Genomic DNA, 144,179 nt, shown 5'->3' on the forward strand with positions numbered 1-144,179 from the left:
AAAGTAGTGTGGGATGCTATTGCCACGACTTACATTGATGGAACCGACACCTCCCAGGTTTATGACCTTAAATGACGAGTCTCCCTAATGTGACAAGTAGGTGGCTCGATTGAAACCGAATACAATGATTTCCAAGGCTTGTGGAGAAAGATCGACTTTCATCATCAGAATATGATCGAGTATGAATCTAATATCCATGAAAACTGATGTTACACCTTTTTGGATGGATTGGATGACCGACTTGACAAGGCTCGAAGCAACGTACTCTAGACAAATTAGTTTCCCATGGTGAAGCAGGCATATTGACAATACCCGCCGGGGATTCCCCCTTGGAACCCATGGAACCCTTATACCGTCCTACACCTAGCAGATTTAGGCCCATTTTACTAGACTGCCATTCTTTCCCAAGAAATTCAAAGACTTTTACCGAAAAATCGACAAACTTTTACTCTATTTTAGTCCTTCCACAAAAAGATTGAAACTCAGTTCTCTGCTAATATCCAGATTCTCTGCTCCGGCAATGGTGGAGAATATGTCAACCATGATATTCATAATTACTTCCAGACGTATGACATTACACCACGGATTACAAGTGCTCAGGCCACACTATCCCCTGCCCTCTGTTTTGATGCTTACACCATAGATCTTTCGATGCGTGGCACTTGTTCATCTCCATAAAAACTAACGTAGCAAACTTTATCCATGTGCAATTCGTTATGTTTTTGTGGGATGTGGCACCCATTAGAAAGGACATCAATTTTATCATCCCCGTACATGACACACCTATATCACTTTGGATGTGACTTTTTTAGAGTATGAGATGTTCTTTCATGAGCCGGTGTCCAATTCTCCACTGCAGAGGGAGATATAGAGTGAAGAGCATAATTGGAACACTCTAGAAGATGGAATAATTCACAGCTGGACAAAACTAATCTATTGCCATGACCCTGGCGATCAATCGCTTGGAATTCAAGAGCACACGTTGCTCTCGGCCAGAAAACGATCGACCACCCTGACCCCTAGCGATCGGTTTCCTTGGCCCTAGATATCAATCCCCTAGAAGTCTAGAGCACGAGGCTCCTCTTGGTATAGAAGCGATCGATTACCCGCACAACAGTGATTGATCACCTGCATATTTTGAAGAGTTTTTGGATTTAGGTCAAGTTTTTATGACAAGGTAGAACAAGTTGAAGACCCTTTCCTTATTCCACATTATCGGTTGACCAATCTCCTGAGAATATCCCTAAAGTAAATACTCCTACTACTCCTATAAATTTAGTTGCTAATTGTATTGGATATTAATTACCTTTCAAGCAGAGCCATGGAAGACCACCAAATCGGTATTCCCTTGATATTGACAAGACATTGAAGTACCCTATTGCAAATCATGTGTCCACTCAGAGACTTTCTAAACACCTTAAGACTTTTGTGCATCAGTTGTCTGCCATCCACATTCTGACCAAGGTAATTTACGCATTGAAATATCCTAAGTGGGTTCAAGAAATGAAGGAAGAAATGAAGGCTCTGGAGAAAAATCAGACTTGGACACTTGAGACATTACCACAAGGAAAAATAATAGTTTGTTGCAGATGGGTGTTCACCTTCAAATACAATGTTGATAGATCCATTGAACGATACGAGGCAAGACTTATAAAGGGGTACACACAGATGTATGGTATAGAATATGAATAAACCTTGGCTCCAATAGCAAAACTTAACACCATTAGAGTTATGTTGTCACTTGCAACCAACCTAGATTGGCCTATACACCAATTTGATGTAAAGAATGCCTTTTTGCATAGACAACTCACATAATAAGTGTACATGGACATTCCACCTGGATATGTTGCATCTACTCAAACTAGTGTACTATGCAAATTAAGAAAGGCATTGCATGGATTGAAGCAGTCATCTCGTGCATGGTTCAGATAGTTCACATGGCAATGAAGAACAATGGTTTCAAGCAAAACAAGTCATATCATACTATGTTTTTGAAACACCATGAGGGGAAGCTAACGACCCTAATAATCTATGTTGATGATATGATTATTACTTGGAATGATGAATAGGAAATCTCTCAGTTGCAATACTATTTGGAAACAGAGTTTGAGAAGAAGATGTTGGAATTTTAAAAAGGTTTTTAAAAAATTACAATTTTGATTTATTTAATTATTTTGGCTGTTTTATTTTATTTATTATGGGGGTTATAAATATTTAATTTTTTATGTTTTATTTCTATATTGAATGTCTTAATTTTATAGTTTAATGTAGTGAAGGTTACATGTTCTTGGATGCCTATAAAAGGCCACTCCTCCTTCACATTTGAACGACGACCACATAACACATACTAATACAATACCATACTAACACAACCACCACTACAATCTAATTCTCTCATCTTCCACCTTTCATACTTTCTCTACTTATATTATTATTTTGGGCAATGGTTCTGTGACTTGGAGACCTATATCCGACTGTGAACGTGCTCATAGCAAACCTTGAGCCTGTGTATTGGGGGTCGTATTTTGGAGTCTTATAAACTGTCAGTACCTACATGTAGGGAGGTTACAAAGGTTTTAGGACAACGTCTTTGACGTGTTTCACCATACCAGGCTTGGTTTCATAATCTTAATTTATTTTATTTTTATCTACCTATTATTTGTTTCTTTAGTTTTACTTTACCTTGAAAAGCTTTCTATTTTGTTTTATATATTGTTTATAATATAAAGGTTTTTGTATATGGTTTTACGAAAAAGAGGAAAACTATAATTTATGTAACAGAAGAACCTCAGTGAACCTCAGTGTACATTAGGTTACTTCACATTTGTGGGAGGTAATTTGGTTGCATGGAGAAGCAATAAACAAAAGGTGGTAGCCTTATCCAATGCAGAAACAGAGTTCAAAGGTATGACCAAAGGAATTTGGGAACTCCTTCGGTTAAATAAGTTGCTTACTGAGCTTGGATATGCACTTACATCTGTGATGAATCTTTTTTGTGACAACAAGATTGTGATATCCATTGCACATAATCTGGTTCAACATGTTCGCACTAAATAAGTTGAAGAGGATCGTCATTTTATTAAGCAAAAGCTCGAGGCCAAAGAAATTCAATTTCCTTTTGTGAAGTCAGAAGACTAATTGGCAAACATATTAACGAAGGCAGATTCTGGAAAAGCGTTCCACAATTCACTAGGCAAGTTGGGCATTGACGACATCCATACAAGATCTCTCGGTTGATAGCGTTCAATGAATTTACTCTTTAGTGAACACCTATCTTAGTGTCTTTACACAAATGACTTGAGACTAGTCATCCTCCCAAGCTCAGTAACCTATACACTTTTCTTAGTGTCTTTACACAAATATGGTACAAATAGCATTATTGAATAATTAATAAATTGCAACTATTGTTTCAGCTCACGTGTTGAACTTTTTTTTTTTTTTTTTGTGGTCAAAGGAGTGAACATGTCATTACCATAGAGAGTTACATAAAAGCCCAACACAAAAGTCAAAAATAAAAAACAAGGGCCTAACCAAACAAAATAAAAGCCCAATCCAAAATACAAATAATTTAGGCCCAAAACACAAAAACCTTATAAACAACAAATAGCCACCGCCGCAGTCAAAAGAAGAAGAAGGTTCAGGGTTTTTGTTTGTATATTTGTTTATGTTTGAAATAAGGGAGATTCACTATTATACACAATATAGGAGCCCAAATTATATATATATATATATATATATAATGGACTTTAGAAACACACTCAAAGTTCATTTACAACATAACAAAAAGGCTTATAACTTCTTTTAAATTACAAAACTACCATTGATTTCTTAAAACAAACTCAACCCCAAAATCTCATAAATAAATAAAAAGTCCAAAACACTCAATAGGGCATCAATGTAATTTAATAATGAAAATTAAATTCAATAAGGCCAGCTATTATTTTTTGGGTTTTTTTTAGTTTGTTTATAAAACTTAAATTGTGTAGGGTTTATTTATAGTTTTAGCGCTAAGAATGGGTATATGATTAAAATCTCTTGAAGTAATTTGCTTTAAGCCAACGGTGCAATCGTATATGTGTGTGTTTTACTAGTAATGAGAATTTACACAGTTGTTCAAGTTTCCTTCAAATTCAGTCATACTTGGTTTGGAAACCTCATATTATTACTTGCACCGTCGGGAAATATGGTGCCCAATACAAGGCTACAGATTACTTCCATAGAGAGCGTTTCGGTGGGGTGATAACCTCCTCAGGGAATACAAGCCTATTGCGCCTTGTAATTCTATGTTTCCTTGCAAATTTAATTTCCAAAAGTCGCTTCTTCGTTGTAGGCATAAGACCATCCCCAATGCATTTGGACTTAAACCCCAAAAATTTCACTTCTCAAAATACAATAATTCATGTATTATCACTATTAGTCTCAAACAGTCTTCCTCCCAACCATGTTTTCTAAAAATTTGAGTTTCCATTTTTGTTAATTTTGTGAATGCTCTAGTTTTTTTGTATAAATATTTTAAGGTTAAAAAATTGAAATTCTAAGAACATTTTTTTAAAATTGAAAATTAAAACGAGCACAATAATGAGTACAACAACATTATTGGAACTAAAAACACGTAAAATAATATTAAAACTGAAAATGAGTACCACATGACTTAAATTAAAAACAACATTAACTAAACAAAAAACACCAAGTGCTTAATAGTCTTAGTTTTATTGAATGAAATCATGGAATATAAATCTCGACTTAAATAGAGAATATACATATAAAAAGAATTATACATATGAAATTTAAAAACTGACTAAAGATATACAAATTAATGAGGATCTATGTTTTTTGAGTTAGGGGGGTCATCATTTGGCCCACGAATCCACAGGCCAATGATTTTTTAATAAAAGCCCATCTCAATCCGACCCAGCTCAGACCATTGACGAGCCTTACTTTGAGTGCAAGAATCATCAAATATAACAAGTCAATTAAAAAAATTTCCTCAACCTAATCAATGGTAACTTCAGGCTTGGGAAAAGGTTTCTTGACTCATGGGAAAATGATGGGGGAAATGAAACCTTCCATCCATCTTGGAAAAACAAGCTAAAGATTTATTACCTTTTTTTTATGATCAATATGCCCCAATTAACAATTTAAAATGCAATTCTACCTAGAGAAACAAATGTATTTCTAAATTATGGGTATATCCGGAAAGAAGAAAAGTGCTGCGGAGTTTAAAAACTTTATTTTAAAAAAAATTAAAGAGGGCACAAATGTCTTTATATTTTCATGCAAGTGTTGAGGCCCAAAAAATCTAAGGCTGGGCTCAAATATATTTTCAAACCAATACAACACCAAGCGGAAAATCCTTATTTAAGTAACATGCCACGCTACAAGTTTAAGTGGGCCCAAGCCACGCAATTTCGGGCTTCTTGAGAGAGTTGTGGTATGGATGGTTCAGCGTTCACGAGGCCCATTAATGGTCCAAGGGTGGAAGTTTTGAAGACCAAAAGCTCATTCCTTGAGTCCAAACATATGGATAAACATGAGAGAAAACCTAATAGCCCATCACCTTAGGAAAAGGCCCATATCAACCAAAACCTCCAGCAGCTTGAAGCAAACTCACAAGCCGCTGGAAACAAAACAGCCCAGCCCAGCACCTTATAAAATATCCAGCATCGTGCATCTTTGTTAAAACCATATCGCAGCCAAACCACCAAAACCAAACAAACCCATGTCCTAATCACCTTTTTGACCAAGCACCCTTACTCATTCTTTCCTCTTTAAGCTTTGGTGAGAAAACAAAAAACAAAAGTGGGTGGCTCCTCACCCACATGGAGAAGTTCAGCTGCCTTAGAACCTTGGAACCCCAAAAAGTTGCGTGCCTATGGGTTTAGGCTAGGGAAATTTCACCAAACAAGAGTAAATGGAAGAAAGTGAGGAAAATGGGAGATGATGGCTTGACAAAGTTAAGGTTTTCAGTGCCTATAAAAGGAACCACTTTCTACCAAGCAAAAACAACTCACCTTGGTTGTTGCAAGCCTCCCATCAACCATGAGAATTCATCGAAGGCAAGCATCCCTTCTGGAACTCTTCAATTTCATGCTTTGTTCTTCCATCTTCCTCATTTCTCTCTTTCAAAACCCACATCCAGAAAGAGCAAGCATCATCTCTCATCTCTAGAACCCTTCGATTTCAAGCCTTGTTCTTCCATTTCTTCCCATTTTCTCTTTTGTCAAATCACCCAGGAGCTTGATGAAGCTTTCATCAAGCTGCTGGAAATATGTTAAAGCCACCCATGCTTCCATCTTCTTCCTCTCTTTCCATAAACACACATCCAGAGAGCAATCATCATCTCTCATCCCTGAAACCCCTGCAATTTCGAGCCATATTCCTCCATCTCCTCCCATATTCTCTTCTGGAAATCGCAGCTCTTTCTCTCTCTCATGCTAAACTCATGAATGCTCAGCTCCCATCCCACAAGCTTTTCATGCCAAGCCAATAATTTATCTGTAAGCAACTGTTGGTTTCATTGATGAAAAAGACCAAAGTGTTTCCTAAGGCTCAGATACCCTTTCGAAACACTCTTGGGGCCTGATCCTTGAACTCAGACACAGGCAGCTTCACTGTTTCTCTTTTGAAGCCCAAGCCCATTCGTCAGGCTGCTGGAATAAAAAAACCCCTACAGCAAGAAACTAAAGATGGGACAGAGTTGAGGAAAATAATAATAACATTGACTTGCATTGTCGAGAAACGTAATTAAAGACTATTGTTTTTCTGTTTAGACAACAATATCAGAAGTACTTATTTTGACCCATTAGATTGCTCACAATCCCTTAAGGGTTGAAATCCTGTGCTTAACTTTGTCCTTTCATAGATGTCAGTGTCACCAAATCTGAACCCTAATGGTAATGAATTGAAAGTTCCCTTAGCATTGTTGACAATGAGTCCTTATAACACTACTTTAAAACAAAAGATCGAGCTCAAGAAGAAGAAAAAAAATACAAATTCCACATGCAAATAACTCTCCAAAAGGAATTGCAAATTGCTAATATTGTAAAATATCATGAAATACCGTTACACAGGTCGAATGCAAGTACTCCATACATTTTGAATTATGTTACACAGATTGCATAAATTTTGTAATTATCAAAGACAGAATTTCCAAAATACGGCTAATGCCCCCCATAACCCAACTCCCTATTCATATTTGTATCATTACCAAAGCCTACTTCTGCCTTGGCCAAGTCTCTTTTTGCAACCTCAAGATCTATCTCTGCAACAGCTAGCCTGGCCTTTAGCCTCTTCACTTCAATCTCCAACGCATCCACATCCTCTCTCTGTTTTTGAACTTGCCCGGCCCTTTCCACAAGCTTCTTCAAATTAAGAGCAGTTTGTACAGAAGGCTCCAGCCAAGCCAAGTCAAATTTGAAAGTCTCAAGCTCCTCCCACAAAAGTTGAAGGTGTTCACAGGCATCTTCGTTCATATCCTTAACCTTCGTAGTCTTCAGAAAATGCAAGACTCGACCCAAAGCTGTGAATGCCCATTCAATAAATGTACGACTTCTCTTCTTTTGGCACTCAACCAATGAAGGATGCCATGAACAAACTTCCTCTAGCAATGGAACAAAAACTTTCTCTATTTTCCCCAAACCCCTAAAATCCATGAGCTTTCCAACTGGAGTGAATGGCACTTTGTCATGCACCTTGACTATGGAAGGGTCAACATAGCTATCAGTAGGCTCAATGAAAACTTGTCTGGAACTTGGTGCATCCTGGAAAGCAACCACCTGTTCAGAACTAGGTGTTGTAACTGACGAGTGTGGAACTTGTACAGAATCCACACTTGAAGGTTCCTGCCCTTGATCTTCTTGCTCTGAAGGCTCTATTGTTGCAGAACTGCCAGTTCCTTGGTCTTCCAAAATCTTAATGTCAACCTTACGGACTGAAACGTAAGCTTCAATAATACACTTATCATTCCTAAGAAAGCCTTTGTTTGAGTCACAAAGCTCACTTAAAGCCATGAATGATGTGAAACCCCAATCACTCTCACTTGAATTGAACCCATGCTTACTGTCTGTGAAATCAAAATATAGGAGCACAGAAAACTTAGTAAAAACTGCATAGCTAATTAAGAACTAATAAAAGATAACAATAGAGGAAGCTTATTCCAAAGTTTAACATAACAATATATAGGAGAGTTCAACCACTGTATAGGAAACTTCGCTTCTGATCGTAACCTTTGGATGAGTCCAATGATTTCAAATATGATATATTCCTTATTAACAAAATACTTAGCCTCATGCATTGGAGCACTACTGGATATTTGTTATGTGTGTCTATCTGGTATGATACATACATAATATACAGATAGACAAACATAAAGTAGACTCCTAGCCAGCTTTGGGGACCTGACTAAGCAAATCATGCCTACATGATTTTAAGATAGTTTTACCATTTCTTTTCTAAAGCTTAAAATTACATGGGCACAGTGGGCCAGTTGGCCTCCACCTTTGTTAAATAGAATGCATTTCTTTTTTCTTTTTCTTTATTCGGATAAGCCCTAAATATTCAGAATTCAGGTAATGTGCTTGCAATGGTATCCATGTATTGGCAATGAAACTATAATATTGCTCAAGTGAAATCCCAAACCCTGCAATAAAAAGCAGCAGATCTATTCTTGCAGCAAACAGAATATTTTGATCAAGCATCTTAACCTTCTTCTTATTAACCATTGCAATTAGATAATTATGGCTCATGTAAATCCTACTCAATTTCAAATACAACAAAGTCGAACATCCCCACATGAAGATAAGAGTAATTTTCTTTGTGTTTTTCCAGGTTATTAGTTATTACCGTTTTTATTAACCTGAAATCATAATGTCAGAGCAATTGAATCTCAAATCAGAAAGTAAAAGTCCATGAAGGGAGTGTATTACTCTGTTTTGGTCAGTTTCAGTAAGAGAATAAATAACATTGTAAAATCATGTGTTTGGTTATGGCGAGAAAATGAAGGGAAATTCAGAAAAGAAAAAAAATATAAAAAATAAAAATAAGAGAGATCTTAATGTTAAAAGCCTTGACAGAAATTACCACTTCTGGAGTATTTCCTAGAACGATGAAATGAAATAAGATTAAAAAAAAAATATGTATATATATGTGTGTGTGTGTGTGTGTGTGCTGAACAATAGAATACCATCGAACTCTATTATTTTATACAAGGGAAATCTCCATGGTATAGGAAAGTAAATTCCTGTAATTAATGGTCTGTCCAGAACAAAAAGAATAAACTTTCTATTTCCCTCTAAGTCCCTGATTCCAAACAATTGTAAAAAATTTACACCACACCCTAGCCACAGCCTGATTGCCTTTTCTTACAAAGTTGAATTGTAAGAAAAGGCAATCAGGCTGTGTTGCGATCATAAACAAAATTCACTCTACAAGAGGAAGTGTGAGCCTGAATCAAAGCAGAAGAACCTCCATAAAAAGATGCAAGAATCACAAATTCCATTTGACAAATTAGTCTTTGCCATCATGAAATGAAAATATAGCAGACAAATACACAAAAATAAAATTGAATCAACAACAACGAACAGTAAAGAAAATACCCTTTGTTATTGACTTGTTGCTATTCAGTTGATTAACCACAGTCAAGCTGAATTCGGCATATCTAGTCCACAGAAATGGCAAGTCTGAAGCATCTACAACCTCCAAATACACGGACAACTGCTTCACGTTGTTCCCTTTTGGAAATATAAGTATCCGCCTAGTCAAACCAACCAAGGAAATCCCATGATCAACAACGGATCATGAAAAAGCACAAAACTTTGAAGCATGTAAACAGCAGGAGATACATAAAAATACCATTTCCAATCACCGATGAGGAAAACCTCAGAGTAAAGCTTCTGGTTCTTCAACTTTGAGAAGTTTTCAATGGTCCATGTGAAAGTTTCAGATACAAGTTCTCCTACTTGCTGATTCTCCATTCTTGATCAACCCCAGACACACAAACAGTAAACAAAAATCACCAACTACTAATTATAACACTAAAATAAAGTAGTTTAGAAGAAGACCCAGAACTCAAACTTACCTTCAAATCGACAAGTCAAAGTTCGCAGAGAGACGAGGCTCTGCAGAGATAGCACGTCCGTAAACTCAAAAGCCAAGCAGGGGAAAGTGTACAGCCCAAAGACTTTTCCAATTTTATATCGCGAAACTTTTGGATGAAAGGCAGATATTTTTCTTTCTTTCTAATACTTTTTATTTATTTGTCGTTTTATACTTTTTTTTCAAACAAGAAATGTTGTCACTTTCTTTTTCTACATCATTTTCATTTATTAGTAGAATTAGACTAATAAATACTTGGTTTTTTATCGCAAAACATCATTGAGGTAACCAAGCTATCTGATTGTGTTCTTTTTGATTTTTTATTGTTTTGGTGACATTTGCGGTGATTACAATTTTTTTTAATATAAGCGATAGTCTAAACTAGAGATAAGAAGAATTTCTCACACATACACAATTATGAAGTCGTGGAAATTCGAAACTAAAACCTCTAATCCACAAGTTAAAGTTTTGTTCACTCGCCTAAACCCATGGCTCATGGTGCTTAGATTAACATGGGTGCTCACAAACAAGTAATCTTTGTTCTTAACTTTCATCCAAAATTCGGTTAAATTGCTGATATGGCTTGTATATCCAATAATATAATGCCACGTAAATTTAAATAAAAAGAAATACATTTTTAAAAAATTAAGAATTATAAACCAAAAAAAAAAACAAGGAAAGAAAATGACTAACTCTTCCAGCGCACCAATCTTAAAAATAAAATTTTAAAAATTAAAAAAAAAACTTAGAAAAGAGAAAAAGAATATGCCTCAGCAACCCCCTCCCTGAGTTTGCCGACAAAGCCTCCACCCATAACTGCTTGCCATGGCTGCCGCCCTTTTTTTTTTCTTTTTCCGTTCTTTCTCTTTCTATTCCTCCTTTTTTTTTTTCCTTTTTTTTAATGTTATATTCCTCCCTTGTTCTTTCTAAGCAAAATCTGCTCAAGGGATTCTTATTTTCCCCCGTTTCTCTATTCGTCCGTGGCTTTTGTTTGGGCCAAAAATTAAAAAAGGCCCAGTAAGTTTTTTAAAGATGTTTGATAGGCTTTGGGCCACTTGGTTCATTGAAAAGGGAGCTCGGCTTAAAAGAGAAGGCCCAAAGTAGTGATTTAGCCCAATGGAATTTAACTTTCTACAAAAGTTATTGCCTACAATTCAAAAGGTTTCACTTGGGTAAATGCCTTTTACCCAAAACAGAAGCTTGAGTTGACTTCAACAACTGCGAAATTTCAGGAGCGAAAGAAGAACTGAGCGACTGCATTAAATGCAATTTGAGTCATGAACCTCTACTGAACCAATTTGCCGAAAAAAGTCATGTTGAGCCACTTCTCACCATCAACACAAGGATCAGAGCACTCAAGCTTCAAGTCATCAAATGATAATTTGCTCATTAATAGAAGAGTATACATCAAGGGCAACATGACTGAACATGTATCACAAACACTTTTCCACACACATGAGCTTAAGAAGAATTATGAAATCGAAGTCAGAAAAATACGTTCAAATGATAATCTGGTACAACTCTTAACCAAATCTATCTCAATGTACATTACAAAAGCTAGTACATGATATCAAATTACGTCGACTTTATAAACAATTAAATTGAGGCATGCATAAATAAGGAGAGCATTCGAGAGTCCTCTAACATACGATATATGCATGTTGTACTCTTTTTCTTTCGACTAAGATTTTTCCCAATGAGTTTTTTTTAAACAAAGTTTTAACAAGGCAACATAAACGCGCATAACGCTATATCAATGTCCCAAGCAAATTTGTACTCTTTTGTTCTTCACTTAGGTATTTTTCCCATAAAGTTTTCCTACTAAGGTTTTAATGAAGCAACCAATTAGTGACTTGCAAACATCCAAAGAGGAGGGCTCCAAATGGTGGGTCCCACAAGTAAAAAGGTGAAAATAAGAAACAAAATGTGATGGAAGAGTGACGAAGTGGTTTTCAACCTACAACAACACAATGAATGCTATGGTTAAAAGCCTTCAATACTAAAGATAAATTGAATTGGGGCCCTCCGTTTTGAAATCAATACACCTGATAGTGAGAAGAGAGACGTAAGCTTTTATACAATGACGGATCAAGGATTCGAATCTCATGTGGTCATGGTGTAAATGTTTCAAAGAAAATTTAAGAGAGGGTTATTTTTTTTATTATCTATTTTTTCTCTTCCAAATGTTATTCCTTTCTCGGAAAAATATACTAGAATTATTTCAATATGTCATTTTTCTATTTATGTTTTTGAGTGATTTCAATTTGTAAAATTTCTATGCCAATTAACCAAACAACAATAATAGTGACGCAATAATAGGTGGTGGCTGACGACATAACTCTGGCGGCAGTGGCAACACATCAACGACACTATAGTAGGTGGGCTTTGAGGGGTTGGGGAAGGGTGAAGGAAAACTTCTGTTTTTTATTTTTAAATGACTTGGCTCAAAACGACGTTGTTTTGGCCCACGTCATTTAAAAAAAAAAAAAATTGATTGAGCCAAAATGACGTCGTTTTGCTCAAGGAGGTTTTTTTTTTTAAAATAAAAAAATGCAGTACACTTCTTCTTCCTCAGGCCATCTCCTTCTTCTTCCTCAGGCAAAACATCAAACAGTTGGAAGGCAATCCATAGGGTTGCACCATCGATTCAGGTAGACCTCCAAGCCTATTCCCATGGCTTATATAGGTCGTTTGTCAGCCCACTGTGGCTCCGTCTCTGCTCTTATATTCAGTTTATTTTACAATATCTACACTGATGTTACAACAAGCGTTTTTGTTGTTGAAATTTTTTGGAATTGCATTCATAATTCAGCCAAAAAAACCACTAGCCACAAAAGAACAAATACAAAGTAGCAATAAAAGGCCAATACAAACTAGCTACAAAGGCCTATTACAATAACATAGTGATCTAACATCAAAATTAAGACAATCTAGTGTGTCTTCACTAACAATTTTGCAGGATCGAAGAAATTTTGGCATAAGCATCCCAACTAAGATTGCAAACTCAGAACAATAAAAAATGGATAAAGCTTGAAGAAACGAAGTCATAACAATACAAATAAAACTCTCACAAAAGAGAGATGTAAAACTCTAAAAAATGAGATGTGAAAACTACATAAAAACTTAAAAGAGTCTTTGCGACTTATTACAAACATAAAGAAACCAGAAAAAGGATAATGGTTGAGATCTGAGGCCGAAACACAGGTGGAGATATGACACCGAGATGCATCCATTTGTGATGGGTGAATCATAACAAAGCAAAGACAAAAAGGGGAAATCTTCAGTCTAAAAATAGGGGAAAAAAGGAGAAGGGAGTGAGAGAAAAGGGAGAAGGGGGGAAGAATAGTAGTTCCTCCCCCCTCAAAGTGAAAACGAAGCGAGGAGCGTATTTTTGTTGTTTTTTGGGGGAGATATTATATCAAACTTTAAGATAAGAGCATCTCTAATGATTAGGTGTATAAGGGGGTGTATATCACATTAACACCCCCTTTGGCCGAAAACACCCTGCGGACTGCGGTGTGAGTGTGTATATGGGTGTAAACATAGACGAAGAGGGTGAGACGTAAAAAAAAAATGGAGCTTTACATCTGTTTTTACATATTCAAATTAGGCCCCGCGTGATCGAAAGTAGGAGAGAGAAGTGAGAAGAGTTGCAACTTTTCCACATTACTAGTGACACACGAATACGGTCTAACTCGCCCATCAATTTATAGTGGCGGGTCCCATTTGGTTGAGTGTTGTAGCCGTTTGGAGTTGTTTTTTGGGAGTTTTACTAAAACACCCAAAATGGGGGTTGAAATTATAAAAAAACCCAAGCACTATTTAAACATATAAACACACCCAAAACTCATCATTACACACACTCAAAACCCATTTATAAACACACCCAAAAAGTTGACTTTGGGGTTGATTTTGGGTGTGTTTCTATGTTTAAATAGTGCTTGAGTTTTTTTATAAATACATGTCTAGAATTGGGTTTATTTATAAATTTGTATTTTTTTTTCATATACTCCCATAATTACCAATGACTAGCAATTAATTCAAAGGTTCATAAATTTTTTAAAATAAATTTATATATAACCATCAAATGGTTTAGAAAAATAGTAAAGTAAACACCTACAATGTTATTTTATGACTTTTGTCAGCATTTTAAAAATGTTAGGTCGATTTTTGTTTGGTAAAAAAATAAATTAAACTTTACAAAAGAAAAAATTAATACAAGAAAATTAAATTTACATCTTCAAATTTACATTTTTTTCATTGAAATAAAAATTACTTTTACATCCCAATATTATAAAAAAAATGTAAAATAACTTTACACCCTTGAAAATACATCCGCGACAAATAATGATCTAACATTCACAAGTTGAATAAGACACGCGGGCTCCACTTTTGTTTTTGGGGATTAAAAAAACAAAAAAGATTCAGCTGTCAGAAGAAGAAAACACTAGCCACAAATGTAAAATCTTTTCTCTTTTTATAAGAGTGGGACCTAGAGTCTTGTCTTTCTTAGTAAGCAAGCATGATCACTGAAATATCTGCTGCAGCAAATCTTATCTTTTTGCAAAACTTTGTTTTTTACCGGTTGCATGGATTTTCACTTAACATTTTAATTTTTACACCAGCAATCCAACGGTCCAAATCACAGGTGGGATGTCGGCCACGGAATCCTGATTTGTAATTTTGCTGCTGCTGCAACTGTTGCAACTGCCACCATTTTCCGATTCACGGGGTCCACGAGTCTCCTTCTGTCTCCTACGTGAATGATTGAGACTTGACTCTGAGCATGTGGCTTAAGGTGTGCCACGTCGTGTCATCCCTGTGTAATAATATCCCATTAAATTTCCAAAAAACGTCTTCGACATCCATTTTTGCTGTGTGTCTCTTTCTTTCTGACTCTGTGAAACTTGGTTCTTGGATATTTTCAGGTATGTTTGAGTTAATGGGTTTTCTAAATTAGGCTATGTTGTGTGATTTTTGGTGTTTATTATTGTTATAATATGATGATTTTTCTTTTGCTTACTGTTTTTGGGTTGTTAGACCAAAAATGGAGGCTGAGCAAGTTGGGGAGCTTGTGTCTGTAACATTCACATGGACGATTGAAAAATTCTCTAGGTTGAAATCCCAGAAGCATTACTCAGAGAGTTTTGCTGTTGGTGATTTTCAATGGTATGCTTGAGTTGAAATCCCATCATTCTTTTTATTTGGTATATAAATAAATATATATATATATATATGTATATGTCATTATCTTTGGCTTATATATCTATATACTTGGTTGTTTTGATCAGGCAGATTGTTGTGTATCCAAAGGGAAGCAGTGGAAATCCCGGGAAGCACGATTTGTCGATATATTTGAATGTTGCAGATGCTTCAGCATTGCCATCTGGGTGGAGTAGATATGCCCAGTTCACCTTGACTGTGGTGAATCAAGTTGACCGTGATAAGTCAATCACAGTAGGTAAATTATATCTACTCTTCATGTTGTTTATTTCACATTTTTAATTTTTTGTTTTGCTGCTGTGAATTGAAAGTGAACTCCTTGTACATTTTAATTTTGGGTTACTCTCTAAAACTTTAGAGAAGAAGATTGGTAACCTTTACTTTACCATACAAGAGAGATTCCATCTGAAGAAAATAGTTTAACTTGGGAGAGTATCTTATTGTTCATTGTACATTTGTCTTTTCTTACTTCATCTCACCCTTCTAGGAAATACTATGTTTGGTCAGTTCTCTCAAGTCAATTAACAATACGTTCCTTTTTCTTTTTTCCCAATTAATTTTCCCTACAGCACCAAGCATGATTTCTTTTCTTCTATTTTCTCTTACTGAAATTGAACAAAGCATTGTGTAAATTCGGTCATTTGTTTCCCGGTCTTCATCTAGTAATATCTTTCCTTCATGGACTTTTACTTGCTGATTATAAGGTTCATTTCCTCTTTAACATTTCAATGAAAACGGTTGCCCTCGGAAAATTGTTTCGAAATAAGACTACATATGGCAACAGAGCTTGTTGGTAATTACTGGAAAAACATAAAACAAACTCCTCCATGTGCATGTGTGGGTGTTTACTTTTATTATGCTGAAAATGTGTATGATGTGCATCGGCCGTAGTTTTCTAATTGCAATGGTGTATATGAAGGTTAAGATGCTGCAACAACATATTCTGTTGAAGTTGGCCTACTGCTTTTAGTGCAGGTGCTTTCACTTGGGCAATAGTATAGTTTTTCATGAGTAAAAGATGAATACCATTACAAGCTGAAATTTGTAATTTACACTTGAAATTTGTAGCGATTTGTAATGTTTGCTCGAATGCTTTGTATTTAGTGAAGGTCTGGTCAGCTGGCCCACCAATTCATTGTATTTTTAAGGTACAGAAAAGAAAGGGTATAACAATCACCAAATCATGTAGGCATCGATTTGGTTAGTCTGGTCCCAAATCTGTAGCTCATGCTTAAGGACAATGTATTGAAAACCTAAGTTGAAAACTAAGGACATGCATCTCAACCATTGTATCAGATAGAGATGAATTAGATGAATTTTAGGTACTGATTAGAACGTCTTCCTGCAGAAATGTACGTGCATATATTTTTGGTTCATCTTTTGCAATGATGACTCTTGAAAGGAACCTGGTAAATTGGATGGTCCTGATTAATAGACAATATTGCAGGGTGCTCGACACCAATGTCATCCACGATTTCCTTTTAAAGTGGAGCTGTCCAGTTTATATATATATTTCCAGACTGTGTGAGACATTAGGTTATGAGATTCTCATATTAGAAAATTTTGCAGATGAAATCATATCTACTTGTGTTGTGCAAACATACTAGACTATACTAGAAGAGAACATAGCTGTGTATATGGTAGTAACTTTGGATCGAGTTTCCTTTATTATTATTCTTTTATTTCCTATTTGCTGTTCTTTTTATTTTTATTTTTTATGAATGTTTTGTAATCCATCGTATTTTGATTTTACAGAAACTAAACATGTGTTCAGTGAAAGTAAAAGTGATTGGGGCTTCACATCATTCATGCCTCTAAGTGAGCTTTGTGATTGTACTGAAGGGTTTCTTGTGAATGATATATGTGTTCTTGAAGCCGAGGTTGCAGTCAGTCAGGTTGACTATAAGATATCGGGAGTCCAAGAAACTTGGTTTTGTACACCCATAGAGCCCCCAAAGCATGAAGATCACACGCTAGGACCTTCAAATGTGGATTCTGTGCTAGTTACAGAGTCTTCACAACCTCTCAGGGAACCTTGTTCTGAACAGTTGCTTAACTCTTCAATAGCATTTACGACACGATGTTTTGATCAAGTGCTTGCTTTCCAGGATTCAATAAGTTCTGAACAAGCTTGCTCTGAGCTTAATGATAGCCCTGTTGGCTCTTCCATAATCAAGGAACATGAGCAAACGCCCTCCAACCCAGTTGGCAAGCTCATGGATTTCAAAGGTTTAGGGCAAATAGAGAAAGATTTTGTTCCATTACTGGAGGAAGTCTGTTTGTTGCATCCTTCATTGATTGAGTGCCAGAGGAAGAGAAGTCGTATGTTTACTGAATGGGCATTCACAGCTTTGGGTAGACTCCTGTATTTTCTACAGACTACAAAGGGTAAGGATATGGTTGAGGATGCCTGTAAGCACCTTCAAATTTTATGGGAGGAGCTTGAGACCTTCAGATTTGACTTGGCTTGGTTGGAGCCTCATGTTCAATCCGCCTTGGGTATGAACAAGTTTGTGGAAAGGGCACGACAGGTGAAAGAACAGAGAGACAATGTGGATGCTTTGGAGATTGAAGTCAAGAGGTTAAAAGCTAGGCTTGTTGTTGCAACACTAGAGTTTCAGGTTGCAAAAAGAGACATGGGAGTGGCAGAAGAAAGCTGTGTTGAAATAAACATGGATGGTGAGCTTGGTTATGGGAGACGTGCCTTACTTTAGAATTCACTCTGATGACAAACATATGCAATATACGTATATATATGTATTACATATGCAACTCCCATGTTAAGCATGATCCTGTTTCTAAACCATTGTGCTGGAAAAGCACCCTCCTTTGCAATTTTTGTTCTGAACCAAACCCTTCCATCCGAAGTAACACTCCCTCCCCTGCCTCCATCTGCACAGTAGCGAAATCCCTGTGTTTGGTGAGCTCCAATAATCCCAAGCAACATGTCCACCGGTATGAGAATTTCTCATCTTAATTTGATGCTGTATTTTTGCTGCAATAGGTCTTTATTTTGATGATTTAAGGTCTTCAATTTCTTTGAAGATCTGATTGTGTTCTCTTTGTTCTAATATAATGAATTTTCTCCGATTGGGTTTTGAAGCTTATTCTTTATCCTTTTGTTCTAATTGATTGTTTTTGTTTCTGTTCCTTTTCTTTTTGTGACCTGAATATATCTTGCGGCATAAGGGCGTTACAGTAGTGATGATTCAGGGTTTTAGTGTAATGCCTATTTATAATTTTGTGTGATTGTTATTCATTTTTTTCTTTTTGGAAGACTTGCGGTAGGTGTTTTGGGTGTATTTTAGTTTTTATGTAATATTATTATTCTGTAAAAGAGTAAATAAACTTCAAAGATCCACTAGAACATTTCTCCATCTGAAGTGGATCCTAGACAACTCATGTAGGAATTGAATCATTATTACCCAGCTCTTGTTTTTACAGTGGCACACATAAGTGTCATGTTCATACAAATTTTGATTATGTTTAATCTTCTTCTGTTTATTATGCAGGCATCATGACAATGCATTATATGCCTGTCCAGATACGTGCAGGAATCGCTTTTGCGAACAGACTAGAATCACCTCATTGTCTGAAATTGAAATAATCAAGGAAGAGCTTTGGAGGAGGCAACAACTGGAAATAATTGTATCAAAATATTTGTAGTGCTTACAGGGTTTTCATGATAATAAATTTTCTGTTGTGATGGAGGCTATTGTTGTTTGTCGTACAGTGCTGTTGTATTATTTATAAAACCTTGGTTTGGCATTAGTGTTTTATGCATTTGGTCTTGGTCGGAGTGGATGGGTGAAACTTTGAAGAAGGTTTTTTGGTTCATGTGAAAGAAGTTTAATTGGTCAGGTGAAAGATTTCTAACATGTTGTACATATCACATATGTTAATCTACGTGATCGATCTGACAACTAAGCAAAAAACATGGGTCTCCTACCGAGTGAGTGTTGTGTGAAAAAAGGAAGTTATTTTTGGTAGTTGGATTGCTGAAGGGGTTTTGAAGCTATTTTGTCAATTTTTAGAAGGGGCAAAGGGTGACTGCAAAATTGTCTAGTCTAGAGCTGACCATTACTCCAAAATATGAGACTTTCATGAAACGGAGAGACTACTATTTTGCTATTTCCGGCTAATAATGCTATAACATGCATAATAATACTTCAATGTGTCATAATATTATTGACTGGGGATAGCAAAACAGAGTTATTTTGGTTGCAACTAAGTTTTTCTCCTAAAATACAGCACAACACGTAAAACAAGTCCAATTCTAATCTGTTTTGTTAGTTGTTGATTCTAGTCCTAAGAAATTCCAAAGAGGAAGAAAAAGAGGAGGAAAACTTAGAAATGAGTCAAACGACATAGTAAATAACAATAGAAAATTTGTCTGTACAAATAAATTTCGAGGAAACTATTCGTAGAAGAGCCTCTTCTCTCTCGTTCATTTTCTTCCTTGAACCCTGCAAAATAAATGCGGTCAACAGAGAACACCTGAGAGGTGTTGGCCAAAGACTTTCCTTTGCCTAAGTCAAACAAATGGTTTCAGGAAGATACAAATTTAACTGATAGGATGAAGCTTCCTCTACATGAGAGGAGGCGGCGCATGTGCCGGGAAAAGGGGCAACGACACGTGGCCATGAGAAAGGGAGAGAGAGTGTAGCGTGAGAGGAGTTTTGCTAAGGTTTCAGTGTGTTGAGATGCCATCTTTATATAGAGCCTCCATTGTGGAGAATAATTCCCTATTGATGAGAATTATTTTTTTCCATAAATCGGATGACAATATAATATCAAGGAGATTTGGTGGAAATCAGATCCTTGATTTAGGAAGATATTCCTATCTTAAATCAGGATAATTGACCAATTAAATAGGATTTAATTAGCACAATTATTTGACTTAAGGAATATTCCTTTATCCACGTGTCACATTCTGATTGGTTGCCAAAATTCATGTTCCCACAAATGGCACCTAGCTTCTGCATGGTGCGAGTAGGGCATGTAGGAGATATGAAATGCTTGTTGGGCTTTTAAACTCCTAATTGAAGTTGGGCTCATTTTGAGATTTGGACTTGATTTATTCTTGGAATTGGGCTCTTGATTGGAGAATGCTTTTGAGGTTCCTTCTTGGCCAAGGATACCTAATGCTTATAAATACTTGGCTCCTCTTCATAACTCTTTATCTTGCAATTTCATTTTCCTCTACTTTCTGACTTGCGATGAAGAGAAGGATTTTGGAGGAGACAATTTTTGCCTATTGAGGAGAGGAGTTGCCGTGCACACCAAGAAAAGCCACGGTTTGTTTGAGATAGACAAATGCCATCAGAATCTCTTGTAATTTTGATCCCGTGAATCACATTAGCTATACCCATATCCTTCATATCAAAATTTGATGCTAAAAATGATTTGGTCTCGGTAACAATCTCAAGATTAGTTCCCATAAGCATATCATCAACATATAAGCAGATAATTACACAAGAGTTACCAGTAGATTTACAATATAAACACTTATCTGCATCATTGATTAGAAACCCATTAGAAAGCAACACTTTGTCAAACTTTTCATGCCACTGCTTGGGAGCCTGTTTCAGACTATACAAAGATTTTACAAGTTTGCATACCTTGCGCTCCTTACCTTCAACAACATGGCCTTCTGGCTTATCCATATTGATCTCTTCTTCCAATTCACCATTTAAAAAAGTAGTTTTTACATCCATTTGATGAATAACAAGATTGTAGATGGACGCTAAAGCAATCAATACTCTAATTGAGGAAATCCTTGTTACTGGAGCAAAGGTATCAAAATAATCTATATCCTTTTGTTGCTTGTAACCTTTAGCTACCAAACGTGCTTTATATTTATCAATAGACCCATCGGATTTCAATTTCTTCTTGAAAATCCATTTTCACCCTAAAGTTTTTGCTCATGTAGGTATATCCACTAATTCCCAAACATGGTTAGAGAGAATCGACTCTAATTCATTGTTAATGGCTTCTTTCCAAAAAGGTATATCTGGTGCCATTACAACTTCTCTATAGGTTTGTGGGTTATTGTCAACTAAGAAGGTGTAGAATCCATCTTTAAGATTAGTTTCTTTCCTTGGCCTTTTCCTTCTCCTCAGTTCAACTTCTAAGTTATCATTACTTTCAGATTCTGATATTGAACGAGGCATGGGCTCTACGGTGACCTTCATAGGGAAAACACCCCGGAAGAAATCTTCATTTTTAGTTTCCACTATGGTATTCACCTCCATCACATTGTGATCACTCTTGACAACTAAGAACTTGTAAGCCCCACTGTTTTGGCCATATCCAATAAACATAGCATCAAAGGTTTTGGACCCTGATTTTCTTTTCTTTGGTTCAGGCAAAAGGACCTTAGCCAAACACCCCCACACTTTCAAGTACTTTAGATTAGGTGAATGTCCTTTCCATAGCTCATAAAGGGTTTTTCCAGTTTTCTTATAAGGTATCCTACTTTGTAGGTGACAAGTTGATAAGATAGCTTCGCCCCACAAGTTTAATGGTGCCCATGAACTAACAAGCATATCATTCATCATGTCTTTCAATGTTCTATTTTTCCTTTTAGTAACTCCATTAGATTCAGGTGAATAAGGTGGAATTACTTCATGTATTATGCCATTTTCTTCACCAAATGCACTAAAAGGGTTTGAATCATATTCTCCTCCTCTATCAATTCTTAACCTTTTTTTATCTTTTTATTCAGTTGATTCTCTATCTCAACCTTATACTTTATGAACATTTCTCCAATCTCATCTTTGTTTCTAAGTAGATAAACCTTTGTGTACCTTGAATAATCATCAATAAAAGTCAATATCTTTTTCCTCCTCTAGTTATAGTTTGTTTCAAATCACCAAGGTCACTATGCATCAAACCAAGTAGTTCCAATTCTTTGTACAGGCTTACATGTCTTTTTGGTTGTCTTAGATTCAATACACACACTACATTTTTTATCTTCTGAATATGTGGGAAAAGATAGCAATCCTACATCTTTCATTTTCTTCATGTATGTGAAGTTCACATGACCAAGTCTACCATGCCATAAATCAACAGAGTCAACCACATAAGCAGAAGATGTTGATGCATTTCCATTAATAACTTCAGAAACATTCAGTACAAATAACCCTTGGTTGCAATATCCTTTCCCTACAAACAACCCATTTTTAGTCAAAACAATCTTGTCAGATTCGAGTACGATTTTAACCCCTGCTTTTCCAAGTAAAGCAATAGAGACAAGATTTTGCTTTTCCAAAAGTAAGTTTGAGAAGAACCTTTCCTTTTCTAGCAGCTGATGAGCGCCTTGAGTCACCCATGAAAACATGTTCTTCTTCATCTCTAATTGGGGTGTAAGATGTGAATGCGTTCCTATTTCCACATATGTGCCTAGTAGTGCCAGAGTCTACCACCCAGGGTCACCATGTTTATCTCAATGACTGCAACAATGATATCATCTGCTTCGACCACGTTTGCTCTAGCTGGATTGTCATCTCTCATCCTATGCCTGCATTCATGTGCATGGCGCCTAGGTTTTCCGCATACGAAGCAACTTCCCTTCTTGAAGTTTGACTGATTGTTTGTTGACCTTAACTTGTTCTCATGCTTGGCGTTAGAAAATTTAGATTTATTGTAATGCTTGGAAGATTTACCTTCGATGACATTGGCTTTGGACGAAATTTCTTTGGCTTTGATGACTTTGTCTTGCATACAGTTCTTTTCTTCAATTCGAATGGGCACAATTAAGTCTTCAAGGCTCATTTGCTTCCTTTTGTGCTTCATGTTGTTCTTGTAGTCCTTCCATGATTCAGGGAGCTTTTTAATGAGACTTCCACACACAAGTGTTTTAGGTAGATCAACGTCCTCATTTTTCAATTCGTTGACAAGCTTGTGGTACTCATGAATTTTTAATGACACATCTTTGCTGTCCAGCATTTGGAATTGCAGGAAATTTCCAATTGCATATTTTTGGGTGCCAGCATCTTCGATCACATACTTTTTGTTCAAATTCTCCCAAATCTCTTTTGCAGTTTTGTATGAACAATATATATCAAACAACTCGTTAGAAAGTGTGCTCAAAATGGTGTGCTTACGTATTTTGTTACCTTTCTCCCATTGTACTAGTGCTTAATTTTAGTTGTCGGTTCCTTCTGCTGCTTGAGCTTGGTAAGGTAGGTGGAGAGATTAAGAACATCAAGGGTGGAAAACACTTGTACTTGCCAGCGTTTAAAGAAAGCTCATTGAAGGTATCGATCTTGGAAACATCAGGAAGTTTGGTGATGGGAGCCATGGATATACTCTTAAGATTGTTGGATAATCTTGGTTGTGGATGCTCTCCTTTGATCACGAATAATAGGTTGAGGCGCGTAACCATGGTGGCTAGGACTACTAGTGGCGGATTAGGTTGTCGCGGTGGCGTTACTCCTTGTGCGTACACTTTGGGCCATGGTTATTCGAAAAGCTTCGGATGAATGATGAACGGAAAGAAATAGATTTCCTTAGATTAGGATTTGAGAGGAACACCTTGAATATATCTCGAATTTTTGAATGAAAGCACCAATTTGTTTGTGCAATTAAATTTTGGGGAGAATATTAGTGGAAGATCCTCTTTTCTCTCGATCCTCTTCTTCCCCCAACCATGCAAAATAAATGCGGTCAACGGAGAACACCCAGGGGGATGTTGGCCAAAAGCCTTCCGATATGCCTAAGTCAGTGAAATGGTCTTAGGGAGATACAACTTTAACTGAAAGGATAAAGCTTTCCTCTACGTGATAGGAGGAGGTATGTGCACCGGGAATGAGGGTGAGGGCACGTGGTTGTGAGAGAGGAGTTTTGCTAGGGTTTCATAATTTCCTCATGTGTGGTGAGATGCCATCTTTATATAGAGCCTCCATCTTTGATAGGGTTTGTGGAGAATAATTCCCTATTGATGGGAATTATCTTTTCCATAAATAGAATGACATGATAATATCAAGAAGATTTGATGGAAATTGGATACTTGATTTAGAGAGATATTTCTATCTTAAATAAGAATAATTGACTAGTTAAATATGATTTAATTAGCACAATTATTTGTGTTTGGGCCAAAAATTGACACATCCAGCCCAAATAAAAGATGGAAGCCCAAAAAAGAAGAGTCCAAGGCTCATCGAGTAAACAAGGTGATTTGGGCCTCACAGGCCCAACATAATAGGAAGAGAGTCAGAAGAAGGAACAATCACGTGGCAACCTCGGGATAAAAAGTCACAATGGCGGAAGTCAGCAATGGCAACTGCCATAGAAGAAGTGATTGAAGAGTTCGTGACATCAAGTTGATTCGAAGAAGCTGAAGATTAAATCCCCCTTATATATGTATATTCAGAGATTTTTTTTCTGTCTTTACAGAGAAGGTAATTCTCCCAAGGAGATAAGCAAGTTATAATCTCAGAGAGAGATAAGCAGAAAGCAGGAGCTGTCAGAAAAGGAATCAAACTAACCATCACGGGTAAAATATCACAAGGGGCAGCTGAAAAGCAGAAGTGATTGCCTATCGAGAGCCTATCTGCCAAAACTGAAGAAGAAGAGGAAAAGGGGGGAAATATCTTTGTCGCCCAATAAATAAACACAATCACCCTACTCCAGAGAAGAAACAGTTTACTATAAATACAAGAAGGAGTGAACAGGGGAAAACACACTCAAAAAACAACCAAAAAATCAATCAAAAACAAAAACTCAAAATGATCACTTGATCTCAAAAAACCTTCAAAACACTGAAGCAACCAAAGCTCATTGAGCCAAGACACTAACACAAACAACTCAAAATCAACCAGAAGCTCACTTGAATTCCAAGTGAAAACCAGCTTTAGATTAGAATTCCCAAGGTTCAGACTTAGAAAATAAGTCATTCAAAACGAGATTTCTCTCGTTACAAATTTGGTTTAGCAAAAAACCAAGACAGGTTGAGCTTGAGCTTTTCCCAAACATGAAAACCTCAACAAATTTTACAGTGCAGTCTCTAGCCCACTGAAGTCCTCAAGAACAGCCATCGCCCTTACAGACCAAGAAGCGCGATTCCCACTCGAAGCTTCACAAAAGCTTAAAGTACATTGAAGCTCTGCCAGAATCAACCTTTGGTATCGATTTATAGTTGAAGCTTAGCAATCAGAGTTGTCAACATTCCAGATCCAGCCCAAGCATCTCGATCCGGCCGGGCAGTCCGATCCAGCCAGACATTCCAGTCCAGCCGGGCATTTCAGTCCGGCCGAGCAGAGCCTCCCATCCAGCGAAATGGAGTTCCAAGCTGTATCTTCATCTCCCTAGCATGAGTATTTATTGTTATAGTTTTGTAAAAGGCGATTACGCTAAACACGATTTAAATTCCATCAACCATTACGGCAGAACAACCTCTTTATACTTGAGATAAATTGTTAAAGTCCTCACCGATCGAGGCAAGAAAAGAACTTACTTGGGAGATATTCCTCACCCAAATTCACAATCGTTTGTTTGCAGAAATCAATAACTTGGGCGCAAGTTATCTATTCCAAACTAAGTCTGCTAGAATTTTTATTACTAGCGATGCACGCTCGCACACCAAAGAAAGCTGACTTGTTGACCAGTCTATGGTTCTCAAGCGTTGGGAACTTTGCCCTTCCATCACAGGAGTAAACGCAAAGCGGGCAAACAATTTGGCACGCCTGGGACTTCTCGGTATACATAGTTCTTTACCACCCATGAATCTGGAAGCTCTACCCGAACCCACACCACGACATGGAAATAAACCAAGTGGCCCTCGGGAAGGTGGAATCGAAGAAAGTGATGCCCGGCATTCAAGACATGGTAGCACAGAGGCGGGAGGTCGGGGCCGGCTCGGAAGGATGAACTGTACAGAATCGTGTTACGATAAGAGGTCACAACACAAAGGAGCCAAGATACCTAAATAATATGGCAGACCATGATGCAATGGCGGGTCAGCAGTAATTCGGGAAGGGCCGGAGGCTACCATGGCTGAATTCCTAATCCGATGAGGTGGTCCAGACTAGACCTTCCTATGGTCCCCACCAGGATTGGCATGGCCATATCAAGAGAATCCTCTCGGTGCGGTGGCGGGATACGAGCGGGAGAAATTCAGGTGGACACAGGGAAGTGGTTGTTCTGTCCAAGAAGCGTGTGGCCCCAATACGGCCGAGCTCTGCGCCAGACAAGTCCCGAGAATCAGCGAACCTCGACATTCCGCGACAAGCGGCCCACAAGATCTCCCTATGGAAATTCTGCACAGCAGCAATATTACCCTACAGGCCCGGAAGGATGGACCCCAATCCATTCCCTCCACCTGCAAGAGGAAGGAGAGGCGGAGGGGGAAACTATCCTTATGCCAATAACGCAGAAGCAGGCGGGGGCAAGCGGAGGAACCACCCAGGCTGGAAGAGGGAGGAGCACAGGGAAGAAGTTCTACCTAGACCATATAGGGCAGAACCACGATTTGCTCGGCCCGAATAGGGATTTGCTCGGCGAGCGAGGACAAAACCTCCTCCCGTTAATGCTTTAAATGACGTGGGGGCATTGTAGAGGATGATCAGGGAAATGATGGAGCCTGAAGCCAAGAGGGGGAAAGGCCCACCTATAGGAAGCCATATCCACCTTACATCGATCAGATACCCTTGTCCCCAGGTTTTAAAGTACCAAACTTCACTTTATTCAACGGAGAGGATCCTCATGCTTCATCAGTTGAGCACGTAGGCAGATTTTCCACCCAATGCATAGCCATAGAGAGTAACCCACTGTTAAAGCTAAGACTTTTTGGGAACTCTCTCTCTGGACAAGCTTTCACTTGGTACACTAACCTGCCAGCAAATTCTATTCAGACTTGGGAGCAAATGGAGAGCGTCTTCCATGACTACTATTACAGGATTCAGCCAGAAGTCACCATCAGTGACCTTGCCGCTCTCAAACAGAGTGAAGATGAACCTGCCCAAGACTTTATAAACAGGTTCAGGAAGCTCAAAATGAAGTGCCGAATCCCCATCGAAGAAAGACACTTCATCCAAATGGCTCAGGCTGCCCTCAAAATTTCTCTGAGGAAAAGATTTGATGGGATGTTGTTTGGAGATCTGGCAGAACTGGCGGATAAAGCAGCCAAGTACGAGGAATTGCTCAGAGAGGAACAGCAGAAGAGGAACTCTTCCAAAGGCACGTATTACAAATCCCCTTCTTCCTCAATACATATGATTGAAGTGGAGTCAGAAGAAGATGCAGAGGAATCGGAGGAGAGAGAGGTTGCAGTTGCGGAAATGGCAAAATTAAAGCATCCCATCAGTTGTAAAACCCTTACAAAGCCTCCAAGGGATCAAAAGCCGCCACCATTCACAGGAGGGTTCGTTCCAAACAAACCCATGCAGAACAAAGTATATTCTTTCGATCTGACCAAAGTAGATGCTTTGTTTGATGAAATGTTGCTACAGAAAGCAATAGAGACGCCTCACAGAATGCCCAAACCAGAAGAACTCAAGGGCAGACAGTATTGCAGATGGCACAATTCTTGGAATCATTCCACCAATAGTTGTGTTGTTTTGAGATGTTATACAGGAAGGGATAACAGCAGGAAGGTGAAGCTAGCGAAAAGCCTCCATCCGTCACCACAGATCCTTTTCCCCGCCACAAGTTAATATGGTCAACCTAAATTGGCGAGCGAAAGAGGGACAGATCACTGAGGTGACTCGGTAGAAGCGAGAATAGTTTCAAATGAAACTATGGAAAGACCAAAAGCAACCATTTCACCGAATAGTGCTCTGCAGCAGTGCAAGTGTGAGGTGGTGGAGGTGATCTGGAAAAGCAGATCTGCCCACTCCAAGTGTTTTTGACCGGATTGGAACCACGCCCAGGTAAGGCAGACAGAGAAACTACCCTAGGCTGTCCAATCCAGCAGAGAATGACTAAGCCCAAGGAAGAAACATCAATAAGAGTGCCCAGTGATAAACCTTTGGCAGCCATCATTGAAGGCGGGTGGTATTCAGTCGGGAAAAGTGGCGGACCAACAATGGAGTGACAATAACCCAAAGGAGGAGGTTGAGAGCAAGATCGCACATTCCTCAATAACGAGAAAACGCACAGTGCTTCGAGGCCAATTCGCCCAAAAAGGAAAGAGCGAAATATTTCCCAGACAGAACAAACCTTCTATCCATTCTACCTCCGCCTCAGAAAATCTACTTAAAACTCCCGGCGGAGGAAAAAACCGATCATATTCAGAGAAGGGCAAGTAAACTGGGTTGAGGAATATGAAGAAGAGCAATGGATTATATACCATCTACAGATGACTGAATGCGCTCCTCGGAGAAGTAAGAATTAGGAGAATGGACGGAGAGTATGATGGAGAACAGATGGATTATGACGGAGGTGGAAACCGAGGCCTTGGTGCGGCATTGGAGGACTTATTACGTCTTGACCTAGGCATCAATATGGTGTTCATTACGCGAGAAAAGTTACGGCGTAGAAGGACGAAGAGCACTCGGGAGAGCGTATTTTCCCAAGAAAGTTTTGAATGCGAGGTTGGCGAAGCGGAAGAAAGGCGAGCGACAAAGCAGTCCCGGGATGAAGGAACAACCCACAAGTTGGCTACAGATCAGCTTTGCTTCTCCAAACCAACCAAAGAAATGGCAAACCACCTCAGACCCTTGTTTATAACAGCAAACTTTGGGGGTGTTCCTATTCCCAAAACTATGGTAGATGGAGGTGCAGCCATCAACCTTCTTCACGAATCTTTGAGCAAAATGGGCGAAACAGAAAAGGATTTAATTCCAACCCCCTGACCGTCACCAATTTCGCAGGAGGCATCACCAAAACCCTTGGGATCCTAGATGTGGATGTATTAGTAGGAAGCAAGAAGCTGAAGGTTGCATTCTTTGTGGTAGAAACTACCTCTACCACTTACAATGCATTGCTTGGCAGAGACTGGATTCACCAGAGTATATGTGTTCCTTCCACTATTCATCAACAGTTAGCTTTATGGAATGAAGAAGGCTACATGGAGATAATAGAGGTCGATCCACGGCCATTTCTACCTTCTGCCATGTGTTGTGAGGCAAGGTATTATCATGATGACCTTGGTCCTTTCACCTTCTTTGGAGTCAACCAGAACGGCCGCCCCCATGGTGTCACGGCCCAGAGGCTCATTGAAGAAGGTCTAACCAATTCCTTGGAGGATTGGAACATACCTTTTGTTCTAAATTTCCATAGCACTAATGTCTAGTCCCAATCAACAAGAAAAGGATCGAGCTGCAACAATCCGGTCCATTACAAAAAGATTGTTGATATACTGGGAGGAAAGAAAGTTTTTTGCGCAGAATTCAGCCATCAATATGGCAGAATTCACTCATGAAAGCACGGAAAGCCGGAGGAAGAGGAACTACAGGAGGAAGTGCTAGATTTTGCACCAGCCGCCTGGATGACTCTCTGCAGAGGTAGAAGATCCTTTGCAGGAAATAAACTTAGGAACAGGGGAGGATCCAAGGCCTACCTTTATCAGCGCACTATTGAAAGAGCCACTTAAGAATGAACTCGTTGCACTTCTACAAGAGTTCAAAGATTGTTTTGCTTGGCATTATCATGAGATGCCAGGATTAGACAGGGAATTGGTAGAACACAAGCTGCCAATCAAAGAGGGATACCTACCGGTCAAGCAGGCCAGAAGAAGGATGTCCATGGACACAGAACTAAAAGTCAAAGAAGAAATAGAAAGGCTGCTCAAGGCAGATTCATCAGGCCGCCATCTATCTTTGATTGGCTAGCTAATATTATACCAGATTCTAAAAGGAAAAGCGGGCGTCAGAATCTGCGTGGATTACGAAACACAATGAAGCCTCTCCCAAGGATGAGTACCCTATGCCAATGGCGGACATGCTAGTGGATGGAGCTGCCCACAACCGGATGCTATCTTTTATGGATGGCAACGCAGTTACAATCAGATCATGATGGCAGAAGAAGATATCCACAAGACAGCCTTCATGTGTCCAGGGCATATAGGTGCTTTTGAATACACTGTAATGCCTTTTGGCTTGAGAAATGCAGGGGCTACCTATCAAAGGGCAATGAATTCTGTTTTCCACGATATGATTGGACATTCCCTGGAAGTTTATATTGATGATGTTGTGATTAAATCACCAGAGGAGGGAAACCACATGACAGATCTAAGAAGAGCATTCCTAAGAATGAGGCAACATAAACTGAAAATGAACCCAAAGAAGTGCGTTTTTGGAGTTCAAGCGGGAAATTTCCTAGGATTCTTGGTCCACCAAAGAGGCATAGAGATCGACAAAAACAAAGCAAGATCCATCATAGAAGCTTTGCCACCTAGGAACAAGAAGGAATTGCAAAGTCTCTTAGGAAAAATTAATTTTTGAGGAGATTTATATCCAATTCTGCAGGAAAGATCCAGCCTTTCTCTTCTTTGTTAAGATTAAAACAGGAACAAACCTTTAAGTGGGAAGAACAGCACCAACAAGCTTTTGAGGAAATCAAGCATTACCTCTCAAATCCACCAGTTCTGTCCCCACCAAGGAGAGGCAGACCACTCAAGCTCTATATATCTGCATCAGAAGTATCCATTGGAAGTTTATTGGTTCAGGATAACAAGGAAGGAAAGGAACAGGCGGTTTATTACCTAAGCAGAACTCTGACAGAAGTGGAAAGAAAATATTCTGCAATTGAAAGACTTTGCCTAGCCTTGTACTTCACTGCTGTAAAGCTCAGACATTACATGCTGCCATACACCATCTATATCATTGCCAAAACAGATCTGATCAAATACATGCTAACAAGACCAATGCTAAGAGGCAGAATTGGAAAATGGACCTTGGCCTTGACAGAATTTGCCTTCAGATATGTTCCTCAGAAAGCCGTCAAAGGACAAGCTGTGGCAGACTTCCTAGCAGATCATCCCGGAGAGGAGATTGAAAATATGGACTCTTTAGACATAGCAAATGCAGATCTATTGACCAGAGCTCACACCTGCCTCAACAATCCTATCTACTCAGTTCATCTTGCACCTTGGAAGTTATACTTTGATGGATCAAAAACTGATATAACTTCAGGGGCAGGAATTGTCTTGGAAGAACCACTTGGAATCAGACACTGCTACTCTTTCCAATTGGATTTCCAATGCACCAACAACAGGGCAGAATATGAGGCCTTAATCATTGGCTTAGAAATACTGGTAGAACTAGGAATCCAATCTGTGGAAATTCTGGGAGATTCCATGCTGGTCTTAAAACAAATTGCTGGGGAATACAAGTGCCTAAGCCCCTATTTGGCTGTCTACTTGGTGGCAGCTAGGAATCTTCTGACAGAATTCAGAGAAGCCACTTGGGAACATATCCCAAGGGAAGAAAATTTTGCAGCCAATGAATTGGCCCAGGTGGCAACAGTGTACAAATGCCCGAAGACTGTGTACAAAGAATCATCAGGATAGGAAAGAAAAGCCTACCATCTGTTCTGGCCAGGGGGATGGAGATAGATGTCAACTCTGCCACAATCACTGAAGATGATTGGAGAAATCCTATCATGACCTATCTACGATATCCAACTTTGCCCTCTGAGAAGAGAGTCAGAATCATGGCTTTAAACTACCTTATGTGGAATGAAGATTTGGTCCGAAAGAGCAAGGATGAGGTGCTTTTAAGGTGCCTCGGAAAGAAAGAATACATGAAAGTTATGGGGGAAACCCATGAAGGAATCTGTGGAGCACATCAAGGTGGGAGAAAAATGTGCTGGTTAATTAGGAGATATGGCTACTCCTGGCCAACCATGATGAAAGATTGCATTAACTATTCCAAGGGGTGTGAATCTTGTCAAAGACACGGCCCAGTCCAGCAGGCTCCATCAGTTCCCATGAATCCAGTGGTAAAACCATGGCCCTTTAGAGGATGGGCAATGGATCTCATTGGTAAGATCTATCCAGCCAGCAGCCAGCAGCACTTTGCTTTATCATTGTTGCCACAGATTATTTCACTAAGTGGGTGGAAGCCAAGGCTGTTAAATCTACTACATCTCAAGAGATCATCACTTTCATAGAAGAGCAGATTATCCAAAGATTTGGCATCCCAGAATCAATCACAACTGATAGAGGATCCTCCTTCATATCCGGAGAAATGCTGGACATGGCAGAGGCATTCAAATTCAGACTGCTCCAATCCACTCCTTATTATGCCCAAGCTAATGGACAGGCGGAATCAAGCAACAAAGTGATCATCAACATTATCAGGAAAATGCTTGAGAAGAATCCGAAACAATGGCATGAGAAGCTGTCAGAAACTCTGTAGGCATATAGAACTTCAAAAGAGAAGCGACTGGCATGACTCCTATGCGTTAACCTACGGTCATGATGCAATTCTGCCTATGGAGATAGCTGTTCAGTCCCTCGAATTGCTCACCAACATGACTTAGTAGGAGAGAACTACTCCCGTGCCATGCTGCTGGAACTGGAGGGATTGGATGCAGGAATTGACACTCTCAACAAACTCTGGCAGGAAAACAGGTGTATCAAGGGCCTACAACAAGAGAGTCGGGACAAGAGTTTTGAAGAAGGGAGATAGTCTGGAAAGCTTCGCCCTCGGAACCCATGTGGTGGTTATGGAAAATGGTCGCCTACTTGGGAAGGCCCTTTCATAATCAATCAGATCCTCGGAATGGGGGCATACAGGTTGCAGGATAGGGATGGAGAAGTTCATACGGCCCCAATCAATGGCAAATGGTTAAAAAGTTTTATCCAACCATGTGGGATGCGCAGGTGTACAAACAGACCTGGGATAGACACAAGATTACACTAAAAATCTTTTAATTCCTTTCAATATTACCCTTGTTTTAGATTTACTTTGAGTTTGCCCCTTTTGTTGTACTTCTACTTCTGTCTTTGAGTTTGTCCCTTTTGTTGTACTTCTACTGTCTTTGAGTTTGTCCCTTTGTTGTACTTCTACTTTTCTGTTAACGGGAGAATTTACCACGCGCCAATTTAATGGCCATGTCATTTAAATCTGAAACCGTTCCAAAACGATTGGACTTAAGGGGGCATTGTTTGGGCCAAAATTGACACATCCAGTAAAAGATGGAAGCCCACAAAACAGAAGAGTCCAGCCCAAGGCTCATCAGAGTAAACAAGGCTGATTTGGGCCTCACAGGCCTAACATAATAGGAAGAGGGAGTCCAGAAGAAGGAACAATCCCACGTGGCAACCTCTGGGATAAAAAGTCAGCAATGGCAACCTCTGGGATAAAAAGTCAGCAATGGCGGAAGTCAGCAATGGCAACTGCCATAGAAGAAGTGATTGAAGAGTTCATGACATCAAGTTGATTCTGAAGAACTGAAGATTAAATCCCCCTTATATATGTATATTCAGATATTTTTTTTCTGTCTTTACAGAGAAGGTAATTCTCCCAAGGAGATAAGCAAGTTACAATCTCAGAGAGAGATAAGCAGAAAGCAGGGAGCTGTCCAGAAAAGGAATCAAACTAACCATCACGGGTAAAATATCACAAGGCGGCTGAAAAACAGGGAAGTGATTGCCTATCGAGAGCCTATCTGCCAAAACTGAAGAAGAAGAGGAAAAGGGGGGAAATATCTTTGCCGCCCAATAAATAAACACAATCACCCTACTCCAGAGAAGAAACAGTTTACTATAAATACAAGAAGGAGTGAACAGGGGAAAACACACTCAAAAAACAACCAAAAAATCAATCAAAAACAAAAACTCAAAATGATCACTTGATCTCAAAACCCTTCAAAACACTGAAGCAACCAAAGCTCATTGAGCCAAGACACTAACACAAACAACTCAAAATCAACCAGAAGCTCACTTGAATTCCAAGTGAAAACCAGCTTTAGATTAGAATTCCCAAGGTTCGGACTTAGAAAATAAGTCATTCAAAACGAGATTTCTCTCGTTACAAATTTGGTTTAGCAAAAAACCAAGACAGGTAGAGCTTGAGCTTTTCCCAAACATGAAAACCTCAACAAATTTTACAGTGCAGTCTCTAGCCCACTGAAGTCCTCAAGAACAGACCATACGCGCCTTACAGATCAAGAAGCCGCGATTCGCCCACTCGAAGCTTCACAAAAGCTTAAAGTACATTGAAGCTCTGCCAGAATCAACCTTTGGTATCGATTTATAGTTGAAGCTTAGCAGAGTTGTCAACATTCCAGTCCAGCCCAAGCATCTCGATCCGGCCGGGCTCGATCCAGCCAGACATTCCAGTCCGGCCGGGCATTTCCAGTCCGGCCGAGAGCCTCCCATCCGGTGAAATGGAGTTCCAATGTATCTTCATCTCCCTAGCATGAGTATTTATTGTTATAGTTTTGTAAAAGGCGTTCTGCCTAAACACAGTTTAAATTCCATCAACCATTCTGGCCGAACAACCTCTTTATCTTGAGATAAATTGTTAAAGTCCTTACCAGTCGAGGCAAGAAAAGAACTTACTTGGGAGATATTCCTCACCCAAATTCACAATCGTTTGTTTGCAGAAATCAGTAACTTGGGGCGCAAGTTATCTATTCCAAACTAAGTCTGCTAGAATTTTTATTACTAGCAGTGGCACGCTTCGCACACCAAAGAAAGCTGACTTGTTGACCAGTCTATGGTTCTCAAGGCAGTGGGGAACTTTGCCCTTCCATCACAGGAGTAAACACAAAACGGGCAAACAATTTGACCTATGGAATATTGCTTTTTCCACGTGTCACATTTTGATTGGTTGCCAAAATTCATGTTCCCACAAAATTAACACACTACTAGAAAATTGGATTAAAGCCACATATCACAAAGCCATGACATAAAAAAAAAAGAAAAAAAAAGGTGGCTTTTATACTCTAATAATTGCCACAAATACTGTACAAATGGAGGGTAATTTCCCAAACCACCCCCCCAACCCAAAAACCAAAAAAAAACCTTCAACATTGGCCATAAAGGTTCAGAGCTGCATTGGGAGCCTCATTTATTTGGCTTGTGGACTTGATTTACTTCACCAGGTTTTCATTCTCTTCCTTCTCCATCTCTGATTTTATAAATTTATTGTTCTTGGTGTACTTAAACCTCTGTGCTACATTCTTTTGTTGATTTTTGAGGAATTTAATCTTTTGGGTCATTATATAATGGTTTTTTGTTTGTTTTTGTTTTTGTTTTTTTGGGGGTGTGTTTCTTGGAGGTGTAGATTTGTGATTCTAGTTGGTGGTGTGGAAATGCTCATATTTAGTTAAAAATTTTAAATTTTAAATCTCTAATTGATGATAATGCATAATATTTTTATTTTATAATGATTTATTGGATTGGATGAATATTGATGATTTTGTGTATGGGTGATTTATTGGATTGGATCATATATGATTATTTGATTTGTAGGAATTTAGGGTTTATGATTAATTTTGTGATGGACTTTTTGTTATCTCTTTGTTTGTTCATTTGTCTTAATAAAATTTGTTTCTTTTAAAAAATTATTTGACTGTTAGGTTTGATTAATTCATGTGTAGAATTATGGAACAATAAGATAAAAGTAATTGAAAATTATCTTTTAGTGTTATTTTCATCTTAAAATAAATATCCGAACTTTTACACTAAGACCCCTTGGGGTAACTGTGGGAGTAGATATTTTCGTCTCCAATCACAGCGCGCCATGTGGAAAAGAAGATTATCTCTTTTAATTAATTAATTGAACCAGTTTATCTGGCCAATTAATTAATTGGGATAAATATCTTAATTAAATGATATTATCTTTATTTAATAAGATAATATCATTAATTAAGATATTATCCTAATAAAGAGAAGATAATGTCATTATCTCAGATATTATCTTCATAAAAAGAGATAATATCATTTAATTCAGATATTATCTCCATAAAAAGAGATAATATCATTAAATCAGATATTATCTCAGTCCGACTCGATCCCTACGAATTTGGGTAGAGAATAAACTCAGCATATTCTCTACGAAACCCTAGCCCCGAGGCTCCTATAAATAGATGACTTCATTCATCATTCAAGGTACATCTAAACCTACTCCTTATACCCGAGAAAAATACCCGAAGCTCTTTCTCCCTCTCCACTCTCCATATTTTCTCCACACGGCTTCGGCCACCACACACGGCCCGGCCGCCCGGTTCACACCCTACATAAACACTACTCCGTACCCTTTGCTTAGCTATTGTTTTTCTACAAACACTCGAACTAACTTAGGCATCGGGTGTGGTATATTTACTCCGATCTGTTTTACAGGAATCGAGGAAGAGAGAGAAGGAAGATCGAAGGTTGAAGGATCTAGAAGTGAATATTATCCCGTGAGATTATTTGCACAAACAGTAACAATCTGGATCAGCCACTGGCAGCCGGTGACCGTGTTCCCCACCGCAACCCCTGCACCCAATACTCATCCACAACCTAGCTCCCTCCCATTTCACAAACCACCCACCTCCCTCCTCCCCCTTTCAGTCGTTGCCGCCTCCCGTTTCTTGTTATCTTCCTCTCTCTCTCTCTCTCTCTCTCTCTCTCTCTCTCCCTATCTTTCTCTCTCTCACACAAAACATCGAACTCATCACACCAACCAACCCTAGATCTAGCCCCTACTAGGTCAACCAGCCCCATCCCCAATGCATCTCCCCTCCCTCTCTCTCTCTCTCTCGCTCTCTCTCTCTCCCTTCCCTTATCTTGATTTTTTTTCCTTTTGATTTCTGCAATTTTTGAAAACCCAAGTAAATTGCATCTTGCTGAGGTTGTGAACCAGGGCAAATTGGTTTCAGATGAAAGGCGGCGTGGGCGGCAACGCGACAGGTTGGGTGGACCATAGGCAACCTCGCTAAGAGAGAGGGATAAAGACGGGAGAGAGAGAGAGAGAGAGAAGAGAAGGTAGGGTTTTTTTTCTTTTTGTTTTTGCTTTAGTTTATTGTTATTATTCTTATTATTATTTCAATTTTCAAAAAGTTTGTATTTTATTTTTCAGTATTTAATTACTTTTAATGTATGCAATGACCAATTTTCCCTCATATTTAATGGCAAATGGGATGAAATATTGATGATTTAGATGACAAGGGGAAAATTGGCGAAAAGAAAAAGTTCATATCTTTAATTTATATATATATATATACAGTCCCCTTCTATTGAGGATCCCTCAAATAATTTTATTTGAGGAACGCTCTTTAGGATACCCTAAAGGGCGTCCCTCAAATAAAATTATTTGAAGGATCCTCAATAGAAGGGGATATATATATATATATATATATATATATATATAGAAGGATATGGGGTCAATTGAAAATTAGGTACAAGTTTAGGAGGCAAATCACCATTTTAGCCTAATTAAATAGGATCTTTTATTCATCTTACTTGCCCTACTCTTGTACTTGTCCTCAAAATGATGTTAGTTCTGCGATTAGAGGGTTAAGCGTATTGGGTTTTGTAGTCTGGTGCGATACACGACGTTCAATTTTATATTGTCGATATGTCATGAATAATAATATGTTTATATCATTAACGACAACAATATGTACCGACATATTACCAATATATTTTCGCCCGAAGGCAAAATTCAAAAACTATTATTGCGAGGAGGAGGAGCATACTTAAAATAATAATAATAAAACTCGTGTAAGTCCTTGACCAAAATGCAAAGTGTATAGTATTGTGTATAAGAGGGAATCTTTTGTTTTTGGTCGAAATATAAGAGGCAATCTAAAAGGCAAAAAAGAAAGGAAATCATCCATGTCTCCCATCCAGTGCCAACTGTAGTTTGTCACATTAACTGTCATGCCCAAGCAAACAAGTAAATATATAAACAAAATGGAGGAAGCAAGCTGCAAATAAAATATGGGTTATGCTAGAGAGATCAACTTTAGATACCAACTTGTGTACCATCTCCCTAATAGAGGTGGAGCCCACCAATACAATGGGTCCCACACTCTATTAGAGAGATGGTACACAAGTTAAGTATCTAAAGTTGATCTCCCTAGCATTTTCCATAAAATATGCACCACAAATGACAATGTACATGTCTTCATGCTAAAAAAACCATGTTACTAAGTCGTGAACCTACGTCCGTTGGATCATTTAAGAATAAATCACTCAGACCGTAGAATTGTCATTGTTGTCTTGTCTTGCGGTGTGGGTCCCACGAACCCACCGGCACAATTTAAATTAATCGTATTGAACGAACCCATCCCCATGTCCGCCAACTATGATAGTCGTTGAAAGTGAAAGACATTTTTAAAAAGTTAATTACAGGACCAACTATAATTTAATTTAATTTAAATTATATACATAATATAATTACAATCACAAAAAGCTTTTCATACTGACCTTGGAATATTACTTCATCCAAATCCCTTGCAAAAGAAAAGAAGAGAAAAATGGCTGGAGCTTTGATCGGAGAGGCCTTTATCTCTGCTTCCATCAAGGTGTTGTGTGACAAAATTGCTTCACGCGAGTTCATTGATTTATTTCGGCAGAAGAAACTCGATCAACCTCTCCTCATGAAACTGAAGAGGACGCTGTTAACCTTGAACGTAGTGTTGGATGATGCAGAGGAGAAGCAAATTGAGAAACCGGCTGTGAGAGAGTGGCTTGATGAGCTCAAACATGCAGTCTTTGACGCAGAGGACTTACTGAATGAGATCAACTATGAAGCTTTGCGATGCAAGCTGGAAGGTGAATGTCAAACCGACAATTTAACCAATAAGGTGTGGAACTTCCTCCCTACTTCTCGTAATAAATTTTATCAAAACATGAATGCTAAGATACAAGAGTTATTACGAAAACTAGAAGACTTTGTACAACTGAAAAGTGCTCTTGGTTTGACACAAGTTGTTGTGAGGAAGGTTTCACAAAGAACTCCGACAACTTCCTTGGTTCATGAACCTTGTGTATATGGTCGAGATGAAGTCAAAGAAAATTTATTAAAAGTCCTGTTATCTGATGATGCAAGCAAGGATGATGTGTCTGTCATCACCATTGTTGGAATGGGCGGGGTTGGCAAGACAACCCTTGCTCGACTGCTTTACAATGATGATAAAGTGAAAGAAAATTTTACACTTAAAGCTTGGGTTTGTGTTTCAGAAGACTATGATGCTATCAGGGTAACTAAAACTCTTTTTGACTCAGTTACTTCAAAACCTTGTAATACGACAGATCTGAATTTGCTTCAAGTTAAACTAAGAGAACAACTGAGGGGGAAGAAATTTTTGTTTGTGTTGGATGACCTTTGGAATGAGAAATATACTGATTGGAACTGCCTCCAAACTCCTTTTACTTCAGGGGCAAGGGGAAGTAAAGTCCTCGTAACAACACGGAACAAAAATGTAGCATCTTTTATGCAAAACGTTCCTATTCAAACCTTGGAACCATTGTCGCATGAAGATTGCTGGTTATTACTTGAGAAACATGCGTTTGGAAATGTAAACTGTAGTGCACATCCAAGCTTGGAAGAAATCGGCAAGAAAATTGCACGCAAGTGCAATGGGTTGCCTTTAGCTGCACAAACACTTGGCGGTGCGTTACGTTCCAAGCTAGACTTTGAGGTATGGAACAAAGTACTAAACAGTAGCATTTGGGAGTTACCTTACCAGAAAAGTGACATTCTTCCCGCTCTAGGATTGAGTTATCATTATCTTCCAGCTAAATTAAAACGATGCTTTGTTTATTGTTCAATTTTGCCGAAGGACTATGAATTCAAGGTAGAAGATGTTGTTTTTCTTTGGATGGGAGAAGGTTTAATTCCCCAAGCTGAGAATGGGGAAATAATGGAAGAGAGGGCCAAGGAATATTTTGATGAACTGTTATCCCGATCATTGTTTCAAATGTCAGGGAAGTCAAGTTTCACTATGCATGATCTCATACATGACTTGGCCGTGTTCATGTCTAAAGGATTTTGTTCCAAGTGGGAAGGGAGGGAATCACATGAAGTGGAAAAAGTTCGCCATTTGTCATATGCGAGGGGAAAATTTGATGATGCTCTTAAATTTGGGCCATTAAAGGGGGCTAAGTGTTTGCGGACCTTCCTACCTCACTCTTTAAATCCATATTACTCTTACGAAGAGTATTATCTAAGTAAAAAGGTTCTACAAGATTTGTTGCCATCACTCAGATGTTTACGGGTGTTATCATTGTCACATTATTGGAATGTCACTCAGTTACATGATTCTATTAAAAATCTCATTCAGTTGCGTTATTTGGATCTCTCTGGTACTGCAATTGAAAGGTTACCTGGTGTACTTTGCAGTTTGTACAATTTGCAGACATTACTATTGTCAAATTGTTCCTCTCTCGTTGAATTACCTGCAGACTTGAGAAAATTGGTAAATTTACAGAAATTAATGCTGGGAGGTTGTGCGTCTCTTGCTAAATTGCCTGTAGACATGTGGGAATTAATTAGTTTGCGTCATCTTGATATTAGTGGAACTACAATTGCAGAGATGCCAGCGCAAATGAGTAGACTAAAGAGTTTGAGAACGTTGACAGCTTTTTTTGTGGGGAAATCTTCTGGGTCAACCATTGGAGAATTGGGGGAGCTTACGCATCTTCGAGGAAAACTTTCAATTCTAAAGCTGCAAAATGTAGTTGATGCTAAGGATGCCGTGCAAGCCAATTTGAAGAATAAGAAGGATCTCAAGGAGTTAGAGTTGGCATGGGGCGATGAAGACTCGAATGATTCTGAAAAAGTTAGACATGTACTTGACAAGCTCCAGCCTTCAATTAGTTTGGAGAAACTGACCATCAAATTTTATGGTGGAACCAACTTCCCGAATTGGTTAGGAGACTCATCCTTCTCCAACATACAAATCATGCATCTCAGCGATTGTCCTTATTGTTGGTCACTGCCACCAGTTGGAGGGTTACCTGCTCTCAAAGAGCTCCGCGTAGAAAGGATGAAATTTGTCAAGACAATTGGTGTTGAGTTTTATGGCAGACATGAAGCGTCTCTAATTCAGCCATTTCAGTCACTGGAGAAGCTGGAGTTTGAGGAGATGGCAGAGTGGGAGGAATGGGTACCAAGTGCAAGTGGAGGTCAACATGGTCCAGACTTTCCTCGTCTCCAAGTGTTGATTCTAAATGAGTGTCCGAAGCTGAGAGGAAGTTTGCCTTGTGATCTGCCTTGCTTGAAGAAACTTAGCGTGTATGGGTGTGCGGAGTTACATGATCAAAGGGCCACTTCTACTACTGGTACCAGTCTTAACATGAACTCCTACAAATCTCTTCAAGAACTGAAAATTAAATTAGATTATGGATGCCAAACAGGTGTGTCATTACAAGAGGCAAAGTTATTGTCCGTACTTGACGTTGGAAATTTTGATGACATACCATGCTTGCCCAACACCAATCGTCTTCAACGTTTGTGTGTTTGGAATTGTCCAACCCTATCGTCGTTCCCCAAAGATGGCCTACCCACTTCGTTGACATCAGTTTCTCTATGGAATTGTAGGAGATTAGAATTCCTACCTCATGAGATGTTGGCCAAATTGACATCGCTTGACTTTTTGTGGATAGAGAATAGCTGTGATTCAATGAGGTCCTTCCCGTTGGGCATTTTTCCCAAATTGACGTGGCTTTACATTAGGAATTGTGAGAATCTGGAATCCCTTTCCATTGAAGATGGAGTTGATGCGAATCTTAGTCATCTCAATACATTGTCTATCTCAGGCTGTCCAAATCTGGTGTGTTTTCCCCAGCGAGGATTGCCCACTCCCAACCTGACTCTATTGGAAGTTGGTGAATGCGAGAAGTTGAAGTTATTACCTGAACGTATTCACACCCTCACAGCCCTTCGAGATTTGAGGATAACCAATCTTCCAAATCTGGAGTCAGTTGCAGAAGATGGGGGTTTGCCTCCCAACCTCCAATATTTTGGCATTGAGAATTGTGAGAGACTGAGGCCTTCATCAGTGGGAGAGTACTGGGGTTTGCAAGGACTTGTCTCCCTTGAAAAATTTACAATTGGTGGCAAGGGAAGTCACGAAATCTTGGAGACCTTGCTCAAGCAACAGCTGCTCCCTACCACTCTTCAACGCCTCCAGATCAGTGAACTTTCAAGTCTGAAATCTTTGGACGGAAAAGGACTTAAAAACATCACTTCTCTTTCTTTTCTGAGCATCTCCAATTGTTCTGCCCTGGAGAACGTATGAGAATAAGACGGGAGATGATTGGGCCGCCATATCTCACATTCCTTGCATCAAGATAAATGATGAAGTCATCATATGATATGACCTCTCTCTCAGACACTCCTTGCATCCAATGTTTCACTATCAACTCTCAAATCAAATTCAGGTATGTTCTTCAAATAAAACTGTCTTAACTGGTATTTCTTATTTTAGTCTTTCCGAAAGGATTTTGCCCAGTTTTGCATCCAATTAACTTTTATAGTTGTCAAAAAAATCATAGCATATTGATGGAATACTTCACAGGACAGCATACCTTCTCCTGGAGGAGAGCATCGTTCTCTTGGAGAGCTTTTCATTTGCAAGGTTCCTTTATGTGTCGTCATGTCCAGACGAGAGGAGAAACAAAAGGTCCACATGGCTGGAATATCTCAATTGACACATTCCTACAGACAGACATCGAATGTACAACATTGTTAGGTACTCTCTCATGATAAAAATGTGTTTCATTCTCATTTGAGCCAGTTTAAATTGTATTCATGCCTGTGGGCAAGTTGTGAGCTTAAATTATTGATATTAATCATTCATATTGAAAATATTTTTGCTCGTGATTTTAACTCAATGTGTACCGTCATTTAGAAATGAACCTATATACTTTCACTACCTTGGACTATAGCTCAGGTGATTTCGCCTTTTGTCAGCCTAAACTAGCCAGCCCAGCTAATGGACAGCCACGTAATACACTCATAATTCACTTTTTCTTTTGGTACAAAAAGGGGCCAAAGGCCAGCACAAACAACCCGCTTCTTTTCTTTTTTGTTCGAAAACTTATTTTCTTTTTTGGTAGAAAATAACTACGCTTTCACTCCACGCACACAGACAAAAAAGATATATATATTTGATGTATTTTGAGTGGTAAAACTCATTATGTTCTTCTGATTAGGTTTTTTTTTCTTCCTTCTTATCAATGAAATTCACTCGTACTATCGTTTTCTATCTTCTTAGTAAGGTTTGTGCATAAGATAAATTTAGCCCACCCACATTTGAAATCCTGGGTCCGTCCCTGCCCTCACTATATTTGAAATCTTATTTGCGGGACACTCTATAGGGTCCCCTATGATTTTTTTTCAACAATCCAAACCATCTATGTTTAAAGTCTACATTCATATATCATCCTTACAAAAAATTAAACAAATCAGAAACCGTTTCGACATATAATTGTGTCCTACAAAATCAATGAACATGGTGCTTCAAGAAAGTACTAAAATTTCAATAACTCAATTGAGTAGTCAAATGATATCGGATTCAAATGATTTTTTGTAAAGATGATCTTTGAATGATTATCTAAAAAATAGATGGTTTGGATTAGTGAAACACAATTCAGAGTGAGCCCTTCAAGGAGGGATATCTCAATGAAAGCTCTCTGTATGTATATATTCCCCTTCTATTGAGAGATTCCTCAAATTACGATTTTTTTTTCAACGATCCAACCCATCTATTTTTTAAATCTACATTCATAGATCATCTTTGCAAAAAATCATAAAAATTGAAAATCATTAAGGCATCTAATTGATAGCAACAAAACAGATTAACACAATGCTTCAAGAAAAAGACTAAAATAACAATAATCTAATTGAGTGGCCAAATGGTTTCGGATTCAAGTGATTTTTTGCATATATGATCTTTGAGGGAATATCTAAAAATTAGATAGTTCGGATCATTGTAAAACAATGTGTGTTAAGCCCTATAAGAGTGTTCCTCAAATAAGCTTATTGGACAGAGTAATTCATTTCACTTAAAATTAAATGGATTACACTGGTAGAAAATACAAAAATAAAAATAGCTCATCACCAATAAGTACAAGACCCCAGCCAAACATAAATAAATAAATAAAAGAAAATTATAACAGTGGAGGCCCAAAAACAAACATCCAGCCCAATATAAAACACAAAATAAGAAATCCTAAATCTGAGATGCTATAGCCGTCACTTCTCACCTGCCACACCATTGTCGTAGAGAGACTTGATTTTGAATGAGAGAGGTGGGATTGGGGAAGGGTGAAGGGAATCAAGTTTTTCATGCCAAAAATACCCCTCTCCCCAAAAAAAAATCATTTGAAAAATTGTAGTAGTCTTTGGAAAAAAAAAACATATTTTGTTTAAAGGCATTTTCATAATCCAAATGTTTTTTCATTCTTATTCGCGATGGATAGTAAACATTTTAATGGGAATGAATTCTATTTATTCCTGACAGTTTGCATGACTCTGATTGATTAACTCGATTCCTACTTAACTCGATTCATGGTTACTCTGATTCTTAGTTATCCTGATTCCTGATTAGTAAACATGCCCATATATTGTAGTATCACTCTAGAGTATAATTTAGTTTACTCCCATTTTACCCCTCGACAGTGTTCATGTTGTATAGACTGAAAGAAAGCCCCACTGGTGGTGATACAGTAAAAACTCTAATGCAGTCACTAACCCAGCCCAGGAGAAAAAGACTCAATACGACCAGATAATGGAAAAATAAAAATAAAAATATTTATGAAATAAAAAAATAAAAAACTGGCTCAGAAGCAAGGTGGTTATTGTTTCGCTTACCATAGTATTAAGGACTTTAAATAGTTTAAATAGAGAAATGAAACTGGTTACATCAATACTGCAAAACATTTTAATGGGAATTTTACCATATTGTGGCTGTTTGTATATCTCACTTCAATGTGCAAGTCGTAATTTATAGTGGATTATAATAAAATTTGAGATTGCATCAAAGATGGAAATTGACCCTGTATTTCCTGAAAAAGGTCAAAGTCAAAGAAAAAAACAATTTGATGAAAATGACCATGAAGAGACATTTCAATGTGCTAAAGAATCTTTTAGGGTTAATTATTTTCTTGTTGTCGTTGATGCTGCAATTTCTTATTTGAGGAGTAGATTTGAACAATTAGAAATATTTGAAGGCAGTTTTGGTTTTTTGTTTGATCCTAAGAATTTCTTTCAAATGAATTATAGTAGATTACGTGAATGTTGTAGAAATCTTGAAGCTGCTTTAACACATGATAATGAATCTGATAGTAATGCTGATGATTTGTTTTCTGAATTGGAAGTGTTACAAATGTATTTACTGAAAGAGACAAAGACAACCGTTGAAGTTCTTAAGTTTGTAAAAGTTTGTGGATTGTTTTCCAAATGTCTCAATTGCTTATAGAATTATATTGACTTTGCCAATAACTGTGGCATTTGCATAAAGAAGTTTTTCAAAATTAAAATTAATACAATTATATTTGTGATAAACTATGTTACAAGAAAGGTTAAATGGATTGGTAATCTTATTTATTGAAAAGAATATGATGGAAAATTGATTTTGAAGAGGTTACTGATGATTTTGCTTCTCAAAATGCTAGAAGATAAAAAAAAAAAATCAGTGATTGTTTGTATTTTTAATGTTACTGCTTTTGTTTTTTGATTTGTAGATGATGGAGTGGAAGTCAAAGCAAATTTTTGTGTACAATTGAGCCAATTGAGAACTAAGCCCTATTGAAGAGCCACTAAGCCACTTGAGAACTTTTGTTTTGTTTTGTTGAAATTTTAGAAGCTCTATGAACCTAAATATGATTTTTGTTGTTTATGGATCATGTACTTTTGGTTTTTCTTTTTTTGTTAGTTGAATGAAATTATTCTATTTAAGCAGGCTTAGTTGTTTTCTGGGACTTTGCCCCCTATTCATAAAAAGAAAAAGGAATGAGCAAAGTATTAAAAAATTAAAAATTAAAAAACATACATACTAAGAGCCTCATTTAATTTTTGGCCATGGGCCACCAAAATGTCAGGGCTGGCCTTGATAATTTCTGCTGGGGTTTTTTGCACTTTTCTTGTTATGTTTAGTTGGGTTCTTTTTACCTCCAGCAAGAGCTGCTTTGAAGACATACCAATTCGATGTGAGCACTTCACAATTGCAGATTTTTTAAAATAAAATAAAAAAACAAAACAAGCGATAGTCTAAACTACAAGGAAATGAGGGTTTCTCACACATGATCAATGTGTCATGGAAGTTCGAACTTGAGATCCACTGGCCTATACCCCGTTGGCCATAATGGCAAACTATAGATAGATGTTATGATGTATTTACAATCTATTTATTTATTTCCACATCTATTTTTAGGTTTAAGTGAAGAACGTGAGCAGGTTGTGCTCTTCTATGCCTATTGTTACAGTAAATGGGATATTCCCTAGACCTACAGTTTATGCCAGAGGAGATACACTTCTTGTTAATGTCACCAGCCATGCACAATATAACATGTCAACTCATTGGTATGATATATTTATATGTGAATTTATATGATTATAGCAGCATGAAATTAATATGAGCATTTGGGTTTAATTATTAATTAACATTAATTAATCTGGTGGAATTTTTCAGGCATGGACTAAAGCAATGTCGCAATGTCTGGGCAGATGGGCATGCCTGTTGATGTGTAAATTGGTTTTACTGATTTACTTTTACAGTTTTATAGTTTTACAGCTAATTATGACTAATTAACAACTGAAGTCCCGTTTACGGTTGCGAGAATTTTGTGGCTAAAAGGCTTGTAGGAAATTGCCAAGTGTCATACACACATTGGCATATCAATTTTGTATTGATCTGGATGTAACCATTTTTTGATATGTGTGTGTGTAGCTGAGCTCAACATGAGCCAGTGCATTCCTTTCTATAAATATCGGGCAAGAACAATTGCTACAGTACCCAAACCGAGCACTACATCAGGCATGTTCATTTTGTCTGAAATATAGAATTTTGCAGTCTTTCTTCTTGTCCTTCCCTTTCTTTCCTAAAATCCAAAATAGTACTTCAAATTTCAACATGGTATCATTGAGCCAGGTTTGATCTTGAATCTGGGCGTTGTTTCCGCTGAAAGTATTCAAAGATTTCAATGCAAAATCTTCATACCTAAATCGATTTAGCATCATATGTCTGGTTCGGTTGGAAGGGAGTCACGAACTCCAATTTTCAATGGAGAAAACTATTTGCTCTTGAGGATTAGAACAATGACGCTCCTTAGATTGTATGGGATCTGGTTGAAGAAGGTGTACGAACTCCAGATCCAAAAGCCAAGATGAAGGAGACAAAGACATTGGACAAGTCGGCGTTGTCTGAGCTTCTGAAGCAAGATGCAAAAGCATAGGACCTCATCCAAGGAGCTGTTTCAGATGAGCTCTTTCCTAGAATTTTGAATGAGGTGACTACAAAAGAAACCTGGGATCTGTTACAGCAAGAATACAGAGGAGATGATCATGTAAGGTCGGTCAAATTACAAGGTTTGAGAAGAGTTTTTTAGTATACTCGTATGCGTGAAGATGAATCTCTATATGCTTATTTGACTAAACTGTTTGAATTGATAAATGCAATGAAGAGCATGGGTGCTCAAATTAAAAACTTTGAAAGAGAGTTATCTAAGAACAGAATAGTGCAAGAATTGTTGATAAGTCTTACCAAGACTTATGACATTGTTTGCATGGTCATTGAACAGACCAAGGATCTTGATGCAATAGAAGTGCAGGAAGTTGTGGCAACCCTGAATGCGTTGGAGCAAAGGCTTGAGAGGCATTCTGAGAGTACTGTTGAAAGGCGTTTGCTACTATGAGTGTGAAGGGAGCCAGTTCCTCATCCTCTTCAGGTAGTGGTCAGTCCAAGAAGAATTGGAAGACTAAAAGAAAGAAGTGGGAGGATAAACCTAATTCAGGTGGAAAGCAAAACTGGAACAATGAAAACTGGAGGAATGATCAATCTAACAAGAATGATCAGAACAAGGGAACCTGTAAGCACTACAACAAGCTGCACTATGGTGAATATTGGTTCAAGGATAAAGTCAAAGTGTCACAGATGCAGCAAGTTTGGTCACATTTCTAGAAATTGCACTAGCAGTATACATAACAAGTTTGGACCAATTGCACATTTTGCAAAGAATCAAGCATCGAAGAAAACCAACATGTTCTATGCCTCTCACTCGCTTTCAAAACCAACTGACTTTGGTGTTTGGTATGTTGATAGTAGGTGCAGTAATCACTGCTCTCTAACATTCATAGGAGTTTGAAGTACAAGGTGAAGATGAGAATAGGGGAATTAGTTCAAGCTTCTGGAAAGGGGACACTTTGATTGAGCTAAAGGATGGTCCTATATATATATATATATATATATATACAAGAGGTGATGATTGTGCCAGGCTTAGATGAAAATCTTTTAACTATTGGGCAAAGGATTGAACATGGCTATTGGCTGCTATTTGGTGACTTTATGGTGAACATATATGCTGATAGGGAGTTGAAAGAGCTGGTGGCTAATGTCCAATGAAAGGAAATAGATGCTTTCCTATGAAGTTTGAATTCATGAACCTAGTGATGGCAAATAGAGCAACAGTTGGATAAAAAGAGTTTCCATATCACTACATTTCGTAACATGCATTCGTCTTAAAAGCAATATGTAGTCATAATGAAAGTAATCCTTGACATGGAATTGGGCAACTTGTATGGATTTATTGAGGCTTACGTAGAGTGTCCTTGTACAATGAGTCGAGTGGTGTGTATTTGCCTATAGGCACAGGATCTTGACGAAGCATCTTTCCCAAGCCAAGCAGGAAGTCATCCAAGGCAATCGGACAAATAGCCACATGAGAGGGTGTGGAGCCACACTGTCTTTTCCTGTTGATGGTGAGTGAAAAGTGAATCCTATAATAAGTCATGCCATGGTTGTTGTGAAAGAAGAAACTCGAGGCTAACGTGGGATCCGCTCAATGACCTACTTGGTTTAGGTAAATATCTCATGCGTTCCCCGACTGGAAAAGGTCATTTTTTGAGGATAAACTGTGCGCTTTTCAAGTCGGAAGAACGGGTTTAAAAATATATATATATATATATATATTAGCTTGATTTTTATGCAAAAAGGATCACTCATGGAAATGGCATAGAAGATTTGGTCACTTAAACTATGTTGGCTTGAAGATGCTACAAGATAAAGAAATGGTGCTTGGACTTCCTAAGTTGGAAAATTTTGGAGATGTTTGTGAGGAATGTGCTACAAGCAAAGCTCACAAAGAAGCATTTGAAAAAAATGAAGTGTGGAGAGGTTCACAACCTTTGGAGTTGGTACACTCTGATGTATGTGGCCCGATGTAGGTCATTACAATTGGAGGAAACAGATATTTCCTCATTTTCATTGATGATCATACAAGGATGTGTCCGGTGTTCTTCTTGCAACACAAATCAAGTGTATTTTCAGTGTTCAAAAGATTTAAATCCATGGTGGAGTTGCAAAGTGGATTTCAAATCAAGAAGTTAAGATCGGACAGAGGAGGTGAATACACTTCAACTGAATTTAGTAAGTTTTGTGAAGACTTGGGACTTGAAAGGCAATTAACAGTTGCTTATTCTCCTCAACAAAATGGAGTTGCAGAGAGGAAGAATAGGACCATTGTAGAGATGGCTAGAACAATACTTTATGAAAAGAGAATGCCTATCAAGTTCTGGGGAGCAGCAGTTAACGTTGCAGTCTACATTCTCAATAGGTATCCTACAAGTGCTCTCAAGAATAAAACCCCTTTTGAGGCATTCAGTGAAGAAAACCTGGAGTAAAGCATATGAGAATATTTGGTTCTCTTTGCTATACTCATGTTCCATCTCAGCTGAGGCATAAATTGGAAGAAACTAGTGAGAAGGGAGTCATTGTTGGGTATGGAACTTGTGAGAAAGGGTACAAGGTGTTTAATCTAAGAAAGTAATAGTGTCAAGAAGTGTAATATTTCACGAGAAATCTTTGTGGAATTGGGAAGCAAATGAAGAAGTGCACACGTCAATTCCTTGGGACAATAGTGAGGAAGCAAGAATAACTGAAGGCCGGGAGGAGTTTGAATCACCTAATCAAGCTCTAGAATCACCAAGTGTTAGATCATCACCAAATGCAGTCACTACACCATCCCAAGAGAAGAGACAAGCTTCACCAAGACCAAATCCTTGTGAGATTGAAACATCTGAGCTCTATGATCACACACCCTTGAAGTGGAAGAACTTAAATGAAATTTTTGCACAGTGTAAAGTAAGTATTGTGGAACCTAAAAAATTTGCTGAAGCAACTCAAGATGAGGCATGGAATCAAGCTATGAGGGAAGAGATCACAATGATTGAAAAGAATTCTACATGGGAGATGGTTGAAAGACCTGGTAACAAACCAATTGTGGGTGTAAGATTGATCTTCAAGACAAAGCTAAATCTTGATGGCTATATCCAAAAGCACAAGGCACGACTTATAGCTAAGGGATACACAAAAGCTGGGAGTAGATTTCAACAAAACCTTTGCTCTAGTGGCAAGGTTGGATACAATTAGAACTCTAATTGCTTTGGCAGCTCAAAGAAATTGGAAACTTTTCCAATTGGATGTAAAATCAGCATTTCTAAATGAAGTACTGAAGGAGGAAGTCTACATCGAGCAAACTGAAGGATTTGAAGTTAAGGGAGCATAAGTTAAAGAAGCATAAGTTATAAGTTAAAGAAGGCTCTTTATGGCTTGAAGCAAGCACCAAGGGCCTGATATGGTGAAATTGATACTCGTCTACTCAAGTATGGATTTAGAGAAGCATAAGTGAAGCTACAATGTATGTGAAGACCAAAGAAAGTATTGGTACATTCATTGTGTCATTGTGTACATTGGAAGCAACAGTGAGATGTTAGAAGAGTTCAAGGAGGATATGATGAACAGGTATGAAATGATTGATCTTGGTTTGTTGCATCACTTTCTTGGAATGAAGTAATCCAGAAAGAATGGAGAATCTTTATTCATCAACAGAAATATGCCAAGACTTTGCTTGACAGATTTGGTTTGATGGACTTCAAACCAGTGAGCACACCACTGGTTCCAACAGAGAAACTCAAAAGAGAAGATGAAAGTGAACTTGTAGCTGAGGAGACCTACAGAAAAATAGTGGGGAGCTTGCTGTATCTAATAGCAACTAGGCCTAATATCATGTATTCAACTAGTTTGCTTGCCCGATTTATGCATGGTCCCTCAAAGAAGCATTTTGGAGCTGCAAGAAGAGTACTAAGGTATGTATAAGGAACTCTGGATTTTGGCATTGAATATGAGTCTGGAAAGCCAGCTATGTTGATTGGATTTTGTGATAGTGATTGGGGTGGTTCAGAGGATGATATGAAAAGCACATCTGGATATGCTTTTTCATTTGGCAATGGAGCATTTTCTTGGGCCTCAATGAAACAAAACAATGTTGTTTTATCAACTGCAGAGGCTGGATATGTAAGTGCTGCTGAAGCAACAACTCAAGCAATTTCGCTAAATTTTTGCTGGGTGATTTTGGAGAAGAGCAACTAGAAGCTACACCAATCGTGACAACACGTCTACTATAGCAATGTCTAAAAATCCAGTGTTCCATCAAAGATCAAAGCACATAGGAAGGAAGTTCCATTTCATCAGAGATGCAATTCAAGGAGTAGTAGATCTGATCTATTGCAAAGGTCAAGATTAAGTTGCAAATATTTTCACGAAGGCATTGCCAAGGGAAAGGTTTTGCTGTCTGAGAGAGTTACTAGTTGTGAAATCAGTATACCATTTAGAAGGGAGTGTTGATGTGTAAATTGGTTTTACTGATTTAGTTTTACAGTTTTACAGCTGGTTGTGACTAAGTAATAGCTTAGGTCCCTTTTACAGTTGAGAGAATTTTGTGGCTAAAAGGCCTGTAGGAAATTGCCAATTGTCATGCACACATTGGCAGATCAATTTTGTACTGATCTTGATGTAACCGTTTTTTGATAAATATATGTGTGTGTGTGTGTGTGTGTGTGTGTGTGTGTAGTTGAGCTTAACATGAGCCAGTGCATTCATTTCAATCAATAACGGGCAAGAACAATTGCTACAGTACCCAAATCGGGCACTACATCATGCATGTTCATTTTGTCTGAAATATAGAATTTTGCAGTCTTTCTCCTCCTCCTTTCCTTTCCTTCCGAAAATCCAAAATAGTACTTCAGATTTCAACACTACCTATATTACTCAATGCCCTATCAAGACAGGGCACAGTTACACCTACAATATTACTATAACAGGGCAAAGAGGAACACTTTGGTGGCATGCACATATCTTTTGGCTAAGAGCCATTGTGATCATGTCGAAACAAGGGACTGGATTTCCATTCCCCCAGCCGTAAAGGGAAGCGAATATTGTCTTGGGTGAGTCGGTGCATGTAACGATAACAAGATTTTCAAACTTATGTACCCAAAATTTCAGAGCTTATGCGCAGATTAATCGCATAGTTTCTTGTGAATTCTGTAGGAGAATGGTGGAATAACGACGTCGAAGAGGATGTTAACAAGGAAATAGACTGGGATTGCCACCAAATATGTCAGATGCACACACCATTAATGGAAAGCCAGGGCCTCTCTTTCCATGTTCTGAAAAACGTAAGCTCGTGCCTTATAGAGAAATTCTTGCCTACGACAAATGTATGTAATGCGCCTTTAACAATAGTACAATGTTGTATGCAAGAATTTTTCCTATCTAGGATCAGTTTTGTGTTATGGCACCATTATTTGGACTGGAAAAATGGGACTTTGCATTCTCATTTCTTGTTTTTGCTATCTCAGATACTATGCATTGGAAGTTGAACAAGAAAAGACATACCTGTTACGAATCATCAAAGCTGCACTCAATGATGAGCTGTTCTTTGCCATTGCTGGCCACAACTTGACAGTGATAGAAATTGATGCAGTCTATATCAAACCATTTGCATCTCAAGTGATACTAATTGCACCAGGACAGACAACGAATGTTCTTGTTCAAGCCAACCAAGTGCCTGGAAGATATTTCATGGCTGCCAGGCCATTCATGTATGCACCCGTTTCCGTTGACAACAAAACTGCCACTGCAATACTACAAAACAAAGGCATCCCAAATTCTGTACAGCCAGCCCTTGCTCAACTTCCAGCACTAAATAACACAGCTTTCGCGTTGAACTACCATGCCAGGCTAAGAAGTCTAAACTCAGCACAGTATCCCGCAAATGTACCTCTTAAAGTTGATCGACATCTTTTTTACACGATCGGTTTAGGAATCAACCCTGCACAACTTGCCTGAATGGAACACAGCTCACTGCTTCTTTAAACAACATCACATTTGTGATGCCCCAAATTGGGCTACTTCAGGCTCATTATTTCAACACCAAGGGGGTATTTACCACAGACTTCCCAGACCGCCCTCCAATACCTTTCAACTACACCTGTGCACCACTCACCGCCAACCTTGCCACCAAACTAGGCACTCGGCTTAACAAGATTGCCTTCAATTCAACAGTGGAACTGGTGCTACAAGACACTAATCTTCTCACTGTGGAGTCTCATCCATTCCACCTCCAAGGTTACAATTTCTTTGTTGTTGGGACTGGAATTGGGAACTTCGACCCCAAAAAGGATCCGGCAAAGTTTAACCTGGTGGATCCTCATGAAAGAAATACAGTTGGAGTTCCCACCGGTGATTGGACTGCCATAAGGTTCAGGGCTGATAATCCAGGTAAACACATAACCATAACCAAACACCGTGCTACATTAAACTTCAAAGCTCGTAATTAGGCAAGAATAAATTTTGTTTCTTTTGGCAATTCACTAAACATTTGAACGGTATTTGATCATCATTAGGTGTGGTTCATGCACTGTCACTTGGAGCTCCATACTAGCTGGGGTTTGAAGACTGCTTTTGTGGTAGAAAATGGGAAGGACTCGGATCACTCTGTTTTGCCTCCACCTACAGACATCCCACCTTGTTAGTTCCTCAAATCGAACAAATCAGAGTGGAGAGTTAAATTTGTTTTTGTTTTTATTTTTTTTTTAGCCTTTAGGCTGACAAGTTCTTGAAAACATTCCTGCAAGAAAAGCTCTTGTTAAGACCAATAAAAAGGTGTAATGTGTATCACATTGTTTTAAATGCCAACTTCAACCCCTGTTTTGTGCAGCAAATTTCCGGGACAACATTGGCTCCAAGTATTTAAGTTTAATCTACCAGAGCTTGAAACACATGAATTAGTAAATATATTTCAGGAATTTCTTTCGAAACTTAAAAGTCAGAAAATCGTGAGAGATATCAGCTTTTATGGATACAAAAAGAAATAACCAAACACTGCATCCTAGATTACAGAAGTAATGAATGCAATGATTCCATCAATCAGCCAGTATAGTATACTCACTCCAGTATATTATTACAGACCAAAACTCCACTACGGAAAAACAATCACAGCCACACTACAAAATTTCAAGAAGCTAAGGCAGAAATCAGCATACCAGCAACACAAACAATGCCAAAGCCCCAATCCAATCCAGCAAACCCATCTTCCTCTTCTCTTTTTCATCTGCTTAGCATAAAAAAAGTGCATTAGTTCCTCCATTAGTGTAAGCCCCAGCACCAGCCACATTCAGTTCAATATCATCCATCCTTTCGCTTTGCTTTTCAACCAACACAGCAATGCTTAGGAACACATCCATCTGTAAGTCCTTTAAGGCCTTATGTCTTTCCTGATTCTCCATTACCAGCTCTGGCTTCAGTTCAAAAAACTTTGACCTGCCCGCTTATCAATCATTTCCTTGCTTCCTCCCATGTGGCACTGAAATACCTACTCTTGAGACCTTTTTTGTACTCTTTTAACAATCTGTTCTATCAACTGCAAATTAATCATTATCCCTCCCGGCTTAATTCTCAAACCATTAGACACCGAAATCCTCATTCGATCAACAGGGATTCCTTCCTTGTAGAGCAAGAATACATTTCAATTAGCCATGTTAGAGTGATCAAGCAATTCCCACCTTGCTTCGAGTTTTTTGCTTTCCTCAGAATAGTAACCGTGTCATTGTTAATTCTATCTATCAACTGTATAAGAACTTTAGCACTGTGAAGACTTGGTTTCTTTATTGAGGTCCGGAAGATCAAGAAGGAGGTTTTTGATCTCTTCCATATCAGCCTTGACGGCTGCAGTCACTTCTTCCAAAAGTTGTGTGAGGTTCTGTTCATCAGCAGGATCAAGAATTCCCATTTCGAAAGTATAGTTTCCCAAAAAGAACAAGCATGCTTGCTTTTTCATCATTGAACAGTTCCCTGAATCACAATAATGGGCGTCGAGATCATCTTGCATTTACTTACCTTCCCTAGTACGTCATTAGATTGTTGGGATCTTGATTGAAAAAGAATGACAATTTTCTTCAAATTCACAGCATGCTCGAGAATGTACCGTGCAAACTCAATTTCATTAGACCCATTGGAGAGCTCAATAGTTACCTCCACAAGATGATAAATGAAAGCAAAGTTTTGCAATTTCCAGTATCCCATATCAAACCCAGATGACTGGAAAGGGAAGAAGGAAACAAATTAAAATCAAATGAAATTTACCAAATCGTGTTAAAAAAATAAAATAAAATAAAATATATTTGAATATGAGAAAAGACAACTACTTGAAGAAATTACACCAGGAAATATAAATGAAAGAGGATGGTTAAAAGGCTACACAAAATCTCACTTACCATGCAAGGCTGCCCTCTGGGTGGTTTAGATTTTATATTCAAGGTATTCAAATTAGGCATTCCTTTAAGAAGACAGGCCACTGCTGGAACTAGGGCATCATTCAAGCTCCTCAAATGCATACTGAAATGAAAAATATCTAACGATGCTGACATGGAACCTTCCTTGTGCAGAGCCTGCAATTTTTCACCAAAAAATCTTGAGTAGAAAAAGGACAAGAAACCAACCCTCAGAAAGAAAAAAGTAATAGTGTTTTATTAAATGCAATATATTTTCGAAAACTAGATTAATAATCATTTTTTGGTCAACAGTTTGAATTCTCATGTTACTCGTTTTACTTCATTTTTCCAGTTTTATTACGTTGATTTATAATTAAATTACAAAATTATCAACAAAGGACTCAGTTTCAAAGTGATAACCAAATAAATGGCATTCAAGAAAAATTGAAGATTAGTGTGAACATTATATAAGTAATATGCCATCAATTAGTGTCACCAATATCAGGTAATACCATCAACATTATACAAAACTCTCAAGTCACAATATATAGAAGCTGTAATATCCTTTTAAAAGATTCAAATTGTAAAATAAGTTGTTTTTTTACAAAGAGGAATGAGTATTGTGATTTTACCTTAATGGTCTTCTCGTTTAGAATAAGAACTTTAGCCTTGCACAAACTGCTAAGAACTGCATGTAAATTGTCGAAGTCATTTACTTCAGGCTCCAGAAAAATCTGAGCTTTTTCTAAACTCATTAACTTCCCGAGGTTTTGGCCATTCAACAGTTTCCCTTCCCATTTCAACTTTCTAAGATTTGGCGCAAAAATATTTAATGAGCGACTGTCAGGACAAGCATCAAATTCCCAATCTAACTCTATTTCTTCAAGTTTCTCACCAGAGATGCTAAGATGGAGGAGTTTAATACCACAAACTGAAACAAACACAAATGATTCCAAAGACAAGCTTTCAATGGTGATACGTTCTATCCCTATAACGCGAAAAAGTTGTATTTCCTTAAGGCATTTGCAGGTACATGAGATCCATTTAAAGAAACTCTCATCTACTATATTAACACAACTCAACCTCAAGGAAAGGAGATTGCATGAAAAAGATAAGGAGGGTGTTTGAAGAATCACCCCGGAACAGCAAACTGATAGAGACTTCAAGGATTGAGAAAGAAAAACGCAAGAAGGCAACGCTAACATGGTGGTATGGAGTGCTAAGAAATAAAGGTTAAGCACTTCAACATTACACCTTACTGCATTATGAATCCACGTGATTATCCGAAAATGCTCATCAGAAAGCTTACTTACACTTTTGTTTTTAAAGAAATTCCAGAAAACGGAAAAACGCTGCAACTTATTATCACCACGATGAAACAAGTACCGATCCCAAGAACTCATCAACTCTACTAGCTTCTGGTTGGTTCTTGCCTGACTCGCATCAAAATTCACTGATGGCGCTGATATATAAAATCTTCTGCATCTTTTGGACACAGTACCCACTCGAGTGAGGTCTTTGAATGTGAGGAAGGAAAGAATAAGATGAGCAACTTCATCTGGAAGATTACTGAATCTGTCTGTTATACCCTCACTAAGAGCTCCTTCAGCTTGAAAACTTCTAGTTGACCGTAGCTTCTTCTGTAACATCATACTCTATTTATTTTTTATATTGGATTGTTGGAAGCGGAGGTGGAGCTACAAGGAATATCGTTCTCCTGCAATGTTAAAAGAACATAACTGAACCTCACCGTATTTATACTACTCTAAGCACACACAAAAAAATAAAGTAAAAAATTAAGAATTATTTCAAATTCATAATCTATCCAATTGAACAGGAAATTTTGTTGAGCTTCCTCTAAGTGAAAAACCAAATAATTAAGAAGAATTTCAGTGCACTAAATTTTCAACTTACTGCATTTTCAAATTGTTGTGTTCATCTTTTTTATTAAAAAAAGTCTATGCTACCTTATTCTAATAGTTTATTGTTATGATATTTCTAGCAACTTTCTGATAGCTTCTAACTATTTCTCTTTATGATAATTCTAACACCTATTAGGTCCTGTGAAAATCTGGGGATCTCTGACTTTGTTCTTACATTGGTTTCTCTAAGTTATCTTTCGGTGGTGCTAAATTTCTTTTGAGCAATTGTAAAGTACTACCAAAAAATTTCAATGGTGTTCCCATGTTCAAGGTTTTATTAAAATATTATGAATTTGCTCCAAAACAAAAATGAAATTTTCAATCAGTGTTTTTGGTTTGATTACCCTTTATAGAGTATTCTGACAAAAAGCATTTCATTGGCTGGCCCTAGTGTTACTTGTATTATTAATAATACAAAGTAGGTATAAGGGCTGGTTCAATGACAGAAGTAACACTGGAGCTGGTCCAGATGAGAGAGAGAGAGAGAGAGAGAGAGCAAACAAAAACAGTAACATCATGGCTACAACAGACATGATAGAAGGGAAACTCTCTCTCTCCCTTCCCTGTTCCAAAATCTCAATCTCTAATCTCTCTAATATTTATCTATTCCCAAGTCTCACTCTCCAATTTGGGAATCCATCTAATCTCCAAGCTAATAACAAAGGGTGTGATGAGATGTCACTTAGGTTTGTGAATGAGGTAACACTCTATTGAAATCTGTTACGCATCGGTGAAATTTTTCGCCAAAAGAACAACCCATCTTGAGTTATTGCCTCTTTTTTCCGTTTAGATCTTTGTTAATTATTTCTTCTAATATTATCCAATAAACCCATTATCAATCTTCAAGGAAATTTTCGTATGTAATAAACACATTTATTAAAATATCATCATAAATTTCAGATATCATAGCTCAAAAAACCCTAGTTAACAAAATCAAACCCAGATGATGCAGCTTTACAACAGCAATTGCAAATTTAAAAAAATCTTAAACTGATGCCAACCAACCACACAGAACAACACAAGCAAAAATGATACGGAAGAAGAAGAAGGAAGAGGAAATCATACCACGAAATTCAGGAAGCACTATTATGAAGCGAAAGCATATTTTATAAACAGAGGGTGGATGAGATGCGAATGAGAGGGCGAGGGCGAGGGCGAGGGCGGGCCTGCAGCAGAGCCTAGGAGGAAAGAGGGAAATGATGAGAGTAAGTATACTGAGGGACTGAATGGTCAACCACTAAATGGCTCGTTAAAGATGTGATCATTTCAACCGTTAGATCTCTTGAATCGTCTCCGACCAAAAATAAATAGTTAAGCAAAAAGGTCAGTATCGGTCCTGTAGTTTGCTATTTTTTCAACTTTCTCAATTTAAATTTTAAATACACATAATAAATTCTGTCAAATTTCTTCTAATTCCATCTAAAGTTTCATCCAAGATATTCTACATGTCAGGAACACATGTTTACTCCGTTGTAAAATTGGATGAAACTTTGGACGTGTCCTTGAATTGCGAAGATATGAAACTATAGGGTTCAAATTACTAGAAATGAAGCTAGAGACATAAGTGGAAAATCTGATGAAGGGCAAGGAGATAGTTCCCTAGCATACAGAAGCTTGACAACATGGGATTACAAGCAAGCTATAGGGTTCATTTGTTGGCATAGTGACAACAAGGGAGATAGTTCTTAGATGCTAGGGAACAAGCCCCCATCGATCATTGCTGGAATTAAGCAAGCTACATTGACTTTGAAATGATGAAAGTAAGCGAAACACCAAACAATTTGAGTGGGATTTGATACGATTTTAGACATAAATTATGCATAGAAGCTTGAAATTTGTAAGCACGTTTGAGAAGAACATCTCCATTCTAGAATTTGTATCTTTTAGATAAATTTGTGTCATTAGGTTTGTTTGTTTGTCTTTTTTTTTTTTTTATAATCATAAACATTCCTAAATTATACAAAACTATCTGGTTGCGTCTTTTATTTTCATTTTTTTATATCATTCGTGGTCCTCAAGGCTAGTCTGCATGCAAAAATGTTAGAGAGAGAAACCTATTTCCTCTACACTGACGGCTCACCTATGGATCCTCAAGACAAAAATGTTCATTTATTTGAAGGCTAATTATCAAGGTATGTATGTATATGTTAATTGAATTTTTGCTTGATGCTACTGTGAAAATCATGAATTTCAAAATCTTAGATAATTTATTGAGTCATATGGTTATACCTAATATTAAGTTTACATAGCAGCTACAGTTGAAGGTCACTATGGACTCAATTTGGCCTTAATTAGAGATAGATGTCCTTTTTCTAGCTTTGAAATAATTAGCTAAATCAATGTATTTTCATTTAGTATTGGGTTAATATATTTTCTAGTTATAGATTGATGAATGGTTTTCTTTTTCTAAAAGGCTAAATTGTAGCAATGGCTCCTGGACTAAGACCAAACTTTACTTTTCGTTCATCATATTGCTAAATTATGTCTCCACTTTTAAAAATTGTCTTTTCTTTCATCTCAGCCAACTTTTCCTTGAAAAATGATGACATGGCATGAACAAGTCCTACTTGGCATAGGCAAAAATGTATTCTCACACAAATTTTTTTAAAAATAAATCTCATCTCTCTCTCTCTCTCTCTCTCTCTCTCTCTCTCTCTCGATCTCTCGACCTCTCAACCTCCATCCTGATTTCTTCTTCCCCACCCCACGGGAAATTCTCACCCAGATTTTCTCTCCCACTCGATAACCCACATCAGAGCCCACCAATTTCTCCTTTAGATGTGGAATCTTGGCTCCAAGTCTTTCTCTCCCCCACACACCCATCTATTTGATGAGATAACACACATCAGACCCAAATCCTCCAACAAAACCAAACAACAAAATAAAGAAAAGAAATAAAAGAAACAAGCCTTAGTGGATGAATTTTTTTTTTCTTCTCTTTCCTGTAGTTTCTAGGGTTCTGTAGTTGTTGGGTTTCTAGGTTTTGTGGATGATTTTTTTGTTTCCTCTTTTCTGTAATTGCCGGCAAGGGCAAGGGCGCTGGGTTCTGGGTTCATGGGGATGGGTGGTGGTCATGGAGAGAGAGAGAGAGAGAGAGAGAGAGAGAGAGAGATAGAGTTTTTTTAATACACATTTTAATCAATTTAAAATTAATGAAAAGACAAATATGCCCTTATTTTTAACAAACAAGTTGACTAAGACGACGGAAATGACGATTTCTGAAAGTGGAGGCATAGTTAAAGTACCACCGTAACAATTTAGCAATATAAGGGACGAAAAGTAAAGTTTGGTCTTAGTCCAAGGAACATTGCTACAATTTTACCTAAAAAAAAATTATGGAGGTGGCGGGGGAGTGGAGGGAGTGGAGGGGCAGACAGCTGGGCGTGGAGGATTGGTGTGCGATGGAAGAGGTGGTGAATATATTTTTCATTTTTGTTTTTTTTTATGATTTATTATTTTAAAATATATTTTTTTATTTAATCCATATGGCATCATATTATTGGATATATGAGGCCCATATGTGTGTTACATAATCAATTTAACAGATTTTTAGAGGAACTACTTGTGAGCATGCTTGTTAACCTTACGAACAACGAATCCCCAAAAAAAATAAATAAATAAAAAGATGTAACCTCAGGTTTTGTTATGAAAAAAGCCCATTAAAAATTACTTTTTTCACAGATTAATGTGCTGACATGAAGTTGGAGATGTGTACCTATTCTGCTTTGAATCAATATGTCGGATTGCGGTATAATCTACTGTACAATTTGCTGTCAGGCATGCAACAAAGAGAAAATAACATTTACAAATTTAATGACAGTAATTTGCAACTCCTGTCACTTTCATACATCTTAAGAAATTCAGTCTAGTTGATCTTCTAGTTAATTAATTTCAGATCTCTATACAGCTCATATGCAAATTCTAGCTTGTGGCTTTTCAATCATGCCAAGAAGAAGAAAATAGAGAAAGAAAAAAAAAACAGTAAAATATAGTAAATTTCCATAGCAATTAGAAACTGCTCAGCTCCTGGAACGTATATAAATGCAGAGGCTGGCAAGATAGTATTTTTATTTTTTAGGTTGAACTGGGGGGAAAAACCCCAAACAACACAACTACATAAAATCAACACAAGCAAGACGGGGCGAGACAAACCAATCAAGTCATCAATAACTAACGAACCTATCCAACTTAGAGCAAAATCAAAATAACACACGGCAAGACCCACGTTATAGCTCCAGAGCAAGATAGTTATTTTAAGCCTTCAGGTTTAACCATTTATCTAGCTACCAGCCTTAAAATTCAATACTAGTTTCCCTAGCCACCACCAAAAATGGTCCTAGCAGGTGATCCTAAACCTTCAACGACAAAGCTGCTTTGGCTGAGTTCTCTGCTCGTAATGCCAGAATTCTAGTTTAATGATTTTTTTTAACATGTAAACAGCCAAACACATCTTCAGTTTCTAACTCTTTTGCAATGATTATTTATAATAATAATAAAAACAGAAAAAGCAAGGACAAATACTTAAAAACAAAAGTCTATACTAAAAAAAAGCGTCCCAAATCCCCCTAAATAAAGACGTGTTGGGCTGGCTAGATGCATATATGTAAGTGTTTCACTTGGCTCTTTATCATCTTCGATAAAAAATGAAAGTTCCTCTCAGATTTATCCTAAATGAATTTCAACATAATCTTTTTATCAAAATAAGCCCACGGTGGCTGGATTTTCATAATCCACTTATCCAGAGATCAGTGATGCCGGTTTCCAAGGTGCTGCGAGGGCAATAATTAATATAAACGATAGACATTGGTGCAAAGATACGTACTCTTAATCACTTGCGCTGCAAACCCATTGCACAACTCTCATGGATTCAATATTGGCTATTTCAAGGAACATAAGTTAATGCTTCCAGATAAATTACCTGACATTAAAATGTACTCTTCCACGGCTAAGTTTGCTGGCATAAAATTACACCTAGTTCATCTCTGATTATTGGTGGACGGGTTTGAGGGAAAAACTCGAATACACACAATGTCAACTATTGTAATTTGCAACTCCTCTCAATTTCATACATCTTAAGAAATGCAGTCTGGCTGATCTTCTAGTTAATTAAGTTATGTGTGCACAGCTCATACCGGCTTGTGGCTTTTCAATCAGGCCAAGAAGAAGATAACATAGAAAACATAGTAAATTTCAACAGAAAACTTGCAATTGCAAACTTATCAGCTCCTGGAAAAGTACATAAATACCATGCTAGCAAGACAGTGAAATACCAACAGCAATAGAACAAGTTAGTTTCAGGCCTAACCATTTATCTAGCTACCATGGCCTTGAGATTTGTTCAATTGCTGATCATATTTGTACTGGCCCTGGCCACCTCCCAAAGGATCCTTGCAAATGATCCAGACATCCTTTTTGACTACATAGTCCCGCCAAATAACAAAGTTGATGCTAATTTCTTTACTTACACTGGATTCCGAGACATATTTGATGATGTTCCTGGAACCTTAAACGTAACGAAAGCTGCCTTGGCTGAGTTCCCTGCTCTTAACGGACAGAGTGTGTCGTACGCCATACTTAAATATCCTGCAAACGGGGGGGTGAACCCACCTCACATCCACCCTCGTGCTGCTGAGCTTTTGTTCCTTGTTGGTGGTTCCTTGGAAGTAGGTTTCGTGGACACGAAAAACGTTCTATATACTCAGAAGCTTAAAGTTGGAGACCTCTTTGTGTTTCCTAAGGGATTAGTCCATTACCAGTATAACTCAGATGCTAATTTACCAGCCTACGCCGTTTCAGCATTCGGAAGTGCAAATGCTGGAACGGTTTCAGTGCCTGTGTCTGTGTTTGGCACTGGAATTGATAATGCCATCCTAGCAAAATCATTCAAGACCGATGTTGGTACCGTTAAGAAGCTCAAGGCTGGCCTCACCACTCATAAATGATGGATTAACAAACCAACACCATAATCTTTGTCGTGGTTGTGTTCACACACCCTTCAGGTTATTAAACAAAAGCAATAAAGGGCCATCTAGTACTGCACCCTCTTTTTTTTTTTCAGTGTTAGCTTTGCTTTGAAAGCAAAATTTGATTACTTATGTTTTTGTTGTTAATCTATGCAGTTCTGCAGTTTTTATTATTATTATTGAATTATATATTTCCGTTCAGTAGAGTTTCTCTGGATCAAAACCTACATTTTAGAACAACTAAACCGGATTATGCAACAATTTCACCATGGAACCCCTGTCTACTTTCGTTCTGTCATAAGTATCTTCGGAATGATTTTCTCCCTAATACACTTATAGGCCAACTCAGTGTTCACTGTGTTTTAAATGGTTGACTTTGACCTCAACAGAGTCTAAAGAGATTCCCAAAGCAATAGCACACTACATGGAGGACAATTAGCAAGGAAAGGATTTTTTTGGCCTAAGCAAAACGTTTCTTATCTCAATGTTGCTAAAACTGAAGAGCGCTCAAAAGTAAGAGCAAAGACATATATAGACCTGTAGAAAAGACACTATTTCGTTTCAGGAATTGTTTACAACAAGATGTTCAATTTGTAATCTTTTACTGTTGGTTCACTATGATATACAGTGATTGAGTTTTTAAACTTGCATCTTTGATTTTGGCAGCGACATGATTTTGCACCCAAAAGTTTTCTTATTACAACTATTGATTAACCAAAATTAATAACAAAAAGGTAACATGTGAAAGGAGATACAATAAAAAAAAGCTAAAATTTATGAACCACAGTAGCAAATATACATTGTCCAAACTGACGGTGGATGAAACAACGACGGAGACAGAGTTAAGGAGATGATGAGAGGGTTGAAGAATTTGTAAATAGATTTGACTGCCTCAAACAGTGCCTTTATCTGGTCAAGCTATGTGTGGTAACCAAATTAAGTCAAAACCCTAGGTCAAATAATTCATTCCATTTGGGGATTATTTGACCTAATTGGGAATTAATCAACCTAATTGGGAGTTACTCAATTTAATTGGGGGTTACTCAATTAAATTGAAGACTACCTAATTGGGTTGAGAATTGATTCCTAATTCCTACCCCGATTCTCAATTAAATGAGGAGTTACCTAATTGAAATAGGATTTGATTTGATACCTACCACAATTAGGGATTTGATTTACCCTAATAAATCAAATCCCTAATTAATCAAATCAATTCCATAAAGGGGAGGAATAATTCCCTTCCATCTACGGAATTATTCCTCTGAAACCCTAGCCTCCAAGACCATTATAAAAGCATAGCCACACACAATGGTGGAGGTACGTCTAAATTCCTACTGAAACTCTGCAGAAATCATTTCTCACAAACCCTAGCCACCACTTTCTTTCTCTCCCTTACACAAGGCTCCGGCCACCACACACGGCTCCGGCCACCCGGTTTTCCTTGAAATACCTTACCTAACTTAGGCATCGGAGGGCCTTTGGCCAACACCCCCCGGGTGTGGTCCTTTTACTCCGATCTGTTTTGCAGGGAGAAAGAGAAGCGGAGAAGACGAAGGAATCTTTGACGAATATTCTCGTGGGGAAAATCATTCCCTCCAAATTGGTGCTTTCATTGAGAGCACGAGTTATACTCAACGCGTGCTCAAGGAATCCGTTCCTCTTATTTTCCAATCCACCGAAGCCTTCCAAACAACCATGGTTGGAAGCATGAAGATGAGAGGCAAAACCGCCGCGATGGCTACATCCGCGACGGCCCAAAGCCACTCTACCCACGGTCCCGCAATCGACATGGTGGCACCGCCACCTCTCACCACCGCACCGGCCACCGCCGCTGAATATGGTGGAACCTCTCATCAAGGTGGACTTGTTACCACCGCCGACTTAGGCCCGGTCTTGGAGCAACTTCAAGCGATCCCTTCATTGCCTCCACGCTCGACGCACGCTCCCGCGCACACCTCCAATGAAACCCTAGCCCGTGTGCAATTGGGCTCCACACACTTCTCTCCTTCTGATCCACGAAGTCAAGCAGACCTTAGTCTGAGAGTTGACCAACTAGCTCAGAGAATGGACGACCAAAGCGATCTGATGAGGCAACTCCTCCACCAAATCAGCTTGGCTCAAAACCTTGACCTTGGACAACTAGGCGAAGAGAGAAGGATGGACGAACGCACCGGCGACAGCTCAACGGGTACCCAGCAGGTCAAGCGGAGTAGGCAGACAAGGCGAGGACAACAACTTGATCCGCTTGCCGACATGTCACAGGCATCCGCAAGCCCCACTCGGCAGATTAAGTTCGAGGAACAACATGCGCGAGAGGCTAGGCCCACGACTTGACGTCCACGCCCGCTTGGGACCGCAGGGAAATGTACTTCAAAGGCTAGGCGCCCAGGGAGGACAATCAGACAACCATCGCAACGAGGGTCGTGAAGAAAGGCACTCAGCTGTCCACTCGCAGACGAATGTTCACGAGAGGCTACGTCCCCAGGGTGGTCAACCGGATAATCCTCACAATGAGGACCACGAGGAAGGACGCTCCGCTGCTCACTCACGAAGAGACGGCTCTCGTCGACAAGCTATGGAGAATCTCTCGCAAGCGCAGTCTACCAACACACCGCCTAGGCAGCGCAGACGAGAAGCGTCGACCTCGCAGACCCGGAGGAGGTCACCAACGTCGCCCGAATCGCGAAGGTCGCCAACATGATCGACCAGCAATGTGTATGGAGGACGTTGAAAGGCTTATGGATGACCGACTTCAAGGTCCGAAGACTGGTGGGAACCTCGACGATGCACTACGCAAGGAGATTGACCAGCAAACTCCACACCTTTCACCGCCAAAATCAAGCGGCTGCTCCCGGCGATTCTTCACACCTTCGTTTACACACTTCAAAGGGGACTCCGATCCCGAGAGTCACCTAAAACACTTCAAAAGTGTCATGATCCTCCACAAGGCCGGCGACGCGTTGATGTGCAAGGTATTAGTAGTGACCTTGCGAGGAGCAGCCCAAGATTGGTTCCACACCCTGCCATCTGGGTCGATCAACAGCTTCAAGGAGTTGGCTTACGTCTTCACCAAAGAGTACACCTCCTACCGGACGATCAAGAAGAACCCGACCACCTGTACAACCTGCGCAAGAAGTCCGACGAATCCCTTCGAGATTACATCAAGAGATTCAAAGCAGAAAAGGCCAACATTGTAGGATGTGACTACCGGATCACATCATCTGCCTTCAAGAAAGGCCTTCCAGCTGAACACGACTTGTATCGCGAGCTGACTATCACTCCCAGCCAAACTCTGGCAGAGGTCTACGCGACCACGGAACGCTACGCGCTCTGGAATGACGATCGAATCGCCGCAAAAAAGTCTACTAAGCAGGAAGATCAACCAACTAAGCGAGCAGGTCAAAGAAGCGATGGATTTAGCAACAAGAACAAGGATAAGCGCAAGTCACACCCACAAGGAGACGCTGCAGCAGGAGAGAACTACACCAAGTTCAGCATCCCCATACATCAAATCTTAGCCCAAGTGAAAAACAAACCTTGGGTAAGAAGACCGCCACCCTTGAAAGGAGATCCAGACAAGAGGGATACTAGCAAATACTGTGCCTTTCATGGGACACACGGGCACACTACCAACAACTGCCTCGCTTGGAAAGCACACCTTGAAGAACTCGTGAGATAAGGTCATTGCACGGAGTTCATCGCGAAGCGGCTATCCAGCGAATTGAAGATCGAGACACCGCCAAGGAACCACCCCGAGAAGGTCATAAGGATTAACACAATCCTAGCCGACGCCAAGGAGTCAGGGCTGACCAGCAAGGAAAAGAAGAGGAAGATCAAACAGGCCACTATGATCTTCCAAGTCTCGACTGGCCTTCTACCAGCAGAAGACGATCCTATAATCGGCTTCCAAAAGAAAGATCTGATCGGCCTCGACATGCCAATAATAATGCCTCTGCGTCAGCATTCAAATCGCGCGAGCCATGGTCGACCGAATCCATGCGAGCGAGGCGGCAGCCAATATCCTACAGTGGCGGTCATCCAGCAGATGGGCTTGGAGGCAAAAATCAACAAATCAGCCGGATCACGGACCGGCTTTAATGGTGCAACAACGGTTACCGTGGGAACGATAGACCTCGGACGTCTATTCTTCACCTGTAGTCTGCTTGCAAACATTCATGGCCATTGATGAGGTCTCACCCTACAACGTCATTCTGGGCAGGCCATGGATTGGCAAGATCAACGCCATCACCTTTGCCACACATCAGAAAATTCGGTACCCAATCTGGGGGCGGTGTCACCAAATCAACACGATCGTGCAATGGCGAGAAATGCTCCGCCAAGGGCTAAAGAAAAGCAAACAAGCACAATTCCTCTCTGTGAGCCGTGCGGATCAAGGAAGTTGAACAACCGAATCTTGCTATCTTATAGTAATCAAAGCGTCAGGACCAAGCCGAGGAAATCCGTCCAGAGGTCTTTCCAAGAAGGATGGAAACCGAGGAAGACGTTGAGTTAATACCCTTGGATCCTGATCAGCCGGACAAAAAAGCGTGGATCGGCTCGCGCCTAAGCCCGACGAGAAGAAGGAGCTTACCACATTCCTCCGAATAACAAAGATATGTTCACATGGTCGCCGTCGGACATGCCCGCATCGACCGAAAATCATCGCCACCGACTCTCGTCAACCCTACACGCAAGCCGGTGGCGCAAAAGAGACGCAACCGCACCCGAGCGAGTCGCTATCATCGGCCGAGATTAACAAACTTCTAGCTGCCGACTTTATTGAGGAGGTCTCCTACTCAGAGTGGCTTGCCAACGTGGTTCTAGTAGCAAAACAAGAGAAGGGCAAGTGGAGAGTCTGTGTCGATTACACTGATCTCAACAAAGCATGCCCAAAAGACAACTTCCCATTGCCGAGGATCGACCAACTCATGGATTCCACTTCAGGCAATCAGTGCTCAGCTTCATGGATGCTTACTCCGGCTATAACCAAATCTTGATGCACACGGATGATAAGGCGAAAACTTCTTTCATCATCGAGATAGGGACCTACTGCTACAAGGTCATGCCCTTTGGGCTGAAGAACGCCGGAGCAACCTACCAAAGGCTGGTGAACAAAATCTTCAAGGAGCAGATCGGTAAAACTATGGAGGTGTACGTGGACGACATGCTGGTCAAGGCCCCAAAACGTGCAGATCACCTCAAAAACCTCATTGAGGCATTCAGCCTGCTCCGCCAGTATCGCATGAAGTTGAACCCAAGTAAATGCACATTTGGTGTATCCTCCGGCCGATTCTTGGGATACTTAGTCACACAACGAGGTATCGAGGCACACCCACGTCAAATCAAAGCCATTCTCGAGATGAAGTCGCCTTCCACAGTGAAGGAAATACAAAGTCTGACGGGCAGAGCAGCGGCCCTCAACCGATTCCTCTCGAGATCAACCGACAAGTGCAAACCATTCTTCAAAGCTTTGAAGAAAGGACAAAGAGACAAATGGGATGAGGAGTGCGAAGTAGCTTTCCAGAGTTTGAAGACTTATCTCACTTCACCACCCCTGCTCTCAAAGCCAGTCCTTGGTGAGGACTTGTTCGTGTACCTGGCAGTGTCCAACTCACCGGTGTCATTCGGCTCTTATTCGAGAAGAGTGGGGCCCAACATCCGGTATTCTACACGTCAAAAGCTCTCCTCGATGCAGAGACTCGTTACCCAAAATTGGAGGCTACGACCCTACTACCAAGCTCATCGAGTCATCGTCATGACTGACTTTCCTTTGAGATCAATCCTGCACACCACGCTTCTCGACTCATGAAGTGGGCTATAGAGCTAAGCCAATATGACCTCATCTACCGGCCAAAAGCTGCAATAAAAGCCAAGGCTTTAGCAGACTTCGTGATAGAGTTCACCCCATCAGCCGAAGAAGAGAAATTGGTCAACAAAAATAAAGAAAATTCAAGAGCAGATGGGACCTCCCATTGGACCTAGCCAACTTGGAGACACGTGGCGATTGCGGGTAGACGGGCGTCAAACCAAAAAGGAGCCTGGAGCGAGTGTCGTCATCATCACCGGAACCTTGTTGGAGCAAGCTATCACGCTTGGCTTCCCGGCCTCGAACAACGAGGCAGAATACGAGGCACTCGCCGGCCTAAGCTTGGCGAAGGAACTCGCAATTAAGAAGCTAGCCATTTACTCAGATTCCCAGCTGATCGCGAATCAAGCCTCAGGTGAATACATGGCAAAGCACCCAAGGATGATCTTGTACCTTGACAAAGTCCAGGAGCTGTTGAAGGCATTTCCTACCTTCACCATCCAACAGTACCCCGGGCAGAGAACGCACATGCAGATGCACTAGCCGTCTAGGGTCAGCGTTGGATACCCAGTTCAGACGCTCCATCCCGGTTGAACACCTTGACCAGCCAAGCATTGAAGAAGTAAAGCCAATCGACACCATGCAAATTGACAAGGACCCCAGCTGGCAAGACCCCATCATTGACTACTTAGCGAATGGAAACCTACCCGCGGACAAGTCCGAGGCTAGGAAGGTCCAACGGAAGGCCGCGAGATACTACATGCACGACAACAAGCTCATCCGCAGATCATACTCCGGCCCTCATCTCACCTGCATAAGGTACCCTCAAACACTTGAGGTCCTCTGCAAAATTCACGGCGGCGAGTGTGGCAACCACTATAGGGCAGATTACTCGCTGGAAGGCTCTAAACACAGGCTACTGGCCTACCATGAGCCACGACTCCACCGAATATGTCAAGAAATGTGATCGCTACCAGCGATACAAGCCGATTCCTAACTTTCCTGCCGAAGTCTACCATTCATGCAATGGGTCATTAACTTAGTGGGACTCTTGCCACCCGTGCCCGCCAAGAAGGACATGATGATCATCGCCACCGACTACTTTACTAAATTGATCAACGCCGAAGCTTTATCCTCTATTAAAGAAGCCGATGTGGAGCAATTCATCTGGAGAAACATCATCTGCTGGTTTGGTTGCCCACAATCGCTCGTTACCGACAACCGCTCACGTTCATTGGCGAGCATGATCACCGCAAAAGCGATGCGCCCATAAGCAGCATCCTTCGGGAGACGCAACCCGTAAAAGCGTCCTAAGGGAGACGCAGGTGCGCCAGAATTTCTTAAAAGGAGGTCTCTATGCCTTCGCGGAAGTATCCGAGTTCCTATCCGTTTCCTAAGGGAGGCGAGGATAGATACGCGATTGCCCATAAGCGCGTCCTAAGGGAGACGCGGGCGGCGACCAAAGCGTCGCTTCGGGAGACGCGGCCCGTAAAAGCGTCCTAAGGAGGACGCGGTGCGCCAGAATTTCTTAAAAGGAGGTCTCCATACCTTGCGGGAAGTATCCGGTTCCTATCCGTTTCCTAAGGGAGGCGGGATAGACACGCGCGATTGCCCATAAGCGGCGTCCTAAGGGAGACGCAGGCGGCGACCAAAGCGTCGCCGGGAGACGCGAGCCCGTAAAAAGCGTCCTAAGGGAGACGCAGTGCGCCAGAATTTCTTAAAGGAGGTCTCCATGCCTTGCGGGAAGTATCCGTGTTCCTATCCGTTTCCTAAGGGGCGAGATAGACACACGATTGCCCATAATCGGCGTCCGGGAGACGCAGGCGGCGACCAAGGCATCCTAAGGGATGTGCGAATCGCCGGAGCCTCTTAAGGGGCCTGGCGCCGCCAACTTCCTAAGGGATGTGCGAATACGCGGAGCTTAGGGGGCCCGGCCGCCAACTTCCTAAGGGATGTGCGAGGACACGCCGAGCCTCTTAAGGGGGCCCTGCGCCGCCAACTTCCTAAGGGATATGCAGGACACGCCGGAGCCTCTTAAGGGGGGCCCTGGCACTCGCCAACTTCCTAAGGGAAACCATCCTAAGGGATGTGCAGGACACGCCCGAAGCCTCTTAAAGGAGGCCCTGGCGCTCGCCAACTTCCTAAGGGAAACATCCTAACGGATGTGCAAGACATGCCCGGAGCCTCTTAAGGGGGGCCCTGGCACTCGCCAACTTCCTAAGGGAAATCATCCTAAGGGATGTGCAGGACACGCCCGGAGTCCCTCAAGAGGGACCCTAGCACTCGCCAACTTCCTAAGAGAAAAACATCATACAAGATGTGCAGAATACGCTCGGAATCCCCCAAAGGGAACCCTATCACTCATAAATCTCCAAAGAAGAAGTGCAATCAAGATAGAAGCTGATTACTTAATAGTTCACAAGTCGATATGCAAATCGAAAGTTGAGAATAACAACTGAAATTTCCATAGCAAGCTGACCAACCGACCAAGTTCAACAAAAGGAAGAAGGTTAAAAAAAACCATTTGTTCTAAACAAGAAAGCAGACTACAAAAGATGAAAAGAAATAAAGAAAACTTCATCTACTCCGAGGCGCCAGCAGGACACCTCTGAGTTCTGACCTCTTCGACATTCGCTGATCGTTATGCCTTGGCAAGATCCTGATGCCTGCTCCATAGCATCTGCCATCATCTCATCTCTGCATTCACTCTTGTGCTCAAAACGGAAGTAGGCATCTTTTTGACTAACCAAGCCAGGGTAGAAGAGGGCAACAATGCACGAGTTTCGCATAGCTTTAGCAACAAGAACCACTCCTTTTTGAAGCAGATGAAATGTGGCTTCCCTTTGTTTTTCCAAGGAAAGGCTCGAGAATGTGCCAAGATCGCCGGCCTGACAGATGTGATCGACCAACTCAGCCAGAAGGACGGGTTTTATACGAAGTTCGTCTTGAGCAGATCAAACACACATGCATCCTCTACAGGGCTAGACTTGTTCGCCTTCGGATCAACCGCCGACGCAGAAGAAGAACTCTTCACCCAGGCAGATGACTCTCTCATCTTCTTAGCCTCCGCCAACCTCACTTCCAAATGAGACGACTTGAACTTCGAGGAGGAATGTCTACATCTCTTTGACGCTTGGCAGAACTAGATCGGGCACAAGTTTCCTTACAAAGCAGATCATGGTTTTCAAGCTTGTCAGCAGGAGGCTCGGGCAGAATACCTCGAACATAGTTCATACCACCAACCTTCGTGCTATCTCCTCCCACGAGATGTTTGGCCCTGGCAGATGATGGTAGAGCAGACCCCACTTGAGTCTTCTTAGCAGAAGGGAACCTTGGCTTCTTCCTCAATAGAGACACATTCTCTACCTGCGAAGGAGTAGCTTCATCTCTTGAAGACTTGGCAGCAACCTTTCTCTTTGGGGGAGATTCAGCAGAACACTCCTCCTGCCCAACTGGCAGATCATCAGAATCTGGACCATTCGCTCATCTCTCAACATCCGAGTAGGGGCAGACCACCACCTCCTCTACTCAGGAGCCCAGGTCCACGAAGGAAGCCCGATTCATTGGACAACCCAACGGAGTATTTACATCTCCTACATGCCACCACGCGCCATGCAGAAGCTGGGGGGCATTTGTGGTAACCAAATTAAGTCAAAACCCTAGGTCAAATAATTCATTCCATTTGGGGATTATTTGACCTAATTGGGAATTAATCAACCTAATTGGGAGTTACTCAATTTAATTGGGGGTTACTCAATTAAATTGAAGACTACCTAATTGGGTTGAGAATTGATTCCTAATTCCTACCCCGATTCTCAATTAAATGAGGAGTTACCTAATTGAAATAGGATTTGATTTGATACCTACCACAATTAGGGATTTGATTTACCCTAATAAATCAAATCCCTAATTAATCAAATCAATTCCATAAAGGGGAGGAATAATTCCCTTCCATCTACGGAATTATTCCTCTGAAACCCTAGCCTCCAAGACCATTATAAAAGCATAGCCACACACAATGGTGGAGGTACGTCTAAATTCCTACTGAAACTCTGCAGAAATCATTTCTCACAAACCCTAGCCACCACTTTCTTTCTCTCCCTTACACAAGGCTCCGGCCACCACACACGGCTCCGGCCACCCGGTTTTCCTTGAAATACCTTACCTAACTTAGGCATCGGAGGGCCTTTGGCCAACACCCCCCGGGTGTGGTCCTTTTACTCCGATCTGTTTTGCAGGGAGAAAGAGAAGCGGAGAAGACGAAGGAATCTTTGACGAATATTCTCGTGGGGAAAATCATTCCCTCCACTATGTAACACCTACAAGCCTGAGCCTTCAGCTCAAACTAGCTCTTTCTCTTTATGTATACTGAGGAGGGGGTTTGTGATAACATAATTAAAGAACAATTATAAGGACTGAGACATCAAGGCAGGAATTATAATATGGATTCAATATTGGCTATTTCAAGGAACATAAGTTAATGCTTCCAGATAATTACCTGACATTAAAAATTACTTTTTCACAGATTAGTTTGCTGGCATAAAATTCCACCTAGTTTATCTCTGTTAAACCAAAGCAAATTATAGTCATTTGATAGGCCCTGCTTGGATTCACATGCCAGATTGTGGCTATTCTATTGTACACTTTGCTGTCATGCATGCTGGATGATGGAGAGAAACAAGACATATACAAAGTCAATTGTTGTCATCTGCAACTCCTCTCAATTTCATACATCTTAAGAAATTCAGTCGAGCTGATATTCTAGTTAATTAACTTATGTGTGCACAGCTCATACTGGCTTGTGTCTTTTCAATCAGGCCAAGAAGAAGATAACAAAGAAACAACATAGTAAATTCCAACAGAAAACTGGCAATTGCAAACTTATCAGCTCCTGGAAAAGTATACAAATACCATGTTAGCAAGACAGTGAAATACAAACAGCAATAGAACAAGTTAGTTTCAGGCCTAACCATTTATCTAGCTACCATGGCCTTGAGATTTGTTCAATTTATGATCATATGTGTACTAGCCCTGGCCACCTACAAAAGGGTCCTTGCAAGTGATCCCGACATCCTTTCCTACTACATAGTCCAGGAAAATAACAAAGTTGATGCTAATTCCTCTACTTACACTGGATTCCGGGACATATTCGATGATGTTCCTGGAACCTTAAACATAATGAAAGCTGCCTTGGCTGAGTTCCCTGCTCTTAATGGACAGAATGTGTCGTACGCCATGCTTAAATATCCTGCGAACGAGGACTCCTCTGATTGGAAAGAATTCGTCCTTGATCTCAACTCTTTGATTGGGCAAAATCCGAATAGAATCTTCAATTGCTTCATATTAATTCTGGATATTTTAGCACTCAATTGAAAATTTGCTTCCCAAATAAAAAGATATTTAGAATATTTCATTATTCTTGGCTTCTTCTTCTTACTCCCTCTAACAATATAAATGTTTCTCTCTAGAAACTTCAACTGATTGACAAAATCAACCAGATTCTTAGCAACCTTCCAAGTGAAAACATTAATGTCCATAAAATCGGTCTTGAGACAAATTTTCTCAATTTTGATTTCTTCACTGTTCTGATCAGTGAATTTGTTATCAAAATTGCTTCGAACGCCCAAACAATCTTCATCCTCACACCCACCCTCACGCCGCTGAACTTCTATTCCTTGTCTGTTCCTTGGAAGTAGGGTTCGTGGACACCAAAAACGTTCTATATACTCAGAAGCTTAAAGTTGAAGACCTATTTGTGTTTCCTAAGGGATTAGTCCATTGCCAGTATAACTCATATGCTAATTTACCAGCCTATGCTGATTCAGCATTCGGAAGTGCAAATGCTGGAACAGTTTCAGTGCTTATATATATGTTTGTGTTTGGCACTGGAATTGATAATGCCATCCTAGCGAAATCATTGAAGACTGATGTTGGTACCAAAAGAAGCTCAAGGCTGGCCTCACCACTCATAAATGAGGGATTAATGCACCCCAACACCGTAATCTTTGTCTTGGTTATGTTCACACGCCCTTCAGATTATTAGACAAAGACAATAAAGGGCCATATACTGCACTGCACCCCCTTTTTTTTTCAGTGTTAGTGGATAAGCAAAATTTGATTAATTATATTTTTGTTGTTGATCTATGCAGTTCTGCACTTTAATTTTTTATGAAATTATATATTTCCATTCACTAGAGTTTCTCTGGATCGAAACCTACATTATAGAACAACTAAACAGGATTGTGCAGCAATTTCACCATGGAATCCGTCTACTTTCATTCTGTCATAAGTATCTTCAGAATGATTTTCTCCCTAATACAGTTGTAGACCAACTCAGTGTTCATAAATGGTTGACTTCGACCTCAAAAGAGTCTAAAGAGATTCCCAAGGATAGAAATGGCATGAAGTCCCATTCCAATAACACACTACATGGAGGAAAATTAGCAAGGATTGGATTTTTTTCGCCTATGCAAAACGTTTCTTATCACAATGTTGCTAAAACTGAAGAGTGCTCAAAAGTAAAAGCACAAGACATTTAGACCTCTAGGGAAGACACTATTTCGTTTTAGGAATTTTTTACAAGAAGATGTTCACTTTGTAACTTTTATTGTTGGTTTACTGTGATATACAGTGATTGAGTTTTTAAACTTGCATCTTTGTTGTAACATAAGAAAGGAGATACAATCAATAAGCTATAATTTATGAACCAAAGTAGCAAATTTACTTTGTCCAAACTGACAGGTGGATGAAACAATGACGGCGACAAAATTAAATTAATGATGAAGAGGTTTGAAGAATTTATAAATAGATTTGAGACTAGCCCAAACAGTGCTTTTATCTGGTGAAGCTATGCAACACCTACAAGCCTGAGCCTTCAGCTCAAATTAGCACTTTCTCTTTATGTATACTGAGGAGGGGTTTGTGATAACATAAAGAACAATTAAAAGGACTGAGACATCAAAGCAGGAATTATAATATGAAGAAAGGTATATATGCCTAGGAATTCACATTTTTCCCCTCCTTGCAATAACAACCTCTTTCTATCTTTTAGTTGACTCCAAGCGGTAAGACGCTTTCCAATTCCAAAGTTATTCAACATTCACACTAAACACAGTACGAACTGAATGTCGACCATCAAACCATGTTATTGACCCAAAATTGTAGCCTCTAGGAGCCTTCTTGCCATAAAATGAGACTTGAAAAGACACCCTCCTCACACCCTCAGCAAAAACTAACTTCTCTGGAAGAACCTTTACTATTAAGCCTACCGGAGCATGCACTTTCGCAATGTACATAGAATTCAGGGCAGCAACATTGGTCGCCGTTCTTTGAATTGTCTTTGCAGGTTGATGCCGGTGGAGTTTACTAATGGAGATTGATGGGTAGTTAACATTAGAGATGAGTTCATCAATGGAGATTTTGGGGCAGACGAACTTTGTGTTTGACATAGATCTTATATTTTTCTCTGGGTAGCCATAATAGCAAAGGAACTCGAGATAGTTTTCTGTTGTGGTTTCAAAGACTAGTCCGGGACTAAGAGCTTTCAGTGGGTTTATTTCTCCGACCCCCACCTCATGTGGATTCGCAAAGGTGTTAGAACTGTTTGTCAGAGGTTTTTTCATGTTGTTGAACACAGTTGCTGAAACAAGAAGAGATATCGACTCAGAGAAATATAATCTGGGAGAACAGTTTATTTTAATTGAAGTACTTAAACTGCTTTAAAAACATGCATGGGGAATCATGTGTTGTATGATTTCTTCCTCTATCATGCACAAAAATATCTCCCTCTATTTAAGATTTTATAACGAAATCACATGAAAGGAGTGAAGCACAAAATGCCATCAAAGTATATCAATTGCATACAAGACATGTAACTTTCAAACTCTTAAAAAGTATACCTGTTGTCATAAGCGCTGATTTGATCATGGAAGAAGTCCATCGACGATGCACTGACTTGATGAATGCAGCAGCCCCCGTTACGTGTGGACAAGCCATTGAAGTACCTGATTTTATGGAAAATGTGGATGGCTTCTTCCCATTTGGGACTGTTCCTGTTTCATTCTTGGGAGCTACGGCAGCCAAAATGGCCACTCCCGGAGCCATTATATCAGGCTGAACAGTATATAAAAAAATTAACTCCGGTTAATGTTGCAGACAAATATTGGTCCTAGTATGCATGACTGCATACTTCAATTCATGTCAGGAACATTACATTAATTAAGACCTGGTTAGATGCATGTACAAGTCCATTTTTGTGGCTGCTAAATCCCACATGAAATGAGTAGAAAAACCAAGAGAAACTAGAGAGAGGAGAACAAGATGAATCCTACAATGGAAAGACACAACAACCAAGACAGAGACATCCATGGTGTCCTGTTCAGTCTATGTATGTAGTTATATTGCAGACACATGGCTGCTCCTCAGTATACAATGTAATTATCATGGTGCTTGGGTGACAATGGTGGCTAAATGACCCCCTAAGCGGAGAGATAGATACAGGTGAGACAAAATACAGTAGCTCCTTAGTCGGATTTAGAATGAATTAAGCCATTATTATCGGATTTAATGTGGTCTCTGTCGGTCCCATGCTTCAGAGTTAGAAGCTTTAGCACCAACTCGACTTAATCATGATTTCCGACTTCATAAATGGTTGCAAAAATTTTAAAATGTGAAAACACATCAAACTAAATACGTTTCGAAGCAAATTTCAACCCAAAAACATAGCTGCAAGTGAAAGAAAAATAACCTTGAGAATGTTTTCTGTAAGCTCTGCAGGACCCCTCGATGAAAAATATGCAACAGCTGGTGCAGGTCTATACCTTGGAACATCAACTGTTGGGAGAATTGTTGCTGTTGGGTTTCTGTTGTCAAGGCATAGCTAAGTTATCATACCTAACATAGTTGTAATTTATGACTGATACATACTAATGAGGTCATATAGTCAAACATCTGCAGCTGAAAGAGTGACCTTGAAATTGCACAAAAGTTCAAACTCACACATACTACACAATCATCATTTGAATATTCAGATGAAAGGGACCTTAGGTTTTATTGATCCCTTTGAAAACTACTTCAACTGAGGCAAAAGCTAAATTCAATTACCATATACTTTAGCATGATACTATCACATAGGCCTAACCAGAGATTTGGCAATGCTAATAATTTATTTTCCATCCAAGCAGAAAGCACTATAGCCAAAGAAAGAGAAATTTAATTTGACAATTGATGTCCATATGCAGGATAGAAATCATGCACATTATATAGGACAATGCGGCACAAGACTAAAACTTGTAATGATCCAGATAAAGAGAGTTGGTAGACATGATCCCTCAATGGGCAACAATACAAGGACTTAGAATATAAATTATCGATGAATGACAATAAAGTAAACACACAACATAGATGGTAAATGGACTGAATTGTACATTTGAAACACTTACTTGGTAGAATTTATGTACTGGAGAATCTGAAAGCCTGCAATATTGCCAACTTCTGTATATGGGAAAATGCCCGAATCGAAAGGCACACTTTTCTCAGCTTCATCAATCAGAATCAACCCTTTGGCTTTAGCATCTTCTACAACTAATTTCTTGATTTTCCTTGAAACAGCCGGGTCATCATCAACACAAACAACAATTTTTCCAACTACTTTCTTTGGATCCAATGATCCTGGATAACAATTTCTGCAGTTCAGTGTAAACAGCATTTACATTTACTGAATGTAGAGCAAAATGATTAATTTTTCGGACTTTGGATTTGTTTAAAACCAAAGCTTTTATCAAAATGTGACAAAGCAATGACATGAATATGAATTTCCAAAAAGAAAAAGAGGCTAGAGGATGATGAATTATGGTCACCTTGCTTCTGATACAGGCGTATAATAACCAGCAACATCTTTTCCAAATACAAGAGGATATGTCCTTGAACGAGTGAGATTGGAGAAATTGATGGCTGAACCCTATTAGAACCTAGATGTGAGAAACTTCTGCATAAACAAGATTATGAACTTTTTTAACAATAGAACTTCGTTAAATATCTTACTGTGAAATTTTTCCCATTTCCAAGAACTATTTTAGATTGGAAATCCCTATCAATGTTAGAAGCTGCAACGGTGAAGATCCACGGTGCTGTATTAACAATAGTGTAAGGATCAGGACCATCATTTCCTCCAGAGCAAATTACCATGACCCCCATTTGTTCAGCATGAAATGCTCCAATGGCTATGGGGTCGTTTAAGTAATCGGATTGAAAGAGTGAGCTAATCCCAATGGAAATAGATATTATATCTACTCCATCTCTAATTGCATCATCAATAGCCTTCAATATGGTGGCACCAGAGCAACCAACATCTGAGCAAGCCTTGTAGCAAGCAATCCTAGCTGAAGGCAAGCCGCCCTTTGCTGTGCCTAGTGCTAAGCCATAGTAACTAGCATTCAGGACTTGCACACCAGCCGCTATGGATGCGGTGTGAGTTCCGTGGCCGACAGAATCCCTTGGTGAGCCTTTTGTTCTGGCTAAACTGCTCTGGTTGCCATCTCTTGTCCATGGAACATTGTAGTATCTTGCACCTATCAACTTTCTGTGACAAATAAATGTAACGAATCAAGATATAGTTGTATACTAATCTTCTAATCCCTCTCTCTCTCTCTTTAATTTTATATTTAAAAGCCTTGTGAAATAGTTCTGCAATTAACACCATGGAGGGTGAAACAACATAATCACCTATTACAATTCGATTTCCGGAAGTCTGAGCCCTCCATACAGACTCCTTTCCATCTTGAAGGGACTGCACCAATTCCCTCATCATTGAAACTTGAGGACTCGGGCCATATCCCTTAATCAACACATTTAAATGAAGAGTTATTCTGCACAAGTTGATAAATGTATATAGCCAAAAAAGGAGGCTGCTAAACATATAAATTTTTTAATGAAACAATGTACTAAAATTTTATCCTTCAACTATTTTGTTTTAGAGAGGTAAACGAAATTAGAATTTTCTTAACAATTTATTGTTGTTATTGTGAAATCAAATCAAAGGTTATTAAGCTATGGCAGAACTCTCCCTTTCATCTTCTTTGAAATGGTACAACTGATTTTTTTTTCTTATCAGCAACTGTTGTCCATGTGATTTGAACACAGGACTTCTTCCAACAAGACAAAGTGGAGACTGAGTGCCGCTAGACCAAATGATTGCGGCCGCTCTAAATTCCACCTCAATTCTGGATTTAACCTTACCTTTCCTATCTCATTCACCTGTTTGGTGGCTTAATGAAACATACGAATTTTACAGTAAGCTTTTATTTTGGGACAAGCACTTTATATATTATCAAGCTATTATTCCCCAACCCTACTCCCTTAACAACAAAATAAATGAATAAAGTTAATTGCAAAGTAGAACAGGTATGAAGATTGTTACCTGTATCTATCATCCCAATTATAACATCACTTGATAGGCCCCGCTGATATTTATTGCTTGGTAGCCTGCCAGATTCCGCCTCTAAGAAATCCCAAGAACGTGTTGTGTGTAGCTCAAGTATTGAGTCGGGGAAGATAGAAACCACATCGTCATGGCCTGCATGTTGCAAATTGATTTACGATTTTCTTCGGATTTTGAAGTGCATAAATAAATCTTTGGTCATAAATGGGCTATAAAACTTTTTAAACAAAATTACACTGTATAAGTGAATTTCATTAATAAAAACAAATAAAAAATTAGTAGAGTAAAATGAATTTTCGATCGTGGTTTGCCTCGATTTCAATATTGATTTATTTTCTTTTTTCTCAATTAATTGGGTTACTGAGTTTGGGTTTGGTTTTGATCATTATGGTATAGAATCCAAATTTTCAATTTGGGAAAAAACATTTCACTTGTTTTTGAGAAATATTGTCTGGGATTAATAAACCGTCTTATGAGCTCTCTAAAACTAATCTCAGTTTTAAAATTCATGCTTATTTCAACTCTAGGATTTCTTCGAATTCTTTCTTCTAGCCCCTACGGTGTGTGCCAATTGGTTTTTTTTAATATATTTTTTTTATAATTATTTAATTTTTTATTTTAGAATTTAAAAAGATAATGGATAGTTCTATTTCATAAAAATAAGACCTATTATCTAATTTTTTTTAATTTTTTAATTTTTTAATATAAAAAATTATGAATTTATCATATTATCCTCATTTAATTAATAATTTCAATTCTTAATATTTACATTAACCAAGAGTATTTTTTGGTATTATGAAAGTTTCACAATTCTTGCTTTATATTATAGATTTTCTATTTTTTTTTTATTCTCCTCTTATTTCTTTTTTTCCTTTTTTAATTATTTGCATGTGTGCTAGGCAAATTTTGAAAGAAGGAAAATTCAGCCAAGCTATAGCCCAACCAACCAGCCCACAACATTGTTCTGCCTAGGGATTGTCATTGAGCCAAACTGGCCCAAAAGTTTTAGGTTTGGGCAAGGCTGAGGTTTTAAAGGGATCGGCCTAGGCCAGCCCATTGAGCCAAGCTTAGGATGGCTTTTTGAGTTAAAAGGCCACCCACGATCCTAAATGGCCCACTCATTGCCTTATTTCCATTCCAAAGATTTAAGTAAATGTCTTGTCCTTTTACTTTAATTTTTTTTATTTATTACTCTATTTACTGTTTACAATGTAAATAAGGAATTACCCCCCATTTGGATTTAATTAAAAACAATGAAAAATCAAATTTCCAACAAATCAAAATATGAAAATCCAATTTTAGTATAAGATATAGTTTATACTAATATTGATACCTCAATAAGTCAATGTATAATTTATACCATCTCATAAAATCATGTTTGATTATTTAATATGTAAGGAATATAAACCGCTCAAAATATCCTTCAAAACATTAATATTTCGAAAGTCCATTTTTCATACAAGTCAATAGTGTAAGGATACCACAAAACAATAGTCAATAATGGAGGGCCTTGGGCGGGCCTACTCAGGCTGGGCCAAAGGTTTCAAATCCTAAGTCCAAGCCCTACCCAACTTTAGAATGGGTCGGGTCAAACATGCCTAACCATCGAGTCGGATCATAATTTGGTCTATCGGGCCTCGAGCTACCCACTTCAAGCCGTGGGCCGAGAGCCAAATGATCATCCCTAATTCTGCTCTTGCATGCATAGCCAATTTTGAATTTCTGAAACCCTAAGGCAAATCATGAAATTGGATTGTACATGAAGCACAATTTATTTTCCATACTCACACAAGTTAATACAAGGGTTCAAATTTGAAGTAAGTGATTTTCATAGAGTTGACAAATTCTTAAATAGTCACTAGTAAATTGGCAAGACTTTTGCTATTAACAATTAGCCTTAAAAATATGCAAAAGTCATTCATTTATAAGTTTTTTAAAAGTCATTAAGTTTTTGGACACCACGAAACTTTTAAAAACTTTTTAAAAGTCACAACTGGATACCACCAAACTTTTAAATACTTTTAACTACTTTTTAAAAATCACAACTGAATACCACTAAACTTTTAAATACTATTTAAAAGTCACAATTGAATACCTCCAGACTTTTTAACTCTATACAAAATTGAGATTTTAATAAGAAAAAACTTAATCTTAATCACTTCATCAAAACATCCGTTAACACATTCAGATTACAAATAGGTTTACCACATTTGGGATTAACCGAATTGGTCATGGGTGATGGTGTAACCCCCAAAAAAAAAAAGACAAAGAGGATAACCCAAGTGGAGAGGGAGAGGGTGGAGTAATTGGTTAAATTTAGGACAAGTAAGAATTCTATTTGCATACAAAACCTGTGTCAAAACACCCCACAATGGTCCTTGTACTATTTAAACCTCATCATTTCAGTCTCTATTAATATGTCAACCTCATCCTTTTATGCCGCATATCAATGTCATTTTCAAAGTCAATTTCATCTAATTTCCTGCCAAAACTAAGGGCAATATCGTCCAATCACTCATACCCATGAACAATGTCATCAAATCACTACCAGCCTAACACCAACCCTCCAAATCTTTTGGCAAATCCATGTCCCACCCAACCAAACTAGTATTCAGGTAAATATATTAAATTGATAAAATGAGGGGTATTTTTAGCATATTTTCAATTGTTTGGGGTTTCAGAGAAAACTTCAAACAAATTAGGATTTAGTAGGATTTCCAAAGAAATTAGTGTCCAGAGAATGAATACAGAGAGGGACCACAGAGGCGCAGAAAAAAAGATAAACTAATCCAGGATGTTCATGTGCCTAGCAACTTCTAAGAAATCATCAGCTACCAACAAGGTCATCTTCAACATAATTTTGCTCTCCAAATGCATGATACATGATATGCAAGCAAGTAAGATTGCAGGGAAGAAAATTATTTGTACAATTGTTTTCTAATTTGGTAAGTATGCATACTTTAATAACAGTATTTTGTATGTCTCCCAGGTAAAAATAAACAAAGTCTTCCATATGCACACACTCACCCAGCATTGTATTCTAGATAGATCTTAGATCTATCTAATGTATTTGTTCTATATAATGAAAGAGCAAACCAGGCAAAAGAAATTAGTTACCTGATAAAATGGAAGCTTCAGTCTCAGTAAGCATGGCAGAGAATCCTCCAAAAGCATGATTATACTTGTGAATTATAGATATTCTCTCAATCTCATGGCTTCCAGAGAAAAAAAAAATTATATATTAAAAGTAGGTAATAGAATTAGATTAAATGATGAGAGAGAGAGAGAGAGAGAGAGAGAGAGACAACAATATGGTGATGTTGGTGGTGATTATGATGATAACCTTGGAATAATGGATGACAGCATTTGCAAATAAGCTGATTCTGCTGCATCTTCAGCTCCAAGAACTCTTCCATTTCCATTTGTTGATGAGCTTCCCATATAAATTACATGATGCTGCCAACCATATAAGAATTTTATTTAAAAGCATTCAATATGACAAGATAGACATTTTGAAAATTTCATTTCCATATGTGGTTGAAATGCTTGTGGAAAAATTCAAATGTGATACAATATTTCATGTCTGATATTTTCTCAGCAAGCAAACAAAGAGCAAACTAATTAGAAAACAGTGTGGAAATGAATCCATTTCAAAATTAATTACCTTGGGAATCTGGTTTGAAGTAGTGGCACCACAGAGGAGAAAGAAAGGTAGAGAGAGAAAAGGGAGCAGCAGTTGAAGGGGAGTCATGGAAGCTGAGTAGTAGTGAGGAGAGTGCTTCAGTGTGAATTGGTTAGCAATTAGACCAATTATTGTAGCCTTGTTTAAGTGGAATGTTTTCTTATATATGAAGCCATACATTTTGTAGGCTGAGTGTGAAGTGGAAGCTTGTAAATGAACTCAAGAAGCTTGAACCATGGGCAAAGCATCTTTGAATACTTTTCTGGTCCTTCATTTTCATCATAAGCATTTATAATTTTCCGTAACAAACACACCTTCAGATTTTCCTTCTTCATTATTAGTTTATTATTTATAGAAAATCAGGATATGCCCCTTAACAACTATTCTCTCTACAGGGCGTCTCGTCCTTTAAAGTTAAAGGATAGGACGCATTGAGAAAACCTCATTTTCACTCAATTTTCTTCAGTTTTAATCACATTTATTAACATGGTTAATTAGTTCAGGATGTAAACTCAGCATTTACATCTTAGATTTTAGATTTTTAGTCTCGGATTCTATACCCTAAAATATTAAACGTTGTCAAATAATGATCAAAGTTGAGTAGAAGTGATATTTTACCAATGTGTCATGTCTTTAAAAAAATGTGACGTCATGTATAGAGAATCGTTGCGACGCAATCATTTACATAGTCAAGAGGATGATGGCTTTAGGAATTTTCAATTACTTCTTCAGATTCCAACCCCCTTTTGTCTTTCCATTTTTTGTTAGCATTTAATAGAAAGCAGACTATAAACTTGAAATGCAAGTAAACAATTGTCTCTTTACCTACAAAAAGAGCAGAGGGAGAAGAGTTGCATATATATAAAATGGCCATGTGCAATTTTCTGCTTTGTTTCCTTTATTCTCCTCCCTTTCCAGTATTCTCTCCTTTACGCGTTTCTCAGTATAATTTATATATACCCTCTTTATTCTTCAATTTATTATTATTATTATTATTATTATTTTCATGTCTTTGCTTATTTGATGAATTATTTTAGCCAGAAAAATAAATAAATAAATAAAAAAATCCAGTACAGGCTTGCAAGTCCAAGCAATTGAGCACCATACAATTGCAAGTGAAACGAGTTCATTAAAGGGATTGCAATAAGAAATGGAAATGTAAAATAAAAGCGAATTGGTAGGGACTGCACACTACACTATCACTATCACCATAATAATGTTTGCGTGCATAAACTACAATTATTGGTTAGAGCTGTACCTTGGAATTTAATTTTATATTTATTAATAAGCATGTTTATTTAAATACAGGACGTAAAAAAAATGAATAAAATACATACGTGTATTATTTCACAATAAATAGATACGGTAAAATACACAAATTTACATGAGCAATCAGTAAGCTAAGATTTGGTGATCTTGTTTCAATTTCTCCCCCTTATAGTTTGCCTTTGAACCATTATTCTCTACACAATTGTTAGAAGTAAGACTACTCCAATATAGTAATATGCATCTGACTAAACAAAACACAAGGCATCCCCCTCACATGTAAGTTGAGCTTCACAGTTCCAGGTGCAGGAAATGAAAAAACAAAATACTCAACATATGGGGCTTCTCATATTAGTTGAATACATTGAATTTATACAACTTTACAACAATATAGTATTGAAGATGCCAGTAAATAGTTCTTATCGTGCGGAGAAAAGTGGGGATGAAATTTATAACAAAGGTAGAGAAAGTGAACAGGGGATGAGAAAAGATATCAAAAAAAATACTCGTGTGCATTATATAGTGGATGACACTTTTATATACAACTGAGTGGTTATGTCTATGAAGGCATCAATTGCAGAAGAAATACAGAGCAATAGCGCCCGGCACTTCGTTCTCCATGAATGCCACAGCACCAATCAATCTCCCTCAGACTGACTTGTTAACATGACTTATTACTTGCCTAGCAGAAGCTCATTTGGATATTGGAAGCAAAACTAGTTTATTTAACTAGATCACTCTTTTCAGGGAAGAGCTGACGCCAGATGTTGGATTAGGTTTGCTTCTCCGCAATTTGACTCTTGAGGAACTCCAGCACTGAAAGCCGCTGCATTTAAAACAAAATGTTAAGTCAAACTGATGAGAATCCAAATCACTTATTGAATGAAGTCAAGCAAGGAAAATCTTACCCGTTGCTCAAGACCAGTGTCTTCAGATTTTAACGTCAAAGATTCCAACAATTTTATGCCTTCTTGAAATTCATCAATTGCAACATCCTCGTCTCCTAGATTCCTGTCAACATCTGCAACTTTTGCAAACGAAACAGCTAGATCCAGAATCTGTGATTTCAAGGAAATGCACGAAGCCAAAGTAAGGAAAAATGGTTTGCTAGGTATAAAGATATACCTTTAAACTACAACATTAAATGACTCTAATAATAATAGTAAACGCATTTCAGTAATTCATATGGGATATAATTCATAATTACAAAAAGTTCCACGGTCTGCAGCAACCGAAAAAACATGCCATAATCTGGAAAATTTTCTTAAAAGAAAGGAGCTAGGTGTTGACATTTGAAAAGCTCTAACAAACACATTTGAAATGACAGAGCTTCTTGAAGTTCTTCAATTGCCAAATCGGTAATGGGTAGAAAGGCTCATAAAGAATGTCAAGTGTGAGACTAATATGTGGAGATGCAAAGCTTAAGAATGTCTGATGTGGGATTATATTCTCAACACCTTTCTCCTTCCATAAAATTCAATAAATAATGGTATATCTCTCTTATCCCTGCTCTTCCTTAGGCTTGACAAATTGTTAATTCCAATAATAATGCCAAAACACAATTTTTCTACTATTAAACTGTTCACCCAAGTACTACACATTATATGTATAACTCTCGACCAAAAGAAAAAAACACATATAATTTCAAGGTTAGTCTCATTTCTTACTCTCCCAGTTCACATCAAATACAATGTAGGAACGAACAGTGTACAGCATGGGAATATCTACATCCTGTGTGTATCGGTCCTATTTCGAGTCTCAACCCAACTTATTTATATACATGCAAAAGATTTTTCATAAACAGTGTTCATAATGACAACAATGGTTTTTTTTCAGGTTCAGGCTCGTTACAGTTAGATTCTACAAGCAACGATATTTGGTAAAACAAATTCCTAATTCAACACAATGCACCATTCACACAAGCTATATGCAGAAGTCTTAAAAATATTATTGTGCTTAAATATGAATACACAACTAACTGAATGGACCGGTTGCAGCTGAGTCAGTCCACTATGGTGATCAAGTAACATATACTAAATCAAGTATTTCAGATCAAATTAACCAAACATATCAAACGCATCTGACGACTCATAAGTCATAGCTAATGAGATAAACTAGTATCAATATATTCCCAAACGTATTAAAATGACTATTTATGGAAAAAAATTGTTAGCAGTATTATTACTACTGTGAGTCAAATAAAAGAAACCTAAATGACAAGGGGGCTGAGAAGCTAAAAATAGTTGCTGACCTGGGATGGAACATTTGGATCATCCTTGACAGCATCACGTCGAACATTCAACGACTGGAAGTAGTAAGACCGCGCAGCTTTCAGGTCTCCATCATAGTATTTAAGATCTCCAATTTTATTAAGTGAAATAGTAAGTGTATGTGTTATCTGTAAAATGATTTAAGGAAGAACAACTATATCAGGTCAAGAACGGCTAGGACAAACTGCTGATATTACAGTAAAGTTGGATGTAATAACCTCCTGATCATTTCTGGGCAGTTTTGAAAGAAACTCAACACTCTCTTCAAAGTAACTGACTGCTGAACCAGCATCTCCTGTTGCCCGACTGAAAAACAAAAAACAAAGAACAATTAAAATCCATTCAAGTAAACAAATCAGGGATCATTGTCGAATTCATCATGAAGTTAGTATCAGTCTAAGATATACATATGCAGAAATCCACTAAGCAGTTATTTCTACATTGAAGACATCCTTAAAAATCAGATCTAGTAAATAAAAATTCATCTCAAAAGTTTTATTAACAATATAGTGATGCTCAAATAGATAATCTCCAAATTTAATCAACTGTGTGATGATTTCTAAACCTGAATGCAGACTTGATAATCCACTATTTCCTCAGTCCAGAGCTTCGCAGCAGTGACAACCACAGGCTATATTATATTCCAACCATAATTTTCTTTGTTGGCGACTTAGTGATTAGATTTAATCCATATAAGTACAATTCAAAGATTAATTATTCTCTAGATATTCTTATAATAACTCAGGGATTTAACTATTTGGGTTTATTTATCTCATATATCTTACAAGGGTATAATTTTATTATATTATGGGATGGCCTATGTAAATAGCTCACTGTAATACAGTTGAGATTTGGCATACTCATTAAGAATTTAAATATTGACGTTAACCCTAATTCATTATTTCCTCTTCTCTGACATTTTTCTATATCTCCCTATCATCTTATTCTTTCTCTCCTCTTCATCTCTTTCTCTGTCCTAACGCAAAGAGTATTAAAATCCTAAACCAATTTTAGTGCCATCACCAAAATTATTAAATCATCACCCATTTCTTAGAACTCAACCACCAACAACCTTGAATCAATTGCGCATGTTGCCCCCACAACCATGTTAGTTGTCATGTGACAAATTCCAGATGCTAACCTTGCTTTTGAGAACCTAACACAAACCATCACCAACCACCATCGGTATTCCGCACACCAACCCTAGAATAAGATGATCTACAAGTTCATGCAAAAATAGTTGGAAACCACCAGTGACTCAACCTCACCGTTGCTGCCAATTGCCATACTGCTCCTCTTAGTAACCAAAACCTTTGTAGAGGTCAGAAGTCGCCTATCTTCCCTGTGGTCCAGTCGTTGTCAACAACTGTTATCCCATGTGACTACCTAAGACCCAGTTATTGCTGGTCTCACATACCTGGTCCAAGTCTAAACAGACTAGTTCTCACTGATATTGCACTGTTTCGTTTTGAGTTTTTAACACATTAATCCCAATACTGTTTGATTTTGACAGATCTTTGATATACCAGTCCAGTTCAGCTCAATTCTATCAGAAATTGACCAAAAGAAAACAAGTGTAGTCTGATATAATGGATAAATTTTTAAGAGAAAATGAGTTAACAGTCTCAATTAAAGATTTTCTTCCTGTTCTACCCATCCAAACAATAATGTAAAAAGAAAATATTGAATTTCACCTCATCATTATGGAATGAAAGAGTGCTGTTTAGGACTGAGTTTTTTCCCTGATGTATTGATAGCATAGGATGTACCACTTCTCCACCTTTAACTACTTTGTACTCCCTTTTCCAATAAACTATATGTTTCCTATAAAAAGTAATTAATCTACGCTATATTTATTAAAGCAAGAACTAGACTGGAGGAAAAAGGGTTCAAAGGTCTTTCACTATGTATCATCTATGGCTCAAGTCTTTTCACTATGTATCATCTAAGGATCAAGTTAAAAAAACATCCATGTCACTCATGTGCTCTACTTGATATCAAATCTAACATTTTTGTGTGACAGATGAAACCACAGATGTATAACTGTCACAAATAAAGCGCTGGTGACTTCAATATTATTGGGCCTTATCTTGGGAGATGTATATGCAATTAGTCCATTCTTTAACTTGTAGGGATAGAAAAAGAGAGTAAAGCAATGAGTGGTGTTTTGGTGGGGAGAGAGAGAGAGAGAAGAAGAAGAAGACAACAAAAACGAAGAGATGAAGAAAAAATCAAGAGGGAAGGGAAGGAAAAAATTTGTTGCAAGATTATTTCTCAGATAATCTATAAATTTATCTTGCACTCTTCACCAACATAACGTGAATTTTCTGAAGTCCTATATGAGAAGGAATCTCATTGTATCTCCATCATTATGTGACATATCCAATGTTACCTGGTACAGGGAGCGATACGGTACGTGGAATGGGAACAGGTATGGGATTCGCTAGTTCTATGGTACAGATTCGTTAGGGGGTAGGCATAGTCGGTGCAGTGTTTGAAGTTGTAATTCGTTTGAGAGTTTAATTCTGGTCATTGTTAATTTTTCAACTTGTTGAAAATCAAATTGTTTCCTGCAGCATAATAAATGTCATAATTTTCAACTTTAATTTATTTTTTTTAAACTTAATTTGGTCTATTTATTTTGCAGTTCCCAATTACTTGTATTAAATGGAGACCTCTCCATAGATACATCTTCCCCTTGGAAATTAAAGCTGACACAACATCCCAAGCACCTCCCTCTTTCACACTCTCTATGTTTTTTTTTTTTTTCTAATTGAGTACTGTAAAACACAAATCAAGTTATACATAATTTAGACAAATAAATTTCAATCCCATCCAGTATTGGTGATACTATATGAGGTAGTTAGTATCCCATCCAGTGTTGGGTGGCAAACTTTGATGAAATCAATATTTAGGGTGTCTCTCTATACAAACCACTGTTTTTGTTTTATTACAACCTATGCAGATGTAATAATGAGGAAAACCTACGTTTAGTGGTGATGAGAAGAGAGAGACCAGAAATTTTGTTCACTCATAGAGAAACAGTTTGAAAAGAAAACCAACGAAGAAATTAAATTCCCATGCATTCTAGAATGCAATTCCAAATTCTAATCCTGTAAGGCTTTCTCCACCAGTTTGGTATACTTCAGAACCAATAGATTGAATGAAACATGCTTAGCTAGTGCTAGTAGCCGTTGGACATATCTGTCATTCATTCTTTATTCATGTACAATCATTGCAGGTAAACTTTTCAGATAAAAGCTAAGATACACTATCTATCACTAACATTATTAACAATCTAAATGCATACCATGATATATTAAAAATTCTAATTCACAAAAATACCTATCTACACAAAATATTCTCTTGCCATACTGTCATTCAGCAACATGTAACATGTCAAATTCTCTGCCTCTGAAACGTTATTGTTACATAATACATGCATACATACATTCATCACACATATATATAAAGATTGGGAAGACAAAGGACAAACCAGCAGTCGCCAAGCATTCCGAGAACCGCTCCAAGCTGAGAACACAACTCTGACGTGTTACCCATAGTTTCTAACTGACCTCTGATGTCTTCTGCACAAAGACTAAGTCTTGATTTGGCACTTTCTATATTCTGGGCTCGGAATGCCTACACAGTAGACAATAAATAACAACACCAAAAGTTAACACAGCAAACCAAGAAAAGAAATGCAAAATCATGAATTCAAATCAAAGGCAAAACCACACTGACCCTCATGGCTTGCTGCACCAAGAAAGCCCCTCTCTCCAAAGACACGTCTTCATATATAACTCTCTTGCTATTATTATTACCATCATTGCTGTTGCTTTCAGGGGTTGAATCTTGTTTATCCTCTGCATTATGAGACCTCTTGATTCTTGCATGACCTTCGATAAAGCGATCCACCAAATTCTGAAGATTGGTGTCGGCTTCGATCTTCTCAATGTCAGCTCCACACAAAGGACAGTCCTTGAATCTTGAAATACAAGCTCTAAAACAACAATTAACTAAATTACAAATAAAAATTAAGAAACCCAATACAAAAGATTAATGAAAAATTCAATACAATCAAGTAATTGAAAAAAAAGAAAAAAAGAAACCCAATACAAAAAAATAACGAAAAATTCAAAGGGAAGCATGGTTTACTTGCAGAACGAGTGAGAACAAGGGGCGCATTTGGCAGAGTCGAACAGAAGGGCGTGGCATATCATACAGCTGAGAGGGCCAAGCTTGAATGTCTGAGAATCGTAACCCAAGGGGCATTTAGGGGAAATTGTAGCTGTGTCAGCTGAGGACTCTTTCTTGCTTGGCTCTGATGGCCGAGCGGCTTTCACAAATGGGCAAACTGGCCTCATCTTCTTCTTCCTCCTCCTCCTCCTCCTCCTATCAATTATTCAATTCTGGTGCTTCAATTTTGATTTTGATGAGCCTTGCAAGTTTTCTTTAGCTCAAGATACGACGACGTTTCAGTTCCTGTTGCAGCCTTGCTCGACCTGATCGTCTTGGAATTAAGAATGCTGACTGGTGGTGAGGTGATTATCCTATCTGTCCTCTGCCTAGTTTATCCTAAGATTTCTGTGCAACCCCTTTACCACATTTTTATTTCTACAAATACTCCCTAAAGTTTTCTGTTTCTCCAACTACAAATAGGGGTGTACAAGATCCAACCCAATTCGCCCAAACCGACTAATCCAATTTTAACCAACATGATTAGATCGTATGAAGGAATTGCGTATGAGAATCCAATCAAATTAATCCAATCTAGTTAGTTTTATGCTTATTTTACTCTTGTAGGTATTTATCGTTAAAAAAATTATGAATATTTTAAGTCATTTAATGGAGTTATGTTTAATATATTATATAATCAAAGCAATTTTCTCTAATATTTCATTTTACATTTATGTCTATTAATATGTTTGATTATATTAAACATAAGGATAAATGTTGAATATTTCATTATTGTCTTTTTCTATTATCAAAACCAATAATCTAATCCAATCCAATCCAATCCAATATCAATTAGATCAGATCAGAATGGATTTAAACATCTAATATGATTGAATCGAATTGAAAAAATAACAATCCAATTTATATTAACTCGAATGCGGATTGACTAAATTGTATTGGTTTCAAACCAACGTACACCCCTAACTACAAATCGTCCCAAAGTATTGCCAATTTTCAAATTAATATCCAATTATTGATGATTTACGAAAGCATACACTAACTCAAATAAATTCTACAAGCACCCCTTCATTAACCAAATTCCTAAAAAATGCGCTTACCACCACCTATCAATTCTTAGACCCAATTTTTATGCTCACTCTCTACTCTACATGAGCAAAAAAATATAATGAAAAGCTTATCATGCAATGCAAAGCGAGAAGGGCAACGTCTATGAGCAATCCCTTGTCCCTTATCAACTAAATCCCTTGTCGTTCGAGCTCACATTTAGGGCCCGTTTTGATGAGTTTTAGTTGGCTTAATTAAGTTGGTTATTTGGCTTCTGGTTTGATAATTGTTCCTTATCTTTTTAGTTATTTGCCTAGATAATGATCACAGAGCATAGCTTCTCCCACTTAATGTAAGAGTTTTATTTTGTTAGCATCCCAGTGACTTGTATAGTTAGTAATAACGTTGAGGATGCTACTATGCTAAGCTGCATGACATGGTTGATGCAGTTACTGTTAACGAGCTAGAGGTAGGCTGTATGACAGGTTGAGGATGCTAAGTTTTGTTGTCATTTTGAATTTTCACAAGAAAGACATCATGAAAGATGGATATTCAGTTTATGAAGATGACAAAAACTGTGTTTTAATGCTCAAGTTCCTTACATTCAGTTTATGAATTTTTACATAGCCTCTTTAAACATAATAAAAATATAGTATTTAAAGGACACCTTTTCATGCCACCTTGTTCCCAAATTGAATCTGAGAATGCCATTACTGGGAATCTAGGGATTTTTCATGGTGATTGTGCCAAAATTCTTCCTTGCAAAATTTTTCAACAATTGGCATCAACAGATACCAAGTGCAATGGTCTGTCATAATTAGGTTTCTCCATGGACCTAGTATTCTTCACAACACAACAGTTTCTACTCACAAAATTAAAAATGGGATATCGTTCTTCGTATGGCGTTAAGACCTGCAAGCTATTCACTTGAGTCTTTAGGACGCCTGAGATGCATTCATGTTTCCAGGGAAGCTAGCTGATGATGATGTGTTATCTTCATAAGATTGTGATGGCTGTCTTTATTTTTCTATCTCAATTATGTTTTTTCTTTCACTTGTCTCAGACTACCTATGAACAACATCATTTAAACAAATTAAAAATTCAAAGGAAAGGAACTGTCAAAAACAAAAGAAAAACCAGCTACGAACATAGATAATTTCCAGGAATGTTTGAAGGGAACAAAAAACCCAAATGGAGTGAATTCAAACCAATACAACAGGAACGTTCTAGTATGAAATAGCATTGGGTTGATCAAGTAAGACAATGCTCTCTACAAAATAATCCATGAAGCGGTAGGCGTCTGTGCTGGGGCAGTACCCATCCATTCGAAAATGATCACATTGTTTGGTGTTGGGTTCTACCAAGTCATAAAACTTGGTCCTCGATACATACGAAAGCACTACTTGACCATTCTTTCTAAACCCAAGTGGCCTATCCACAAATTTTTGCGTAGAAATAATGAATAATTTAGACCAGGATTCTGCAACACCATAGTCTTTCATCACCCACAAGTGAAAACGAACATCACCAGTTAACAGCATATTTTGACGTTTCACAAAAAAAGCAAGGCAGTCCCTGTATCTTGAAACATAGCAAACCTCTTTTCCCACTGGAGCTTCGAGTGTCCACTTCTTACTTATTTTCAAAGCTGATTTGGGCATCAGGATCTTGCCAAATAATTCAGTGGACAAGTCAAATGACACAATGAACGTGTCGTCCCTATGATTCCTCTGAATCCAATGCAGAGCACCGTTAACAGAAGGGGCGGCATTATCATCACGAGTAAAGTTTCCAGGCGAGAACTTTGCAGGAACAACAGCATCAGTAAGCCTATTCCAAGAGCCCCGGCTAAGGACCAAATCTCAACTGCGCACGACAAGCCGGGAGTCTTATAATGACAAACACTTCTCAAAACCTTATAGTCATTGGTATGCGAATCATAGCCAAATGCGTATCTTATAAGAGCAACTCCACCCATTTACCCTTAGAGCACTTCCATCAGTTAGCCCTTTGCCATGGCAAGGGAGCCCTAAGTCTATTCACGTGAATAGTAGCTGCCTAGCAAAAAAAAATTGTGTTTCCAGTGCAAGGCTTGCCATGGCAAATACTATTCATTTTTTTGTTTTTTCACAACTTTGTTTACTTAAACAATTAATTTAGATAATATTTTCGGATAAGATTTTTGGGTTCTTACGTGTCAATACTATTCATATCGGATTAGATTTTCGGTTTCAAATTTCAGATAAATTTAATATAAATTTCAAATTTCAGATACATTTCAAAATTCAAATTTCAGATAAATTCAAAATGTCAAATTTCAGATATATTTCAAAATTCAAATTCCAGATAAATTTCAAATTTCATGTGAATTTCAAATTTCAGATAAGATTTTCACCCTCTAAAATTGCGCCACGTGTCATCTCTATCTGCCTAAATTTTTCTATAAAAGCAGAGGCTTAGCTCATACCTCTCACATCATATCTTCTTTACATCTTCATTTCTCATATTTTAGATTTCATTTCTCAGATTTTAGATTTCATTTCTCATATTTTAGATTTCATTCTCCATTCTCAATGTCAGACGACATGGAAGAGGTTTTGGAGAGGCAAGAGCGAGAAAGGCGAGCAAGAATGCGTAGAAGAGCTGCAAGCAAAAGGGCGCAGAGAGAACTAAATGAGCAACTTGGTGTGGCCGTTACTTTGCTTTGGAGGAAGAAAACCAGAGCCGTAGTGGTTCACGAGAAGGCCGAGCACCGAATGTGGATAGACATAGACATTCTCGGGGTAAGAATCTTATGGAAGATTATTTTATCCCACAATCTCTGTACTCTGATGTTCATTTTCGAGCAAGATATAGAATGCAACCCCATTTGTTCAATAAAGTCATGCATGATATTTGTAATTATGATGACTACTTTGTTCAAAAGAAAAATTGTGATGGAGATTTGGGGCTGCTTCCCGAGCAAAAGTTCACACTGTGATACTGAATGTTGGCGTATGGGTCATCTGCTGATCAGTGGATGAGATTGCCCGGATGGGGAAGTCCACTATTTTGGAGAGCTTGGTGCGATTTTGTGATGCAATGGAAAATCTGTACACGAGGACTACTGCGCAAACCTACGCCTGAGGACTGCAACGGCTTTTACAAAAAGGAGTCTCGTGGATTTCTGGAATGATTGGGAGCATTGATGCATGCACCGTCAATGGAAAAATTGTCCATCTGCTCGGCAAGGGGATTATGGGAATCGGAAAGGGCGAAAAGCATCATCCTCGAAGCAGATTGTTGGTTTTGATGCATGGGTTTGGCACGCCTTCTTTGGAGTTGCCGGCTCTCAAAATGATTTGAACGTCCTGAGTCAATCCCCGGTGTTCAATGATGTTCTGAGAGGTGAAGGCCCAACTATCACATATCAAATTAATAATACCGTCTACCAGAACGGGTATTATCTAGCTGATGGTATCTACCGAGGTGGACAACATTTGTGAAATCAATTCCACATCCCCGATCCCACAAGGAAATTTTTTTTGCTACCTATGAAGAGGGGTACAGAAAAGATGTGGAGAGGGGCTTTGGTATCCTTCAAGCCCGGTGGGCAATTATCAAGGGAGTGGCACGTCTATTTGATGAGGAGGTGCTTAGGAGTATAATGATGACTTGTATCATCCTTCACAACATGATTGTGGAAGATGAGTATTATTACGATGCTGCTGAAGTGTATGAACTAGATCCAATGAACACCGCCTTAACACGAATTTATGAAAAACCTATGGGGCCAAATGGAGAACCAGTGCAGCATGATCCGTTAGTTAGAGACGATAGTTTCATGCATCGGATGATTGAGCGCTACACGGAGATGCAATCGTCATATATTCATGAACACCATCAAATGGACTTGATGGAGCATTTGTGGGCGGTGAAAGGCAATGAAGGACAATAAAGTAAAGTGAAGATGTGTTTTTAATGTATTATGTTTATGTTGTATTTTTAGTTATGCTTTGTTGTTTTTTTATGCTTTAGTTGTGGTTTGTTTATTTTTTATGCTTTGGTTGTGGTTTGTTTATTTTTTATGCTTTGGTTGTGGGTTGCTTTTTATGTATGGAATGTTTTGAATAAAAAGGAATGTTGTTGAATATTTTCTTCATTCACTAAAAGAAAATGAATACAACTCATAAAATAAAATATATGAATTACAACTACTTTTTTAAACGAAACAAAAAATACAATGAAATGAAAGGCAAGCAAACTAACTTAATGGTACAATGAAATGAAAGGCAAGCAAACTAACTTAATGGTTTTAACCAATCCGTGTTGCTAGGTCCATCGTCACGAAAAAGTCTTCGTCTCATAACATTCCTTCGTTCTAACTTCCAAAATTGTTTTGTTTCGGGGGACATATGGGTTGTATCCACAGCCATAGTTTCCCGATCATTTTTTTCAATCTTTCCTTGGCGTACATACTCCCTTTCTTTTGCATATTCTACTTCCATTGCCCTATCGTGCTCTAGTTGTTTCATATCCATTTCAATTCTCTTGGCTTGCATCTTTGAAAGCTCCTCCAAATATTTAGATGTATTCTTGGTAGAATTACTCCCTCTCTTCGCCTTCGCCGCCTTCCTCCCAATAGGCCTCGGCTCTTTTTCGATAGGTGAGTCTTGACTCATCGGGGAATCCATAGGTGAATCCGATGTCGGTGTCTCATGGAGTGGCATCTCGTTCAACACTATCGTTGGACCCGTTAGAATAATTTGGAATCTCTTACAATTCTTCACCACCTCCCAACATAGGGTATGGTTGAAACTTTTTTTCCCTTGCCCAGTAGCACCAAAAAACATTTGTGCTTGCATAATCTATACAAAAAAAAAAAAAAAGGAAAGGCAAGAAACTTTAAAAAATATTGGCAATGCAACAAGTATAAAAAAAAAATAATGGAAACACAAGAAAATTTTAAAAATATTGGCAATGCAACAAGTATAAAAAAAAAATTAATGGAAACTTCAAAAAATATTGGCAATGCAACAAGTATAAAAAAAAAATAATGGAAACACAAGAAACTTTAAAAAATATTGGCAATGCAACAAGTATAAAACAAAAAATAAAAGGAAATACAAGAAACTAAATGCAAAACAAAATATAAATATTGCAAGAAACATTCATATTAATATTGGAAATACAAGAAATATTAACATAATTTATAAATTGCAAGAAACATTTAAATAAAATTTAATATGACATAGAAATTAATAAAACAAAAATTACAAATAATTTACCTCACTGCTAAGGTTTTGCCCGCTTCTATGGTTGTTCATCGCTTTTGTCAAGACATCTCTCCATTTTCCCAGCTCTTTATTAAGAATTTTCCACCTACTAGATAATGCCTGATCCGTACGGGTCGAACCAATTACCCTTTCACAAAATTCCTGATGAATTTTTTTCCACATATGACAGAATTTGATCTCATTGCCCGTTACGGGACAATGACTAACTTGGAGCCAAGTCTCACACAATCTAATATCTTCCGTCATGCTCCATGCCCCTCCTCCGGTTTCACTAGAAGAACCCATAATATGATAGAGAAAAAAACAACTTGAAAGTGAAAAATAGTAGAATGAGAAGAAAATGTATGAGGAGTTGGTTTTAAAAGTGAAGAGTATTTGTTGGTATTTATAGAAAAAAAAAATCAATATTTTTTTTTTCATATTTTAAATTTTTCCGATTTTTTCATTTTTATTGGGCCAAAATTGTCTGCGTTGGATTCTTTGGAAAAAACAAATTGGAGAGCCCAAGAGCTTCCATGTGGCATAGAGCCGTTAGGGTTGCTTTTATATTTTTATTCGCGAAAAATGGCTGCCGTTGGATACGTTTAAAAGCAAATCGGATGGCCCGGTGACACGTGGAATCATGCCGTTGGCGATAGCGTAGCGTCAAATTTTTAAACTGCGCGTGTATTGCACGAGCCACTTTAAAAAATTTAAGCCCGACGTCATCGTGGCGTCGACCTCAATCAGACACGATAGCGCGGCCAGTTTGTGGGCCCCGCTGCCGCAGCTACTTGTTCTTGGAAACCACATTTGGGTTTGCCCTCCCAACCCTCCTTGGGCCCCTTGCTGCCAATGCTCTTAGTTATGGCAAAAGGGGAGCTAGGATAGCCACTATTCACGTGAATAGTAGTTGCCCTTGCAAATAGTATTTTCCGTTTTCACCCGTTGTCATGGCAAAGGGCAATTACTATTCATTTTTTTATTTTCTTCACAACTTTTTTTACCACAATAATTAATTTGAATAATATTTTCGGATAAGATTTTCGGGTTTCTACGTGTCAATACTATTCCTATCTCATAATCGGATAAAATTTTTAATTTCAAATTTCAAATAAATTAAAAAAAATGGCTGGTATTTATAGAAAAAAATTCATTAATTTTTGGGTATTTTTTTAAAAAAATTTGAATGTTTTCAGTATTTTATTGCAAAAAAATTAGTTGCCGTTGGATTGGAGGGAAAAATCGATCGGAGAGCCCAGACGGCGCCACGCAACAGGGGGAAAAAACCAAATCGGTGGGGTCTGTAGCAAATCAGAGTGCATCAGAGCAGTCTATAGCGCGCGTGACCCTCGTTTTGGACCTCAGTGAAGTCTTTGGGCGGCCCAGGAGTTGGTGGGTCCCACACCTCCCGGGCTGGGCTGTCATTGGAACAACTTTTTCTTCCCCCTCCCCCAAGCCTTGGGCTAGGCTGTCCTGGAATCACTCTAAACCCCGTTAAGGTAACACTAGGCGGAGGCAAAAACACACACTTTCTAATACAAGGGTTCCAAATTAATGCGGCATGCTTAACATTCTGGAGGCATACCAGCCTGTTACAAGTTCTGATCACCTTGGCTGATCCTCCAATTTCATTGCAAGTTACCAACGGCGGATCTGTAAGTTTGTAGTACTCCCTGAATGAAGGGCCGCTATCCCAATGCAAGGAGTAAGATTTTTTTTCTATCTTCCTTCTTTGGAAGAATGTCTGTGAGGCCGAGCACAGCGTCGTCTTTATTTTGGCTGTTGATTTGGATGGTTGCGCGGCTGAGGTGGTAGCGGATGAAGGCAAAGCTTTGGATCAGAGACCTCCATGACTTGCACACTGCAGTGCATGTGAGTAGAGATTTGATGGGCAACAGCAGGATGTCGTGAATGATTTCTTGAGAACCTTGTCTTGGCATTGCTTCCGTCCATCTAATTCTTTTTTTGGGTCTGGTTTCTACAAAACCTTGTCCACTGAGATTGTTTACATTGATCTGATTAACAGAAATCTGTTATATTAGTTTCTCTCTGCTCGAATTTAATATGTGGTTGGGGAGAACAATGAATATATATAGACGGTACCGCTCTAGAAATATTTACTCTCAGGTTTTAGTAGCCTTGAGTTTGTATCTATTTTTTTGTTATTTCATTACTCTGTCATGTATTGTTTTCTTTCTTGATATATTTGATTTAACACATTGACTAAAAGTTTGTTTTGGTAACAAAACTAGCTCTGTTCTTGTTTTTGTAGGATTAACAATGTTATTGTTAATGGGAAGCAGAAGCAGCCCATCGTTAGTGATGATTCCAACGAAGCTATAAAGCATGCTTTCGAACTCTTTAATGTTTGATTGGAAGTAGGCTTTGGGACTAGTGATATAGGACATAGCTTAGGATTGTAATGAATATTTGTAATTTATTACATTTGTCTTTTGTTAATGATAATATATACTATTTTTCGAACAACAATTTCTCAATTGAAATGTTATTCATAGTTTTGGACCAAATTTTTGTACGTTTAATGCAAATAAATGTAGTTGGAAAAATATTTTCGACAAACTTCCATGTCGAGAAACCACAATTCCAATGAATTATATTTAGGGAGTTTTACTAAAACACCCAAAATGAGGGCTGAAATTATAAAAAAACCCAACACCCAAAACATTTTATAAACACACCCAAAACCCATCATTACACACACTCAAAACCCATTTATAAACACACCCAAAAAATATACAATTGTTGATTTTGGGGTTGATTTTGGGTGTGTTTCTATGTTTAAATAGTGTTTGGGTTTTTTATAAATACATGTCTAGGATTGGGTTTATTTATAAATTTGTATTATATTTATCACAAATAGTAATTGAGGGTCGGAAATACTATTTTCAACAAATAGTCATTGGTCGAAAAAATAGCATGGCAAAAACAAAAGATCTCGATCAAAAATTATTTCCGACAGGTGCGCAAGTATTTGCGACCGCATTTATGGTTGGAAGTGAATTTGTATGATTGTTTAGAAAATTTATTTCCGATAGAAATATAAGCAATATCAACGAACTATGGGTGTCGGAAATACATTATTTCCGACGGAATGGTCGGGAAAGAAGTATTTGTAACCAGCGTTTTAGCGACGACTTTCGACGAAGTTTTGCCGTCGAAAAAGGGTATTTCCGACGGCAAAAGGCTTTTTGCTATGAAAAAATGCTCTCGCTAAAAGCATTCTGTTTTGTAGTGAAATCCGATTCAATAAAGGAATAAATAAAGACTAACAGAAAATAAAATATAAAATATAAACCTTGTTCCTTCAGGATTAGAATATTTGAAAGAGATCCGTTCTCTAATTGAACTGGGTTAGAATGTCTGTTCATGTTAAAGTTAGGGTTTTAGGATTGAGACAAACCAAGAAAAAAAGAAAAAGAGATAAACCTGGTTCCTTCAGCAACTCTGAGAACGCTTCCATCTATCTGATTCCCAATCTCTGCCAAATTTCAATGGAAGAAACAAAAAAGAGCTGACTTTTACCTCTCTCCCACCGTCCTCTCACCCAGCTTTTTCTACAACTTCAACCAATCACATGGCACCTCTTCTAAAAACAAACCAAAGCACCATTAGACTCTGCAAAATTGAAATAATAATAAAAAATCTAAATATAAATTAAACTTCTGAAAGAATTTGAAACTGAGGTTCCATAAAATTTAGTAAAACCAACTTGAGAGTGCAGCCGTGAGGTTCCGCAAAGCAAAATTAAAAGAACGTTTTGATAAATCTGGAAAATGAAAGAGCGATAGAGAGAGTTAGGGTTACCTTGAGATTGCAGTCGTGAGAGGGTTTGGGAACCAAGAGGATTTCTAGATGAGAAAGAATGATAGAGGGTTTGGAGTTCGAGAGAATTTCAGGTCTCCATCGTAGTATTTAAGATCTCCAATTTGGAAAATTCTACCATGCGCAAGGTGCATGGATGCACCAATAATATTTACCATTGGATAAGCAGCTAGTGGATGTGGGTTAATCCACACCTTTGATTGTTGGTGACTTGTTTAACTGGTTGTAGGTTAAATATTAAAAAAACAAAGAAAACTGAAATGTGAAGCTTCTCTCTCTGATTTCGCTGCTGCTCCTCTCTCTTTCATGTTGAGTTTCTTGGTTCAAACATGCCACCCCCAAACCGACAGTCTCCTTTCTTCTTCTTCACTCGAACAGTACCGCTCAAATCAGTCACTAAACTGATCAATTTCCTTTCCTCCATGAATTGAACTAAGCCGGACCCGAAGGGATACATCATCACCAATTTGGATCTGAGCTATCCAGCTTCCTTTCGTAACGAGGGCTGCCTTCTTCTCTGGTTCACCTCCCAAAACGGTTTATTACACCTGCTGCTTTTCAATAATGAAGCTTGGTGATGGACACTAGACTCTAGTTGTTCAACCAAAGAAGCAACACGAATTAGTGAGTTAGATTCAACTGAGTTTAGGGGAAATGGAAAAAGAATGGCATAATTTCTTTGACTTCGTAACCTTTGGTGCCTCCTCTCTGAGTTAGAATCAAATATGGGTCCATTCCATGAAATCAATACTAGCGCTCAATCTTCTACTGGTAATTTTTATAATCAATTTTCTAATTTTATTAGCAAATTACATATTGGAATTGAAATTGAGATTTGAGAAATTAATGAGTTATGTACTGTTATGGATTGTGGTGTGTAAAACAGGGATTGAAACTTGCTCCCTCTGATAAATGAAATCATGAAATTAGAAGCTGGGTTCGATGAAGTTGATTGGCTTTGGATTCCCGGACATCTGAATCATGGTGCTCATGTAGCGGCAAGGATTGATTTGAGGACGGTGGAGCTGCAAAAGTTGAGCTGGGGTGGGGAACATGTTGCTGGGCTTGTGTTTTCGGCTTTCGCTTGATTCCTTCCTAGTGTTTTTTTTTCTTTCTATTTTTTTCTTTTCCTTCTACACTCGTTAGTTGTTTTTATCCCACCGCATTTTTCAGGCTTTCTTGATCTCAACCAAAAATAAAAGGCAATATTTAGAGATGCGATGAAATGCAAAGATGGAGAAAGCTTCAAAGTATTTTGATATGTGATTTTGGAATGCAATTACCAACTCATCAGGCAGTTTTTGTAATTTGTGTACATAAATTGTCATCCTATTGGTAGTCTTTTGCATTTTGAGAATGAAAATGCAATAGGTACTTTGACATTTGATTTTTGAATTCAATTACGAACTACTTAGGCGGCTTTTGCAATTATGTTTGGCAACTTTTTGCATTTTAAGTAATTACTTCTAGAGTATTACCAATATTCAAGGCGATGTGATTATCATAGTTTATGTGCCAATTGAAAGAATCATCCCATTAGCATTGTGAATGGGCATTGTACCATAAAGTTGTATTTTGATATTAGTGTATGCATATTGCCATGTTATTGGCAGTCTTTTCAATTTTGAGAAAGTATATACAATATGTGATTTGTCAATGCAATTGACAAAAAGGTAGTGCCATTTGCATTCCAGTTGTGCAATTGACAAATAAAGTAGTACTATTTGCATTCCAGTCGAGCAATTGCCATTATCTATGCATAATGAATTGAAAATGTAAATATAATATGTGATTTTTCAATGCAATTACAAGAATGATATGTAAATGTAAATGCAAATTGTTACAAAAAACTTGTAAGTTACGAGTTTAAGGATTCTCTTTACGACGTTAAGGTACCCTTAGTCCTTAATCTTGTAAACAATTGTTTACTAGAATGAGGACCCATTTTACATCCCAAAAGTCCATCACTACCAATTCATTGTAATGTGGATCTATATCCTTGTAAAATGATGATTTACAACATTATGGATTTGGTGAACCCTAACGTTGTAATCCAGGAACAAAACCTTGTAAATTGTTACCAAAAACTTGTAAGGGTCCTCCATGTTCCATAAACTTATAAAGTGTATCCATAAACTTGTAATATCATAAATTACAATAGACAGGATCTCTATTACATGGTTAAGGTAATTTTGGACCTTAGAGATGTAAAATTGGTACTTATTCTTGTAAATGCAATGGTTTATAACATTAAGGACTCGAATTACAATGCTTTGGACTTAAGCTCTCCATAAACTGGTAATGCAGATCCTTAATCTCGTAATTACAAGATTTGAGTTCTCATTTATGATTTTTTGCACCATGATTACAAGTTTAGGTTTTTTCTTATCCCTACCGTTGTAATATCCTGATTTACAATTGAAATGATCCCTCTTACAATGATAAGGTAAGGGTAGACTTTGGAGAAGTAAAGGTGGTTCTTATTCTTGTAAACACAAGGGTTTATAGTATTAAGGACCTCTTTTACAATGTTTGGGACCTCGATATTCCATAAACTTGTAAAGTGTATTCATAAACTTGTAATATTATAAATTACAATAGAAGGGATCTCTATTACATGGTTAAGGTAATGGTGGACCTTGGAGATGTAAAATTGGTACTTATTCTTGTAAATGCAATGGTTTATAACATTAAGGACTCATATTACATTGCTTTGGACGTAAGCTTTCCATAAAATTGTAACGCAGATCCTTAATCTCGTACATTACAAGATTTGGGTTCTCATTTATGATTTTTTGCACCATGATTACAAGTTTGAGGTTCTTCCTTATCCATAGCATTGTAATATCCTGATTTACAATTGAAATGATCCCTCTTACAATGATAAGGTAAGGGTAGACTTTGGAGAAGAGTAAAGGTGGTCCTTATTCTTGTAAACACAAGGGCTTATAGTATTAAGGACCTCTTTTACAATGTTTTGGGCCTCGATATTCCATAAACTTGTAAAGTGTATTCATAAACTTGTAATATTATAAATTACAATAGAAGGGATCTCTATTACATGGTTAAGGTAATGGTGGACTTTGGAGATATAAAATTAGTACTTATTCTTGTAAATGCAATGGTTTATAACATTAAGGACTCATATTACATTGCTTTGGATGTAAGATTTTCATAAACTCGTAATGTAGATCCTTAATCTCACACATTACAAGATTTGGGTTCTCATTTATGATTTTTTGCACCATGATTACAAGTTTGAGGTTCTTCCTTATCCATAGTGTTGTAATATCCTGATTTACAATTGAAATGATCCCTCTTACAATGATAAGGTAAGGGTAGACTTTAACGTTGTAAATGTGGTCCTTATTCTTGTAAACACAAGGGTTTACAGTATTATGGACCTCTTTTACAATATTTTGGACCTCCATGTTCCATAAACTTGTAACGTGTATCCATAAATTTGTAATATCATAAATTACAATAAAAGGATCTCTATTACAAAGTTAAGGTAATGGTGGACCTTGGAAATGTAAACGTGATTCATATTCTTGTAAACGCAACGGTTTACAACACTGAGAACCTGTATTACAATGGGTTGGACATAAATGTTCTATAAACTTGTAAAATGGATCCTTAATCTCGTAGATTACAATATTTTGATTCCTATTTACAAGTTTTTACACTATGATTACAACTTTAAGGTTCATTATAATCCATAATCTTGTAATGTTACAATTTACGAATCTTGTAATGTTACAATTTACGTTAGAAATGATCTATCTTACAATGTTAAGGTAATGGTGAAACCTTGGAGAAGTAAATTTGGTCCTTATTCTTGTAAACATAAAGTTTACAATATTATGGACCTCTTTTATAATGTTTTGTACGTCAACATCCAAAATGTTGTAGAACTTGTAGAGCTTGTGTTTACATGATTATGAATATACTTTACAAGTTTATGGAACATTGAAGTCCAAAACATTATAAAAAGGGTCCTTAATATTGTAAATCCTTGTGTTTACAAAAATAAGGACCACATTTATACAGCCAAGTACCAAGGCCTTGGGAGAAATTTGAACATGTTTCACATACTATGCAATTGCCAAACAGGCGATGATATTTGCATACTATAATGCAATTGCCAAACAGGCAACAATAATGGCATACCATAATGCAATTGCCAAATAGGCAACGGTAATTGCATACTGTAATGCAATTGCAATTGAAAAACATAAAATTTATGTTTCCCGGTTTGGGAATTGCTCATTATGTTGCCAATCCACCCTTTAACTCCTCCCATGTTATCTCCTTTTGTTTACCAATTCCAAGTGAGATTTTATAAGTAATTTGCAATTACCAAACGAAGATAGAATAATTGCATTTATTAGTTTGCAATTGCATTTATTTATGCAATTAGTAGCTCCCTGTTTGGAAATTACATGTTACCTAGAATAAATACAAATTTTTTTAAGTCATGGTATTTTGTGGATCGTTATTGCCAATCCAAGTTGGTTTATGAGTTTAGGCGATCACAACTTTTGCAACTTAATGCCAAACCTCATAGCGCCATAATTGATGATAGACCATTATTTTGTATTATTAATATGTTCAAAATATATTTTTATAAAAAAGAAACAATACTTGGATTGTCTCCAATATGAGTACGAATGAAATATGAGCACAATTTTCTTTATATTAGAGAACTCTAAGTTCCAAATGATGTATAACTACAAAATAACAAGACCAGGTAATTTGTAATTTTTCATCTGTAACTGGTATATTCTGGCATGGCAATTGTATTTACTTACAATAGCATAAATTAAATAACTTTATATACATAACCAAAAATCCAACAAAAAAGGGCTATCTAAAACAAATTGTCTTCAAAACATTATAGGTTATTACAACGTAAAATATAGAATATAAAGATCAGTCTCAACAAGTCTCATCCAATAGGAAACACATTGAATACCTACATAAAACATAAAATAAAAATCATTATTCTCAATTTTGTTACAAAATGCAATATAGAATGTGAATCCTATGTATTACTATAATATAAAAAATTCAATCACATGTATTACTCTAACATCAAGAACATATTTGATGGATATAATTATTACACGAATATGATTATTATGAAAAACAACACTATGCCATGATCCAATGAAAATAAGATTCAACGAGAGAGGTATTTCAATAAAACAGATTTATTGAACAAAACTCCCTTAAAATATATTCAAATTGGAAAGATATCCTTGTATGACCATTAAACTAAACTACCCTAAAACAGAGCCTTAACCAATAGTTTGGTCCAGCCTCTTTGGCAAACAGAGAATGAAAAATCATTTCTTGACATCAAATTAGAGATCTTACACAAAATGGAAAGAATATCAAAGAGGTTAGACAGAATATAAAACTAGGGCTTATACAAAAGTCAGGAAACATAAACAAGAAAAACCTAAAGCATGCAGAGTGTAATAGACAGAAAACAGTGAAAAAAATGTTAAAAGTGATCAAACATTAAAAAGCAACAAGGATTACATAAGCAATTGCATATTGGTCCTCATGCAATTGCATAATGTTACTTATGAACGTAAGGAGTGCCATCCATATTCAACACCACAAAAAAAAAAAAAAAAAAAAAATCAAAATCAAAATCAAAATCAAAATTTATGAAAAATATTTATTACCAGGCATAAATCGTATAATATGAATGATAAATAAGAAACAAGTTCTAAAACTTCAAACTGGCCTGCCAAAAAATGGAATTTAAATATAAAATTTCACACCAAGCAGATCTTGAGAGCAAATCCAACTAATAATAAAGTAAACTTGGAATGCCAAAAGAATTCAACAAAAAACCTGAACAACATAAAGCCCAAAAAATATTAGGCTAAACAAGAAATGGAAGATAATAAAAAAGAAATATGAAACAAAACCAAGGAAAATAATTGTTGCTGAGGAGTGGGGTTTTCAGTGAATCTTAAATCTGTGATGAGATGGGGTTCAAGATTTGAACATACAGCAGTAAGACATTATACATGGGTTGAGATTGAAGATGCCGCATGCAGTTTGCATCAAGCCCTCGTTACTGTCGAAAGAGAGGAGAGCTTATCAGTCTGTGCATGGGAGGAAGACTCAGTCACTGCCATGGAGAAATAGATGAGTCAACGTGTGACATAGGTTGTTTGTTGGTCGCCGTTGACAAAGTGATAAAAGAGTGGGAGCTTTTCTGTTTCTGAAAAAAAATCTCAAATGAGATGAGGGATTAGGGTTGAGATGCAGAGATGCTATGGTGTAGAAAGGCCCACCATAATCTTTTCTACATACCCAAGAGAAAACTTATTACGTAGACCTGTTATAGCAGATTCTCCTCTACTTTTTTTACAAATCAATTAGCATGTGCACTGCACATGCTTCATAAAGGACAAATGACGCACCCATGTGCCAGGTCCTCTCACACTGGAGATAAACATTAAAAAGCTGTTGAGATACAGATATTGAGCTAGCTTTCAACGTATACCAAAAAAGAGGAACATGTGTTATAGACATGCATTGGAAGGAACATGTGCTAAAGAAACAATGGAACATGTGTTATAGAAATCTGGCTATGTCCTGAGAGAATCTGTCCGCAAGCATTTAAATCCCACCTAACAGATTAATAAACCAATAAACAATCCCCATCTAACAACTCTTGTATATGAGAGCCTTTAAATGCTAAGCAAAAGAATCTGTCAGCCTATTTTTCAGGTTTTTTAGGTTTTAGACATAAAAAAAATTTCACTTTTGGAAAAAGCCAAAATTTTTTCAAAAAAGACAAAAAAACCACTCAACTTTCAAATCAAAGACATACAAATGTATTAGATTCCTTAGGAAATCTAAAAATAAATAAGGGCATTTTTGTCCATTTTTGCTTCTTTTAAAATTATGAGAGACTCCAATATAAGCCCATACAACTGATATCCCCTAGACACAAACCCATCTATCTATATAACTACGTTGAAAACCCAAATTCAAATTTAAATTACCAGTAGGATATAAGAGGTCGTAGTATTTCTATGTTTTTACATCATTGCCACTAAACTTCATATTTTATTTATAATTTATTTCAAGCATTTCATTAACTGCCATAATTGTAATTAATATACTCCCTATTAATAGCATATCAATCACCCCATTTCTTTTAGTTGTCATTCCCTCTCACATCTCGCCCCTAAAATTGCAAAAAAAAAAATATATATGTGAATTACATATCCAATAATGTACCTATGAAAAATATAATATAAATATATACATATAAAATATAGGTATATTATTTACCCAAAAAAAAAAAAGTCAGTTACTTTGTAATTGCGTATATTTTTCATAATTAAAAATAGGTACACAATAATTTATATAAAATATAGGTACATTATTTGAAGAGGAAAGATAGGTACATTATTAGAGGAAAAAAATTGGTAAGTTATTTGGAGAGAGAAAATAGGTTCATTTAAAAAAATTACGTTTGATAAAACAAATAATAGGTACTTTATTCAGAGAAAAAAGGCTATATTATTTATAGTAAAAAATAGGTACATTATTTAGATAAATAATAGGTACTTTATTCGTAGTAGGTATATTATTCAAATGGTAGGTACATTGGATGACATATAATACCTAAATCCTAATTGTAAGTACATTAAAATTAATGTAGGTATATTGGAATAGATAATTATGTACACTTTTCATACTAGGTAAATTATATTTTTCATAAAACAAATAGGTACATTATTTTTTCAACATAATTAGTATGTACAGTTTTATTCATAAACAATTATAAAGTGGATTATTAGTCATGTATAATTCATAAAAAGAAAATAACATAAACATTTTATTAAACAAATCAATTACCCAAATTTGAATTTATTGTTAATTTTTTTAAAATGTTCCAAAATTAATTCCTACATCTATTACAACCATTTGGAGATATTTCCAAATTCAACATCTATCATTATATACAATCCAATTAAAAACTGTTTCCATATTGATTCCTACATTAATATACAAAATGCAATAATGGCTTAGTTGGGGGTATTTTTGGAATCTGAAAAGTACAATAAATCAGATTTTATGCTTAATTAGGTAACTTGCTGAGTTGGATCCTAGTCATGGGTTTTTACTTATACAAATTGGGTATTATTTATAGGAACAAAAAGTGAAGGGTTTTAGGTATGGAAAATTGAATTTAAAGGGTGTAAGCCAAATTTACTATAAAATTTTTCTCTCCTTTTGCTTTTTCCAAAATGTCCCCTATTTTTTCGGGTCTGCAGAATCTCTAAGCTAAGGCCAGCTTTTTTTTTTTATTCGGAGGAATCTCTGAGCTACAGCCACCAATCAAAACTACTAGTCTCGTCTTCATAAAATCCCACCTAACCAAACTTATCACTCACAGAAGAAGTTGGCATACTATACTAATTTATGTTATTCCATGCAGATCCTTTCTGTTGCCTATAAAGAGCGGTAAGATGGCCATAGACTTGATATAGCCTACAGCTAACGGTCATATTGATTTGGAGCTAGATATAGCCTATAGCAAAAAAAATAAGATGGCCACAGACTTGATCAAGGTTGAAATCATTGAGAGGCAAACAGTCAAACCATCATCCCCAACTCCTCATTCCTCGAAGCTCTCTGTTTTTGATCAGATGGTTCTTAGTCACTCTTACACCCAACCGCTTTTCTTCTATTCCGCCAACAATAATATTACTTGTTCAGGAGGTGGAGCTAATTCTACAGACATGGTGGCCATGAGGATGAAGGGAGAGATTATTGTCAGGATCTAATTCGGTCATTAGCCAAAACTCTCATTCACTTCTACCCTTTAGCAGGAAGATTGAGTAAAGGCCATGACATGATCCAATGCACTGATGCTGGAGCTGTGTTCGTGACGGCCCGAGTCAAATGTTCCTTATCGCAGATTTTTGAACATCCAGATCCCGAGATGCTAACAGGGCTCGTCCCAGCAATTGGACAACCTGACGGTGATGGTGATGGTGTTTCCACGAGGCTCCCGTTGCTTGCTGTGCAAGCCAACTTGTTCGAGTGTGGAGGAATAGCAATAGGGTTAAGTATGTCACATAAGGTTTTTGATGGCATCACAGCTAGCGCCTTCATCAGTTGTTGGGCCAAAATGGCCCTTGATGATGGTGTCGATGATCAGGTACCCTTCATGGTCCCAAAATTTGATGCTGCGTCTTATTTTCCACCACTAGATTTCTTAAACTCATCACAGCCATCACCATCACCACCCGAGCTGGTGGGCATCAAGTACAAAACAAAGAGGTTTGTTTTTGATGCCCCAAAGATTGTCAACCTCCAATCAAATTTGGCCAGCGCATTGGCACCTCATGCACCGACTCGTATCCTCGTACTTTCAGCACTCGTTTGGAAATGTGCTATGGAAGCATTATCCAAATCATCAAACATACCATTGGGATCAAGACCATCTTCGTTCAAACTAGCTATGGACTTGCGTAGAAGGTTTGAGCCACCCATGTCACAAACCTTGGGTGGGAACGCTGTTGCTAATATATTCGTCATCGCTACACCGTCGTTATTAAAAGGTCAAGAAGAGAGTGATGATGAGACGATAGATCTAAAAGACTTGGTTGTCAAACTCAGGAAAGGGCTTTGTTGAGAGTGTTTGTCCCACATTGAAATGTTAAGGGACCTAGCCTGGGTTTATAAGGAGTTGGGCTACTCCCCTCATTGCCAATTGGTTGTGGGGTGGAACCTCAACTTCCTTCATGGTATCAGAGCATAGGCTTCACGTGTTGGGCCCAATGGCACACGTGCTCCCACGTCACCCAATATGTGTTGTCCACGTGTTAGGCGAAAGTTCGCCACACGTGCGGGCGTGTTGAGAGTGTTGTCCCACATTGAAATGTTAAGGGACCTAGCCTGGGTTTATAAGGAGTTGGGCTACTCCCCTCATTGCCAATTGGTTGTGGGGTGGAACCTCAACTTCCTTCAGGCTTGAACAACAGAACGCAACTTATCCTACAAAACTACCATTTGATTCTATTGAGGCATGGAAAAGGAATGAAGAATATGAAAAGTTGAGAGGGAATGCTGACATGTACCATTTATGCTCTGGAAGTTGGTGTAGGCTTCCTTTTTATGAAGCTGATTTCGGATGGGGAAAGCCAGCATGGGTGAGCATTCCGAGCACTGGAATTAAGGATTTGGTTATTTTTATTGAAAAAAGAGATGGCAAGGGAATAGAAGCATTGGTGAGTGTGAGTGAAGAAATCATGGAGCATTTTGAAAGCAACCCGGAGCTGCTTAAATATGCTTCTGTAAATCCAAGGGTCATGTAGCACTAAGTGCTAATTAAGGAAGGTCTGAGTTTAGCTTAATTGGTATTGTTGTGATTCTGTTGTGAATAATCAGTTTCAATTCTATTGTTAGAATAATCAGTTTTAATTCTATTGTCAAAATAATCAGTTTCAATTCCAAAATCTAAATATTAAAGTCGAGTTTTATTTAATTAGTATTGTTGTAATGTGAGAATAATCATTTTGACACACTTTTTAAACCATTGGATTAAATAAGTTTCAATGGCTAGGATTGCATTTGTATGAGTTATCAATTCTTTTAAAACATTTAATAAAATTTGGGAAATGTGCTTCTTTTTGTTTGTTTTTTTTCCTTCTATTAAATGCTAATAAGGAAGAGGAAGGATGCATAAGTGCTACGAGAGGGATAAAATGGTTAGAGGACCAATATGGAGTACTTTTGTTGATCTTTTGGTCGGTTCCATTCGTTTTCGGCAAGTTCTTATGAGGAGCAGAGTTCAGAGGGAGGGAGAGAGAGATAAGGGGAGATGCGGTGGGGAAGAAATCGGTATAGGAGAAAGAACATTGTATAATTTAATGTAGAGAGATTACAAACTTTGTGGACTGTGCTGAAACTTCATGTCTCAGTAAATAAATAAATAATTTTTGCAAATGATAATTGCTGAACCGTTGGATTATGAAAGATCTAACGATTGAAAATGTGTGATTTTTTGTGTGTCCCATGAACATGACTTATATAGGGGGTAGATCTATGACACTACGTTTTTGACACAAGTTTTGACACAATTTTTGGGTCATTAAATTACTCCACTTTCAATGATTGAGATTAAATATTACATGGCAAGTAGTTTTAATTTTTTTTTTAAATAGACAATCATTAATTTTTTTATTTTCTCTCTCATATTTTTTTTATAAATACGATGTTATATGACTGACAAACAATAATCTTTTAACATAAGAATTATTTTTTAAACTCAGTATGAAAGTTTATTCCATTATATTTCATTTTGCGTTAATATTTTGATACAGAGATAATCATATTCTTCATTTTCATATATATCTTATTAACATATGTATAATATTTTTCTAAGTTGCATCATTAAGAATGGCTAATATGCTCAATAGGTAGAGGAGATAATTAAAGTGGAGAATGGTGAAACACTTACTCCCAAAAAGAAAGTGACACAATTAAAAGCACCATAAGCAGGGATGGTATTTGACACAATGGAAGAAGCAAGAAACTATTATGAAAAGTATGGCCGCCAAGAGGGATTCTGGATTAGAGCTCGATCTTCCTCCAAGACAAGAAGAAGTTTAGATGAGGTAACGAGTAGACAATTTGTTGCTGCACATGAAGGAAAATACGTGCCCAAAAATACATCACAAAAGGCTTTAGAAGAGAATGATGAGAGAGACATAAGTGAGATTGAGAATATGAAGAGAATGAGTAAAAATTGTTCTACGGTGAAATGTGGATGCAAAGCAAGTATGCGAATTAAGCTTAATAGATGGTCAAACACATGGAAAGTTTCAAGTTTCCAAGACTCACAATCACAAGCCAGTTACACCGGAAAGAAAAATGAAAATGAAGTCAAATAGGGTTACGTTGAAAGCAACTAAAATTATGACTGAAACATTTCATGAAGAAAATTTGCCAATTGCAAAAGTTCCTTCAATCCTTGGTGGCCCGCATATTGGTTTTAACAATAGAGATTGTTATAACCACTTGAGACATGTCCGGCATAGACAACTGGATGGAGGTGATGCACAGTCAGTCCTTACTTATTTTAGGAAGAAGCAAGCTGAGAATCCTTACTTTTTTATGCCATTCAATGTGATGAAAACGGAAGGACAACTAATTTCTTTTGGGTGGATGCTCGATCACGCATGGCGTACCACTATTTAGGAGATGTAGTCACATTTGACAAAACAAGAAGAAAAGAAAGTGTGCATTATGCAAAAAGATAGCACAACATGACAAAAGAAATTGTTCATCAAATCTGAAAAGAAGAAAGAATGAATCAACGAATCTATGTAAGTTGGTTCACTTTTTTGTTTTCTTTTTCTTTTTCTTTTTCTATATTTCTAATAGTAAGGTCAAAAGCTTATGTTTAATTTGATTATTATGAATCTAAATTTAGGCAATGCAGAGTCAGAAGACTTGTGCCAAGATATGGAGAGTGATGATCAAGAATATTATTATGCTCATTAGACAATTTTTTTTATTTTTTTGGTGTATCTTTGATGTTGTAGTCTTGCATCAGGAACAGTCTATTATGTTCATCAGGGGGAAGCTCTTGTCGCAATGGTGATCAATGGTCTCGTTATCTCCGTATATGTGCATTACATAGACAAATTATATGAATCTATGCTTTTTGGATAATGATATCATGTATCAAGAATGTTTACGTACTATTTGTTACATAATGTGTTTCAAAATTGTTCTTAATCCGTTGTTTATGGGTGTTTCATGATAGTAAAATATTGTAGATGCCCACTTAAATGATTTCAGATGGCATTCTCTGTGTTCAGGAAAAAAAAAAAGGCAAAAAATCAATGGATGGACTTTGTAATGAATTCGTGTAAAACTTGTTATTCTAATTAATGAAATTAATCACTTTACTACGGTGAATAAACAGTTTTTGTTTTTCATACACATATAGCATGCAGACCAATGAAATCTTCCTCATCAAATAATCTTCTACAGCAGATCACCTTCCATAGGTGAAATCATAGTAATAAAAAAGGTTGGGCTGTAAACTCAAGCAGCTCTTTCTTCCTAGTGGCAACCACAGCAAAATCAGAAAAAGGAACTTTCGTAAAAGCCACCCGTGGGCAAAAAAACCCAAAACTAACAATCAAAACTAACAATCAAACATAATACATAGGACCACAAGGGAGCAGAGTACAACCCAGGGTGTTGAGGCCATTTGAAGAAACACTCATTTTGGACAGCCGAGCAAAGACACCAGCTAGAAGAAAGAAAAAAACAATTCATAAACTGTAATTCCATATGTCAATCCATAGGTAATCCATCAATTTCTAGAACCAACCACAAAGAGGGAGGAGGTTGAAGCATGTGTTGTGGCATCAAATTTTCTCCTTGTATTCTGTCCCTATTAATTGGGGAAAAGAAAATAGTAATAGTCAAAATTTTCATATATGAGAAGATTAAAATCCCTAAATCAAACCCTCAAAATAAGAAATCCTACCAACAATTTGAAACATATTGAAATGAATAGCTTATTCATAGATACCTAAGAAATACACTTAATCCCCTTGGAAACTATTAATTCTTTAGGGAGAGAGAGAGAGAGTGGAGAGCTTTGGGTATTTTCTCAGGTATTTTTCCCTAATTGTAGAGATTGAGTCCATTAGGGATTTGATTGGGATCAAATCTCCTAATTTGATGATGATAATATCTCTTAATTAGGATAATATCTAATTTGTGGTATTATCTTATTAAATAAAGGTAATATATCATATTTAAGATATTATCCATATTTTTAGTATTAATTAATTGGCCAAATAAATGGGCTCAATTAATTAATCTAATGGATATTCCTCTTATCCACATGGAGTCTTCCATTTGGAGGCTAAAATATTTGCTCCCACAGTGTTCTTCTAAGATCCATGCAAAATAAGAATGATCAATCGGAGAACATGGGTGTGGAGTTGGCAATGGGCCTTCCGATGTATAACCTTTCACCCCTTTGGGCTTCATTTCTCTTCCCATGAGAAACTAAGGCCATCATTAAATATACATTTTCATGACCATCCTCAGTAATAATTTAGAACTACAATATAGCATTAAATGTATTATTTATTTATTTTTATCTCATATGGGTATAATTAGAATATTAAACAAACTTTGTTTTACATTCCTACGTAAACCAAACATGGGAAAGGAAATAATTCATTGTTACTTACTCAACATTACCAAACATGGGAAATGAATTTTCCATTTCCTTTCTCTTTGGAAAAGATATGAAAAATATTACTTCCCATCAAATTCTTTCCGCGAACCAAACGGGACCTACAATCCTGATGAATAAACCCCACTCTTTCCCCCAAATACCACACGTACCTTGATGGTAGAATGTTGTCGTCCCTTTCCCAAGGCGTCCAATTAATTTGAAAACTACAAATAAATTAATTTATACCAACTTTGAATAAATGCAAAGTGTTTAATCCAATGGCAATTACCTGGTCATCCATGAGGTATCTCAATGTATCTAAAGGCCCTAGATGTTGTGGTATGGGTCTCGCGATCCTGCTTTCCCCAGCCAACGAGTTGCCATCTATCTTCACCCACATTCGGTGCGTCAGTTGTCAAAGGCTTCAAATACTCGGAAGTCCAAACCTAAAAAAATAATTAGATGCAACAAGCTAAAAATATGAAGAAAAAAAATTAAATGATTTGTACTAGTGTTAATAGGGTTGAAGCACGAATTATCTTCCAAGCGTGCCAATACCCACCAATGCTCCTGTTTCAGCCTCACCGAACCGCATCCATATTTCGGTATATGCGAGCTAAAGATGCCCTACCCCAATCGTACTCCCCAATTTCGCTTACTTTTTCAAGGGTTGAGGTGTAGTAAAGGTAAATTCATATGCTCTTGTCATTGAACAATATTGACCCCACCAAGGCTAGAGTGAAGACTCGGATCAGTTGATCATATTCTATGGAAGATATGGAAAGATTACAAAATATATTGAGTCAAACAATATGGGTAGAATATTTTTCAGACATCACGTTGGAGCAAAGACATCACGCATGCCCAACTTGTCAAGCGAGTTGTGGAAGATACTAGTAGAAATAGTCTTCGCAAGGACATCTGCTAACTGATACTCAGAACTAATGAATGGGAAGGAAACAATCTCCGCATCCAACTTTTCTTTTATGAAATTTCGATCAACCTCCACATGCTTTGTACGATCATGTTGTACAGGGTTATGAGCAATTGCAATCGCAGCCTTATTATCGCAATATAAATCCATAGGTTTCTTAGGCCCAAAGCCAAGATCTCTCAATAATCTCCTCAACCATAGTAACTCACATACACCATGGGTCATTCCACGATACTCGGCCTCAGCACTAGATCGAGACACCACCTTTTGTTTCTTGCTTCTCCAAGTAACAAGATTACCACCAACAAACGTAAAATACCCAGACGTAGAACGTCTATTAGTAGCCGAACCTGCCTAATTAGCATCGGTGTATCCTTCCACATCTGTATGACCATACTTGGAAAATATTAACCCTTTTCCAGGAGTTACTTTCAGATACCTCAAGATGCGCATCACAACACCCATATGATCTTCACTAGGAGAATGCATAAACTGACTCACTACACTCACTGCATATGCAATATCAGGACGTGTATGAGATAATAAATCAATTTCCCCACAAGTCGTTGATAACGCTCTTTATCTGTAGGGACTTGATCAGGATACAACCCCAACTTATGATTCTATTCACTAGGGGTATCAATTGGTTTACAATCTAACATTCCAGTCTCTGCAAGTAAATCCAAAATATATTTTCTTTGAGACAGAAAAATACCATGTTTAGATCTAGCAACTTCAATCCCAAGAAAGTACTTCAAATCACCCAATGACTTCATCTCAAACTCGGAAGCCAGATATTTCTGAAGATTTTGCATTTCTGCCTGATCATCTCCAGTCACAATCATATCATCAACATAAATAATTAAAGCTGTCAATTTACCTTTATGACGCTTTAGAAACAAAGTATGGTCTGAGTTACTCTGTACATACCCAAATTTCTTCATAGATGCTGCAAATCTCCCAAACCACGCTCTTGAGGGCTGCTTTAATCCATATAAAGACTTTTGCAGCTTACACACAACACCCTCCTTAGAGGTTACAGGAATACCGGGAGGGAGATCCGAGTAAATCTCCTCTTTGAGATCACCATGTTGAAATGCATTTTTGACATCGAATTGTAATAAGGGCCAGTCGCGGTTAGCAACCAAGGAATATAGTACACGCATAGTATTGAGCTTCGCCACTAGAGCAAAGGTCTCCAAATAATCCACTCCATAGGTCTGAGTATAACCATTTGCTACCAATCTAGCCTTGTAACGGTCAATGGAATCATCAGCTTTATGCTTCAAAGTAAACACCCATCTGCATCCGACAACTTTCTTCCCTTGTGGCAAAGGAACTAAATCCCATGTTTTATTCTTATTCAAGGCATCCATTTCAACATTCATGACATCTATCCATTTGGGGTTAGATAAAGCATCCTGCAACTTAGTTGGCATACATACACTAGATAATTGACACAAATATGATGCATATGACTTAGACAAACGATGAGTTGACACAAAATGGCTAATGGGATACTTAGACTTGGCATGTATATCAGGAGAATATTGTACTTTAGGTTCCCCACGAGTGATTCGTGGGGGTAACTGATAAGTTGACACAGGTAAATCATTAGAAATTACCTCACTTGATTCACTATCATGAGTAGATTGGGGCAATGGCAGGGCAGAGGGGGATATTACATCGAACTCATCCATACAAGAATCACTGTCATTATTTTCAAATACAACGTGGTCACTTGCTTGGTGACACCGAGCACTGCCTCATCTCCAGATATAGGCGTGATCGAGTTCCAAAGGGCGATCATGTAGTTTCTTCACAGGGACCACAAGTTTCATTTTCATATATGGGTGACCGGTCACTTGCTTCAATGCGACATGTCGCGTCCTTCCTTAGAGCAGCATCTTCAAGCACATCATTATCCAATCCAAGACTCTCCAATTCACTCCCCTTCTCCTCCTGAATTAGAGAGGAGAGAGATACATAATAAGGCACTTCTTCATGGAAAGTCAGTCCAAAGTAACATGCACCTTCTGGGTAGGTGGATGATAACACTTATAACCTTTCTGAGTAGACGAGTAACCAATACAAACACATCGCAGAGCACAAGGATCAAGTTTACTCCGTTTATGAGAGTAGACATGAACATAGGCAACACACCCAAAGACTTTAGGGGGCAACTTAGAGACTGAGACAAGGGAAACATGGTCACCAAACACATCATGTGGAGTCTTGAAATCAAGAACCCGGCTAGGTGTACGATTAATCAAATAGGCAGCAGATAAAACAGCATGTCCCCAAAGATGATGGGGAACAGACATGTCCAACATAAGGGAGCGGGCAACTTCAAGTAACTGAGCGATTCTTGCGTTCAGACACACCATTCTGTTGAGGAGTAAATGAGGTTGTTGTTTGGTGAATAATACCTTGAGCACGGAAGAAAGATGCCAAAGTGTTATTCATATATTCGCCTCCATTATCAGTTCGGAATACTTTGACCTGAGCATGAAACTGAGTAGACATCATAGTACAGAACTCTAGAAGGATGGAAGCAACATCATGTTTATTTTTCAACAAGAAAGCCCAAGTAAGTCGGGTACAATCATCAATAAATGTGACGAACCAACGAAATCCGTTCGAAGTAATGCGAGTCGAACCCCACACATCAGAATGCACTAAATCAAAAGGCTTTGCAGCTTTACTATCACTCAAAGGAAACACAGTGCGATGACTCTTGGCCAAAATACATGTCTCACACTTAAAACTTGACTCATCACAAAAGCGGAATAAAGATGGAAACAGACGCTTAAGGTAGCCAAATGACGGGTGTCCCAAGCGACGATGCCATAACCAAATTTGTTGTTTGTCTTTGACACTGCAACTTTGAACAGATAACGACACGATCCTGCTAGTGCGAAGGTAATGTCAAATAATATAACCCCCCTATCCGTTTACCATGCCCAATCGTCTCGTGAGTCTTGAGATCCTGAAAAGAGCAATGCGTAAGATAGAAAGTAGCAAAAGCATTAAGTATATGAAGTAATCGACCAACATATAACAAGTTACAATGGATATTGGGAACTAGTAACGCACAAGACAAGGACAAAGTAGGAGTGAGAGAGATTGTGCCCTCACCAGTAATTAGAGAGGGCAAGCCATTAGCACTAGTTATGTATGAGTCACGAGTGTTACTAGACAACTCATCAAAAAATTTAGCATCATAAGTCATATGATCAGAAGCACCAGTGTCAATTATCCAAGTATTGGAGCTAGTACCTGGAATAGAATCAGAGACACACAAATTTGTAGAGGCAGCAGTAATAGCACCAACAATGGAGTTATCACCCATGATTGCGGCAGAAATTCAAGAGATTACGGCAGAGTATACGGCGAGAACACAACAGAGGCACAAATACGGCAGATGCACGAAGACAGGAATGACACGAACACAGTAGATGCACGAACACTACAACACGACACGCAAACCCAGGAGGGCACACACGGCACAGGTAGAGAAAAAATGGGGATAGAACACGGGTGGGCACAACACAGGTTACTAGAAAAGTAGGCTCTGATGCCAAGTCAAACAATATGGATAGAATATTTTTCAGATGTATTTCATTCTCCGAAAGGAGGTATTTATAATACAAGGTTACAAACCCTAGTAGGGTTATACTAGGAAATAAGAAAAGTCCTAATTACATAATATCTATACAAAAAGGAAACAAATAAAATCCTAATAGAATAAGAAAGAAATATCCTAATAAGACTAGGATATCTCGCCAACATATTGTACATTATTTGTTACCAATATTAGCCTATATTGGTTTCTTGTTCAGCACACCAATAGATGGCATTAAAATTGCAGCTACAATGGTTATCGTTGGCTCCTTATCTTGGTTATCATTAGCTCTTTGTCTTGATTATCATTGGCTTCTAATCCAAATGGTACATTAGAAATCCAAGAGTTAACAACTTAATATTTTGATGCACCATTTGGATACAAAGTCAAGAACAACCAAGACAAAGAGAGGTACCAAATTTGCTGAAAACACCCCTCTTAAATTTCTTGTATATTGTGCTCTTGCTCGTTGCACTTCCCATTCAATTTTAATATCCATAAGATTTTAGCATGTTCGTTTGACCTTTAAATATCTGTAATCGCGGTCAAGGTGGTGACCTGTTTAATTTTTACATTTCTAGAAAGCTAGCTAATGTTGTTATATGTGATTCATGAAAAACCAACCATGGAACAACAACACGTGTTACCCAAGGAGTTCGCAAGACAAAAGTACCCTCAAATTCCATTGAACAACAACTTCCATGTAATTGTTTAGCCACATCAATTAATGATGTGTTGGGCAGATCAAAACAATTGTGCTAAGCAAAAGCTTTTCTTAGAGTAGAGAAAAACAACCACCTCCGTACAACCTAGCCAAAACAACTCTGTGGTGCTATCTGAACACTTCAGTTTGGACTTGTGCTTAGTTTAGTGGGATTCGTGATGAATAATACTTGGAACAATTTAGATTAGCATGGCCTGTATCTGAATCCAACACTAACTTCTTCTTTCACATTTGGGAATCCTGACTCAAATCACGTTCCATATATGGATGAATCTTAATCTCTAAGAATCATGGACCTTTGCAAGTTATATATATACTAAGATCTTGACTTGCAATCCTAGTGTCATCAAGACTTGCCCTTCACCAAGACTTCATGTCCTTTTGGGACACTCTCAAGAGTATATATATTTTTCACACAATGCAATAGTACATTATCGTGATCTTTAACCTGCTTTCGAAATCAAATCAACCTGACTTCTAAAGAGTTCTTGGCAAACACCACACTGATGTATCATTAAACTTTGATAGCTACTTTATGTGATTTATGCAGGAGATAAGTTGAGACTCTTATCTGCAAAAGATTGATCCTACATTACACACATGTGGTTCTTTTTGATAAATTTTAGAAAAAGAAAAAAGGAAAAGAAGAGAGTTTAACTACATTCCTCTCAGTCAGATTTTTCTCTTAAGCTGGCAGCATATATAGTGCACTAGGTGTATTAGTACACCTTTTATTTTTGGAACTTGCTAACCTGTTCTACATGTAACAGGTTTCCTACAACATTAAGGATTAGAATTATAATGTTTTGGATACGAGGGTACCATAACGTTGTAAAGGGGATCCTTAAACATGTAATTTACAAGCTATTGGCAATGATTTATAAGTTTTTGAACTGGGATTACAACATTAGGGTTCACCCAATCCATAATGTTATAAATCACCATATTACATGGATAGAGATCCACATTACAAGGAATTTGTAAGTGTAGATCTTGAGGATGTAAAGTGAGGTCCTTATTCTAGTAAACATGACTAAAGGACCGATGTTACAATGCTTTGGATACAAGGGTGTCATAATGTTGTAAAAAAATATCCATAAACATGTTACAAGATTAAGGTAACGATTTACATGTTTTTGGACCGAGATTACAACCTTAGGGTTCCCAATCCATAATGTTGTAAATCACCTTATTATAAGGATATCGATCCACATTACAAGGAGTTGGTAAGTGTAGACCTTGAGGATGTAAAGTGGGGTCCTTATTTTAGTAAACATGAGGGTTTACAAGATTAAAGACTGATGTTACAATACTTTGGATGCTCGGGTGCCATAACTTTGTAAAGAAGATCCACAAACATGTAAGTTACAAGATATTGGTAACGATTTACAAGTGTTTGGACCTGGATTACAACCTTAGGGTTCACACAATCCATAATGTTGTAAATCATTTTATTACAAGGATATGAATCCACATTGTAAGGAATTGGTAAGTGTAGACCTTGAGGATGTAAAATGAGGTTTTATTCTACCAAACACAAGGGTTTACAAGATTAAGAATCAATATTACAATCGTTTGGATAAAAAGGTATCATAACATTGTAAAGATGATCCACAAACATGTAAGTTATAAGCTTAAGGTAACAATGTACACGTGTTTAGACTAGTATTACAATGTTAAGGTTCACCAATCCATAATATTATAAATCACCTTATTACAAGGATATAGATCTACATTACAAGGAATTGGTAAGTGTAGACCTTGAGGATGTAAAGTGGTGTCCTTATCATAGTAAACACAATGGTTTACAAGATTAAGGTCTGACCCTACAATCCTTTGGATAATAGGGTGCCATAATGTTATAAAGAGAATCCATAAACTTGTAAGTTACAAGATATTAGTAATACTTTACAAGTTTTTGGACCGAGATTACAACCTTAGGGTTCACCCCATTCATACTGTTGTAAATTAGCTTTATTACAAGGATATGAATTCACATTACAAGGAATTGATAAGACTCAACTTGTGGATATAAAATAGGGTCTTTATTCTAGTAAACATTTACAAGATTAAAGACCTATCACTACTACAAAAAGTGAAAAAGACGACCAGAAAAACACGACGGTCTAAGTGAAAACCGTCGTTGTTTTTTAAAAGACGACAGTTTTATAAAACCGCCGTGTAATAACACATTAGACAACTAAAAAATGGAGTTTCAAATGGCTGTTCATAAAACACGACGTACTTAATTTAAAAACCGACGTCTTATTGAAATAGGATTTTCAAGAGGTAAAATCGAAGCCAACAAATAACGGCGGAAGTTATGAACCGACCGACGTAGAAAGTAAAGACGACGGTTTCAAAAAAAGCCGTCGTTTTTACCCGGAAATTAACACGACCAAGTTTTCGTATAAGGCGCCGTATAATTACAAATAAATCCACGGCGGTAAAATACAAAATACCGCCGTATTAAATTAATGTACAACTACGGCAAAGGTAAATATAACGACGTCTTTTCGTATTTCTACGACGACATCTTTAAATCTTACCAAGTTGGGGTTTTCATATAACGACGTATTATAGAATTTAACGTCGTATTTGTCCACTTTATACGTCATACATTATATTTAAACCGTCGTCTGAATAAGAATTGTTTTTAACAATTTATTTCTTGGATTTTGTTATCCTACGTCGGTAGATCTACTTAACGACAAGAATTGAAATAACCACGATGGTTTATATAGAAAACCGCCGACATAATCAGATTATTCTGAGATCACAAGGGTTAGGAAATCTTACAAGATGGAACTCTGTTGCTCATCATAATCTTACAGAAGACAATATTTTAGAGTTAATGGTGTATGTGTATTTGTGTCTTTGAGATACACAAACGCACATACACATTAACATCCAAAAAATTGCATTTGAAATTTGACGACGGCAGCCTCAGATTTGCAATCGAGAGAGACAATTTTTGGAAGTGATGATGCGTGTGCGTTTGTGTATCTACACAAACGCACACACACATTCACATCCAAACAATTGCCTCCTAAAACTTCACGACGGCAGCCACAGATTTGCAATCAGTGAGACAATTTATTGAAAATTTGTGATTTGCAATCAGATTTGCAATCAGCCACAGATAACCAACATTCAAACAATTGCCTCCCAAGAGATGAGGTGAGACAGAGAAAGGGGCAAGAAGAAGTTGAAACCTAATCGAATACTAAAACTGAAAGAACCCGTGGAAAAAAACCCTATTTATAATTAAAAAACCAAATCCACGCTTCGGTTATATTACACATAACGACGTTTAACAAAAATAATCCTCGTCGGTAACAAATACATTACGTCGTTTTCTTCTTACTTAAGACGACAAGAAACAACGACGGTATAACAAAAACAGTCGTTGTTTTATATTTTTATTTGATTTAAATCAGTCACCTAGAAAAGAAACTTTATAAATTCTAGAACATTAATTTCCTCGGGAAAAAAAACTATATGTATAAGGCGCTGTTTTTGAAAAATAAACTAGAAGAAAAAGGAGAAAAAAATTATATTTATAATAAAAAAATAAAATCCACGTCGGTTATATTACACATAACGACGTGTAAAAACGAATCCACGCCGTGAAAAAATAATACGTCGTTTTAGTTTAGTGTTATCCACGTCGGTATATTACAATAAAACGACGTATATTATAAAAATACACGTCGTAAATTTAAAACAACCGTCGTGTTAAATATTTCTACCATGACGCGAGATATTGAGTTATCGACTTTTATTTAGGAGTTTACTACGGCGGTACCTACAACACTCTGTGTATTATGTACCACGTCATAAGTTCAAATAACGTCGTAGTTTGTCTATTAATACGTCGTCGTTATATGTAAACCGCCGTCTTATTACTATGAAACGGTTTGTATACATATACAACTTTTCGTCTACGACTTACACATGCAATTGTTTCCAAACCGAAAAATTTCAATCTCTGCAGAAAACTTTTCGCCTTTTTCCTTGTCGAGCCGCCGTAGTATCTCATCGCCTTCCTCTTGTCTTAATTCACCTCAACTTAAACACCAAAATCCGAGAAAGCTTTCATTGCATAAAGGTAAGCTTTCATTTCTCACTATTTTTGTTGCTATTTTGCATGCTCATACTTATTTTTGTTTTGAAAATCTTTTTACCTTTTTTCTGGGAAAATCATTTTTATTCTTTCAAGTTTGATAAAATACAGAAAGAGAGGGAAAGTTTCAACTTTGAACACAACTAATTCAACTAAATAAGAGCGGTAGCTTTGTATTTACGTGGTTAAATATATAGACCACGACGGTTCGTCGATCGTCTAGCGTCGTCTTAAAATTGATCTAAGTTGTTTTTAAAATGACGGTCAAATTTTTATTTGCTTGTTTAGTTGCAAGTTTGATTTCTCTGAACCATGGTTTCGTTTTCCTAATTTGATAAAATACAGAGAGAAAGAAAGTAGGGTTTGGTATCTTATATAGACGACGGTATCTTATTATTGACGCCGTGTGAATGTTCATACCACGACGTTGTTTTAAGATACCGTCGTCTATAAAAAGATGCCAAAGCTTTTTTTCTTTGTATTTTATCAAATTAGGAAAAACAAAAACCATGTTTCAGAGAAATTAAACCTGCAATCAAACATTCACAGAGAAAGAAAAATGTTTTTGGTTTCTTATAAATACGACGGTAGCTTATTATTCACGTCGTGTGAATATCCATAACACGACGGTATATTAATATTTACGTCGTGTTAATATGAATATCACGACGTCAGTAAATATCGCCGTAATAAGTTCTTATTACGCCTTATTTAATATTGTTTCACGTTGTTTAAACATTTATATTGTTTCTTCTTTAAACATTTATTACGTCGATGTTATGTTATTACGCTGTAAAATCTTATCATACGTAGTTTATAAATAACCGCCGTTTGTGTTCTAATTTTCCCAAATATTTTCACTTGCGAGGTTTGTTTATTCAGTAACCATGGTTTCTCAAGACCAAAGTAAGTACTGCTCCAAAAAATGGAGGTAAGAGCTTGAATGGTAACTCCTCAAGACAAGCCCTTGAAGAAGATGAAGTTTGTTTCATCTGCGAGACAGAACTAAGCAGCCCGACAACAATTTCGAGGATTCAAAGTCGTCGAGGTATGAGCACAATGCCTCGTGTTGTGAAGAGAAAATTGCAGAAAATCAAGCCAGTTGTTGAGTACAATAAAAGGGGGAAAGGATGTGGCCCACGCACATCGAGATGCATCCTACATTGGTGTGTTGGCATGCTCGAGTCCCACTTGTGGACAAGAAATGGGCTGAAATCCCCAATGATATAAAGGAGCAGATTTGGGAAGCCGTTGACATGGCTTTTGTGGTAGGTCAAGGGGCAAGACCTCGGTGTTATCTTCTCTGCCAAGAAATGGAAGGATTTCAAGTCTACTACGAGGCATTATATCCTTCCATACATCAAGGAGAGGAGAAATTAAGCCAACCCCCAAGTATATAAATTCATAGAGAAAGCAGAATGGGATGCCTTTGTAGCTTCAAGGTTATCCAAAGAATTTGAGTCTATGCATTCTCAACATTCACTGATTAGGGAGAAACTTGAGTACAATCATCGATTGTCTCGAAAAGGATATGGTTTGGAGGATCAATTGAGGAAACCATGCCAGGGTAGAAATTGATCGATCTACCTTATGGAAGAAAGCTAGACAAGACAAACATGGTAACATCCGGATCCAAAGATGGCGAGAAAGCAAAATTAATTGTAAGCCTACACACTCTGTTTTAAAATTTTATTAAACTGTGTATATATAATTCTTATTACGTCTTATGTTATATTTTTTCGTCGTGTCAATGATTTTACTACGTCGAAATATTTTAAAAAACGTCGTGAAAGATCTAAAACTGGAATCACAACTCTATTTTACTGTAATTATAGATAAGACGTCGGTGGTTAATTTTTTCGTTTTAATGTTATTACTACGTCGAATATTTTCAAAAGCGCCGTGAAAGATCTAAATCGAATCACAACTCGTTTTCGTAATTACGAAAAGACGCCGGTGATTTATTTATTGCGTCGTTTTAAACATCTAACCACGCCGGTTTTAATTAACGCCGTTATAAATATATTATAACGCCGATTTCTATTTTGATGCGTCGTGTGAAATTATATACTGCGTCGTTTGTTTATAAATAACCGTCGTGTGTTTTCTTGTGCCGACTTTTTTGTATGTCTTTGTTTTAGGATGAATTGCAAAAACAAGTGGCTGAAGGCAGTCTGAGTGTAACTGGTAGTAATGATGTCTTGACCTTGGCTTTGGGTCCCGAGCATCCAGGGAGAGTAAGAGGGGTAGGTGCTGGGATTTCCCCTAGGCAATTCTTCAATTTACCTAGACCACAGAGGGTAAAGTTTGCTGATCAATTGAAGGAAAGTGTAAGACTTGTCCTTCAAGAGGAGACTAAGAAGATGGAAGCTAGAACCAAACAATTAGTAGAGGTGAGAGGGAACATTTACTAAGTCAGCTTTCCCACCTCATCCCCAATTTTGATCCAAGCATGCTTAAACCGAAAACTAGCCCCTCTCAAAACCAAGGTCTCAGCAAAGTCCCATAAATCCAATGTCGATAAAGCAAGTTGTTACGGGGCTGAAGGAGATCCCAACATTTAGAGGATAATCTGCCAAAATGGGAGCAGGGAAAGCGGTAACATAACCAACTTTGAATTCTCTGTTTTTTTACATTAGACGTCGTTATTATGAATAAACCCGTCGTTTTAAAAACATACCACGACGATTTTATAAATAACCCGTCGTGTTTATTTAAATATCACGTCGTATTTAGTTTACTTGTTTTACACGCCACTAGACGTCGTACTTTGTGGTTTTTAGCGACGGTTTTAGTCCTTAACGACGTAATATACAATTACCACGACGTTTATTATTTACCATCGTTTAATAATTTTAAGACGTCCATATTCTTACATACCGTCTTAGGTTATGCCTTACCACGACGTTTTGGTTTAATTTTTTTACTCTCTGTACAATCTATCTTATATATATATATATTTCTTTATTATTTAAAACAGAAATCTAGGGCTTTAGATAATCAAGATGAAGAGAAGAAAGGAGAAAACAAAGATGAAGGGAAGAAGGAAGAAAAAAAAGAGAAAAAAGATGAAGGCCAAAAGGAAGACACAAATGATGAAGAGAAGAAAGAAGAAAAACAAGAAGAAGAAAAGCATGCGAGGAGGTATATTCTCATAACTTTGCCTTTTAATTTGTTTTTCACATTTGACGTCGATATTTTTCTTTAAACCGTCGTTTGTTTTCACATTAGCGTCGGAATTTATTTTCTACGACGCTCGGTAGTTATCTAAAACGACGGTATTTAATTATCGTCGTTTAAATTATAATAAGACGACGTTTTTTAATTTAAACCGTCGTTTTTAATGAATTACCACGTCATTTTATTTTGCTTTATTTCTTTAAACAGGGTAATGAAGTAGTTGATTATTCGAATGTGGAGGTGCCATCTTCCTTACAGTCCCTTTGTCGTTATGTGGAAACGACACTAAAGCCTCAGGAGAAGATCATGACCTTCAACATTGAGAAGGAGGTGTTTGGTGCAGATCGAAGTACCTTCGTCTTGCATGAAGATATTACACTTTGCGTGCATGGAAGAAATTGGGGCTACTGTGGTTGCAGTATATATGAGGTTTGTCCTAATCAAATATCAAACATTATATCATAAGACGTCGGTTGTTTAATTATTACGTCGTTTTAAACCACTAACCACGTCGTTCTTTTTACGTCGTGATAAATTAGTTATCACGTCTGTTTCTATTTCAGTTCGTGTGAAATTGTATAATACGTCGTTTGTGTATAAATAACCGTCGTTTGTTTTATACATTTAGGTGCTTATATGATGTTTTGAGAGAAGCAAATATGTGCAGCATGGTTGGCTTTATCGACCTGCTCAAGTTAGTGCCAACGTGGGTCACTAAGCGGCGAGATCACTTAATTGTAGCGATCGACTTCAAAAAGCAGATCATGAACGATTTTCATGATGCCTTACAATCCAGGTTAGTCTCCTTAAAAGGATTTTGTTTGTATGATTTTCACTAATTGACCACTTATAAAACTGTTTAACTAATTCTGTGTCGTTTGAAACATCTAACCACGTCGGTTATTTATTTATTGAGTCGTTTGAAACAACTAACCACGTCGGTAGTTAATTATCGTCGTGATAAATTTATAATGACGTCGATGATTAAGTTATTACGTCGTGTGAAACTATATAATACGCCGGTTTTTATAAATAAACGTCGTTTTCCCTCTGGTGCTGACTTTTTATATTAACCGTCGTTTTTTATTTTATTTTTGTGCAGCCGTCATTGGGTCTTGCTGATTGTGAGGGCAAAGAGGGAAACCGTCTATTTTCGGATCCTCTGCCGGAAATCGTGGTTGATGAGGAGGCAAAACATCATGAGCGATGCTTTAAAATTTATAATTCCACATAAGGCATCACCGGTGTAAAGCACCAATCTGAAAACTACGAGCACACCAAAGCAACCCAAGAAAGTGTCAAATGCGGTATTATGTGATGCGCTTCATGAGGGACATCATCATGGATCCTTCCTTGGAGTTTGAGAAGAAGGTAAGAATAAAATTTTCAGAAACATTTTTGTGGTTTTTTGTATTATCAACGACGGTCATTTAAAATTACCGTCGTTGAATCGATACTACTACGTCGGTTATGAAAAAACGTGTCGTCTGGTTCAATTTCTTTTTATTTTGTAAAGCTTAATAATCATTGTTTATGGATTGCGTTTGCCGGAAAAGATCAAGGCCATACCCCAAGCAACCATTGATGAAGTCAGGAAAGAATGGGCAGAGTTTGTTTGCCTTCATATGGATTAGAGGATTTTTGGAACACTTGATATTTTTATATGTACTAATTTTGTCTATAATATATAATGTACAAATTTTGTCTATAATATACATCCTTTTTTTCCCTGAAAATTTGTTGAGGTTTTCATAATATAAAAGAAAAAACAAATTGCGTAACCGACGGTAATAACTTTCCAACGACATAATTATGTAAAAACCGACGTAAAATGATATTTAGACGTGATGGGACGTACATAAGACGTCGTTTTGATGACAATTTCGCCATGGTTTCGCTTTTAAACGACGTGCTTTTGAACAAGTAAGTCGTTTATTAGGTTTAGGTTAATACCTTATAACGACGGTAATTAGGTCGTTGAATATGTATTTTACGTCGATGGTGAAACATCCGCCATGGTTTCTCTTTTAAACGACGCCCTTTTACATGTGAGTCGCTTATTATTATTTACAACGTCGTGGTTTGTTGTTGATATAAGAATATTTTATTATTTTTAATTCAAAATTTTAAAAATAAATTTAAAATAAATTCAAAATTCAACTTCAACTCCTATGAAGTCATTGATATATTTTCTTCCCCCTAAAACCCAAAAAAATGCAGTTTGTGTAATAAAAGATTAAAATGTCCAACCTAAATAAAATTGTTTTGATGAGTCATAGCATCACTTACATAGTTTGATGGTTTAAGGTTTAGGGTTTGGGGATTAGGGTTATTATTTATTAGGGTTTATGGTTAAAGTATAATTTTTGGGGTTTAGGGTTTATGTTTGTTATTTCTTAGGATGTAAAACCATAAACAATTTTATAAAATTAAATTTTACAAATATATAATTTAGGGTTTTAAAGTTTAGGTATTACTTTTAACGACGGTGATTGAGTCGTGGAATATTGAGTTTACGTCGTATGGTGAAAAATCCGACGTCGTTTCTCTTTTAAACGACGTTTTGTTTACACGTGAGTCGTTTATTATTGTTTACAACGTCGGTAGTTAATTAACCCCGCCGTGGTTTGTTGTTGACATAAGAATATTTTATTATTTTTAATTCAAAATTTTAAAAATAAATTTAAAATAAATTCAAAAAATTCAACTTCAACTCCTATGAAGTCATTGATATATTTTCTTCCCCCTAAAACCCAAAAAAATGCAGTTTGTGTAATAAAAGATTAAAATGTCCAACCTAAATAAAATTGTTTTGATGAGTCATAGCATCACTTACATAGTTTGATGGTTTAGGGTTTAGGGTTTGGGGATTAGGGTTGTTATTTATTAGGGTTTATGGTTAAAGTATAATTTTGGGGTTTAGGTTTATGTTTGTTATTTCTAGGATGTAAAACCATAAACAATTTTATAAAATTAAATTTTACAAATATATAATTTAGGGTTTTAAAGTTTAGGGTATTACTTTTAACGACGGTGATTGAGTCGTGGAATATTGAGTTTACGTCGTATGGTGAAAAATCCGACGTCGTTTCTCTTTTAAACGACGTTTTGTTTACACGTGAGTCGTTTATTATTGTTTACTACGTCGGTAGTTAATTAACCCCGCCGTGGATTTTTCATAGTTTTAACGCTTTTTTGATTTTGCGTGGTACATAGTTTTACCACGACGTCCTTAATGTAATAAGCGTCATGTTTAATGTTAAATTTTAACGACGCGTGTTTTTTCGGTCGATGTTTTAAAAAGCGCGCTTTCTTAAAATATTCGCGGGACCTAAAATTTTCAGATTTGGCTCTTATTTTTATACTTCTAACCCTGAACCCTAAAATTGTCAGATTTCGCGCAACATAACATTTCGCTCTTTCACTTCATCTCTAATTCAAAGTTGGGCCAGGCTGTGTCAAATCCAATTTGGTCATAATCTGTGAGCTCTGCCAACCTGTAAGTACAAACCCTCTCTTCCCCTTGTAAATTCATTGAATGATATATTACGTTGTTTTGTTAAAGGGTTTTAGGTATATGTTTTGCGATCTGTTAATAATGTTGTTGGAGGTATGGGTTCATGGATTTTCTGTTTAATGTTTTCTTGATCACTCTCTGTTATGTTGAATTGGGAATGGATTTCATTTTGTCGGATCTTTTAATCACTCTCTGTTATGTTGAATTGGGAATGGATTTATTGTTTTCATGCTTAGTATATGTTGGTTTCACGTATATGTTGGTTTCTTGCTTGGTTTCATGTCTATGTTGTGTTCTTAATAGGGTTTTGGGATCTTGAAAATAAAGCTGGATATCGACGCGTTTTAATACATCGGACGGTTTTACTTTAAACCGTCGTTTTTATCTATACAGCGGTGTTATGTAACTACCGTCGTGGTTATAATTAGACGCGTAAAATCCGTCGTCTATATATGTCAAATACGTCTGTTTTTGTTTAAAAACCGTCGTCTATGTTGTATATTACTTGCTATTAGACTTTATATAATCTGCTATAGTGATGGTCATTGCTTTCCTTTTCACTTTATTATATATAATAGGGTATAGTGTCGGAGATGGATAAGTCATGGATGCACTCGGATAGAAGATCGAAGGCATATGAGTTAGGGGTGGAAGCATTTTTGAACTTTTCTGTAGAAAATCTTCTAACTACCACACATATCCGTTGTCCATGTGTTAAATGTGTTAATTTGAAATTGTTTGGGGTTGGAATTATAAGGGATCACTTATACTTTAATGGAGTTGACCAAAGCTATAAAATTGGACATTTCACAGAAAACCTTGGGAAGCGACTACTAATGCTAGTAGAAATGTTGAAGAAGATGATGACCATAGTAGGTACAGTTTTGTGTCTGAAGAAATAGAGATGGATGAAAATGATTTTGGTGATTTTGGATCTGATCCTTATGAGTTTGCCAATGTGATTGGGATGAGATCAACCATTGTACCCTGTTGTAGAAAGTACGAAGTTATCGGCATTAGTGAAGGCAAAGATTCAATCTTGAAGAGGGTGTGCACAAGGTGGTGTGGTATTTTCCTCCAATTTCAAGGTTTAAAAGGATGTTTCGATCACATGAGACCGCTAAGAGTTTGACTTGGCATGCTGCTAGAAAATCAATTGACGGTTATATGTCTCATCCAGCGGATTCCCCTCTTGAAACTTCTTGATGATAAATGGTCGAGTTTGGTAATGAGCGAGAAACTTGAGATTGGCTCTGTCATCCGATGGATTCAATCCCCATCTCTCTAAGTAGCGAGATATAGTTCGCCGATTATCTTAGTTACATATAATCTCCCTCCATGGTGTGCATGAAGCGAAAGTTCATGATGTTGATCTTATTGATTTCGGTCCTAAACAACCCGGAAATGATATAAACGTCTACTTGGAGCCTTTGATTGATGATTTAAAATCTTTGTGGGATGGGATTGGAGAGTGTATGATGCACATAATGGAGAATACTTTACACTCAGCTGCATTAATATGGATAATTAATGATTTCCCGCCTATGGAAACTTATCTGTTGTGTTGTTAAAGGATATAAAGCTTGTCCAATATGTGGCGATGATACACCTAGTCACAAAGTTGAAAAATGGCCACAAAATTTGTTACATTGGGCATATAAAATGGTTACCGATCAATCATCCATATAGGAGGCAGCGCAGACTTTTAATGGGAAACTGAATATGGCACGCCTCTGAGCCATTAACTTAGGAGAAGAAGTCTGCATATGGTTGAAGATGGTGACGAGTTTGTTGGAAGAAGAAATCAATATTTTTTGATCTAGTATTGAAATACCTTCTGTGAGGCATGTCCTAGATGTTATGCACATTGAGAAGAATGTTTGCGATAGTATCATTGGTACATTGCTGGAGATCCCTGGAAAAATAAAGATGGGATTCTTTGCTCGATTAGATTTATTGAACATGGGGTCAAAAGCGATTTGCAACCCAGTATGGAGAAAACGTACTCGTTTGCCTCCTGCCTTGGAATTTGTCAAGAGCAGAGAAGAGAGGTTTGCAATTCTTTCTATGGTATGAAGGTCCTTGAAGGTTATTCTTCAAATATAAAAATCTTGTATCTTTACAAGATTCAAGACTTCTTGGCCTTAAATCACATGATTGTCATACCTTAATGCAACAATTGCTCCCTCGTGGCAATTGCCTGCTTTTGGAGAAGCCCTTGCAAGGTATGCAATAACTCGTTTGTGCTTCTTCTTCAATGCTATATGTGCAAAGATTGATATTTCAAGCTAGATAAGTTGGAAGAAGATGTAGTAGTTACTTTGTGTTTGCTTGAGAAGTACTTTCCCTTCATTCTTTGATATCATGGTTCATCTAGTAGTACATCTTGTCGAGAAGTTAAATCATGTGGGCAGATATTTTAGATGGATGTATCCGTTTGAAAGATATATGAAAGTGCTAAAGGGGTATGTTCAATCGTACTCGTCCGAAGGTTGCATTCTTGGCGGTATATAGTGAAGAAGGTGTAGAGTTTTGTACCAGAGCATTTATCGATGTTAGTACAGTTGGAGTGCCTTCAAGCCAAAAGATGGGAGTTTCAAAGCCATTATCAGGTTGCACAGTGAGCGTAGTTGATCGGGACTCGCTGTTGAACCAAGCACATCTATATGTCTTGGAGAATACGGAGGAAGTCCTACCTTATATCGAGCACGATGAGTTTTATTCTTTAAGTTTCCATTTTAAATTATTTCTTATGTTTATCTTATATGTTTGGGACCGTAATACTTGAATTTTGTGTGTCATGTAGGCAACATATGATCCACATCCAGACCACTTATCCAAAATTTAGAAAGAGAACAAAGTGGCTGCAGGATAAGCACAATAGCACTTTCATTCAATGGCTACGCTTCAAGGTATATGTTATTGAATAACATATTGGACTTTTAATTTTCTTCTTTCTATGTTAGATTGAATTAAGTTATATGATTAATTTGCAGGTTCAAAGTGAACTTAATGAGGAAGACAATCATGGCGTATCAGAAAATTTAAGGTGGCTAGCAGCGTCCAAACATGGCAGTGCCATTATATAGGAGCTATCTCATTAAAGGTATTAAATTCAACATCAAGGCACAAGATGATGTGCGGACAACTCAAAATAGTGGAGTTTATTTACTTGCACATACTATGCAAGTTGCTAGTGCCAAGGATAAAACCCAATTCTCTCAAATATGGGTTTCTATGGTGTCATTCAAGAAATTTGGGACCTTGACTACCAAAGTTTACAATCCCAGTCTTTAGGTGTGTTGGATTGATAATACTTCTGGTCTTGTAGTGGAACTTGGATTTACCCTTGTAGATTTGAGTAAAATTGGACATAGGAATGACCAATTTGTTTTGGCTTCTCAAGTCAAACAAGTATTTTTGTTGTGACCCGATGCATCGTGGTTGGTCGGTAGTGTTATCAATGCCTAATAGAGAATATAATGATGTTATTGGTGATGATGTCTTAGGTGATGTGAGAATTGAGTGTGAGCCATTTACTAGGGGGATGCCAAATGTTGACACATTTGATGAAGTGGTGGTTGAGTTAGGAGTCAAAATATTGAGATTGGTGTGAAGATATATGGGTTGAATGATGCTTTTAATTGGCGTGTATGACATTAATTTTGTAATATATTGTAATGTGATTTCTTCACTTTCATTATACTGAGTTTTGGCCACAAAACAATCGTAATAAAAATTACTGGTTCCAGATTACAAAACACGACGGTTTTGATAAAATGTGAAAAACAAACGTCTGTTCTAATAAATAACGACGTTTTGGAGCATTCAAGCGACGCAATATATTTACCGACGCCTTAAAGCAAAGTAACAATGAAGAACCACGCGCTATTGTGAAACAAGTAATCCGAGGATAACCGTCGGATAAGCATAAAGAACCGCCATGTAATTCAAAATAACGACTCAATCCCATAATACCGCGTCTAAAGATGAAATTTTAACTGACGTTACAAAACGGCGTCGTCATGAATTTACCACGTCGTAAGTTCTTTAATAAGCGAAGTGGAAAGGATGAATTCACGCGGTATTTGAAGTCCATTAAATTAAATCGACGTTAAGATGAATTAGGCGGCGTTAATTTTTAATTAAGGCGTATAAATTATTAAACACAACGGTCTTTTTCATGGTACGGCGTTGTATATAGACGACACGTCCTTATAAATACGTGTCATAATTAATGACCCCATCATTTTCCACGTCGTTTATTTTCAAAATATAGCGTATAAATTCTATGTCGGCTCTCATTTATTTGGAACCGGCGTTGTTTATTCATTTCAGTCGTCTAAGTAAATACATCGTCGTAATTAATGAACCGACATCTATTTCACGTCATAATTCGTAGAAAAATCGAAGTGGAAAATAGATTTCTGACGGTTGGAAATGTTGTAGCGTAGTAGGTGTCAATAACGTCATCTATTATGATTGTAAAGCGTCGTATTTATATTTGTCATCTGTTTCCTTTTTACGAGCGTTTTTTGTTGGAGTTGGTCGCTCTATTCTCATCCTCATTGTTTTTATGTCTTTTTGCAGCACAAAGCGTCGGTTTTATTTTTGATGACGTTTTGTTTTAACTGCGGTTATTCACCGTCGTGGTTTTATTATGGAAAGATGTCGGTGGATTCCACGACCATTTGAAAACAGAATACGACGGTGAATTCCCGTCGTGGTTTTCCTTTTTTGTAGTAGTGTATCTTAAAATTCTTTGTATACAAAGGTACCGTAATGTTGTGACAGGATCCATAAACATGTATGTTACAAAATATTGGTAACGATTGACACTTTGTTGGACCAGGATTACAACCTTAGGGTTGACCCAATCAATAATGTTGTAAATCACCTTATTACAAGGATATGGATCCATATTACAAAGGAATTGGTAAGTCTTGACCTTGAGAATGTAAAATGGGATCGTTATTCTAGCAAACAAGATTAAGAACCAAGGTTAAAATGTTTTGGATACAAGAGTGCCACAACGTTGTAAAGAGGATCCATAAACATGTAAGTTACAACATTTTTGGTTCACCCAATGCATAATGTTATAATTCCCGTTTTACAAATATATGCATCCACATTATAAGGAATTAGCAAATGCGGACCTTGTTAATATAAAATGCAGTCCTTATTTTAGTAAACCCTTGTGCTTAATATAATAAGTGTTGAAGGAAAATGTGAATCTCCCAACATAATTTCACCACCATTAATTGATTAATGGGGTTTTATTATTTTAGGTTCGACCCATTCGAGACGCAAGTCTCTTAATTACAATCCCTTGCTACAAGGGAAAACCCTTTGATTCCATCATAAAGAAACAAAACGTGCGTGTTTGATTTTGCGGCTACTCCCAAGTCCAACCTCAGGATACCTACGTATCTCTTGCGGGAATCAAGCCACTCGTAGTTCAAAGATTCGCAATGAATAAATGACTCATTGCGAGGGGAATTTGATTTGAATTGTGTTGAGGAGTGTTTGAATGAATTTAGCTGAATAAACCAGGGATTCGATATGGAATTGTGTTTGGGATGGTTGCATCTAGATTGAATCTCTAGATTGCCTACGTACCCTTTCAAAGGGATAAAACCAACGTAGTTCGGAATTGATTTGTGTGGAGATTTGATTGGTGAGAATTTGGTTGTGGTTGCGTCTATTAAGATGTTAGACTACCTACGTACTCTTAATGGGATCAAACCGACATAGTTCCAAAATTTAGAAATTAATGGGTAAGTGTGGCCCAATAATTTAGAGTTGGTGTCTTTGAGACGATTTGAAGATTTTCATAGGTAGATGACCTATGAGAAAAATTGAAAATTAATGGGTAAGTGTGGCCCACTAATTGAGAATTTGTGTTTGAGATATTTGAATTTAATCTCATTGGAATTTTCATGAGTAGATGACCCACGAGAAAAACTGGAAATTAATGGGTGAGTGTGGCCCCATTAATTGAGAATTCTGTTTGAGAGATTTGAATTTAATCTCAATAAAATTTTCATAGGTAGACGACCTATGAGAAAAATTGGAAATTAATGGGTGAGTGTGGCTCATTAATTGAGAATTTCTATTTGAGAGATTTGGATTTAATCTCAATGAAATTTGCATGGGTAGATGACCCATGAGGAAAAATGGGTGGCTTTGTACCATTTTTCTTTTGTCAATGTCCAAGAAAGATAATGAGCAATTTTGATGAACCTACTAATTCTCTATAATTGACATTTGCATTTGGGAAAGTGTTTGGATGAATTTGGTTATGATAAAACCAGAGATTCAAATTTGGTTGCAGTTGCATCTAGTGGGATGCTAAACTACCTATGTATCCTTGATGGGATCAAATCGAAGTAGTTCCAAAATTTGAAAATTAATGAGTAAGTGTGGCCCAATAATTTAGAATTGGTGTCTTTGAGACGATTTGAAGATTTTCATAGGTAGATGACTTATGGAAAAAATTAAAAATTAATGGGTAAGTGTGGCCCAATAATTTAGAACTTGTGTCTTGAGATAATTTAGGGCTTTTCATACGTAGATGACCTATAGGAAAAATTGGAAATTAATGGGTAAGTGTGACCCACTAATTAAGAATTTGTGTTTGAGATATTTGAATTTAATCTCATTGGAATTTTCATGAATAGATGACCCATGAGAAAAATTGAAAATTAATGGGTGAGTGTGGCCCATTAATTGAGAATTCTGTTTGAGGGATTTGAATTTAATCTCAATGAAATTTGCATGGGTAGATGACCCATGGGGAAAATTGGATGGTTTTGTACCATTTTTCTTTTTGTCAATGTCCAAGAAAAATAATAGCAATTTTGATGAACCCACTAATTTTCTACAATTGACGTTTGCATTTGGGAAAGTGTTTGGATGAATTTGGTTACGATAAAATCAGGGAGTCAAATTTGGTTGCGGTTTCTATTGAGATGTTAGACTGCCTACGTACCCTTAACGGGATCAAACCGACGTAGTTCCAAAATGATTTGGAAATTAATGGGTAAGTATGACTCACTAATTGAAAATTTGCGTGGTTGAGACAATTTGTAGATTTTCATAGGTAGATGACCTATGGAAAAAATAGGAACTAATGAGTAAGTGTGGCCCAATAATTTAGAATTTGTGTTTGAGAGATTTAAATTTAATCTCATTGAGATTTGCACGGGAAGATGACCCATGAGGAAAAATTAGAAATTAATGGGTAAGTGTGGCCCACTAATTGAGGATTGGTGTCTTTGAGACGATTTGGAAATTTTCATAGTTAGATGATCTATGGGAAATTAATGGGTAAGTGTGGCCCACTAATTGAGAATTTGTGTTTGAGAGATTTGGGTTTAATCTCATTGGAATTTTCATGGGTAGATGACCCATGAGAAAAATTGGATGGTTTTGTACCATTTTTAGTGTCCTAGAAAAATAATGGGTGATTTTAATTAACCCACTAATTTTCTAAAGTTGACATTTGCACTTGGGCCTTTGATGTTTGAGCAGAAATTGGTTCTAGCACGGTGGTCTTTGTGACAAAGAGATCGCGTGCAGCTCAGGAATTAAATCAAAGGAATTGGACAAGTGAAGGAAGTAGTAGCTAGTCAAAGAAAGTGGCGTATAGCCACTTCCTCTTCCTTGCTTTTTCTTTTCTGGTTTGCCTCGCCAAGCTGCCAAAAAAAAGGTGATGGCTCCCCTTGTCTTCATTTTGTTTGCTTGTTGTTGCCATGTACAGCAACACCAAGCCTATAAAGCCTCTCAAACAAAGTGGCTGGACGCTAGTCTTTTTTTGACTTAGCAAGATGCATACTTTTATTTCAAAGAGAGTAGGAAAACCAATCTGTTCTTCCCTATTTACTCAAACAACATGAACAAAGTGGTGTACGCCACTTTTGTTCCCCAATTTTGTTTGTTGCATATGTGAACCCACTTTTCAGATTTTTTAGCGGCAGGGATTCTGGGTTTCTCACCTATATGGATTTTGACATCCTAATAATTTCGGGGTTACTCACCCACGGATTTTCATCCAAATAGTTTTGGGGTTACTCACCCATGGATTCTCATCCAAATAGTTTCGGGGTTTCTCACCCATGGATTTTCATCCATATAATTTCGGAGTTACTCACCCATGGATTTGCATCTATATAATTTCGGGGTTTCTCACCCATGGATTTTTACATCCATATCATTTCGGAGTACCCATCATGGAGGACCTAAAGAGAGGAGCCTTATTGCATATGCATCTTTGATTGTTTCATTTTTTTTCTCCCCTTTCTACTGTTCTTCTCTGCCTTTGTGGCCTTATAGTCCCTCTTTTTATGAAGCCTCCTCTTTATTTTTGTCTCAGAATCTCACGGTTGCTCTCCTTTCCCTATCCTCCTCATTGCTTTTTATAGGCTTCCTTTGTATCAGAACCAATTAGAGGACTTTCAATTCTTTTTCCCCTAAAGATTACCTGAGCCCCACAAAAATTGGAAACTTCCAGGAAAATGGGACTTGCACGTGGGACAAATGTGACAGCAGTGGCCTTGAACCTCAACTTAATTGATGAGCTTCGTGACCAAGCAAACATGTGTAACTTCGTACAAGCAGCGACGCCAAGTACTACGACTTCGAGTTAAACCTCAGACCTTCAAAGTTGGAGATTGGGTAATGCACACAAGGTTTCCTTGGCCACCAAAAACTCAGCCGAAGTTATTTTAGAACCAACATGGGAAGGTTTTTATGAGATTATCAAAGTCTCGCCGCCAGGGACTTATCAACTTCTCAATCCCAATGGCAAACATTTGCCTTATCCATGGAATGCTGATCAGCTCAAATACTATTACAAGTGACCATGCACAGACCCTAGGACTTCATGTTTTCTTAGTCCTAACCTTGACTTATTCCTACTCATTTTATGATATCAGTTAGCAAAAGAAGCATATTTCACAACAAAGAACACATGCTATCATACAAACTATAAAAATAACCCTGCCTTATGGCAAGGCAATATCCATACAACACAAAAACGTCATCGACACTCTAATAAAAATGTCTGGAATAAATACTAAGGTTACACAAACACAAACCAAAACAACAAGGCCCTCAAGCATTAACACCCTCCTCAGCTGTAGGTTTCACCTCATGGATCCCCTCCTACTTTGGCACCTTTGCGCATGTCGAGATATGCGAGAAGAAGAATAGGCAAACAACAACTCCCTACCAGGAGGAATGAGAGGAGGCACACCTCTAGTGTCAAAGTTTATATCCAACTTGGGGTTAAACCTTGCCACTAGTTTTTCCTAGCCAAACTGGTCCTCCACCATCACATCAAGCACAAGGTTCTTAAACTCGTCCGAACCCTTGTGCCTCCTCCATCGCCTTGACACAAGCGCCACTAGCTCCTCCACCTTCTTCCTTTTCACTTTAGCTCTGTCGAGCCGTCTCCTTAAGTTCCCTTTCCAACCTCCCACCTTGGCTAAGCATATTCCTCTCCTGAATGGCAGCTTTGAGCTTTGGCCTGGCGCGCATTCCCTCTCCAGCCTCCTCACCTCCTGTTTGCATTGACGTCCGCAAGTGGCAAAGTGTGTATCCTTTGTGCCCTTAAGGAATAACTCTCTCCATTCCAAGCGGAAGCCTCGCGGAGTTCAGATCAAAAGGTGTTAGTTTTGTCCTACCTATGACATCGTGGATGGCTAACTCCAAAACTTTCCTAGCGACATAACCCTCTACCTCCTTTGAAACACTCGTCGAACCATTGGCCTGCCTTTCTCTAGCCTTCTTGCCTTATTAGCCTTCTCCCTTCCTTCCTCTCTTCCTCTCTTCAACTTCTGTGCTTTTTCTCTTCATTAACATACATTTGGTGAATCCTCTATTGTCATCACTTCCTTTGGTATACTCGCCACTGCCATCCACAAAAAAAAAAAAAAAGACAACACAACAAAAAACAAATCTTACTTCCTTGCAGCAACCTTGACTCTAGAAAAAGTGATGGCGTCATTATGTTCTTCACTTCCCGTCTCTCAGCCAAGATTAGAGTTCTTACCAACTCTATCTCCTCCTCATCTTTCTTTGAGACCGGACTGCACTTCACCAAGCTTGTACAAAAAAACAACAAGGCTATTAGTCTCACAACCTTCGGATGACAAGAACATACATATCAAAACACGTACAAACAATGGAAGTTCAAACAACAAAAGTTATGGCCAAGGACCTATGGATTGAAATTGAGTAGGCGCGTGTCTACTTGATGCTCTTCCTGGCCAACTTGCTCCCTAATTCCAAAGGCAAAGAACACCGATTCCTCGTGTGTTCTGGATGTTGGTGGCTACCCTAAAGTACCCCTCTTACCTCCTTCAAAGCAGATTAACACGCACCCAACCAAAATTACCATGTTGCCTGGATACAAAGTATGCGTGCATGAATTGCTCGAAAGATGGCTCGCTTGGCCAACCACCATACTATGTACACCTTATGTGTAATGATCCAGAAATTGAGTTGTGCACCAGATGCGTAGCCCAATCTTGCTAACATCATCTGCACCCAGAGGATGCAGTAGCCTCAACACATGCTTATACATGGGTGAGAACATCATAATGCAATCCTCAGGTGGATACCTCACCACTTACATAAGGCGTTGCAGCCTTAACTCCCACAGTCAGGATCATATAATCCTTCTTCAATTGCTCCAACTTCGTAAATACTCAAAGATGTTCCTCTTCGGCCAGGGAGAGCCCCTACAAGGAATGTTCACCCTGCCGTGACTACCGCTGCTCCAAGACCCGGATGGCTCCCACGGCCACTTGAACTAACTTCCAAAACCCAATCAGTAACTGTTTCTAGGGCAGCATAGTTCCTCTGCATCTCCCTATAAGCTTCCCCCCATAGCTTAGAAAACGCTCTTCTTCCCCAGCCCCACTACCTTTCATTATCAACCCTTCCACAATCCCTTCAGACTCCTTACTTTCCCCATCAATACCCAAGGCTCCATCATGTCTATCCCTCTCCCAATCCTCCCCACCGAAGGCATGGGTACTTGGAGAACTTTGGCTATTTCTTTCAGAATTATCAGACATCTACAAACGCAAAATAAAGGCAAACTAATGGCTATGTGAAGATTGAAAACAAGGCTCCTAGACAT

The 144,179-nt window shown here is 37.7% G+C and overlaps 7 protein-coding genes, 2 long non-coding RNA genes and 4 pseudogenes across 18 annotated transcripts; 8 read left to right on the forward strand and 5 right to left on the reverse strand.

The window, feature by feature from the left end:
* Positions 1 to 7,006: 7,006 nt before the first annotated feature.
* Positions 7,007 to 10,339, reverse strand: LOC103330897 (MATH domain and coiled-coil domain-containing protein At3g58210-like). 2 transcript variants are annotated; one of them, XM_008233506.3, is made up of 4 exons: positions 10,076 to 10,339; positions 9,850 to 9,972; positions 9,594 to 9,751; positions 7,007 to 8,062 (listed from the first exon to the last, which is right to left on the reverse strand). In XM_008233506.3, the coding sequence occupies exons 2-4, from the start codon at positions 9,969 to 9,971 to the stop codon at positions 7,161 to 7,163; spliced, it is 1,182 nt and encodes a 393-aa protein (XP_008231728.1). In that variant the 5' UTR covers position 9,972; positions 10,076 to 10,339; the 3' UTR covers positions 7,007 to 7,160. The 2 variants fall into 2 exon arrangements, with proteins under 2 accessions (XP_008231728.1, XP_008231730.1); XM_008233508.3 differs by lacking the exon at positions 10,076 to 10,339 and having other exon boundaries at positions 9,850 to 10,057.
* A 4,544-nt stretch (positions 10,340 to 14,883) lies between these two features.
* Positions 14,884 to 19,086, forward strand: LOC103330896 (uncharacterized). Of its 4 annotated transcripts, none has more exons than XR_016126784.1 (5): positions 14,884 to 15,020; positions 15,133 to 15,261; positions 15,384 to 15,553; positions 17,071 to 18,270; positions 18,828 to 19,086. XR_016126784.1 is itself a non-coding variant. In XM_008233505.2 (5 exons), exons 2-5 carry the CDS (start codon positions 15,140 to 15,142, stop codon positions 18,920 to 18,922), a joined length of 1,311 nt encoding a protein of 436 aa, XP_008231727.2. In that variant the 5' UTR covers positions 14,884 to 15,020; positions 15,133 to 15,139; the 3' UTR covers positions 18,923 to 19,086. The 4 variants fall into 4 exon arrangements, 2 of the variants coding, with proteins under 2 accessions (XP_008231727.2, XP_088907957.1); XM_008233505.2 differs by having other exon boundaries at positions 17,071 to 17,994; XR_016126785.1 differs by having other exon boundaries at positions 14,977 to 15,020; positions 15,388 to 15,553.
* A 19,557-nt stretch (positions 19,087 to 38,643) lies between these two features.
* LOC107881201 (putative disease resistance RPP13-like protein 1 pseudogene) lies at positions 38,644 to 43,021 on the forward strand (annotated as a pseudogene). The gene is made up of 2 exons (XR_016126791.1): positions 38,644 to 42,586; positions 42,724 to 43,021. The product of XR_016126791.1 is annotated as a putative disease resistance RPP13-like protein 1 pseudogene (transcript).
* An 8,109-nt stretch (positions 43,022 to 51,130) lies between these two features.
* LOC148916592 (laccase-11 pseudogene) lies at positions 51,131 to 53,550 on the forward strand (annotated as a pseudogene).
* Positions 52,274 to 59,120, reverse strand: LOC103330895 (putative F-box/FBD/LRR-repeat protein At4g03220). 4 transcript variants are annotated; one of them, XR_016126793.1, is made up of 6 exons: positions 58,961 to 59,120; positions 56,606 to 57,690; positions 55,977 to 56,150; positions 54,747 to 55,800; positions 53,098 to 54,213; positions 52,274 to 52,868 (listed from the first exon to the last, which is right to left on the reverse strand). XR_016126793.1 is itself a non-coding variant. In XM_008233504.3 (4 exons), exons 2-4 carry the CDS (start codon positions 57,623 to 57,625, stop codon positions 55,540 to 55,542), a joined length of 1,455 nt encoding a protein of 484 aa, XP_008231726.2. In that variant the 5' UTR covers positions 57,626 to 57,690; positions 58,961 to 59,120; the 3' UTR covers positions 54,527 to 55,539. The 4 variants fall into 4 exon arrangements, 1 of the variants encoding a protein (XP_008231726.2); XR_016126792.1 differs by having other exon boundaries at positions 52,274 to 52,908; XR_001677933.2 differs by having other exon boundaries at positions 52,274 to 54,213.
* Positions 53,580 to 54,458, forward strand: LOC148916593 (laccase-11-like). The gene is made up of 2 exons (XM_089051857.1): positions 53,580 to 53,983; positions 54,107 to 54,458. The coding sequence occupies exons 1-2, from the start codon at positions 53,595 to 53,597 to the stop codon at positions 54,234 to 54,236; spliced, it is 519 nt and encodes a 172-aa protein (XP_088907983.1). The 5' UTR covers positions 53,580 to 53,594; the 3' UTR covers positions 54,237 to 54,458.
* Positions 59,121 to 63,216: 4,096 nt separating the features above from the next.
* On the forward strand, positions 63,217 to 63,837 carry LOC103330912 (putative germin-like protein 9-2). Its single transcript, XM_008233518.2, has one exon. The coding sequence runs from the start codon at positions 63,217 to 63,219 to the stop codon at positions 63,835 to 63,837; it is 621 nt and encodes a 206-aa protein (XP_008231740.2).
* Positions 63,838 to 74,674: 10,837 nt separating this feature from the next.
* On the forward strand, positions 74,675 to 75,640 carry LOC103330911 (putative germin-like protein 9-2; annotated as a pseudogene).
* A 770-nt stretch (positions 75,641 to 76,410) lies between these two features.
* LOC103330892 (CO(2)-response secreted protease-like) lies at positions 76,411 to 84,942 on the reverse strand. Its single transcript, XM_008233503.2, has 11 exons — positions 84,766 to 84,942; positions 84,445 to 84,557; positions 84,219 to 84,316; positions 81,081 to 81,236; positions 80,387 to 80,498; positions 79,706 to 80,243; positions 79,522 to 79,622; positions 79,105 to 79,347; positions 78,411 to 78,525; positions 77,563 to 77,776; positions 76,411 to 77,303 (listed from the first exon to the last, which is right to left on the reverse strand). The coding sequence occupies exons 1-11, from the start codon at positions 84,850 to 84,852 to the stop codon at positions 76,753 to 76,755; spliced, it is 2,328 nt and encodes a 775-aa protein (XP_008231725.2). The 5' UTR covers positions 84,853 to 84,942; the 3' UTR covers positions 76,411 to 76,752.
* A 1,433-nt stretch (positions 84,943 to 86,375) lies between these two features.
* On the reverse strand, positions 86,376 to 92,884 carry LOC103330891 (zinc ion binding protein). Its single transcript, XM_008233502.2, has 7 exons — positions 92,478 to 92,884; positions 92,064 to 92,322; positions 91,816 to 91,961; positions 88,538 to 88,625; positions 88,301 to 88,447; positions 86,958 to 87,107; positions 86,376 to 86,875 (listed from the first exon to the last, which is right to left on the reverse strand). Exons 1-7 carry the CDS (start codon positions 92,684 to 92,686, stop codon positions 86,822 to 86,824), a joined length of 1,053 nt encoding a protein of 350 aa, XP_008231724.2. The 5' UTR covers positions 92,687 to 92,884; the 3' UTR covers positions 86,376 to 86,821.
* A 10,418-nt stretch (positions 92,885 to 103,302) lies between these two features.
* On the forward strand, positions 103,303 to 104,095 carry LOC148916594 (uncharacterized). Its single transcript, XR_016127389.1, has 2 exons — positions 103,303 to 103,435; positions 103,551 to 104,095. It is a non-coding gene; the product is annotated as an uncharacterized LOC148916594 (long non-coding RNA).
* Positions 104,096 to 106,561: 2,466 nt separating this feature from the next.
* Positions 106,562 to 108,983, reverse strand: LOC148916595 (uncharacterized). Its single transcript, XR_016126684.1, has 2 exons — positions 108,694 to 108,983; positions 106,562 to 107,639 (listed from the first exon to the last, which is right to left on the reverse strand). It is a non-coding gene; the product is annotated as an uncharacterized LOC148916595 (long non-coding RNA).
* Positions 108,984 to 111,175: 2,192 nt separating this feature from the next.
* Positions 111,176 to 113,175, forward strand: LOC103330890 (cocaine synthase-like; annotated as a pseudogene). The gene is made up of 2 exons (XR_016127321.1): positions 111,176 to 112,336; positions 112,683 to 113,175. The product of XR_016127321.1 is annotated as a cocaine synthase-like (transcript).
* The last annotated feature ends 31,004 nt before the right edge of the window (positions 113,176 to 144,179 follow it).

The sequence above is a fragment of the Prunus mume genome, linkage group LG5 (assembly GCF_029339155.1).
Source record: "Prunus mume cultivar Tortuosa linkage group LG5, ASM2933915v1, whole genome shotgun sequence".
Taxonomy (NCBI): domain Eukaryota; kingdom Viridiplantae; phylum Streptophyta; class Magnoliopsida; order Rosales; family Rosaceae; genus Prunus; species Prunus mume.

Bases quoted from the DNA above. Each gene is read 5' to 3' on its own strand.
- LOC103330897 (XM_008233506.3), bottom strand. From the start codon at position 9,971: ATGGAGAATCAGCAAGTAGGAGAACTTGTATCTGAAACTTTCACATGG. The intron at 9,752-9,849 runs GTATTTTTATGT...TGGTTTGACTAG, and splicing joins CTCATCGGTGATTGGAAATG to GCGGATACTTATATTTCCAA. The intron at 8,063-9,593 runs GTATTTTCTTTA...TTGATTTCACAG, and splicing joins CAACAAGTCAATAACAAAGG to ACAGTAAGCATGGGTTCAAT.
- LOC103330896 (XM_008233505.2), top strand. From the start codon at position 15,140: ATGGAGGCTGAGCAAGTTGGGGAGCTTGTGTCTGTAACATTCACATGG. The intron at 15,262-15,383 runs GTATGCTTGAGT...TGTTTTGATCAG, and splicing joins GCTGTTGGTGATTTTCAATG to GCAGATTGTTGTGTATCCAA. The intron at 17,995-18,827 runs GTGAGCTTGGTT...TTTATTATGCAG, and splicing joins TGTTGAAATAAACATGGATG to GCATCATGACAATGCATTAT.
- LOC103330895 (XM_008233504.3), bottom strand. From the start codon at position 57,625: ATGATGTTACAGAAGAAGCTACGGTCAACTAGAAGTTTTCAAGCTGAA. The intron at 56,151-56,605 runs GTAAAATCACAA...GAAAAATTGCAG, and splicing joins TAAACGAGAAGACCATTAAG to GCTCTGCACAAGGAAGGTTC. The intron at 55,801-55,976 runs GTAAGTGAGATT...TTCCCTTTCCAG, and splicing joins CCAGAGGGCAGCCTTGCATG to TCATCTGGGTTTGATATGGG.
- LOC103330912 (XM_008233518.2), top strand. From the start codon at position 63,217: ATGGCCTTGAGATTTGTTCAATTGCTGATCATATTTGTACTGGCCCTG.
- LOC103330892 (XM_008233503.2), bottom strand. From the start codon at position 84,852: ATGACTCCCCTTCAACTGCTGCTCCCTTTTCTCTCTCTACCTTTCTTT. The intron at 84,558-84,765 runs GTAATTAATTTT...TATGGTTGGCAG, and splicing joins CTTCAAACCAGATTCCCAAG to CATCATGTAATTTATATGGG. The intron at 79,623-79,705 runs GTAAGATATTTA...AGGTTCTAATAG, and splicing joins GAAATGGGAAAAATTTCACA to GGTTCAGCCATCAATTTCTC.
- LOC148916593 (XM_089051857.1), top strand. From the start codon at position 53,595: ATGCCCCAAATTGGGCTACTTCAGGCTCATTATTTCAACACCAAGGGG. The intron at 53,984-54,106 runs TAAACACATAAC...TGATCATCATTA, and splicing joins TTCAGGGCTGATAATCCAGG to GGTGTGGTTCATGCACTGTC.
- LOC103330891 (XM_008233502.2), bottom strand. From the start codon at position 92,686: ATGAGGCCAGTTTGCCCATTTGTGAAAGCCGCTCGGCCATCAGAGCCA. The intron at 92,323-92,477 runs GTAAACCATGCT...TTGTTGTTTTAG, and splicing joins TGTTCTCACTCGTTCTGCAA to AGCTTGTATTTCAAGATTCA. The intron at 86,876-86,957 runs GTAAGATTTTCC...TTTTAAATGCAG, and splicing joins ACACTGGTCTTGAGCAACGG to CGGCTTTCAGTGCTGGAGTT.